General features: G+C 37.1%; 3 protein-coding genes across 9 annotated transcripts in view; all 3 read right to left on the bottom strand.

Annotated features, from left to right (window-relative positions):
* The window catches only part of GTF3C3 (general transcription factor IIIC subunit 3), a 34,381-nt gene extending 7,787 nt beyond the window's left edge, over positions 1-26,594 (bottom strand). The window contains exons 1-14 of the mRNA XM_010381613.2: positions 26,314-26,594; positions 24,612-24,723; positions 19,645-19,835; positions 18,097-18,220; positions 16,641-16,832; positions 15,969-16,134; positions 12,528-12,675; positions 11,924-11,996; positions 7,942-8,045; positions 6,272-6,443; positions 4,257-4,459; positions 3,836-3,937; positions 2,948-3,083; positions 837-1,074 (exon numbers count right to left, since the gene is read on the bottom strand). Coding sequence (XP_010379915.1) covers positions 837-1,074; positions 2,948-3,083; positions 3,836-3,937; positions 4,257-4,459; positions 6,272-6,443; positions 7,942-8,045; positions 11,924-11,996; positions 12,528-12,675; positions 15,969-16,134; positions 16,641-16,832; positions 18,097-18,220; positions 19,645-19,835; positions 24,612-24,723; positions 26,314-26,415 — 2,063 coding nt within the window. The 5' untranslated portion in view covers positions 26,416-26,594. The remainder of the gene's footprint in view (positions 1-836; positions 1,075-2,947; positions 3,084-3,835; positions 3,938-4,256; positions 4,460-6,271; positions 6,444-7,941; positions 8,046-11,923; positions 11,997-12,527; positions 12,676-15,968; positions 16,135-16,640; positions 16,833-18,096; positions 18,221-19,644; positions 19,836-24,611; positions 24,724-26,313) is intronic.
* Positions 26,595-31,416: 4,822 nt separating this feature from the next.
* Positions 31,417-44,671, bottom strand: C14H2orf66 (chromosome 14 C2orf66 homolog). Its single transcript, XM_010381614.2, has 4 exons — positions 44,516-44,671; positions 35,375-35,545; positions 33,584-33,782; positions 31,417-31,525 (listed from the first exon to the last, which is right to left on the bottom strand). The coding sequence occupies exons 1-3, from the start codon at positions 44,669-44,671 to the stop codon at positions 33,603-33,605; spliced, it is 507 nt and encodes a 168-aa protein (XP_010379916.2). The 3' UTR covers positions 31,417-31,525; positions 33,584-33,602.
* Positions 44,672-59,876: 15,205 nt separating this feature from the next.
* Positions 59,877-143,512, bottom strand: PGAP1 (post-GPI attachment to proteins inositol deacylase 1). Of its 7 annotated transcripts, none has more exons than XR_004053234.1 (28): positions 143,252-143,512; positions 136,391-136,544; positions 132,805-132,980; positions 129,330-129,501; positions 124,726-124,883; positions 120,355-120,407; positions 119,148-119,214; positions 114,817-114,922; positions 114,009-114,064; positions 112,500-112,583; positions 111,271-111,317; positions 110,850-110,901; positions 105,482-105,559; positions 101,215-101,290; positions 99,135-99,208; positions 98,978-99,029; positions 98,407-98,473; positions 97,889-97,997; positions 96,393-96,431; positions 90,699-90,792; positions 74,799-74,889; positions 73,862-74,059; positions 72,743-72,878; positions 71,365-71,415; positions 70,726-70,913; positions 69,540-69,644; positions 67,499-68,202; positions 64,387-65,386 (listed from the first exon to the last, which is right to left on the bottom strand). XR_004053234.1 is itself a non-coding variant. In XM_030916780.1 (28 exons), the coding sequence occupies exons 1-27, from the start codon at positions 143,396-143,398 to the stop codon at positions 65,368-65,370; spliced, it is 2,649 nt and encodes an 882-aa protein (XP_030772640.1). In that variant the 5' UTR covers positions 143,399-143,512; the 3' UTR covers positions 64,452-64,707; positions 65,331-65,367. The 7 variants fall into 7 exon arrangements, 4 of the variants coding, with proteins under 4 accessions (XP_030772641.1, XP_010379917.1, XP_030772639.1 ...); XR_004053232.1 differs by having other exon boundaries at positions 64,419-64,476; positions 64,602-68,202; XR_004053233.1 differs by having other exon boundaries at positions 64,452-64,707; positions 65,331-68,202.
* Positions 143,513-144,179: the final 667 nt, after the last annotated feature.

Below are 144,179 nucleotides of genomic sequence, written 5' to 3'. Positions count from 1 at the left end.
AAACTCTCCTACGCAATAAAAGATTTTTCCCAGAAAATGCTGCTTAAGTTAGTGTTTCTACATCTTACTTCTACTTTCAACAAAACTTTTAAACTAAAACAGAAGCAAGTGGTTTAGGTTTCACTTTTTCTCTCCTTGCCCACTATAGCTACAGTACTGAATAATAACTCATATTTGTCAGGCATTGGCCAGGCACGGTGGCTCACATCTGTAATCCCAGCACTTTGGGAGGCCGAGGCGGGCGGATCACCTGAGGTCAGGAGTTCGAGACCAGCCTGACCAACATGGAGAAATGCCGTCTCTACTAAAAATACAAAATTAGCTGGGCCTGGTGGCACACGCCTATAATCCCAGCTACTTGGGAGGCTGAGGCAGGAGAATCGCTTGAACCCAGAAGGCAGAGGTTGCAGTGAGCCAAGACCATGCCACTGCACTCCAGCCTGGGCAACAGGAGCGAACTCCATCTCAAAAAATAATAATAATAATAATATTTGCCAAGCATTGTTAGAAGGCATAACAACTCCTTTAACCTTCATCATAACCCTATGAGATGGTAGTAGTATGATATCCTTTTATAAGTGGGAAGACTGTGGCACTAGAGATTACCTAACTAGCCTAAGGTCACGCAGCCAGTAGGCGTCAGGGCTGGGATTTGAACCCAGAAAGTCTGGTCCTAGAGTGCATCTTCTCATATACTGCCACTGAGAATCACCAATGAACTGAATTAACCGGTTTATTGTTTAATAGGACAGCCAAAAGTAAAGTAGCTTCTAAATCAAAGTACATTTACTTACTCTATTAAAGAATCTAATTAAAATAAATAACTGAGAAGTCACCTGATATAGTTGTATGCCTTTCTGAAATTTTTGTCCAGAATTGCAGCAGACAGACCAAAGTATTCTAGTTCTTTGCGTTTTTGCCTGTCATCATAAAATGAGTAATATTCCAATGAGGAATCTACAAGCAACTCAGCCTCTTGAAATCGGGATAGGTCACATAAGGAGTATATGGCCTTCAACAGAAGATTCCACCAGTCATCCTTTGTCAAGACGCTTGTGAGCACAGCAAATATTGCTAAAATGAGACCAATGAAAACCAGTTAGGACACTATTTCCAGAAATAGCAGTATTAGAAAAATTCACATAATCAATTTTAAGATAAGCTTAATAACCATGAGCCTAAATTGTTGCCAGTGCTCTCCGGACAAAGATGAGAAGGGGTGGTTGCTTACACTCCTTCAATACTACCTCTTTCTACTCTGCCAGTTGAACCACCTGCATTCCCAGGCATCTGATTCGGACTTGTTCTCTACAAGTTCCAGCTAGTTCCATCTGCATTTCCATGTTAGCTAGGATGTATCTCCTCCAGGGTAGAACAAGCGTACTTTCTATGACTGCAGTCCCATAGAGAAGTGGTCCCAACCTTTTTGGCACCAAGGACCAGTTTCATGCAAGGCAATTTTTCCATGGACCGGGGATGAGAAGGATGGTTTCAGGATAATTCAAGCACATTACATTTATTGTACACTTTATTTCCATTATTATGTTGTAATATATAATGAAATAATTGTACAACTCACCATAATGTAGAATCAGTGGGAGCCCTGAGCTTGTTTCCCTGCAACTAGACAGTCCCATCTGGGGGTAGTGGGAGACAGTGACACATCATCACGCATTCAATTCTCATAAGGAGCATGCAACCTAGATCCCTCGCATAGGCAGTTTACAATAGGGTTTGTGCTCCTATGAGAATCTAACGCTGCTGCTGATCTGACAGGAAGGGAAGCTCAGGTGGGAATGTTCGCTTGCCCACCCACTGCTAACCTGCTGCGCGACCCAGTTCCTAGCAGACCACGGTACCAGGGTTGGGGACCCCAGTGATAGAGGATTACATACATATGGGCATTCAAATGTTTGCTCAGCAAAAGACTTCAAATTCATACTTTGAGATTCAAGTTGTTACCTTTTTCTGATCTCAATTTTCTCTGCCTTAAAATGTCTCTTTAACAACCTCCTTTCTCTGTAAAAAGCCTACCTTTTATAGCCCTTAAGAAATATCAAAAGCCATAAAAAATTTTACTGTCTTTGATCCAATAATTTTCCTTCTGAGAATCTATCCTAAACAATCAAAATATGGACAAATCTGTATCTATGAAAATGCTCACTACATTACTGCTTATAAAAGAAAATTGTCAAAAGTGATCATATGTCAAAAAATAAGAAAATGACTAAATAAATTATGGAACCACTATCCAATGGAATATTACACATTCCTTAATTATAATAACTGAAGAGAACACAGCAAGATGATGAAATGTCTATCCTGGTACACCAGTGTAATGTGATCCTCACCATGATAAAATTTACAAAACAAAACAAAACCTTATGAGCCTAAGAAAAACTAACCGTGGACCTCCAGTGAGGAATCACTGGAAGAAAACAGGCAGATGACACAGAGAGAAAAATACAACATAAGGAAACATGGTTGAAAACACAAGCTGCAGAGGTAGAAGCTGTCGTCTTTTAAAGTTATATTACTTGAGACTAGGTCTCACAGCAACTTATTTTCAGAGTTTCTATGACTATTGCTACATTTGTTAAAAATTATTTCATAGAGAATGGAATATATATAAGTGAGGTCTCTGGACAAATAATCTATACTGTCATCTAATCTACACAAATTTCTTAAACTATATTTTCTTTTTAAAAAGTCAAAGTTTTGTTTTACTTCTTTCACAGGAAGATCCAAGCAGATGCTTTCCTTTGAATTTTTTTAAAGTATTTACATTTAGCCTTTCCTTTTTAACAATGAATGAGTTTATTACACTTGAGAGATTTAGATTAGAAAATCTCATTTTATTTGAAAAGGGTATTTTCAATTAATTACTTCATGAGTCTTTTTCAATTCAGCCAAATTTTATATAACATAATGCAAATGAAGTTATTACCTTTTGCATCACAATTTGCTGACTCTTGGTCATTGCTGTCTGATATTTTGTCTCTCGATACTTTAATAAGATAGAGATGCCGCTCTCCAGACTTGGAACTGGATATCAAACAAACTTGGGCTCGATTCATTGCTACCTGAATTAAAGATGAACATTTCAGATTTTTTAAACAATAACTTTTTTGTTTAGAGACAAAGTCTTGTTATGTTGGCTCAGGCTGGATTTGAACTCCTAAGCTCAAGTGATCCTCTCACCTCAGCCTCCCGAGTAGCTGGGACCACAGGCACATGCCACCATACCCAGCTCTAAACAATAATTTTTTAAAGAAAACCTATGGGTCACAGGTGCCACAAGACTGAAAGCTCCCTCAGTAAGAAAAAAAAACCAAATTACTACATTAAAAAGCTAAAATTAGAATGAACTGACTTATTTTTTTCTTACCAAAGGAATTTTGGTCACATTCCTCACCTCAGAAAGAAAAAAGGCAATTCACATTAACATTATAACATGTATACACACACATCCCCAGAGACACACCCATAGAGCTACCTCCCTGCAAATAAGCCAGACTCAGAAAGAATATTAGATCTGGAAAATACTTTTGCAAAGTGAGTAATTTTGGCACATAGTTCTGTCTACAGGGCCAATATCTGATAGTACTATGGTGCTCACTTTTCTAAATATGTACTAGGGAAGATTTTCACTTAAGCTACTGTCAAGAACTTTCAGTCATATACTAATAATCTCTAGCTTTTTTTTATCTTTCACTTTAAAAAGTTTGAGTTTAATGAAGTAAAACAATTACCAAGTAGTATAAGCTATGTTTAAATGAAATATTAAACATTTTAAAAGTCAACAAGGCTAACATGAAGAAAGATCATTACCCACCTTTAAAAGCATGGCTAACATAGTAAGTAAGGTATCCACATAACCATACATTTTGCCTTGTGAAAACAATAGAGTAGAACGATGAAGCAATAACTTCAGTTCCTAAACAAATAAGCACATGATGATGAGCCTAACAAGATTCCTTTTCTATAAATTGTTTTATTTGCATAGAAACATTTTTAAAAACCAAACTTTAATAACATTTGCTTTACGGTCTTTCACAATAATTAAGAGCCAATATTTTAAAAACTATCATTTGTAATAAGTGGCTGAAACCTAATACTTAAAATCATTTTTCAAAAACATTTTAATACACTAAAATAAAATTTTGGATATAAGCTGTAAAGACATCCTTAACTGAGGAGAAAGTTCTAAAATATAATGTACCAAGAAAAACTTCCCTCTATGTGACATGGCCCACCTGCTGTGCAGCATTTGCATCCTGTGCTAAAGTATCTGGATCGTACATTGGTTCCAGAGCTTCCAGGGCTTTCTCAGGCCGGCCCAGCTGCTGCTGAAGGGTAGAAAGTGAAATCCTTGCATCCAAATGGAGTGGGGCCAGATCAACCACCTTGCCATAGCTTTCGGCAGCTCGCTCCATATAGCCTAAGGCCTTTAAACATTCTAAGACAATGTTAAAATAAAGCATAAATATGAACTACAGATTTGTAAACTGGACAAAATTACTTTCCATTTTAAAAGAAATACAGTAATGTAAAAAATTATAACAAGAGATGAATACGTATTTCTAGTACTTTAAAACTATCCCTAATCTCTATTAATCAGTCGATCTCTCATAAATTTAAATTGCTAAGGAGTAATCAGTGTATACATATAATTTAGGGTTCTGCTTTATTCATTGAGAATTACATTTTAAACACTGTCTTCATTGGCATCTTGAATGGTTACATGATAATCAAATTGATTATTTAATTATATTATTTGCCATTTAGGTTGTTTCTAAACTTTAATTAATAATACTACAGTAAACATCTTCACATATATAAATCAGAGCGCACAATTGGCAGACCAGTGTAACCCACAGGTATGTTTTATTAGCCCATTTTACTTTAAAATAATAATTTCACTATAATTAGATGATGACCATCATCTTTAGGTTAAATTTTGATAAAGGAAGAATACTAATATGGATGGATCATCACAGTGACATTTCTTACATTTTCTCATTTTTCACTTTAAAAACATTTTATTTTGTTATGTTGCAAGCACTGAATTCCTCTAATTATCTTTCTTATATACTGATCCCAAATTTCTTTATGATTTTTAGATGACTCTGAGTTTTACCTTTCATTCATCTCAAGCCACATGGGCTCAAAATGGAAACAGCATTTATCAGAATCATGACTAAATAGGATGTTTAAAGTATATACTATTAGTAACACAGGAGCAGTTTCAATATCACAGCCCTAATTAGAAAGGCAATAAAAACTCATATATCCTGCTCATGTCTTTAAAATTCAAATTTCACAAATAATTTATGCAACTTTTCACAATGGTATTACATTTGTATTCATATTCATTCATCTAAACGGAAAAGTGTTATCTTAATCATTAAGTGCGCTCTTTCCTAGTTCATATCTATGATGTGAGTGCACTACTGACCCAAAATGCCAATCAATGCTTCTCTAGTTATAGACAACTTTCTGTCATCATATAATACTTAAGAGCCATTAGAGTTTTCTGCCATCACACAGTATTTGAAACCAAAACTATTCGATTTTTAAAGCGTCTTTTATGTTGACTCAATAAGAAATCCTATTAGAATACTTTTTGCTTTCATGTAAGAGCCATTAGAGTTTTCTGCCATCACACAGTATTTGAAACCAAGACTATTCGATTTTTAATGCGTCTTTTATGTTAACTCAGTAAGAAATCCTATTAGAATACTTTTTGCTTTCATGTATTTCTTCAAAAGATTTAGTCATGTTTCTTAAGCTATTTTTTCCAGTCTAAATGATTCACTTCAGATTACTATGGACTTAGGCACAGTGTAATAAATGGCTGATAAAACCTAATTTTAAGCATGTGTGGCTCAAAGAGCATTGAAAAATATATTAATTTTTCCCAAAATAACATATTAAATCTATAAAAACTCTTCAAAATTAGATTTTGCCCCAAGTCTGACAATCCTTTACTAGAAACCAGAGCCTATGGTTAAGACAGGTTCAAGACAGGCATTTAAGGGAAATGAGTCCTTCTACTTCACTCTGGCATCATTAAGTGAATCGTTCCTCCAAAGCATTAGTGATGGGGAAATCACTTAGTAGCCTAGCAAGACAATTTAAAACACTGACTTTCAAAAAACTCCCCTGAAACCAGAAATACTTGCACTATAATAATTATTACCATCTTGGGAAAGTAAGTTCTTGGCTGCTTATATGATTAAAACTTATTCCTCCCACAAGAAAGTGTTACCTGCATGACGAAGCCAAACTACTGCAAGGTTGTATCTTTCAGAGCAAACAAGAGCACTGAGGAGGGGAAGTGCAGAATTATATTCACCAACATCCAGAAAAGCTTCAGCAACGTCTAGGTATAGGTCTCCCATATCTTCAGGATTCTGTTCTACTAGTGTTGTCAAGAGAGGCTAGACCACAAATAAAAGCCTGATGTTAAACATTGATTACAAATGTGCACATCTATCTATAGGTTTTTTCTTTTTTTTTTTTTTTTTTTTGAGACAAAGTCTCTCCCTGTCACCTACGCTGGAGTGCAGGGGCACAATCTCGGCTCACTACAACCTCTGCTTGCTGGCTTCAAGTGATTCTCGTGCCTTAGCTTCCTGAGTAGCTGGGATCACAGGTGCATACCACCAGGCCCAGCTGATTTTTCTATGTTTAGTAGAGACAAGGTTTCACCATGTTGGCCAGGCTAGTCTCAAACTCCTGGCCTTAAGTGATCTATCCGCCTCGGCCTCCCAAAGTCTATAGCTCTCTTTTTAAACTACATATCAGTTATATGAGGCAAGCTGAAAAGGAGCAAGGCTTAATAAAACCAGCTTTATATGATCAATTTTCTGTTCACTTCTGCATCTTTATTTTAAATAACTCATACCCATTGAACACATTTTGTGGATCTGTTTAAAGACAGGCATTGCAGGAACTAAGACACAGCTAATCTGTTTTGCTCTTCCTCTAACCAGCACAACATCCTGTGCCTCAGGGCTTCTGTGTCTGCTGATGTTTTTGGAAAGCTGTTTCCTTAGATATCCCCATGGTTTACCTCCTCACTTCCTTCAGGTCATTATTCATATGTCACCTTTTTTTTTTTTTTTCTGACAGGGTCTGCAGTCTCTACCTCCTGGGCTCAAGCAATCCTCCCACCTCACCTCCCAAATAGCTGGCACTACAGGTGTGTGCCACCACACCCAGCTAAATTTTTTGTATTTTTTGTAGACATAGGGTTTCACCATGTTGCCCAGGCTGGTCTTGAACTCCTGAGCTCAAAAGATCCACCCGCCTCAGCCTCCCAGTGCTTGGATTTTAAGTGTGCACCATGGTGCCCAGCCAAATGTCACCTCATCCCCTACTGAAAACTGCAACTTTTCCCTGCCCCCAATATTCCTTATTTTCCTCCTTTTTTTCCAGAACACTTATCACCAGCCAGTGTCCTGTGTATGTTATTTATTTGTTTTATTATCGAATCCCATTAAAACAAAAAAGCATCCCAACCCATGAGGGTATGGATTTGTATATTTTACTCAATACCTTATCCTAAGGTTTACAAAGTAGATGCTAAGTATTTTTTTTTTTTCAATAATATACTTGGTCCAAAGTCAGCAAAAAAGAATAGCTGTCAGAATTATTACCAATTGTCTGTCTAATGACAATCTCAAATTGTCTAAAGACAATCTCAAATTATGATCTTTAGATTGTTATTTTAAAAGAAAAATTACTGTAAGCCCAATTGCAAAACAATTTTAGTTTTCATAATGTATTCATACAAAATTATTTGATGCTTACTGTTACCTCCCTGGTTATTAAGAAATGTGAAACTCTAGGGTCAAGTTATAATTTCTTGACATCTAAAGAAAACAGATGGTGCATTTGATCTGAAGTATCTCAAGTGCAGATCTTGTTACATACGTTAAGTGGTTCAAGAATGTTGAGATGTACAAGGCAGACCATCAACTTCACTGTGATATCTATTGGCACGCCATCAGGTATAGTGCAGGTGACATTCTCAGGAGCTGGAGAATACACAGACAAGAAGCAGTTCCTATATGCAAGCTTAAGATGTGTATCTTCTATGTAAGGCCTCATTTATTTCAATCAAATCAAAAGATTCTACAGTCAATTCTTAGTGTGGTCAACTCTACTAATAAGTTCTTATATCTCTCTGAGTCTGTCCTTTGGTAGCAAGTATGCTTCCTATTCTATTTCTCACACCTTATGTATTTATGCGAAACTTACTTTCACACCTTCTACTAAACTACGGAGAACTAAAATGACAAAAATAATGAGGATATATGAACCCTCTCTTTTTTTTTTCTTGAATTGAAAAGTCTCTTTTTAGTGTTCACTAGAAACAGGCTAAGAAAAGGATAAAATAATACTGTGTTATTTTCTAAAACCTCATTACAGCAAAATAATTTTTAAAGCCCTGGGAAATTAAAGGAATTTTTATCCACATTTAAAGTATTTTGCAAAGTCTAATAAATTCCAAATAAGTTTACATGTTTTTGTTTCAGAAAAACCTGAAGTATAGAGGACATTACAGATGTCGCGTAAGTGGTGAAATAAAAAATTACTTCAAGAGATGATTTAAAGTATACAGAAGAAGATACATAGGTTATATGCAAATAATACACTATTTTATGTAAGGAATTTGAGGATCCAAGGATTTTGGTATGAGGGGTGTCCTGGAGCCAATCTCTCATGAACACTGAGGGGAGGCAATATAGATTGCCTAAAATTACCAAGTTATAGGAGGATTTGGACAAGTTTAATTAAAAGACTGTTTTTATCACTGAGTTCTAGGACAATAACTGGTATCAGCAATCCAGTTGAGATATTTAGTCTGCTCAACGAGAGAGCAGAATTTACCTACCATGTAAATTTACTCACACTAAGCCCTGAGCTCCATGAGGACAAGAACCATGTCTGACTCAAGGCTGTATCCACAACATATTTCTTCTGTAGACAATACCTAAGGTCACCTGTCTAAGGACTAAACACAATGCAGTCATTTTAATGAGCCTTTGACTTTACTAAAATGGGATTCTATCTTTATCATGTATGGGTTCTATATTCCAACTGTATCACTTTTTCTTTCTAGGAATGCTGTTTGCTAACAGTCTGAAATGTTGGTGTCCCACCAAAATACCTGTGTTGAAACCTAACCCCCAAGGTGAAGTTATTAAGAGGTGGGTTTTTGGGAGGTGACTATGTGGGTGGGATTAGTGCCCTTGTAAAAGAGGTCTGAAGAAGCTTGTTTGTCTCGTTTGCCACATGAGGACACAGCAAGAAGGTACCATCTATGAGAAAAGGGCCCTCACCAGATACCAAATCTGCTGGTGCCTTGGGCTTCCCAATCTCCAGGACTGTGAGCAATAAATTTCTGTTGTTTATACATTACCCAGTCTAAGGTCTTTTGTTATAGAAGTCCAAACAGACTAAGATACTGTTCAATAAAATATATTTACGTGTTTTAACTTTCAGCAAGAAAAGTATAGTATATGAAATACTTTAAATCTCAGCATAGGCCTTAAAGATATAGTGTGTATAGATGGGTAAGTCTAAACCCTGCTTTCCTATCAAATCAGCAAGTAAAACTCAACCTTATGTTGAATACAAGATGTATGCCTAAAATCAAGTGATTCAAGAAAGCTGAAAATGAAAGGACAAAGGTATAGCAGGCAGGTGCAAACAAAAAAAACAGGTGTCACAATCTCAATATGAGACAATGTAGAATTCAGACCAACTATATTTAAAAAGGTAAGAAGGTCACTTAATAATGCTACAGGGCAGTGCTACTCAAACTATAGTCTTGGACCTGTGCAGGTACACAAACTGTTAACAGTTCAATCAGGTAAGTATGGAGATTGAGAGTAAGTATTTAGACACTTTAATGGCAATCTGACAATGCTAAGGAAAGTAGCATATATATTTATAGCCCCTACAGCTTATAGATTATTAACTAACATTTCACAACACTATCTTTTAAAAAGCTTGTCTTTGTGTCACTGATATTTTGTTTTCCAGAACTCCCATTAGGTCTTTCACATTTAGAAGAATTTAAAAATGTGACCATCGACAGACAATGCATAATCTACCAATAAATGGTCTCCTTTTTAAAACTGCATACTAAAAAACTACCTTTGCTCACTTTGGGGGATGTGTTTTAATTTCCTAGTCTTCTGGACATATCTTTTTCTTTAAAGGTATTTCATCAACTCTCACCTGCCAGATTTCAGATGCACCATTATTTTACATACTAAAAAACAAAGAAGCCACTACTTAAACTCTAACCTGTTGTTGATTTATGTTAATATGTACCAGGAAGGGAGGGAGGAAAGTAAAATATATTAAACAACAAAATGATTATAGCTACAGTTAAAACTTGCACAGAACTTGATATTTCTCTAATATTTTTCAAAACAAAGCACAGATTTTCAACACAATTAAGAAAAATCTTAAACAGAAATTATGGCAGTAAAATAGTAACTTGGGCCTTGGCTTGTACCAAGGCCAGGTCCTAATAAAGTATCGAAACTGGCAAAGCCTCCTTCGCGTGCCCTAATCCATGTTCCATCTGCAATTTCTACTCCTTATTCTACTCATTCACACCACCCTGATGATCAACAGCCCCAGCCACAGACTGCGATCTGGTCCTGCTCTTCCAAGCAGAGCTCCTACACCCTGTGACTCAGTCTGGATCACACTCCCCATGGGTATCTGCTTAAACTGGGCCTCTATAAACATCTTCTGATCCTTGTACACTGCCCTCTATTTTTCCATAACATCAACTTTGCTACAGAAATTATCACACAACTCTTAAACTGTATGCACTTCATCTGAACGCCTCTTCCCCCCTCCATTTCCTTGAGAACAGGAAAAGTCATACTCATCTGCGTATTCTCCACACACCCAGCAGTCCCTTACAAGAAACTTATTGAACTGGGTTTCCCTCCCCAACAACTGTCCACTTTAACATTTATCTGTCCCACATCTTACCTTGGGCCTTACTCTCTATGAATTAGCACAGACTGGCTTGTGTAAGTGAATTACTACTCACCATTAGGATGGATCATATTTTAAATAACAGTTTTTGTTTTTGAATAATTATGCCTTAGCGCAAAGGATTACATAATGACGGATTTTTTAGGCATGATGACAGGCCAGGGAGGGAGCTGTTTTGAACCAGGCAGGACTCAGTACCAGCTCACTTGCCCCTTCCGCAGATTCCATCAAAATCCTCACAGGGTAGGGGTTGAAGGTACTATACAGCAATTCTCTTACAAGAGCCGGGTTATATATTCTGCTCATAGAGATCAATTTTGCTACAACTTGATATAGGGTCTTCAATGTTAGTATTTTTACAGAATAAGTTAATGAGTATGGTACAAAGAGACTCTGCAAGCCACACTTAGGTATAACTTTCTAACCCAATCATTAATTACACATTTGAGTTTTCAAACAATGTAGGGTAATCGTATTAGCTTCTACTTATTATGTGAATGCTTAAGCTTAAAGTAGAATGTTTTAAATAAGAGCATTTTAGGTCCTATTTGAAAATCAAATTGCTTCAGTGCTAAAGGTTTTTGATAAACTTTAGTAATTCGTTTTTTTCCTATAAAAGTGAATGAAAAAGCCTGTCAATGAAAAATGCCATGTTCAAATGGACATACTAAGAAATAAAAGGGACTCAAAACAAATTTTTTTAAAGATGACTTGTAAGTCAATACTCACAAGATATGAAATCTCTCAGAAAAAAATTCTTCTTGGGAAAACTTATTATGAGAACATTATCAACTCACCACAGTATGAAATAAATTTTCACCATAAAACGCCACCTTATGACCAAGAGAGGATTATATACACTTTCCTAAGCAGAGGAAACTACAACCTTTATTCTCTTCTGAGGTGCCTTCTTCTGAAGTTTTTTTTTCCAGCACAATTCCAGAAAAATCTGTAATTACCTAAAAGAATGGGACAGAAGAAAGGAAATAAAATAGTTATGTATGAAAAACCTTTTCATAATGCGAAGATTTGTACAGTTATTTCAGATAATCCCTAATATAAAGATGGGCTATAAAAAGAAACTGTAAGTCTTTTAAAAATGAGAAACCCTGTGACACATTAACATTTTAATATCCTATTAACTAATGCAAACCCAATGTATATAACTTCTCTATATCAAACCAACCTACTTTCCCCCAACCAGCTTAAGAACCAAATCACAGCAATTCATCTGACTGTTTAATCCTACTACCCTGAAGTACAGACATACTTAGCACCTGTGATAATGGCAATATTTTTTATTATGTAACTATACTTCATATTTCATACTGAATTGCTATAAAATCTAGAAAATCACTTGTTTCCATATGGAGTTTAAATATATACATAATTTAATATATAACTAAAACGAAGAACTGCCAATTTTTAAGAATTTCTAGAACACAGAAACACATTCAAAACCTAACAGAGAAACACATAAGCATTCCTACCTCCAAAGCTTTGTCATACTGTTTGTTAGAAATATATAGTTCAGCTGCTATGTTAACATCTTCCATGGAGACTAGGCCCTGGTGTTTTGAGAAAGCTTCATCAATTATGTTAATAGCAGAAGTAACATCATTGGCTTCATAGTAACTCCTAAAAAAAAGGTGGCAAAATGGATGAATATTTACTTAATTCCAATTATAAAACTCACTTCCTTGCTTAGGCTATCTAACAATGAACAGTGATTTTCATTTTCTTAGAATTTGAGAGGAATGTGTATTTCCTTAAAATCATAATCAAAACTGATCCAGAAAAAATGTGCAGTGTCAGTAAGTGTTATAATTTCAAGCATCTCACTCTCCAAAAGCTACCTCCTATCATTCCAGCTCATTCCCTCTTGTAATCCAATACCAACTCTTCTACCTCGACAGATCTACAAAGCATAGGTCCTACCACTTTTTCACCATCGTCTACACCCTGCCTGGGCTCACTTTCTTCCTTCTCCAAGGCCCAACATTATAATTATTCCTTTGCATACATCCTCAGTCCTCTTGCCCTGCTCTCCCTTGATCAAAATCACTCAATAAAACCCCAAGCCTGGTTAAAATACACCTATATCTACTCTTCACCACCACCTGCCAGCTGACCATGTCGACTGGTCTCACTCTAAATTGATGACCAATAGCCTCAAGCAGGTCCATGGTATTGATGAGCAGTATTACTAGTACCTATTCAGTACTTCTCAAACTTGAATGTGCATATGGATCAACTGGCTATCTTGTAAAAATGCATACTCAGATCCAGTAGAGCTGGGGCAGGCCTGAGATCCTGCATTTCTGACAAGCTTCCAGGTGATGCAAATACTGCCAGTCTGTGGGGCAGTAATGTCCTAGACAACTACTGACATCTTCTCTCTCTCTTCAAACCGCCAGCAGTCTCCCAGTCCTACTCTCAGTTGATGGCCTTTCTTGGTATGTTTACCAAGGAAAGAGAATTAAATCAGAACATCCCACATATTTCCAGCACATCTACCTACCATTCTCTTTTTAACCTAATCCAATCAGTTTTGCCTCTCCCTACTCTGCCAATATTTCTAATCTCCTTGTTGCTAAATCTGTCAATTCTCAATGCTCATTTTATGTGATCTATTTGCAGTATCTCACACAGATGATCATTCCTCCTCCTTGAAGTGCTTTCTTCAATTAAATTCTAGAACATCATGCTGTTCTCAGTTTCCTCCTACTTCACTGGCCATTTCCTTTTAGTCTCCCAGCTGTTTCTTCTTCCTGACTTGTAAACACTGAAGTGCCTTAGGGTTCAGTCCTCTACACCCTGTCCACCTCCCCAACCCACCCCTCATACTCAATACATCAGAAAATCTTGAGAGCTCAGCCTTCAAAATACATACATAATCTGATTACTTCGTACCAGTTCCTGCTGCTTACATCCTGGTCCACGTTACCATTTTCCCTTCTATGTATCACTATAATAATTTCCTAACTGGTCTCCATGCTTCTGCCCTTCCACTATTCAATCTGTTCTCAAAAGAGCAGCCAGAATTGATGCACTTAAAATTTAAGTCAGACTATGTCACTTTTCTACTCAGAACCCTCCAGTGACTTCCAAACTCATTCAGAATAAAAGCCAAAGCCCTTACAATAGCCCAAAAGGGCTAAAGATCTATTCTTCTGATACCTCTCTGCACTGCTCCCCTTAATTCTTCAGCTTCCCTAACCATACTTTGTACTTGCTATTTCTTTTACCTGTCATACTCTTCCCTGAATATCTGTTCTCGTACCTACTTCAATGCACCTTTAGTCAGTAGGACCATAAAACAGAGAATTAAGTCCTTCTCTAATCACTCTATCTAAAAATAACACACCCCCACCCTACACATCAAATTCCTATCCCTTTTGCCTGCTTTATTTTTCTTCATATCACTTATCAACATCTGATGTACTACATATTTAGCTGTTTATTTATTGCCTATCTCTCTCACTGAAATGTAAGCTATACAAGAATGGGATTTTTAAAACTTGCTCAACAGTAGATTCCCTGGTTTCCTGTACAGTACCTAGTGCCAAAGATATATTCAATATTTCTGGAGGGAAAGTAGGGACCAAAGGGAAAGCCTAAACAGAAGTTACAGTGATAGAATTCCATGTAGGAAAGACCTCAATGGCAGTGGCAGAACTGACAATCATCACTCTTTCCCAAACAAGTATTATATCTAATAGACATGGAAAACCAATTTACTATCATAGGCCACCTAACATTTCACAAAGTCAAAGGCTACTGGACTAACCACTGTGACAGCTACACAGATTTAACTAACAGCAAATAACCTGAGAAGACCCTCAGTGCTCATGGTATTCCATCAGGGATCAACTTAGGGTTGCCTTGCCTCAGCAAATTTCCTAGAAACGTTTTCTAGTAGTCCTATGCAACCCATCCCTGGGAGGGTAAGGGACAGTTTCACAGCTAAGCATCATTGTGATAAAGGCTGTAGAATTAATAGGGTCACCCCAATGTACCCTGATGGAGATGGTTACTCCTAGAACAAAATATCGTCTGATATCCCTAGAATAGAAAGCATATCACAAGGCATTACTCAGCAAAAATGTTTCCTTTGTTCTGCTGTGCAGCATACCAGAGAAGTAAATGCAGTAGGGCATATTTTAGAATAAAATATATAACACAGTCAATAATCTGCCAACTGTAAGAGAATTTTTACAGTCTTAAAATACTATATACTGGCTCAAGATAAAATAATAGAAGATCCCAAACCATTAACATTTCATTGGCAAATCTGCAATAAAAAATACTTTTTTAATTATTGCAAATATACACAATTTCAACTAAGTTTGGAAACCTGAGAACCTACTCATCCTTTTAGGACATGTCCCATTTTTAAACCTCTGAGCACTTGAAATGTAACCTTATATACACAATTTTCTAAGCAATGACACAGTTGACTTGAAAACAGAAAAGTACTGAAAATTCGGTACAACCTAAAAACAGGGCTGGGCATGGTGGCTCGTACATGTAATCCTAGCACTTAGGGAGGCCAAAGAAGAAGAAATGCTTGAGGTCAGGAGTTCGAGACCAGCCTGAACAACACAGCAAGACCTTGTCTCTGCAGAAAAAAATTAAAAATTAGCCAGGTATGGTGGCGTGCACCTGTAGTCCCAGCTACTCAGGAGGCTGGGTGACAGGATCACTTGAGCTCAGAAGTTCACGGTTGCAGTGAACTATAAACACGACATTATAATAACACCAGCCTGGGTGACAGAGCAAGATCCTGTCTCAAAAAACAAAACAATAAAATACATAAGGCAAAACACTTCTTGAACTTCAATGAAAAGTACATTCTATTCCAAATATATGCTTTGATTTGCAAAATAAGATTAACAGCAGCAACTAGATACGTTACACTCCAAACTTACTTTGCCATATCTCTAGCCAGCTGCATAAAACGTTCGCCATCAGATGGAGACAAAAGGTTTAAAATACGCCTATAACCATCCATGGCCATTTTATGATCACCCATCTGTTCGTAAAGGCTTGATCGCTCCCACAGATAACGGACATTGGTAGGTTCATATTTAAGAGCTAAAAAGAAAGAAATACAAATTATTTACCACAAAAAGGGATGCATGGTACCTGGGTGTGATCCATCATCTTCTCAGAAAATTTAATAAGCAAACTAATTCATCAATGAAACAAAAGGAGTTATTCTGAATAATTGTATTTTCATAGGAACTCGACGAGGTTTGATGTAACACCAGATAGAATCTGAATCTCAATAGTAATCTTCTTCTTAATGTGGTCAATCTAGTCTGATGTTAATCCTCAAGGAACAGCTTAGAACCAACACCGATCTTAGTGGGAAACTGAAGGTACTATTCATCTACCAACTTTTGTGTTGTATTATCTCACAACACTCAAAAAGTCCCTGACAAACATGAGAAGAGAGGAACCCCAAATACCTCTAGAATACCAGACAATAGAAACAAATTTATCTCAGCCAAAATAACACTCCAGAGTAGCAAATACAATGATCAAAAAACCTACTATGTAACATCTTATAAAAGTGAAAAAAAAATTTTTTTAATTACCTTTTGTATAGCAAAAAATAGCCTGCTTAATATTGTCTTGTTCCAGAGACATTTCTGCCAGTCTAACCCATTCTTCTGTGTCACTGGGATTTAAATGCGCAGCAATCAACTCAAACTGCAATGATTTTTCCATGTCACCTTGGTCCTCATATATCATGGCAAGAGTAGAGAATGGCTCATAAGCCAGAGGAGCTATAACAAATTAAAAAAATAAATTCCATTGGCTGAGAGAAGAGGCTTGAGTTGATGTCAATCCCATGGTTCAAACTGTGTGTCTTTTTTTAAATACCTAAACTCTTCAAATCACTCTAGCAGAATTATACAAACTGCTTAAGACGAGTTAAAATAAATGCTAGATTACATCTGCTTTATTTTCATACATTTTTAGCATTTTTAAAGCATTGCTTTCTCTAAGCAAGGTATAATTTCATGAAAATCCTAATCTCTACCACATCTTCCTCATGAAAATCCCCCTTTGCTCAGGATAAACATGGCTCAGTATCAGCAAGTTCATCCCAATAAACACCAGCCACATCAGTGGGGCTGAATCTTCATGATTTAGCTCCCACACCAAGGAGTATAGTATGAATGAACAGATGATCCCTAAGCAGCAGCTAAATGGATATCAAAGTGACTGGCTAATCTACATTTCTGAAATACTGTTTCTGAAACAAAACTCAAAGATTATGAGGTATTAAAGTCAATGATTTTTGTCAGAAACAATTATAAACTAAATTAATGGGAACAAATAATACTGGAAAGTAGGAACCAAATGAAATATACTAAAGGAAAAAGTCTGTTTAATCTTAAGCAATAGCCTCAAATTACCCTAATGAATAATACAGGAAATTATCATAAGACTTCTAAAAGGACCCTAGTCTAACCAAAAAGAAATGCCAAACTATTGAAAAGATAAAAGTTCACTGTATTACAGCTATCCAAACCACTCTGCAGAGCATAATTTGGCAACACATCAAGGAAAGAAAACAATAAATATAAGTAAGTAGTTTAAAAAAAAACCACACTGAAGGTATCATTCAATATGCCCAAGACGCATCATTTAATTGATAAGATGACAAGTTTAAACTGTCTTTTACCAAAAAATAGATAACGTCATCTAGTACTGCATGATCTAGAAAACAAAAGGATAAAAGAAAGTTCTTCAAGTGGTTTTAATATAATGTATTTGCCATACTGACAATTCAAAAGTCTAAATCCTTCGACTGAAACATTTAAAAAAAAAAAAGTAACTGTGAAATTAAACAAATATTAATGACATCTCATTGAATCATACTCTGAGATTTTCATTTTCTTGTGAAAAGTGGCAATTACCATTACCACAATCACCCTTAAGCTTCTGAACATATTTTCCAAATAGTACTGTGAGGTGCTACCCCATTTGTTTTAAGTCAGACTATTAAACTGCTATTATTAGTAAAATCCCCACAGAAAACACCTTGTCTTATGATTTCCATGCACATCAATATCGCTTCTTCACGTTCTCCTCGAGCAAAACGAATGTTGGCTTCACCCATGAGACCTCTCAGAGCTCTGGGAAGTTTACTCCGAGGTCTTTTCTCCTGTATGGAAGAAAAATGACATTTAGATTAAAATATAGTGAAGTCTTAGATTTCAGTTCCAACCATATTAATAAAAATAGAATATAATAAAACTGAAATTCTCCTTTAAACATTTTCAGTTTTCGAAACTCAGAACTAAATAGTTGCAATTCCAATTGACTCTTTAACATTAAAGTTTATAAAGTCAAAATTGGCCATTCTTGTAATCCCAGCACTTTGGGAGGCTGAAGCAGGTGGATCACTTGAGGCCAGAAGTTCGAGACCGGCCTGGCCAACATAATGAAATCCATCTCTCCTGAAAATACAAAAAAATTAGCCACCAAGCCAGGCATGGTGGCGCACGCCCATAATTTCAGCTACTTGGGAGGCTGAGGCATGAGAATCGCTTGAACCTGGGAGGCAGAGGTTACAGTGAGCCAAGATCACACCACTGCATTCCAGCCTGGGTGACAGATCAAGACTGTCTCATTAAAAAAAAAAAAGTCTAAAACTCAATTGCAGGAAAAAAAAGGGTCAGGAGTTACTAAATTACTAATTAGAATAATAACAAATATAGAGCTGGATGCTGCAAAATGGATTTATATTCCAGGATTATGATGTAATCTACTGAAGATCTCCTTTCTTTCAAATTTATCCACTCAAAATGAACTTGTTTAGAAAAGTATCAAGTTATAGTATGGACATGGACATATTTTTTAAGACAGAGTCTCACTCTGTTGCCCAGGCTGCAGTGCAGTGGAGTGATCTCAGTTCACTGCAACCTTGATTTCCCGGGCTCAAGCATCCTCCCACCTCAGCCTCCAGGGCAGCTAGGACCACAGGAGTGCACTACAACACCTGGCTAGTTTTTTAAAAAGTTTCTTGTAGAGACAGAGCCTCACTATGTTGCCCAGGCTGATCTCAAACTTCCTTGGCTCAAGCAATCCTCCTGCCTCAGCCTCCTGAAATGCTGCCATTACAGGCATGAACCACTGTGCCTCACCAGTATGGACCTTTGAATAGCAAACCTGCAGTCCATTTTCACACATGCAATAATTAAGGTTGTGTCTGTGTGTCTGTTAGATTCCACCTTTCTAGCATCTCTTAGAAAATAAATGGCCTGATTGGTTTAAATGAGCCACTTTGCTTTGACTTTATTTATTGTATTGTATTTATTCTTTTGAGACAGGGTCTCGTTCTGACACCTAGGCTGCAGCCCTGTCTTCCCCAAGCTCAGGTGCTCCTCCTACCTCAGCCTCCAGAGCAGCTGGGCTATATAAACATTATCTAATAGGAAACATAATAAACAAATAACAACAGTTGTGTCATAGTATTTCCTTTCATATAGTTTGAATTGTTTCCCAGGTCTAACTTACAGACTTCTTTTTCAATTACTATGTCACTTTCTTCATTGTTTATAAATACCAAAATAAGTAACAATTTACTTTCATCATTTTCTTGGTTTCACGATTGAGAACCATCTCCAATACAAATACATCGCCAGCAGTGGGTTGCTCAGGTGTTTCTTCCTCCTCCTCCTCCTCTTCTTCCTCTTCCTCCTCATCATCTTCATTCTCTCCAAGCATGGAAGCAAAGACCTTGTGAACTGACTTACTCACTCCATCTGATGTTTCTCCTGAGAAAAGAGACATTGATGATGGGGGAAGGGGAGGAAGCTGCAGAATTCTCCGTGAAAAACAAGTATTTTCTAAGTATAAATTTTTACCCCAATAACACCAAATTTGAAAGTAAAAAATAGTAAATGAACACCCTCAAAAACCAAACCGAAGAAGAAAGTTATCACAAAGCCATGTACTTTATTCTACAGGAATAGCTGACTCATCCTTTAGGCCTCATCCAGATTTATAGGCAAATTTAACTGAAAAATCAGAAGCACATACAATAATAGGAAAAAAATAGAAGAATTATAAGACATAGACCTAAGAACTAAACAAGACTAGCAGTATGGAGCCCTGGTGGTATAGCATAGTGGTTCAAAGTGAGGGCTCTAGAGCCAAGCTGCCTGGTTCCAAACTTCATCTCCATCTATCACCAGCTGTGTAACCTAGGGGAAATTACTGAAGCTCCTCTATACCTCAGTTTCTTTTTGCAAAATGGGTTTATAGGGCTACTCTGAGGACAAAATGAGTGTGAGTGTGTCTGTGTATATATACACTATGAATGCCTAGCATATAGTAAACACCCATTAATGCTATTATTAGTATTAAAATAGCTTTATTATTTCAGGAATAAAATACATGACATAGTTCATTTGTATCTCAGGATACCACCATAGTATAATATAATGATTTTTGAGTGTCAATAATGATGACTTTGAATGATCAAGAAAAAGTTAAGTTCAGAGGCCAATTTTCTGTTAAAGCAGAGACATTGCTATGGTTTTTATATTTGTCCCCTCCAAGTCTCATACTGAAATTTAATCCCCAATGTGCCAACACTGAGACATCTTTAAGAGGGGGCCTTTAAGAGGGACTGGGTCATGGGGCTTTGCTCTCATGAATGGATTAATCCATTCATGATTTAATGGGTTATCATGGGAGTGGGACTAGTGGCTTTACAAGAAGAGGAAGAGAGACCTGAGCTAGTATGCTCAGCTCCCTCACCATGTGATACCCTATATCATCTTGGGACTCTGGAGAGAATCCACAAAGGTCCTCAACAGATGTGGTTCCTCTGCCTGGGACTTCTCAGCCTCCCTAACTATAAGAAATAAATTATTTTTCCTTATAAATTACCCAGTTTCAAGTATTCTGTTATAAGCAACAGAAAACACAAAGATAGACATGTAACATATTTCTGGAAAAGTTCCAACAAAATAGTTAAAATTTTAAGTATATATATAGAGATATAAATATGTTCAAAAAATACATATTTGCTTTGAGATGAAGTTTCGCTCTTGTTGCCCAGGCTGGAGTACAATGGCGCAATCTCGGCTCACCACAACCTCCACCTCCCAGGTTCAAGCAATTCTCCTGCTTCAGTCTCCCAGGGTAGCTGGGATTACAGGCATGTGCCACCACACCTGGCTAATTTTGTATTTTTAGTAGAGACGGGGTTTCTCCATGTTGGTCAGGCTGGTCTCAAACTCCCGACCTCAGGTGATCCACCTGCCTTGGCCTCCCAAAGTGCTGGGATTACAGGCGTGAGCCACCGCGCCCAGTCAAAAACTTTTTTTTTTTTTTGAGATGGGGTCTCACTCTGTTGCCCAGGCTGGAGTGCAGTGGCATGATCCCAGCTCACTGCAGCCTCCACCTTCAGGGTTCAAGTGATTTTCATGCCTCAGCCTCCCGAATAGCTGGGATTACAGGCATGAGCCACCACATCCAGCTCATTTTTGTATTTTTTTTTTTGAGACATAGTCTTGCTCTGTCGCCCAGGCTGCAGTGCAGTGGTGCCATCTCAGGTCACTGCAGCCTCTGCCTTCTGTGTTCAAGCAATCCATCTCAGCCTCCCAAGTAGCTGGGACTACAGGCGTGTGCCAACACACCCAGCTAATTTTTGTATTTTTAGTAGAGACGGGGTTTTGCCATGTTGGTCAGGTTGGTCTTGAACTCCTGGCCTCAAGTGATCCACCCACCTCAGCCCCCCAAAGTGCTGGGATTACAGGCGTGAACCACTGCACCCGGCCTATGTTCAAAAACTCTTATACATACTTACTTATGTGAAATGCTTCAAATGCCAAAGATGATGTCTAAATGAGATAATCAATGTTTAATGAAGAACAGATTTTAAAAGCTACATGTTCTGAGTAATAAATATTATTTTGAAGTCATAAGGATCATATTCAAGAATTCCGAATATTCAAAATAAAGATGAAAAGAAACATGTAAAATTTATCAGAGGAACAAAAGAGCAATCGTATGATCCATTCTAATACAAAGAAGCATTTGATAAAATCCAATACCCATTCCTAATAAAAATTCTTAGTCAACTAAAAATGAAAGGGAATAATATCTTTTATTTCATGAAGAGTATCTACAAAAATTTTCCACAAACACAGCTAATGGTGAATTATTGCACGTTACTAAGAATGAGACAAAGTTGCCTACTACCACCACTTCCATTCAACATTTTACTGGAGGTCCTAGCCAATGTAATAAGAAACAAAAGGCATAAAGATGGCAAGGAAAGCCGGGCGCGGTGACTCAACGCCTATAATCCCAGCCTTTGGGAGGCCGAGGCGGGCAGATCATGAGGTCAGGAGATTGAGACCATCCTGGCCAACACGGTGAAACCCCGTCTCTACTAAAAATACAAAAAATTAGCCGGGCATCATGGCGGGTGTCTGTAGTCTCAGCTACTCGGGAGACTGAGGCAGGAGAATGGCGTGAATCCGGGAGGCAGAGCTTGCAGTGAGTGGACATGGCACCACTGCACTCCAGCCTGGGCGACAGAGCAAGACTCCATCTCAAAAAAAAAAAGCAGGCAAGGAAAAAATAAAATTATCAGGTCACAGATGACATGATTATATACAAAGGAGACCCAAAACAAATCTACATACAAACTGTAAGAATAAATTAATTTAGCAAGGTTGCTGAACACAAAGTCAATATATAAAAATTATAGTTTAATATATCAGCAAATGAATTGAAAATGAAATTAAAAGAAGATCCTATCTTCACAGTGTGTAAGAACGGTGTGAAGAGCAAAAATTTAGTGGTGTATTTAGTACTGCCCAGGGGAAAAGGAACGATTAGTGGCCATATAGTTCAATTAGCTGACTGCCAAAGCTTGTTCAAAACTGACCCCTTCTGCTCTGAATACACGCTCATACTCACCAAGAGTCTTGGTAGAGTCCTGGGACAATTCCTTACTAGGAAATTAGGAGCTTCACATCTTAAAAGGATGGATGAGATTATCTGAGCTGAAGCCAGCCAGTCCTTGTGGGCCTCACTGCTCATGGTGAGCCTGAATTGGACTCAGTTCACTCCTTTTTTAGGGCCTGATGGCTAGCTTTTGGGAGCAGCTTTAAACAGGACTGACAAGCACCCACTTGTGCCTGCTGCTATAGTAGCAATTCAAACACCTGAGGACAGAAGAGCAGCTCTTCCCCTCAGCAGATAAGGAAGGAACCACAAATCGTGAGAACAACTTCAGTCAGCTGCCTTTTTTTCTTCATCTTTTAAGTTCAGGGGTACATGTGCAGGATGTGCAGGTTTGTTACATAGGTAAACATGTACCATGGTGATTTGCTGCACAGATCATCCAATCACCTAGATATTAAGCCCAGCATCTATCAGCTGTTCTTCCTGATGCTCTCCCTCCCGCAACACCCCTACTCCGAAAGGCCCCAGTGTCTGTTGTTTCCTCACCCCCTTTTGTCCGTGTTCTCATCATTCAGCAACCACTTGTAAGTGAGAACATGCGGTATTTGGTCTTCTGTTCCTGTGCTGGTTTGCTGAGGATAACGGCTTCCAATGCCATCCATGTCCCTGCAAAGGACATGCTCTCATTCCTTTTTATCAGCTGCCTTTTCCACCCCACTTTCCTGGCAGAATAAGAAATCATAACCCCCAGTTTTCCCTCCTCTTTCCCCCTTTTTCCCCACGTGGTCCAGGCAGATAAGAACAAATCTTGTTTGTTTTCTGCCCATGCTATGACTGTCTGTTCTCTGTGTGAATGCTTATTTGTTTCGAGGGAAAAGAACCAAACTGTACTTCTAAACCCTAGAACTAGACTGCTGTTATCAGACCCTATACATGAAGCTACATTCTAATTGAGTTTAGCATCCCAGTTAACTTGATATGGTAGTAAATGGATACCCTGAGATATTATCAGCATTCTGATCCCTGGAAAAGGGTATCAATCACTGAAAATTAATAAATTTGCTTAGTAGTTAATTAAGCTACAATGAGTTTAATGACTCTGGGTGCACTAACCAAATTTAGTATCTGGACATGCAAAGCTGAGAACTGGATGCTAGAATGATGTAGCCTACCAAGACACTGTGCTGTGTGTGAAGTTCCATGAGGGCAACCAACATGCCTTCCACACTAACATTTCTATCTTTTCTCCCTGTAACTAAAGCAGTGGTTTGGAAACCACTTTATATCGAAGTGTAATTTATTATAATTTGAGGGACTATAGTCTGGAAGTGTTCAGTTACCAAATGAGAGGGCCAATTTAAAAAATAATCTTAAAAAGCACCCAAATACTGATGTCAATTTAAAACACTTTTCCAACACCAGAGCTCACAAAAAATAACCATCAAGGTATTCAATAACTCAACAAATATTTATTGGGCACCTACTACACAACCAAGCATTCTGCTCCTGATAAACCACATAATCAACAACAGAGAATCACTGCAATGAAAATACAATGTTTCACTAAATTACTCTGCTCACATACTCCAAACATTCATTGCAGGAAGCACATAATTTTAACATACCTTCACTGACATCTTTGTCTTGGGATTTGGTAGAGTTAATTCCTGATGACGATGGAACTTCAGAGTCATCGGGATTTTCTTCAGCTGATAACTTTCCTTTTTCCTGAAGACTCTGTGATTGGAAATTAATTAATGATTCCAAAAAATAATGCAGACTTAGCTCTCCCCAGCCACAGAGTATCTGGTTCTAGTCCTAGCTTCGCCACTCAGGCATTCTGTGACCATGGGTTGGCAGTTTATAGAATAGGGCATTTGCCTCATTTTCTAGTCCTACAAAACTTGAGCTGTGAACACATACACAGTAGGTGGAATCTAAGTTTGAATACTGTCAAAGCATTTCAAAGTACTTAGATCTTACCCTTCAATCTGTCATTTGTAAAACTAAAATTAAAAAATCTTAATAATTTCATTAATGAACACATTGTATCCTAATATTTTAAATAAAAGATGACTTGGTGGCTCACGCCTGTAATCCAACTACTTTGGGAGGCCAAGACAGGCGGAACCCTTGAGCTCAGGAATTTGAGACCCGCCTGAGCAACGTGGAGAAACCCCGTCTCTACAAAAAATATAAAAATTAGCAGAGTGTGATGGCTCACACCTGTGGTCCCAGCTACTTGATGGCTGAGGTAGGAGGACTGCTTAAATCCAGGAGGCGAAAGTTGCAGTGAGCCGAGATCGCATCACTGCACTCCAGCCTGGGTGACACAGCGAAACTCTGAAAATAAAATAAAATAAAATAAATGAAAAGATGAGTCCATACTAGTCGCATGAATTATTAAAGAATCTGCCGGCCAGGCACAGTAATCCCAGCACTTTGGGAAGCGGAGGAGGGTGGAACACGTGGTCAGGAGTTTGAGACCATCCTGGCCAACATGGTGAAACCCCATCTCTACCAAAAATATAAAAATTAGCCAGGCGTGGTGGCAGGCGCCTGTAGTCCCAGCTACTCGGGAGGCTGAGGCAGGCGAATGGCTTGAAACCAGAAGGCCGAAGTTGCAGTGAGCCGAGATCGTGCTACTGCACTCCAGCCAGGGCAACAAGAGCAAAACTCTATCTGAAAAAAAAAAAAAAAAAAAAAGAATCTGCCAGCGAACTTAAAAAGGTTTCATTACTTTTATTTTCTCTTGGACTTGAAGTAAGCAAGAAGATACAAAAAGTTCAGATATTTCTAAGTATGGGGGAAAAAGGTATGGGTAAAGATTATCTTCTTATCGGACAGTACTTTTTCATGAACTATTACTTCACACCAGTGGGAGACTCCTCAAAAACAGGAGCTCAATCGTTCCAGTTCAGAAAAGGAGACACTGGGGCCTAAAGAAGAAAGGTGAGCTACCCACCCACCGTCACAAAACGACTTAGTGGCAAAGCTAGGACTAGAACCTGAGACTGTAACTCCAAACTCTTCTCCCCACCTCTCATTTAACTTACCAGCGTTAAGCTACCCTGAAATAAAAACGTAGTATTGGGGGAAAAAGAAGAGGTTACCACCAAGACGAAAGGTTTTCGGTGAGCGAAAACGTTTTAAGGATTTTAGCACAGGGATGAGGGGTGAAAACCGGAGTTTCGGTAAGATAAGGAAGAAGCTGCTGAAAGTTCCCAGCCCGCCCCCACCACGGTGAAAGCGGTCGTCTGGGTCCCCGACACCTAAGTGTATTCGGGCAACGAGAGTGAAGGGCACCGAGGCCTAGCATCGCCTCACTTTCTTCTCGCGGGTTTTTCTCTCTTCTCTCCGCCGTTCGAACTCCTCGAAGGAGATTTTCCCTTCCAAGTAGTCGATGAGTTCCGGACTGAACCCTGACATGTTTGCAGGGTCTGTCCGTGCAACCCCAGGAACCGGGACAGAGAACCGGAAGAGCAGCGCTCGCCAGACGCTTTCTTGCCAGGGCCAGCGAACAAGGAACCGGCGTCCTTCCGCGAAACCCGCCGGGTCTGCGCCGCAGCCGCAGCACTCAGGTTCCGCGTAGGCGCCAGGCCGGGACCTATATATAGGAGGCGCGCCCCTTGCAGACTCGGTCGGCCGACGCTCTCAGCCATCGGTTTGGGTTATTAGATAGCTCAAAAAAAAAAAAAAAAAAAAGCGCTTTAAACATATTCTCTTTAAGCTGGGTGATTTCCCTCAATTCTTCACGAAGTGTTAGTTTCATTCTCCCAATCCATTTTTTTTTTTTTAGACGGAGTCTCGCTCTGTCGCCCAGGCTGGAGTGCAGTGGCGCGATCTCGGCTCACTGCAACATCCGTCTCCCGGGTTCAAGCGATTTTCCTGCCTCAGCCTCCCGAGAAGCTGGGACTACAGGCGCCCGCCACCACGCCTGGATAATTTTTTGTATTTTTAGTAGAGACGGGGTTTCACCGTGTTAGCCAGGATGGTCTACGATCTCCTGACCTCGTGATCCGCCCGCCTCGGCCTCCCAAAGTGCTGGGATTACAGGCGTGAGCCACCGCGCCTGGCCTCTCCCAATCCTTTTTCTTTCCTGAAGGTTCTTTAAATTAGCTTGGTCACTGCTGTGTGATATTTTTTTCTTAATTGAACCATTTACTCTGCCACGTGCATGTTTCACTCTCCAGTTTTCCCCTGCCACAGAAAGCTAAAATCCTTCCCCAATGTATGCTTTAAATTTCACTCCCGCCATTTCTCCCTCACCCGCGCCCTGCTCCCACCCGAAATCCTCAAACTCTCCCTTTCCTCAAGCACCTTCTCAGTCTGTAAACGCGTTCACCTGGGCTTCCTGTTACACGTCTCCCACCCAAGTTTTCTTCCTTTCCTAACAGCAAACTTTCAGAAAGAACCAAATACTTAGTATGGTTACTACACACTGTTGCCCGTATTAGTGTATAATAAATATATAGGCCATCTACTGTTTTATACATATTACATACATTTCTAAAAATAATCCTTCCTTCTCAGTAGGTGTTATTCCTAATGCTATTGTCTCTAAAAAGTAGTAGAGCCAGGATTTGAACCCTGGTTTCTGACTCCAGGTCCCATGCTTGGAACTATAATATACTGCCTCCTCTGAATGGTATGGTTTTTCAACTTCTACACACTCCTGTGATTTATATTTTCCCTTATATTATAATTATCTATTTGTCCAATTCTAGAGACACTAGCTGTAAACATCTTGACAACAGCCCTGATGCATCATTGTAAACCCTACTGTATGGCCTAATAATTTGTGCTGAAAACACATTTGTGAATTGTATTGGATGGAACTGAAAGTGCCTTTGGAACCTGGGGCAAGGTAGCTGGAGTAGGGAAATGAAGCTCAATATGAAGCTAAGGTTAAAGACAAGTTACGGGGAGAGTATCACCTAGCCATCTTTATGACAATCCTGGCAAGGATAAACAGCAGAAGGATGGGAGAATGAGAGGCCAGGACCTGCAAGGACAGGACTGCCAGGTGAGAAAAAAAAATATCTCGCAGCTGGAAGTCATTCCCTTTCTCATGAGGAAGGATCCTCAGAGTCCTACCTGGGTATAAAATATGGAAGGTGAGCAGGGTGGAGTATGTTAAAGCAATCCACTTAAACCACTTACAGGGAAATTCTCCCCTAAATTTTTCCAGACAGTGGAGGAACTGTGTCTAAGAGGAATTTAGGAATCTTGAGTCCTAACTCTCCTAGGGGAAAAGAAGAGAAATCAAGTGAGGAGGGATGGTTACCTATAAGGAGAATACTCTCCTAAGACCCAGATGACTTAGACTATCTTGTCTTATTGTTGGCTATCCGGAATATGGGAATAACAATTCTGGAGATATAGATTCATATTATGAAGAACAGGAAGCAGTGAACAAGGGGTAGGAGGGTGGTTTTTTTGTTTGTTTTGTGTGTGTGGTTTTTTTGCCTATGGAACACCTTAATGACATGAAAGTTATTTTAGCAGTCAGACTGTTGCAACATATCTTGAAATTTCAATCTTTCTGTTTTTCTTTCCCCTACTTCCTTGGGAGAGATTTGTCTCCTGATGAGTCAGAGGTATCCACATTACCTTGAGATGAAGTGGAATGGTTATGGCCATAATAAAAATACACTCAGGCTTGTTTTGAAAATCAAAATGGAAAGTCTGGAGGAAGCAGAACATTGCATTTTTACCATGACCATATAATTAAAAGCATACATTCTTTCTTCTTGCCAGGGAAAAGAGCCAGGATGGGCTGGGACCCTATGTAGGAGACTATTTTTCCATGGCTTTATTAATTGTTCTGAAAAAGCTTGTGATACCTTTGTTCTAGGCTAGCTTTTCAAGGCTGTTTTCGAATCAAACAGCCTTGAAAGGTGGAGCTATTGTCTCTTTCTTGGGCAGGGAACACATTTTTTTTCCGAACAGTATAATAAATGTTTCCCTCTGGGCAAAGTTTGGGCGTGTTTGCTAGCAGTGCCATTAGAAGAGTGGGGATTTCCTAAGTTTGGAGTTCCTCAGCTTTGGCACAAACCCACTTGTGCACAGCATACCCCTGGACGCACATTCACATGGCCCCCTTGATACTTGGGGAGTAAGGAAAACTGATGTAAATGTAAAACTCATGTCACTACCTGCCATGCCATCAGTAAGAAAGTCAGTTGTCTCAGACATAAGATGTCTCATGTATCTGCCAAGTTTGATAAAAGTGTAAAAAGCTAGTGTGTAGCTTGCAAGTAGGATAAAAGCTCACACTCTTAACAGTTCTTGGCCACCCTAGATCTGGGACAGAGGACAATAGGCCAAGTGCTGGGGAATGAGACACTCACTGAAGAGGAGCAGAGGCTCCTTTCAGTGTTGAGAGATTGCCAGGGACCTATATAGGGAAGTATCAGAGACTCCTCCAGAGCCTAAAACACCTGCAGAACATCATTTGCATTGGAACAAACACTACATACACTTCATCTATGTTCTGGCGGTAGTTCTCGGCCAAGAGCAAAATCATTTCCCTAGTGAATTTTAGAAATGTGTGTAGGGAGGTTTTGGGGTTTTGTTTGTTTGTTTGTTTGTTTGAGACGGAGTCTCGCTCTGTCGCCAGACTGGAGTGTAGTGGCACGATCTCGGCTCACCGCAACCTCCATCTCCCGGGTTCAAGTGATTCTCCTGCCTCAGACTCCCGAGTAGTTGGGACTACAGGCGTGAGCCACCACGCACAGCTCATTTTTGTATTTTTACAAGAGACAGGGTTTCACGATGTTGACCAGCCTGACCAATATGGTGAAACCCGCCCCCCCCCCAACTAAAAATACAAAAATTAGCCAGGCGTGGTGGCAGAAGCCTGTAATCTCAGCTACTAGGGAGGCTGAGGCACGAGAATCACTTGAACCCAGGAGGCATAGGTTGCAGTGAGCCGAGATCGTGCCAGTACACTCCAGCCTGGGCGACAGAGTGAGACTCCATCTCAAAAAAAAAGAAAAAGAAAAAAATTCCAGCTGAAGGATGAATGCCCGTGCCCTGAAACTTTGCGAGCTCATAGCTAAATGTCCCATGTGGATGTCCTTCCTTTTCAATGCCCTGAAACTGGTAAGTATTCCCTTTGTGGAGGTCTTAACACCCAGAGCAGGGACAGTATTAAGAAAGGGAAAACCAACCACTAGTACTTGGAACTCGACAGAGGTGAAAAACTCCCTACCACTCTACCATTTATACCAATAAGCTATACTTTTATAAGGAATAGCTCATCAAGAATTACTTAACATTTTTTAAATGGCAAGAAAAAAAGTTTTGACATTAACTAAAAGCACCTTCCATTACTGTGTGAAGACTGGATGAATAGCACATGTTTATTTCAATTCAACAAGTATCTATTGAACAATTGCTCCATGCTAGGCATCGTACTAGGTGCTGGGGAAATATAAGTGAATTAGATATGGTCTCTGCTCACAAAGACCTCATGACTCTTCAGGGGAAACAGACTCATATATGACTAATTACAATAGAACATCTTAAACCAGACACAAAATCTGTTCTTGCACAAATATTTTATTCTTCATATACAATATCAATAATCCACCAAAAAAAAAAAAAAGCCACAGTCAACTATTTTGAAATGCACAGACTAATGTTAGGACAATGTTGCATTTTAGTGCAACATTCCTTTTGCAGGAATCATAGAGAAGATGATGCAGCTATCTATAAAGATACAGGAAAAGCAGCTATTCCAAATGTGAATATGGGAATCAGAATAACTCAGCATGAGCTAGAGTAAGGAGGGCAGGGGCTGGTTGGAAAGAGAGGAAATCACCTGTTTCTACTTTTCCTTCCTGAAGAGGTTGTGTATGAGAGCAAGGGCTGGGGCATTGCTAGAATATTTGATGTGGCACAATGTCCACCTCTGAATATTCTGGCAAAGAGCATCTTCAGAGTCATTGACAACTTCTAGAATCCCATGTTTGTTGTGGTTGTTTGCTTCCATTTTAACTTAATTGTGGCTGTTTATCACTTGCCCTCATTTCTTATGAAACTAAAACTGTGAGGTCTTTTAGTAGTGTATGCTGAACATGGGAATGCATCTTCTTTTTAGGAAAGGAAGACAAATTTTAAACCCAACCCCCTATCACATATAAAGAATTTTACTATACTAAAAGTGAGCATGTCCCTTTAAAAAAAAATTGGTTGATAAAAGATAATAAAAGACAAGTTTTAAAAACAAGCTTAAAGAAACATCTAATTTAGATTATAATCTTTTTTCAGTTTGTGATGTTTTTGTAACTCCTACAAATACATGCACTGCTCTACATCAATATTTATGGTTGTACAGGAAAAACACTCCATAAATATGCATAGAAATCATAGTTCCAGCGATTTGTATGTAAATATGGAAATGTGGAATAAAATCATTACAAACTGAAAAATAAAAGTGAGGGGGAAAGAAACTCCACGAAAGTTTAGCTATGACAGTGGTTGAATTTTTCTAATGAGAGGCTTCATCTGTAGTTTTACAACAGCCAGACACCTGAAAGAACAAGACAACGTTACAATTAAATAGAAACTGAAGACTACACAGTCAAACCAACGACCCCCAGATCAACATATTTGAATGAAAACTCTTTTCTTCTTCATTTGCTCACCAGAGATGTAAGGAACATAGAGCTCATAATTATGAAATATACTCCAAATCAGAAGCTTTGTGTTTTGTTTTGTTTTTTTCATAAAGGTGAATAATTCCTGTTCTTTTAGGATACCACCAACTGAGTGCTTTATCAGTTTCCTGCCCTTAAATATTAACTCATTCCATGCTCACATGAAAGTATTTATTTGATATTTTCTATGATACTTTCTGTAAGGTAGAAACTAGTATCTGCAATTTACAGATGAACAAGCTGAGGCTTACAAGCAATTTATCTGCCTTTTACTAAGAGAGGTGGTATGCTATTAATAACTATTCTCTGATACCCTAAGGCCTAAGTGTAAACAATAGTCAAGAGAAAACTTCATTAACATCTTACTGTTTCTTCTATTTTATTTTCTCATTTTAGAACAATATCCAAGGGCATATTCCACATGCTAAGTTATACGTTCTTTTAAGAATAGCAATCATTATTTTTTAATCATCACATTTAAAAGAACTAATAATGAAAACCCTTTCACAAACACCATGAAGCACAAGAAAGACATGCTTCCTCAGAATTTCAAAATTACACTTGTGGGAGAACGGGAAAAGATTTTAATTATGATTCCATTCCCTTTATCATTCAGCTAAACAAAAAGCTAATGGATTGAAATCATAATGTATTTGCTTGGAATTCACCATACTTGTTCTTTTTTTTTTTTTTAATTTTTTTTTATTTTTTTTTATTTTTTTGAGACGGAGTCTTGCTCTGTTGCCCAGGCTGGAGTGCAGTGGCGCCATGTCCACTCACTGCAAGCTCCGCCTCCCGGGTTCACGCCATTCTCCTGCCTCAGCTTCCTGAGCAGCTGGGACTAAAGGCGCCCCCTACTACGCCCGGCTAATTTTTTGTGTTTTTAGTACAGATGAGGTTTCACTATGTTAGCCAGGATGGTCTCGATTTCCTAACCCCGTGATCCTTCCGCCTTGGCCCCCCAAAGTGCTGGGATTAAAGGCGTGAGCCACCGTGCCTGGCCAGTCATACTTGTTCTTTTTAAATGGTCGGCGTTGGTTTGATAGGAATGCTAAAGTAATAAGAGTAACGAAATTCTCTGGGCGTGCTGGCTCATGCCTGTAATTACAGCACTTTGGGAGGCTGAGGTGGGTGGATCACGAGGTCAGGAGTTCGAGACCAGCCTGGCCAACATGGTGAAACCCCGTCTCTACTAAAAAAATTAAAAAATTTATCTGGGCATGGTGGCGGGCACCTGTAATCCCAGCTACTCAGGAAGCTGAGGCAGAAGAATCCTTTGAACCCGGGAGGCGGAGGTTGCAGTGAGCCAAGATCGCACCATTGCACCCCAGCCTGGGTGACGGGGTGAGGCTCCACCTCAACAACAACAAAAAAAGTAATGCAATTCAAATCTTAATAAATTTTCAAGTTTTTTCTATAAGAAAAATGCCGTCCTTACTAATAGTCAACCTTTTCTTTCTATAGGTGAGGAAGTTCAAGTTCAAATATATGCATAATACTTTGTCCCCCAAAGAACCATTCTTTTAATTTTTAACTCCCATCTAATCCAACAACTCAATTTGACATATGTCTTTATGTAGATTTTCCACATAACTTAGCTATATCACTTGGTCTGGAAAAAGATACAGGTAAGAGTGTGGCCATGTTATTAATTTAATAATCCTATTAAGAGAGATAATTCTATTATTTTAATATGTCTCTGCCTGGATAACTATGCTTAAAAAATAAAAACTGCCATTTCTTTTTAAAACAAGACTGTAAAATACCTGAACCAAATCCAAATACTTAACAGTGAGGAGTATAAGCAGAACTGAGCACTTATTCCTATGAGGAAATAAAATTATTTTTTCAAATAAATACTTTCAAAATATCTACTTTATGGCTGACTTGTATGTTTAGACAGATCCTGCGAATAAAGGGCCAACTTTTACCTGAGCTCAGAAGAAACTTTCAGCCTTTGAGATAATTGTGAAAGGAGTTTTTCTGCTCTTCATAATCTGCAGATGCAGAAGCAGTAAGTTCTGATTGGAAAGAGAGAGGTCTAGGATTCTCATTCGTGGGGAAAGGATTTGGAAATGTTCCAAGATCAAGACCTCTGCCCTTAAAATATGCCTGAAGGCTTCTGAAAAACTAAAGAGAGAAAGAAAATGGTCAATGCCAGACATAAATGAAACACCAAAAATAAAGGTGATTTTTTTTCCCTCTATTTTTCCCCTGAATTGACTTTAAGGCTAATCTAAGAGGCAAGAGGTTGGAAATCAAAATCCAGAAATACAAGTACATGCTTCAAATACTTCTCCTCCCCTCCCCTGTACCTTCTTTCTGATATCTCAACCCTAACCAAAATAATTCACCATTTTTTGTGAAAATTGAAGGAAGACTATGGAACAGCACCACAGTCGAAAGATTCATTGTGAACTATCTGAGTACTAAGGTCAAAGATGAAAATGAACTCCATAATAAGCAGCTCAGTATCTCCTCTTCCTTAAGATGAGATCTCTGTCACTGCCTTCTTCGATGGTTTCTTTTCAGATTTCCATTAGGAAATGAACACAGAAGATGTGCAAAGTGCTACTTGCTTTGATGCAGGACAGGCAAACTCCCAAACTGGGGCTTAGCCCAGGAGGGTTCTTGGCTTTGCTCAGAAAAGAATTTAAGGGCAGGCTGACTGTGGTAACAATCTTTTATTGAAAGGTACTGCTCCTGCCAGAACAAGGCTAACTCACAGGTAGTGCACCCAGAGTTGACAACATACAGGTTCTTAGCAACTGTGTTTTTATCCATTTTTGAATATATGCAAATTAAGGAATGGGTTAATGCAAATAGAAGGGGGTTATTTAGAGCTTTCTAGGAAAGAGGTGGTAACTTTTGGGTCATTGCCATGGAAAGGAGTGGTAGCTTCCAGGTCATTGCCATGATATTTGTAAACTGTCATGGCACCAAGGGGAGTAGCATATCCTAATGAGCAATGAGACCAGGTCAGGATCACTTTTGTCGCGGTCTGCTGGTTTCACCCAGTGTTTTCATTTTATCCTGTCTGGACCAGATCCTGTTTTGGTCAGCAGCTGTGACCAGAAAACAAATCCTGCTGGTCTTTTATCTCAGTTTATTTTAATCCTATGTTTTTATATTTCACATCATTCACTTTAGAAAAACCATATTTCAAAATAGTCATGTCAACATGTTTATTGTATTTGGCATATTTTTTAAAGAGAATGTTTACTGATTTTTTGAATTCTATTTTATAGAATATGTTGAAAATATGCCCAGCAAATTGATATCCATGCAGGGCCAACTTTCAGTTTTTGCCATTGAGCTTGGCAATTGCTAGTTACGTGATAATTTGTTTTATCATCAGTTCAATCTAAGCTATGCATGAGCAATTCCCTGTTACACTCTTGGTTTTGTATATGTATTAGAAGTCAAGGCTACAAAGTCAATGTGTATATAAGATCAGTTACAAATGAAATGCACTCTGTGTGTATAAGATTGTTTCTAAATATAAATTTGTTTCTCTTTACAGAAACAAATGTAAACTGGCCAGAGAAACAATAGGTTGCCAACCACTAGGGTAGTAAAACTGTGGTCCAATCCTGTTGGAGAATCTTCTCAACCCTTGGTAGCCCCCTTTCCACTATGCTCTGGAAAACAGAATGCTGTGTGCATAAATCCAAAGAGGCATTAGTTCTATCCTGAAACCCAGGCCCCAGGTGTGTTCTTACCAGATCTCTGTTTCTGGGGTTGTTGAGTGGCTTCCATTTGTCTTTGTTTCTTAGTGTGGCTCCATTCACATGCCAAAGCAGCACCAGAGCAACACATAGTAGCAGGAGAGATGCTCTGGTCATGGTGGAGTGAAGCTGAGTGAAAGAGGGCATGGGGGAGCTGTCAATGATCTTTGAGAGAGATAGTCAGGGAAGGGAGAGAGAAAGAGAAAACATCTGTAAAGGCAGACAAAGAAGGAGAAATGGCATACTGGTTCATCTACGTTTTACAGCCGTGTTTTTTCCAGATTGACTTCTAAATGAGGACCCCAAAATCCAGCTGATTAGCTTAAAGTAGCCCATCATGATGAGAATGTTATACAGTGATAAGCAAAACAAGTATGAACATAACATAGAAAGTCTTAGTATGCCTCTTTCCTCTTTGAATAAAAAGTACTTTGTTGTCTCCAAAGAAACTGCAATTGTTAAAATAATAACAGAAAACAAAACCTTAAATTACTTTTAAGCCTTAAGACAGCAGTCTTAAAAAAAAAAAAGAAAAGAAATTACTTCAGATACCCTGAGCTGAGAAATACACCTTACACACACATCTGAGACAGACAGACACATACCACAACAGTGTGAGTAGAGATTGTCTTCCACTCCAAGGTGTGAAATGGAAACTGAGACACATCATAGAAAAGGCTAATAAAGCTTACCAGGAGTTTGGTTTTGCCTGGTCCTCCTAGGTAATCCTGCCTGTAATTGGCAAGGCGGATTCATGGGTACTTATAACCAATGGATTGGGTGCAGGTGGAAGTCACTGACGTGAGCAGGGAAGTTCAAAAATAATGATTTCTTATTCATCCAGAGCACAAAGACTCTTGAGAGTCAGATCCTCAAGCTTTTTCAGGGATAAGCTATTTGCCTTAGAAATGCGGCAGCCACTCCTTGAACCACTAAATATTTTATGGGGATTTTATAAAACACACAAAGCGCTTCCACCCAGCAAAGTGATTTTCTCCTTTTTTACTTTTAAGGGAAGGGATATACATAGCAGCTAGAAATATGATGATCATTATCCCACCTATTAGAATGTTCTTTGGGAGATACCCCTTTTTCAAGTTAACAGCATTTTTTGAACAGAAAATTCTTTTGTGAGAGACAAAATTACTCTTTTTGACCTATATCTTGTACTTTTTCTGAGAATTCCAAGAAGCTTTACAAGTTTTAAATAGTGGCATCGTTTATCATAATATCCCTTCAAAACAGAGCAAGAAGATAACACATGTTTCATGGAAAAAAGAAAAATTACTATACTTACAACATTCCATTGCTGAGTAAATGCCATCTGTAGAAAACGGTAGGCCGAGAAATTGGACTTGAGTTGTGACGTTGCTTTGGTTCCAATGATTTAGAACAAAATTTAGGACCAGATATTTGTTCAGAAGGTTGGTGATCTGGACTGGAAACTCTAGTCTCAGCCTTGCCATCTTGACCCTGGGCAAGTTACTATGACCTCTGCCCTTCATTTGTGCATTTCCTCTGTTTATTCAGTCAGCAGACTTTTAGAAAGTGCCTACTGTGTGCCAGGCACTGCAATAGGCTTTGAGGATGAAACGGTAAGAATAATAAATACAGTCCTTGCCCTCATTAAATAGAGTAGTAGGCAAGATAAATATTAATCAAATCATTATACAACCAAATATGTACATATAAGTGAACAATCGTTTTTATGAAATAGCGAGTGCTATGAAAGTACAGAAAAAGGAAATTTGACTTAGTCTGAGGGCCAGCGAAGGCTTCTGTGAGGAAATGACCTTACATCCAGTCAGTTGAATAGGAGTTGCCTAGGCAACCTGAGGAGGACAGAGGGAGAAGCATGTCGAACAAGGTGAACAGCTGTGCTAGGAATGGGACACATTAAAGGTACTGAAATTATACCAGGCATAGAGGAAGCAAGCGAGGAGCCTGATGCAAGATGGGGCTGGAGAGGCAGTCAGATTATGATCTTTCAGCTACAAGTAATGCTTACTAATTAAAAGGGCTTTAGGCATCTAAGCAGCTTGATAATACTTGCATTTATTCTGGTTGCAGTGGGAAGCACAGACTGAGCTAGAAAAGAGGGCTGCACAAAGCCAGTTAGGTGGTTACACAGTAGTTCAGGCAGGAAAAGATGTTAACTTGGATTAGGATGGTGTTAGCACAGATGCAGAGATTATAGGTAGATCTGAGAGAGATTTATAAGGGATTGTTAATGTACTGGGTACTATGGGGTGGGGGGCTAAGGAGATGGGAGTTTCAAAACCAATTGCTAGGTCTGTGTGTTATGCAGGTGAGTGGGTTACAGTGCCATTCACCAAGACATCAAACCCAGGCATGGAGGAGTGAAGATCATCATTCCATTTGAAATGTGTTGAGTTAGAGGAGGCTTTGAGATTTCCTCGTGGGGATGGAGAGTATGCAATACTCTGGAGTTCAAAGGAGAAATCTGGGAAGGAAATGTAAATTTAGGAGTTGTTGGTATAGAAGTGAATGAGGGCCGGGCGCGGTGGCTCAAGCCTGTAATCCCAGCACTTTGGGAGGCCGAGACGGGCAGATCAAGAGGTCAGGAGATCGAGACCATCCTGGCTAACACGGTGAAACCCCGTCTCTACTAAAAAATACAAAAAAAAAAAAAAACTAGCCAGGCATGGTGGTGGGCTCCTGTAGTCCCAGCTACTCGGGAGGCTGAGGCAGGAGAATGGCGTGAACCCGGGAGGCGGAGCTTGCAGTGAGCTGAGATCCGGCCACAGTACTCCAGCCCAGGTGACAGAGCGAGACTCCGCCTCAAAAAAAAAAAAAAAAAAAAGTGAATGAGATTACGTCAGTAAAGGTTAGAATATGAGGAAAAAAGGGGGCCACAAACTTGAGCTTTGAGAAATTTTAACATGTAACAGCAACATACAGGAATCTACAAAAGAGATCCTGGAGTTGACAGAAAATCAGTAAAGTATGGAAGCAAGAGAAGAAAGTGTTTCAAGAAGGGACACGCTGGATAAAATGGGTCTATGGAGCATTTGAACTGTTTTGGTAGAAAGTTAGATTAGAAAGGAGTGGATAGAGAGCAAAAAGAGTGAGTATAGCAAGCTCTTGGAAACGCAGCTATGAAAAGAAAGAAGGTAGTTACTAGAGTGAGAAGTAGAGCCAAGGAAAGGTGTTGTAGTTGTTAAAATGTGAGAGGCTTGTTTGTTTAAATGTCAGTGATTAGGTGAGTAAATGAACACCCCGGAATTTTATTACATCACTCCCTTTAAAACCCTAGGACTTTAAAGTTGAAGTATCTAATAATATTGAAACATTGAATTTTTACTGAGGTTCAACATATGCAAATCAATAAATGTAATCCATCACATAAACAGAACCAATGACAAAAACCACAACATGATTTGTCTCAATAGATGCAGAAAAGGCCTTTGACAAAATTCAACAGCCCGTCATGCTAAAAGCTCTCAATAAACTAGGTATTGATGGAACATATCTCAAAATAATAAGAGCTATTTATGACAAACCCACAGTCAATAACATACTGAATGAGCAAAAACTGAAAGCATTCCCTTTGAAAACTGGCACAAGACAAGGATGCCCTCTCTCACCACTCCTATTCAACACAGTATTGGAAGTTCTCGCCAGGGCAATCAGGCAAGAGAAAGAAATAAAGGGTATTCAATTAGGAAAAGAGGAAGTCTAATTGTCTCTGTTTGCAGATGACATGATTGTATATTTAGAAAACCCCAACGTCTTAGCCCAAAATCTCCTTAAGCTGATAAGCAACTTCAGCAAAGTCTCAGGATACAAAAATCAATGTGCAAAAATCACAAGCATTCCTACACACCTATAACAGACAAACAGAGAGCCAAATCATGAGTGAACTCCCATTCACAACTGCTAGAAAGAGAATAAAATACTTTGGAATACAACTTATAAGGGATGTGAAGGACCTCTTCATGGAGAACTGCCAACCATTGCTCAAGGAAATAAGAGATGATGCAAACAAATGGAAAAACATTCCATGCTCATGGATAGGAAGAATCAACATCGTGAAAATGGCCATGCTTCCCAAAGTAATTTATAGAGTCAATGCTATTCCCATCAAGTCACCATTGACTTTCTTCACAGAACTGGAAACAACTACTTTAAATTTCATATGGAACAAAAAAAAAGAACCCACACAGCCAAAAATACAACAAAAAAGAAGAAGGAAACAAACAAACAAACAAACAAATGACAAAGAACAAAGCTGAAGGCATCATGCTACCTGACTTCAAACTATACTACAAGGCTACATTAACCAAAACAGCATGGTACTGGTACCAAAGCAAATATATAGAACAATGGAACAGAACAGAGGCCTCGGAAATAACAGCACACATCTACAACCATCTGATCTTTGACCAACCTGACAAAAACAAGCAATGGGGAAAGGACTCCCTATTTAATAAATGGTGTTGGGAAAACTGACTATCCAAATGCAGAAAGCTGAAACTGAATCCTTTCCTTACACCTTATACAAAAATTAACTCAAGATGGATTAAAGACTTAAACATAAGACCTAAAACCATAAAACCTCTAGAAGAAAATCTAGGCAATGCCATTCAGGACACAGGCATGGGCAAAGACTTCAGGACTAAAACACCAAAAGCAATGGCAACAAAAGCCAAAATTGGCAAATGGGATCTAATTAAACTAAAGAGCTTCTGCACAGGAAAAGAAACTATCATCAGAGTGAACAGGCAACCTACAGAATGGGAGAAAATTTTTGCAATCTATCCATCTGACAAAGGGCTAATAGCCAGAATCTACAAAGAACTTAAACAAATTTAGAAGAAAAAAGCAAACAACCCCATCAAAAAGTGGCAAAGGATATGAACAGACACTTCTCAAAAGAAGACATTTATGCAGCCAACAAACATGAAAAAAAGCTCATCATCACTGGTCACTAGAGAAATGCAAATCAAAACCACAATGAGATACCATCTCACCCCAGATAGAATGGCGATCATTAAAAAGTCAGGAAACAGCATATGCTGGAGATGATGTGGGGAAATAGGATCGCTTTTACACTGTTGGTGAGAGTGTGAATTAGTTCAACCATTGTGGCAGACAGTGTGGTGATTCCTCAAGGATCTAGAACTAGAAATACCATTTGATCCAGCAATCCCATTACTGGGTATATACCCAAAGGATTATAAACCATTCTACTATAAAGACACATGCACACATATGTTTATTGTGGCACTGTTCACAACAGCAAAGACTTGGAACCAACCCAAATGCCCATCAATGATAGACTGGATAAAGAAAATGTGGCACATATACATCATGGAATACTATGCAGCCATGAAAAAAGACATGGATTTGCAGGGACATGGATGAAACTGGAAACCATCATTCTCAGCAAATTAACACAGGAACAGAAAACCAGACACTGCATGTTCTCACTCATAAGTGGGAATTGAACAATGAGAACACATGGACACAGGGAGGAGAATGTCACACACCAGGGCCTATCGGGGCTTGAGGAGCTGGGGGAAGGATAGTACTAGGAGAAATACCTAATGTAGATGACAGATTGACGAGTGCAGCAAACCACCATGGCACTGTATGCTTTGTAACAAACCTGCATGTTCTGCACATGTACCCCAGAATTTATAGTATAATCAAAAACAAATTTAAAAAATTTTACTGATATTATAGCAAAAAGTCACGACACTATAAACTCCTTAGACAGTGCCCACCCTCATATTCCCAGTGCCGAATGTTTAGCCCAATATGCAAGCATTTTTAAAACAGGAAACACTGCCTGAATAAATTAGAACAGATTTTCATAGCCATTTATCTACAAATAATTGATAGTTCCATTTGTATAAAAACATAGCTCATTTGTTCTTTTAAGAGCTTCTTACTTTTTTAAGAAATATTTATAGTTTCTCAAAGGAACCAATGAACCAAAGGTAAGATACATTCTATAGTCTTGTTCCTTAACACTGGAGTTTCCCTGATAGAACATAGAACTATATGTTTAAGTTTAAAAAATTAATTTGTGTTTCTTTTTTAAGAGACAGGGTCATACTCTGTCACCCAGGCTGGAGTATAGTGGTACAATCATAGCTCACTGCATCCTCCTAGGCTCAAGTGATCCTTCCACCCTAGCCTCCTGAGTAGCTAGGACTACAGGCACACATCACCATGGCTGGCTCTCTTTTTTGTTTTTTTTTTTCTTTTTTTGTAGAACCATGTCTCACTATGTTGCCCAGGCTGGTCTCAAACTCCTGGCCTCAAGTCATTCTCCTGCCTGAGCCTTCCAACGTTCTGGGATTTCAGGCATGAGCCACCATGCCTGGCCACTTTCTTAATTTTAAATTTCTTTTTTAAAGAGCGGAAGGTACCATTGATAATGTTGATTATGACATTTCCTTCAAAATGTATCAACACAGCTCTAAGTAGATATTTTATAATTATTTGGTTAATAGGTTCAATCGAGAGAGAGAGATAAAAAAAATACCCCACAATATTTTAGGTTCTCAAGCCATTAGTTTCTGGTCCAAATCATCTCATTTAGCCTCTTCATTAAGCAGTGCATTTGTAAAAGTAGCAGTTGGGACAAAAGGGTGTGGTAGCAGCCAAAAAGGTGCTTCTGCACCCAGAGGCATTTGAATGAAATTCTTTGCTAGCATTTCTCAAGTGGAATTTGTAAAGAAAATAGAGTACTCAGCACAGAACCACACACATGAAAGAAATCCAACAAATATGTGTTGATTGAATTACAAATTGAACTATAATATAAATGCAAACACAGGGTAATTGTGGGGAAAGCATACTAAATAAAGAAGGTAGGGAGGAATCTTTAAACCATTTATTGGACTATATAACCTTTTCACACCCTTCTTGTCTCTATTAAGAAGAGAAAAAAAACCAGAGCTGATACAGCTTATTAGCTGTGTCATGAACAGGGACATAAAAATTTAATCTCTTTTTTCTTCCCCTTGGCCTAAGTGAATAGGAAAATTATTATTTATAGAGTGCCTCCTCAGTGATGATGAGGACTTCAAAAATAAGGGAAAGGTTGCTCATATGATTAACAGAGCAGGCCAGGCAGCTTTCTGCTCATAGCAATAACTGCTTTTTGTGTGTGTGGCAGCAGACAGATTTCGGTTTGAAGGTGGAATAAAGAGGAGGAGGAAGAAATAAACCTCCTGTGATACACAGAACAGAAGCAAAGAGCTGTGGGTCAAGGGAGCCATACTGACTATGATGGACAGGAGAGTAGGGGCTCACCCCTCATATTCTGGGGGCACAAAAATCTTCCAGATTCTATGAGACCCAGCGGAGGTGAGGGATGGCACAGAAACTATTGAAGTTGAATTTCCCTCCTCCCCCATTGGTATAGGGGCTGAGAGTCAAACAAGTTTGGTTAAAAACACACATGACATTCTCAAAAACCTCTACAGTAGCGTGAACCATTTGTCCTTTTCAGCAGTATCTATACTAAGTGTAAGTATAAAGTTGACCCTCAGAATTCTGTATTTATTCACTATGGAGAAATCTGTTAAATTCTTTGCTATCATCAGTTTTGTTTTTTAAATAATGGCAAAGTAAAGATGGCAGTAATAGAAACTGGGGACTATTAGAGGGAAGGAGAGAGGGAGGAAGGCAGGGGTTGAAAAACTAATTGCTGGGTACTATGCTTAGTGCCTCAGTGATGGGATCATTCATATCCCAAACCTCTGCATCATGCAATATACCCAGGTAACAAACCAGCATATGTAACCCTTGAATCTAAAATAAAAGTTGGAAAAAAATGTTAGAGGGGTATATTAAAAAGGATAAAAGATTTTCCTCTGTTTAAAATATGTTACAGCTGTTTTTACAGCCTAATAAGGCCAAAGTGTGAGCCAATTCCAAAAGCCTGAGTATTGGGGGAACCTGCCCCCAATATTTCAACATAGGTTTCTTCTATTTTCCATAAGTGTCAGCCGGCTGAGAAATAAAGAGAAAGAGTACAAAGAAAGGAATTTTACAGTTGGGCCGCCACGGGTGACATCACGTATTGGTAGGACCCCACCTGAGCCTTAAAGCCATCAAGTTTTATTAAGGATTTCAAAAGGTGAGGGGGTGCAAGAACAGGGAGTAAGTCACAAAGATCACATGCTTCAAAGGGCAAAAAGGAGAACAAAGATCACATGCTTCTGAGGAAACAGGACAAGGGTGAAATCAGAAACTCCTGATAAGGGTCCAGCAAAGATCACAAGGCAAAGGGCAAAAGCAGAATTACTGACAAGGGTCTATGTTCAGCGGTGCACGTATTGTCTTGATAAACATTTTAAACAACAGAAAACAGGGTTGGAGAGCAGAGAACTGGTCTGACTTCAAATTTACCAGGGTGGGGTTTTTCCCCACCCTAGTAAGCCTGAGGGTACTGCAGGAGACCAGGGCATATTTCAGTCCTTATAAGACAGACACTTCCAGAGCAGCCATTTATAGACCTCCCCCTCAGGAATGCATTCCTTTCCCAGAGTATTAATCCTTGCTAGGAAAAGAATTTAGCTATATCTTCCCTACTTGCACGTCCATTTATAGGCTCTCTGCAAAAAGAAAAATATGGCTCTTTTTGCCTGACCCCACAGGCAGTCAGATCTTATGGTTGTCTTCCCTTGTTCCCTAAAATCGTTGTTATTCTGTTCTTTTCCAAGGTATGCTGATTTCATATTTTTGAAACACACGTTTTACAATCAATTTGTACGGTTAACACAATTATCACAGTGGTCCTGAGGTGATGTACATCCTCAGCTTACGAAGATAACAGGATGAAGAGATTAACATAAGACAGGCGTAAGAAATTATGAAAGTATTATTTGGGAACTGGTAAATGTCCATGAAATATTCACAATTTATGTTTCTCTGCCGTGGCTCCAGCCAGTCCCTCCATTCGGGGTCCCTGACTTCCTGCAACACCTGAGACCACAGAGGAAGGAGGCCCTGTGCCAAGTAGGCTGGCCATGCTTCCTCCAGCGTGTGAGGCAATTCTAGAAGCCTGAGCCTGTAGAGAAAGGAGGCCCCAGGCCAAGTGGGGTTGCCATGCTTCCTGGAGAGCACTGGCTCTCAAATCCAGGCTGACCTCACAGCTGCTGCTTCCATCAGGTGTTCATGATCAATTTCTGGGACTTGGGCAACAGCCTCCCTGTCTCCTGCGCCTGGTCTGTCTTCCTCACAGCCACCAGCCTTTCCAGAGCACAAATGCCACAATTTGGGCCAGTAAGAGAGAGCCAGCCAGCGCATCCCTTTAAATCCTGCCCTAAGTACAAGCCATTTCTCCTACAGCTAAGATGGAGGAGTAGAGTCAACAGAGGACAAAAATCATGATAATCATGCTTGAGTGAAAGCCAGCTGGGAGAAACACAGTGAAAAACTAGACATCCGGATTTACACACCAACTGAGACATAAACTGAACTGACAACCAGGTTCCCAACCCCTTCTCTCATCAGCCCCTACTGATATCTCCAAAGTCATCAGAGGAGTAAAATATTTTCCCTAAAATATAGAAGGCGGAATCATTGCTTACAGTTTTGCAAACAGGTCTTTGGCAGGCAGGCTGCTTTTGTAGCAGAGAGCCTGAGGGTGGACAAGGTCTCACTGCTGAGGTAAAGCTCACATGCATCACATCCCCTTCTCATGGTATCTGGATGCCATAAAATAAAGTCTAAACTCTTGATTATGATGTAAAGACTCTTAATATGACCCAGTCCTACCATTCCAGCCACTTGACCTCCAGTGACCACCATTGCACGTATGCCTGAGTGCCTTTGAAATTGCTGTTGCTGCTGTCTGGAATACCTTCTCCAACCCTTGTATGCCCTCATAACTTCTCTCTGTTCTTCAAAGCTCAGATCAAATATCACTTATTTTGTGAAGAAGAAACCACTGAGTCATTTCAACAGTTCTGGCCAGGTGAAATTAATGTAATTGACCGAATGATTGTGTCCCCCCAACCCCAAATTCATACCTTGAAAACCTACCCCTGATGTGATCCTATTAGGAGGTGGAGCCTCTGGGAGGTGATTGGTTCATGAGCATAGAGCCCTAATGAATGGAATTAGTGCCCTTCTAAAAAAGACCTCAGGCCAGGCGTGGTGGCTCACGCCTGTAATCCCAGCACTTTGGGAGGCTGAGGCGGGAGGATCATGAGGTCAGGAGATCGAGACTATCCTGGCTAACATGGTGACACCCCGTCTCTACTAAAAAATACAAAAAATTAGCTGGGCATAGTGGTGGGCACCTGTAGTCCCAGCTACTCAGGAGGCTGAGGCAGGAGAATGGCGTGAACCTGGGAGGCGGAGCTGGCAGTGAGCCAAGATCGCGCCACTGCACTGTAGTCTGGGCAACAGATCGAGACTCCATCCCCTCCACCAAAAAAAAAAGAAGAAGAAGAAGAAGAAGAAAGACCTCAAAGAACTCTCTTGCCCTTTTTCTGCCATATAAGGATACAAGGAGAAGATGACAGTCTGCAATCCAGAAGATGGCTTTGCCAGAACCCAGTCTGTGCTGGCACCCTGATCTTAGACTTCCAGTCTCCAGAACTGTGAGAAATAAATGTCTGTTGTTCACAAGCCACTCAGTCTATGGTACTTTGTTAGAGAAGCCCAAACTAAGACAATCAGGATGACTGTATTTGTTACCACTTGCTCATGGTACGCAAGGTGCTCTCTTGAAGGAGGCACCATGTCTTTTTTATTATTGATTCTTCAGAGCTTGGTCTTGTCTTCAGAGGTTGGTATAATGCCTGGCACAGTGTAGTTATATCACAAATGTTTATGGAATTAAAAATTCTGGGCCGGTCACGGTGGCTCAAGCCTGTAATCCCAGCACTTTGGGAGGCCGAGACGGGCGGATCACGAGGTCAGGAGATCGAGACCATCCTGGCTAACACGGTGAAACCCAGTCTCTACTAAAAAATACAAAAAACTAGCTGGGCGAGGTGGCGGGCGCCTGTAGTCCCAGCTACTCGGGAGGCTGAGGCAGGAGAATGGCGTGAACCCGGGAGGCGGAGTTTGCAGTGAGCTGAGATCTGGCCACTGCACTCCAGCCTGGGCGACAGAGCAAGACTCCGTCTAAAAAAAAAAAAAAAAAAAAAAAAATTCTGTAGGTAAAATTTGAACTTAGATTCTTATGTTATTTCAGCCTTGTTACATTTCTATTTTGTATCATTCACCAGAGATTTACATAATGTCATATTTTAATAAGGAGGGGAGAGATAATTGTAGTTGGCCAATATTTGTCAATTTTACTTAAATAGTCAATAGATCAGTAAAGTGTAAGTTAATATTTGATCTATCTCTTGCACACAAACCAATAGAGACTGGGGAAACTGTGGCGTATTCATGATCACACACACTTTTCTATTTTAATTGTTCTGGATTTGAGGGGGTGGGGCAGAGCTGTTTTGTCCAAGTCCTGAGATAACTCAGATGGGGAAGCCCAGTCAGTAAGAAATAATCCATATTCAATATGGTAGTCCCCAGATCACAACATGGGCCTGCTAAAGGAGTTAAAGGACATTAGAACCATCCAGAATAATTATTAGTACAGCTTTCTCCCCTCCTTTCAGAAGCAAAGCAGTTCTTATTTATTTATTTATTTATTTATTTATTTATTTATTTATTTATTTATTTATTTTTCCCCTCCAAGGATATGGAAACTTCGGGCCCTATTTGATGCATCCTGCCCTGAAGCGATTCAGGAGCCTAAAGGCCCATGGATTATAGGAGATATCTCCCATTAGTCATCCATGAAGGGCACCTTGGGATTCCTCTCCTCTCCCTTTGTTCCTTTTAACTAATTAGATTTCTGGCTTATTATCAAACTTTAAGGATGGCTTGCCCTTCTGATGTAGGATAATAAGCATGGTATTTATTGAATACATACTATGTGTCAGGGCCTCTGCTTTGTCACTTATCATTGTTAATTTTCACAACCCAATGTACAGACCATACTCTTCTCAATTTATACATTGGAAGTGGAGGTTATAAGAGAGACTGAGTTTTCAAGACTGAGTTCCTAGCGTGTTACTTAGTATAAATCTAGATGTGTTTTCTTAGGAGTTTAGGGTTGAGACATACTTATGAATAAGAATTCTGTGAAAGGATTCTGAGATGATCCTGGGTTGCAGCAAATCTGGCAGTGCAGATTTAAACCTTAAATTCTCTCTGAGGATTTGAGCCTCCTAAGATCTATATGGCCCAAAGTAGTATGAGGCCTTAGAAGATATGGTAGGGTGAAAATGCCCACCCCAAAGACATTAAGCCCTAATGCTTGTAAATGTCACCTTATTTGGAAGAAAAGTCTTTGTACATGTGATTAAGTTAAGGCTCTTGAGAAGGGACTATCCTGATTTATCAGGGTATGCCCTCAAAGCAATCAGTTTAATCGCTTGTCTTTATTTAAGAGAGGCAGTGGGAGATTTCACAGGCACACAATGGGGAAGGCAATGTGAGCACAGAGCAGAGAGAGATTTGACAATGCTGGCTTTGAGGGCTGGCGTGATGTGGCCACAGGCCAAGGAATGCCAGCAGCCAACAGAAGCTGGAAGAGAAAGGCAACAAGTCCTTCCATATGGTGTCCAGAGGGGGCGGCGTGGCCCTGCCCATGCCTGGATTTTGGCTCAGAGGTACTGAATTCAGACTTTCTGGCCTTCAGAACTGTTAGAAAATATATTTCTGTTGTTTTAAGCCATCCAGTTTTTGGTAATTTGTTACAGCAGCCAAAGGAAAAGAATACAGGGGATGTTGAGACATCAGGCCAATCATGGAGAAAGACTCGTGACTCACCACAACTGCTTTAGGTTCTACTAAACAGACTAAGCTGCAGTAGACCTAGAACCTGGATTCACATTTTTTATTCCCTTTTGAGGAAGGCTGAGCTTCTTCTGTCATCCAGATCACAATACAAAATGGATTTGGATTGAAATATCTATTATGAACCTGGGATTTTACGTAAGTAAAGCTACAATTGAATATCTTTTTGATACAAAAGGGATGAGAAAAGGGGCCACGTCAGAATATTAAACTAGATAAGATCCTATCCATGAGTCACATAATTTTGTAGTGAACCACATTTTAGCTTATTAATAAAGTTATGTAAGCATTTGAAAGAAATACCATTCTTAAAATATAACTTAAATTTCCAGGTACATATTTTGCATGATAAAAGGAGTAGTTTTCGAGAAGAGAAAAAAAATAAGGACAATTCAGATGGGTAATTCTTTGGATATTTTGGGACATAATTGGGGAAATGATTTTCTTTTGGTGGTATTCATCAGTTGTGAGCTCTGAAATAGAACCATAGAACCAGTGAGCCTTTTTTTTTTTTTTTTTTGATAGAGAGTCTTGCTCTGTTGCAAGGCTGGAGTACAGTGGCACGATCTCGGCTCACTGCAACCTCCACTCCCGGGTTCAAGCGATTCTCCTGCCTCAGCCTCCCGAGTAGCTGGGACTACAGGCATGTGCCACCAAGCCCAGTTAATGTTTGCGTTTTTAGTAGAGACGGGGTTTCACCACGTTGGCCAGGATGGTCTCAATCTCCTGACCTCAAAATCCACTCGCCTCAGCCTCCCAAAGTGCTGGGATGACAGGCATGAGCCACTGCGCCCGACCATAACCAGTGAGCTTTTATCCTAAGGGGGGAAAAATTAACAAAGAACAAAAACAAAAGTAGTACCCCACTTTCAAAATGATAGTTCATTCCTAGCATGCTGAGAGCACTCTAGGTACGTAAAATGTTATCCAATTATTTTAAACAAAATAGAAGAAAGAGCAAACATTTATACTCCCCCTTCAAAAGTGCATTCTGTAAGTCTGGCTCTGGAAAAATACATGAGAAATCTCAGAACCTGCTTCTTTACTCCAGAACTTTGTTCTTTAAAGACCAAGATTACATTCTCAATTAGAAAACTGCAATTTGGTTCCATCACATCCTGACTACTACCGTGTAGTTTTGTCTGTTCTTTCATTTCCCCCTTCCCCATTCCTTTATTGTACATAAAGTAACTGGTATATGTGCACAAGCATTTTGCATTTTTTTTTCAACTAAACAGTCAATGGTATGTTTTGATTGACATCAAGTGGAGACAGGATGGGGAAAAATACTGATTCTGTGAAAATACCCCCTTTCTCCATTAGTGGCATGCTCATTCAGGTCTTATCTTTATATTTCAGTAAATTATTTTGCTCTTTTAACAACAACAACAACAAAATCCTTGCATACCTTGTTCAATTGGAGAATTTTAATGTTTTTCGTTTATCACTGTAAAACCAAGGACAATTTTATAACTTTTTTGTATGTAGCTGTTACAATGTAGGGCAATCTGTCTTTAAGTAAGGATGAATTACCCTAAAACAAAAAGAATCCTAGATAGTTTTCCCTTCAAGTCAAGCATCTTGTTGTTTAAATAAACTTCTTAAAAAAAAACTAATGGGATTATAAAATGCAGGACAGAAGGGAAGTGAGTGAGCAAAGAAGGGAGACCATTTATGAAGCTGCTATAAAATTTGGAATAATAGTAATGATGGTCTAAACTAGGGTGGGAGCCAGAAAGGATGACCCTAAAGAGCTAGACTCTTTAAGGCTTAACAACTATGTAGAAGTAGTAGGCAAGTAAGAAGTTGTCAAAATGAATGTTAAATAGACTTTAAACTTGTGTAATTGAGAGGATTTAATAGAAATTTGGAAACTAAAAAGAGCTGCTGATTAGGGCGGGGAAGAAATTACTAGGGGCTGAGCATAGTGTCTCATGTCTGTAATCCTAGCACTTTGGGAGGCTGAGGCAGATGGATGGCTTGAGCTCAGGAGTTCAAGACCAGCTTGGGCAACATGGCCAAATCCCATCTCTGCAAAAAAATGCAAAAATTAGTCAGGTGTCGGGGTGCATGCCCATAATTCCAGCTATTTGGTGGGGACTGAGGCAGGAGGATCACTTGAACCTGGGAGGTAGAGGCTGCAGTGAGCCGAGATCGCGCCACTGCACTCCAGCCTGTATGACAAAGTGATACTCTGTCTCAAACAAAACAAAACAAAACAAAACAAGAAAACCAAACCAAAGAAAGAAATTATTATGTTAAATTTCAACAGTAATTTGAAACTTAGTTTGTCTAGTTCGGTGAAGACTAGTTTAGAGGGCTGGAAAGAACGCGCGTATCATTCTTGAGAACCTACTACGGGTCTGGTACATTATCTCATTTAATCCTCATCCAAATTTTGTAAGATGGATATTACTAGCTACTATTTATCAATGAAGACACAGACTCAGGCTAAATGTACTGCCATTGACTCACAGATACTTAGCTATGGAACTGAGGAAGCAAATCTGTCTGACTTGGTGAATCATCCACCAAGAATATAACATTGAAGTCACAGAGTTGGATGAAATATCTAAAGGGTAACAAGGAAGGTTGTGGATATATAATTAGAAACAATTTTTTTTCAAGTTAAGAGTAATAATTAGTATGGTCAGAAAAGATTTTGACAGAGAGTAGGAAGTGAACTAATATAATTACATATTCAGGTCTTCATTTAAGAACACCCTTTCTTAGACAGGCAATCTGGCTTGAATTCTACTATAGGCAAATTATTTAATTTCTCTGAGCCTACATCCTTTCTTATGGTATGGGGATAATAATCCTCCTTGTAAGGGTTTTCTCTCTCTCTCTTTCTCTCTCTCTTTTTGAGAATGAAATGATAAGCTGAACGTGAATGTGTCTGGCACAGATTTTGTTGTGACAGGTGCTCAATCCATCTGCTGAAAGTACAAGGTATACATGAAAAGGAAGTGCGCAAACCCCAAAGTACAGTCTGGAAGATTTTATGAAAAGAAACTGCTTACCTCTTTTAGTTTTCTTCTGATTTGTTTTTTGTTTTCTTCAAAGTTGAATTATAGCATATATTTCTGATTAAGGTTTTCAGTTAGTTGTATTTGGTACTTAAATATCTGACTGCACTGTACAGTCTCACTAGAACAATAAACTTTTTAAAATTTAAAACTGTAAGGTCCAGCAACAAGATAAAGAAAGAACACAATGGAGATTCATAACACTCGTTCTCCATACCCTTTGCTATCGTTGAGTAATAATAGCCAGGTTCTGATCCGGAAACCTCATTTTTGCTTTCAGGATAATGTAAGTATATACAGATATTAGAAACTTCACTTTGTGTCACTGTACATAGATATAAAGGCAGCCTCACTTCTGCATGCAAAAGAAACAATCAACAAAGTGAAGAGACAACTACAGAATGGGAGAATGTATTTTCATAGACCAGATAAGGAGTTACATTCCAAATATACAAGGAATCCAAGCAACTCAATAGCAATAAAATAACCTGATTAAAATATGGGTAAAGGGGTTGAGCGCAGCGGCTCACATCTCTAATCCCAGCACTTTGGGAGGCTGAGGCAGGTGGATTACCAGAGGTCAGGAGTTCAAAACTAACCTGGCTAACACAGTGAAACCAAACCTCTACTAAAAATACAAAAATTAGCCGGGCATGGTGGCGTGTGCCTGTAGTCCCAGCTACTCAGGAGGCTGAGGCAAAAGAAGTGCTTGAACCTGGGATGGGGAGGTTGTAGTGAGCCACAGAACTCCACCCTGGGCAACAGAGTGAGACTCTGTCTCAAAATATAAAAATAAAAATAAAAATAAATAAAAAAAAGGTAAAACACTTCAATGGATATTTCTCAAAAAAAGACATACACATGGCCAACAGGCATATGAAAAAATGATCAACATCACTAATAATCAGGAAAATGCAAATCAAAACCACAATGAGATAACACCTCACATGTTAGAATGACTATAGTTAATAATACTATATTGCACACTTGAAATTTGCTAAGAAAGTAGATCTTAAATATTCTCACCACACACACACAAGGTAACTGGATATTACCTTGCATATGCTAATTTGCTTGATTGTGGTAATCATCTCACGGTGTATACATACATCAAAACATCATATTGTACAGCTTAAAACTGTATATTTTTTACTTGTCAATAGTATCTCAGTAAAGCTGTTGGAGGGGGGAGACAATCTCAAAGGGTTATAAGATATATCCTAAACTAAGTTTCTCCAAAGAAGGGTGTGTACATTCTAAGTGGTGTGCAAGACAACACATCGGGATGTAGGAGGAAGACATAATTCACTTTCATGTTTTTAATCTAACAAATGAAGTTACCAACAAATTATAAATGGATTGACACTAATGCTCTCACACATTCAGACATTATCACAGATGGCCGTGCACAGTGCGTGGGAAATACCCTGAGAGAACAGTGAGAATTCTACAGCATACAGGAAGACAGGGCCCCTAATTTGTTCATGGGCTTGTTCACTTTAAGAATAATGTGATGCAGTATATGATTCATGTATTATTAAATATTTGTTATGTTATTTAGTTTTAACCAGCATAACTACCACAAATGAATAAACAGCTTAAAAACACTCCTCCCAAGAAACCACAGGTTGAATATAATACCAGTAATGGAAGCACAAACCAACAAAATAAAATAATAAGCACTGGCACTTCTACTCCTTTGCCAGCTTCATTAGGAATCAAAAATTATAATTTAATCAGATCTGGTAATGTCATTTCTCCCCATTAAAAATTATCAAGATTGGCCCGGCGCGGTGGCTCAAGCCTGTAATCCCAGCACTTTGGGAGGCCGAGACGGGTGGATCACGAGGTCAGGAGATCGAGACCATCCTGGCTAACACGGTGAAACCCCGTCTCTACTAAAAAATACAAAAATCTAGCCGGGTGAGGTGGCGGGCGCCTGTAGTCCCAGCTACTCGGGAGGCTGAGGCAGGAGAATGGCGTAAACCCGGGAGGCGGAGCTTGCAGTGAGCTGAGATCCGGCCACTGCACTCCAGCCCGGGCAACAGAGCGAGACTCTGTCTCAAAAAAAATAAAAAATAAAAAAATTATCAAGATTATTTGAAAAATCAATGACATCCACTATTGCCCTAAATATATTTTTGTGTCTTGAGATATCAGCTGTTGATCATGGCACTATTATAATTAGCAAAGTACTTAAAAATATATTATCTTCATCATGACCTTCTAAAATTTTTTATTTACATATTAGTATTTTAGTAGTATGTTTATGGGGGAACATTTAAACTTTTTTAACAATAAGAGTTTGCAATAAAAAAAAGTCTTAGATGATTTTCCAAAACACATTTACCTTTATGGTATTCTATAGATTTGCAATTTATGAATGTAATGAAAGGTTTTTTTTACATTAATATCACAGAAATGGAAATGAGAATGATAGCTGCCAGGCAATCAGGAGAGAGGGGAATGAAGAGTTCTTGTTTAATGGTGATAGTTGTAGTTTTCAGAGAAAAAGAAAAAGAGTTACGCAGATGGATGGTGGTGGTGGCTGCACAACACTGTGAATTTAATACCACTGAACCATATACTTTAAAATAGTTAAGATGATAAATTTTATGTTATGTGTATTTTATCACAATAAAACAATTGAGGCTGGGCGCAGTAGCTCACACCTGTAATCCCAGCACTTGGGAGACCGAGGTGGGCGGATCACGAGTTCAGGAGATCGAGACCATCCTGGTTAACACAGTGAAACCCCATCTCTACTAAAAATAAAACAAATTAGCCAGCGTGGAGGCGGGCACCTATAGTTCCAGCTACTCAGGAGGCTGAGGCAGGAGAATCGCTTGAACCCAGGAGGCAAAGGTTGCAGTGAGCAGAGATCACACCACTGCACTCCAGCCTGGGCAACAGAGCGAGACTCTGTCTCAAAAACAACAACAACAAAAAACAATTGAGCCTGGGCAACATAGGAGGACCTTTTCTCTACAAAAAATTTTAGAAGTCCAGCTACTCGGGAGGCTGGATCACTTGAACCCAGGAGGTCAAGGCTGTAGTGAGCAATCATCGTGCCACTGCACCCCAGCCTGGGTGACAGAGGGAGATTCTGTCTCAAAAAAAAAAAAAAAAAAAAAAAAAAAAGAACAAATCAGAACAAAAAAAAAAAGAGACCCCTACAACACTGGGAGAAAAAAACTTGTTAGAACAAAGAATTTAAAATACAGTAAATGTTACACATTCCTAACCAAAATGCAACTATATGACAAACTTTTTCTAAAAAGGGTAATCTACTTCCTTTCTTAACATAAATTCTTTTTTTCTCCAGTAGGTCAAAATCTTTTCCAGAAAATAAATTCCCTCTTCTCCCCTCCACCCCAATCCTGTACACCACCTTCTTCAAGCAGCAATCTCTGTACTGCCTACCATGTACAATGCTGTATTTCCTGCAAGCCAGGAAACAAAGAGAGAGGCTGAATCATAAAGTTTCTTCTTCAAGCACCTTCTTACTGAACTTACGTAGTTGCAGAGTGAGGAGGTCTTTAATATTTCAATCAAATCTTTTACTCTAATCCCTAGATCATTCTAGTTGGAGTTTTTTCCTCTCCAAACTTTCTAAAGTTCTTTCTTAATCAGAATCGTGCAAAATATTAAATGTAAAAAGCATGGTGATTGTCTCTTGTGTTGAGCATGTGTTAATATGAACATACCTCACAGAACTATTCCATCCTGAAGGATGATTTACAAATATGAATACTCAAATGGGCATGTAGCTCTGCGAAACCTGAAGCTTTCATTTATACAATATACTGTGACGTAGGCACAACTAGAAAGTCCATCTAACTTAATTCTTTCTCCAAACATAGTCAAAAGAGAATTTCTGGATGCATTTTTTAAAGGTCAATTTGAACTTATATAATTTTGTTTGAGTTAGTCATTACTCTTGACTCATACCCAATATGAAATTACATCCATTAAGCACAGTAAAATGCTTCAGCTCACTTGATAAGGCAAACTGGTCCACTCTTCCTTAATTTCAGGCTATATCCAAATTCTGACTGTTCAAAACAAACAAGCAGAGCAAATCCATTTCTAGACGAATCAAAATCTCTGTCTCTCTCTCTCGATCTCTCTCTCTCACACACACACACACACACACACACACGCACACACGCGCAAAGCAACCTAGCAACCTAGGGGTGGGAGACTTAAGAGCTGTTTAAAATTCAATCAAGGGACTTTTCTTTCACTGAAACATTTTATGTTTAATTCATCAGCTCCTTGAGTTAAAAGTATGGAATATTAAGTATAGCAATTATGAAAAAAAGACTTCAGTTCCATGTTATGTGTAGTGTGCTGACTTCTAAAATGGTCCCCAAAGTTTTCACCCTCTGGTGTATACCTTGTATAATCCCCTCCTCTTGACTGTGGATGAAATCCTGTGAATATGATTGTTTACCTTACATGATACAAATGATTTTGCAGATACAATTAAGGTTGACTTTGAGTTAATCAACTAAAAGGGTAATTATGTCAGTGGACCTAAGATATTCACTTGAGCCCTCTAAATCTGCGTCTAAAGGTCAGTGACAGAGGAAGTTAAAGAGACTCAAATGTGAAACTCTCTTGCTGGTTTTGAAGGAGCAAACTGCCATGATGTCAAAAAGCTATGTGGTAGGGCATGGCACCAGAGTTCAAGAGTCCCCGGTTGACAGCCAGAGAACAGGGACCTCAGCACTAGGACCACAAGAAAGTGAATTCTGACAACAAACGGAATGAGCCTCAGATGGGACAGAAGCCTGGTCAAATTCATTGATTTCAGAGGTGTGAGACTCTGAGCAGAGAACACACTAGGGCTATGCCTGGAATTCTGAGCTACTGAACTGTGAGCAAACAAATGGGTGTTTTTTTTTTTTTTTTTTGAGACGGAGTCTCGCTCTGTAGCCCAGGCTGGAGTGCAGTGGCGTGATCTCAGCTCACTGCAAGCTCCGCCTCCCGGGTTCCCGCCATTCTCCTGCCTCAGCCTCCCGAGTAGCTGGGACTACAGGCGCCCGCCATCTCGCCCGGCTAGATTTTTGTATTTTTTAATAGAGATGGGGTTTCACCGTGTAGACCAGGATGGTCTCGATCTCCTGACCTCGTGATCCACCCGTCTCGGCCTCCCAAAGTGCTGGGATTACAGGCTTGAGCCACCGCGCCCGGCCACAAATGGGTGTTGTTTTAAGCAGTTAAAATTGTAGTCTTTTGTTATGCAGCAATTAACATACATATATTAACATATATATGTACATATACATACACACACGCACAAATTGTTTTTCACACAATCTTTTTTCACTTCCTTCTTCATCTTCACCCCCTTTTCCAGAAAAAACTGAAAAAAGAGAAAAACTAGTGAGGAAGGCCCACGAGGTTTTCATGCTGTGTATTCAGTGGATTCCAAATTGATGCAGTCTCATTCAAGGTAATCCCCTAGGTATCCAAAGAAATATTAAAGTTTCTAGTTAGGTATTTTTCATCCTTTAAAAATGTACCTCTTTGGGTATATTTAATAACATACACAGTGCTTTGGGAGCCAAGGCAGGTGGATCACCTGAGGTCAGGAGTTTGAGACCAGCCTGGCCAACATGGTGAAACCCCATCTCTACTAAAAATACAAAAAATAACCAGCCATGGTGGCGGGCGCCTGTAATCCCAGTTACTCGGGAGGCTGAGGCAGGAGAATCGTTTGAACCCGGGAGGTGGGCAAAGGTTGTAGTGAGCCAAGATCCTGCCACTTCATTCCAGCCTGGGTGAAACAGCGAGACTCTGTCTTAAAAAAAACAAAAAACAAAAAACAAGAAAAACAAAAAAACAGGGGCCGGGGGCAGTGGCTCAAGCCTGTAATCCCAGCACTTTGGGGGAGCCAAGGCGGGCGGATCACGAGGTCTGGAGATCGAGACCATCCTGGCTAACACGGTGAAACCCCGTCTCTACTAAAATACAAAAAAATTAGCCGGGAGAGGTGGCGGGCGCCTGTAGTCCCAGCTACTCGGGAGGCTGAGGCAGGAGAACGGCGTGAACCCTGGAGGCGGAGCTTGCAGTGAGCCAAGACAGCGCAACTGCACTCCAGCCTGGGCGACAGAGTGAGGCTCCGTCTCAAAACAAAAACAAAAACAAAACAAAAAACCAAAAACGACAACAACAACAACAACAAAAATCCACAACCATACACAACGTTAGTACAGGTAGATAATTCATAAAAGTTCATATATTTAGGGATGCTGGTTAAAAGTTTAGAAGGTACTCCTCCGTCAAAACATATCCTACCCCGTTTTACTCCTCCCATATGCTCTATAATAAAATTGGAATCTGTACTAAAACTCTCAAGTTATTTTTTCTTTTGGCACCTTGTAATGCTCAGGACAGCATTTCTAGTTGTTTCTAGGAGCCCTAGCAAGTTAAGTCTACTGACTAAGGGAATATTTGCCAAACTTGATTGAGAATTACTTTTGGGGCACTTGTTAAAAAAATTCCAGGCCCCTCCCCTAAAGATCAAAATTCTGGAGTGACCTGAAAATCTGTTTATAAACAATGTCTAAATCATTCTCATTCCTACTAAGTTGAGAAATTAGGCGCTCAGTGTGAGAAACATGCTCACCCATCCAAACCCAAAGAATGGACTTAGAGGCATGAAGAACAGCTCTCCTAATCATTCCCCACTTCTCCTGTGAACAGGATATTCATGACAGACATCGTTTCAGCCCAGGTATAAAAGCTGGGTTCCAAGAATTGGTCTGCTAAATGGTGGGGATCTTGTAGGAGTGGTTTCATTTGCTTCTTGAAATTCCTAACTTCAGTTCTTGTAAGAGGAGCATTTACAAAGCCATTTTTTTCCCTGTCCCATGGGAACTTCCCTAAGAGTAAACATGCTAGATGCCTGCTGTGTGGAAGGGATAGGTAAGCTCTCAGTATCTCTCTTACACTGTTTTAATTCTTTTCTTTAATTTGGATAAGGATTTAAAGGAGCAGTTGGTTTGGCTTCCCCATGGTCTCCAGGTCTTTCTTCCTCTAATCCTCCTGTTGCCCCTTGATCTTCCTGTCCCCTATCTTGTGAGGGGTATGGAGGAGTGAGCATGATAGGGGGTCCCAGGGCTTTTCCCTGGGCAGGGGCTTCTAACCAGGCTTTCTTCTTCAAGGGCGAACATGGGGGCTGATTCCTTAATCCAGTAGAGTGTAACTTATCTAATTCACACAGAGAATTAAAGCTTGGCACACCCAATCCTCATCTGAGCCAAACTGAGGCCAAAAGACCAAAGGCTTACAAATGGGGTCTTTGGGCCAGATAAAACAGCATAATCTGTTGTGTTTTGCTTTTCCTTGTCTCTGGTACAAGGGTTGTTCCTCCAAACCTGCAACATTCTCCCCAAAGGACTATCTGGGGGAATGTCACAGGGAGTCTCCTAGGCCTAGAATTTCTGTCTCCCATTTTCAGCCAGTCTCTGTGTCTGAGTTTTTCCCTGTGTACTCAGCCCTGCTTACTGGAGGTGTCTCACACACTCCTGTATACTCAGCCTCCCTTACTGGAGGTTTCTTGTACACCCCGGAACCTTCAAAAAGGCCCAACCACCAAAGCAATACTCTACTCATAGTCCAATTTTCCTACCTTAGCTCATGCACAAGGTGGCCTGGTTGCCACAGTGCCTGCTTTTCTCCCTGTGTCAGCTCTGCTGCCTCCTGAATAAGTCTCAGGTATGTCTATGGGTTCTGCGGGGAGCCAGGACGCCCGGACAGAGTGGGCCACCTAAATCAAGTGGGACGTGTCTCCTCTCTTGGCCAGAATCCCACTCCATGGAGGCACAGAGATCCTGGACGGGCCCCCAGGTTGTGAGAAACATGCTCACCTGTCCAAACCCAAAGAATGGACTTAGAGGCATGAAGAACAGCAAAAGTGAGACTTTTAATAATGGTCTTTCAAGATTGGGTGTTTGATGGGCAGGCACACCTGGGGCAGTCACAACAGATAATTTATCTCCTAGCACACAAGTCCCTCCCCCAGTTCTTCACTGGTGGAGTACTATGCGGTTACAATCTTCCCAGACATCGCCTGAGTTTCATTATACCCATTATAAGGTTATACCCCATCCCCTTCCCCACTTAAGTTTTGATTCCCCGATAACAAAACTTTCTTCCCTTTTATGGGTTGACCCCTCCTCTACATTCTGTTCACTTATTGTGGCCTTCTAGGTGCATGAGTCATGTGGTTTGTTACATTTGCAGGCTGGCTGCCAGTACTTAGATTTATCATGCCTTGAAAAATCTCTCTGGTTCATGCCATTATCCTACCTCAGCTTCCTGAGTAGCTGGTACTACAGGCACCTGCCACCACGCCTGGCTTTTTGTGTTTTTTTTTTTTGTATTTTTAGTAGAGACAGGGTTTCACTGTGTTAGCCAGGATGGTCTCAATCTCCTGACCTTGTGATCCGCCCGCCTTGGCCTCCCAAAATGCTGTGATTACAGGCGTGAGCCACCACGCCCGGCCAATAAATCCTTTTTAAAGAGTTTTTACCAAGATGATATTGTGGAGAGTATGTCAATTGGTAAGCAATCTTTTTACCACATGTGCATATTCAACCAAATTTATTTTTGAACATTCAGAACACCAGATTATCACAGATTAAAAAGAAAGCACCAAAAATTACTACACATTAATACCTGAGCAGAGACTGAAGGCAAATATTCATCTACTAAACCTACACCATAATGCTGAAACATAGCTAAAAACATTCACAACACACACTACAGATTATAGTAAGTAGTATATTTTTTGTGAATTACAACCACATAAATGTAATAATTTTAATTATACCATATAAAAATACACACAAAATTACACATAAATGTATTTAATATACTATACATTGTACAAAGTACTGGAGATCATGCATGTTTAAATGGAAACATCTGCAAGGTGACAATCATTTTTTATTATATATTACAGGACAGGTTCCTCTGCACTTGTTAAGTGTTGTTGTTATGCACTGTACTTTCTGGAGGGATGAGAAAAAAATTATCAATTTGCAAAGAAATGATTACTTACTGAGTCTATCTCAACATAACACATAGGTTGTCCTCTATAAATTTTTTAACTATAGTATAAAAATTGATGCAAGCTGAGAACCATTTATTTTATTACATACCCTTGCCCAAACTACTTTCATGTCAATATGATCACGTTTTAAGGGAAGACGTTTTCTTTGTATGTATCTTTAGAGAGATCTCTATTTTTGTCTGGCGAGTAGGTAGTGGAGGTAAAATGGGAAAACCATGTGTTGAGTTTACGTTCAAAACTGAAATTGAAAAATATACAACGTGTGAGTACACAGAAATGTGAGCATCTTTTATCAGAGACCATGATTATCCTGTGAATAAAATAATTTGGACTTTAATATAAATTATATCCATTATTTTAAATAAGCACAGTAAAAATGCAAGTCTACATTTTTTAAAAACTGAAGTCTGTTTTCTCTTGAAACCTTAAAAATATATAGGAAGAAAACAGAGAAGGAAAAATGAGGGGAAATAATGTTTTAAAATATACTACATGAATCTGAGTTTATTATTAAAAATCATTATTGTGTAAATTAACCTTATTTGATATATACAAGCCTCAATGATTTGAGAAAGAATGAGCACAAGTCGAAGAATTCATGTCTTTGATAGATTATTCATTAATAAGACAAAAAATTACCTTTGAAGATTAGTTTTTCCAAGTGTAATACGTTCAGAACAACAATGCCACCACCTTCTCCCAGAATATTTTTTCAGAAACTTTAGCCAAACTTAATTTTCTACATCTATGTAGTGTAAGTCTATTTTAATTCAAAATGAAAACTCTGAAAATTAAGGGAGGCCTCTAGAGCAATGGTTCTGGAAATACTAAAGGAAATACCAGTCAACTTTTATTTCACCAACCTCAAAGACAAGGATTTGGGGCCAATTTGAGAGGACCACCCATAATAAAATGTACAGTTATAAAATTGCAGGGCACTCTTTTATCATTTTAAGGCACACTCTGTTTTATCCCAAATGACTATAAGTTCAAGGTCACAGTGATGATATATATTCAATTTTGGTCTGGTTTCTCATGGGTATGTTGTTATATTTATAGCCAGTCATTAAGTTTAAGAAACTATAATACAATCACTTCAAAATAATATATTCAGTCATTTTTATATTTTTAAAAATGTAAATATGTAACATAATTTCCTAATTTATATACACTGTAAATTGGGAGGTTTTTTTCCACTCCACAGTGGAGAAAGGGAAGGTTATTTCTATCAGTATTCCAACAAATACATATTTGATTATGTGGAAAGCATGATCATATTAAATACAGGCATCTCCTACTTAGAATACAATTATTCAACACAATAGATGGACTCATTTCAAAGAACAATGTACACTGAATTTAGGCCTTGTACATCCTCTTTTTACTAATAACACCTATGGTCCCCATTAGAATAAATTGTCACTAAATGAAGGCCGAAGATTTTGATATTTGGCTTTCTGTCCTGCCTCCTTACTTCCAAGGTTATTCATGTAAACTGCATCAACATTACTGGGCACAGAAATACTTAGTAATATTAAATTATGGGGAAAACTATAACACGAGGAACTGAAATTTCCTTAGAATTTTTATGGGGAGACATTGAAGCATTAAATGCAGACAAAAAATAGTTTCTGAGCCTATCGTATTTTCTACTTTTCTTCCATGAGTACAACATATTAATGTTAACATTTTAGTATTAATATCTTGTTTGATAACATTTTCCTTTAACATACACATGTTGAAAGGTTGTACTATGTTAGGTTCCAGTGGACAAGTTCCCCTGTGAAACATGTGACTATATAAAGAGACTGAATGGAAATACAAAAAAACAAAAGAAATTCCACAATCGACTTTCAACTACATAAATGAGATTCCTGTACTAAAATGGCTTGTACAATAATGTACATCACAAAATAAATCTGAAGCAAGATTACTTCAAATAATTATTTCAACTAATTGCCGAAAGATTACTAGTCAAACTTTTACCCAATAAAATCAGAAAACATTCAAGCAATCACACAAAATAGAACACACTAGGCTACAAATCTTGAATATTTTCAAAGAAAAATTAGGGTATGAAATATAAGTTTTCATGGTTTAAACATTTATTGTAAGTCCTAGATGAAACATACTGAAAAGATTATTTTTGCTTTAATCCCAATATGCTAAGAAAAGTTCATTGGCACAAATATCCAGAGGTATTTTACAGTTTCATTTACCTTTGGTGGCAAAAAGTATTTTGCTAACCATATGGATACAGTCATATAGTTTCCAATGCACAGCTTTATGCTAAAGAGAATTCAAATGTGTCTCCTTTTTTCCTAAAAAAGGATGTAAAAAGTCCAATATGAAACAGAACAAGTGCAACATGAAATACAAAATATGCCTATCATGTAGGCTTTTGAACAGTTAATAGCTCTACGTGTTGTCTATAAACATTTTTTACTAGTAACATCACTATTGTATAAATATTAAAAACCAAAATGACATTAAAAAATAGCATATGAACTTTACAAAAATGGCTATTTTTAGACTTCCTAAACTAAAATCAGAATTCAAATATGCAAACAAATCTACACTAATCAAAACACACCAACAGATACAGTTTTTCATAAGTGTTCAAAGTTACAATGCACAGAATGAGTATAGACAGATTCTGACTCATATATCAAGTCCTACACAAAGTCTTCAGAAATTAACTGATTAATTGGTATTTCAAAACACAGATATTATTGGCAGCATAACATGCCAAACACTTTCAGAAAGTACTGTACTTTATGTAAGTTATCAACCATAGACAATTAAGACAGCTTAGAATATCACCTAACTTTTGAAAGACATGTTACGAATTTACACTGTTAATGGAAAAACAGCTTGATTATTCTCACAATTGCCAAATTTTATTCTGTTGTCAAAACTAAGTTATTAACAGATAATAAATTCATATAAGTTCTTCTGAACTCAATACAATTTATCAAAAAATGTGAATTCTTGAGCATTTGCAGTACACATATTTGGATTTGGATTACTGACCTGACTTTTCTTTCCTATTGTTCTTATTAAAAGTAAAGAATTCGAGTAGCTTTATAGCTTTCCTATTTCCTCAGGCTATTAAACATATTGTGAAAGAATGAATGAGTAATGTGTAAACATAAAAGTTCACTACAGAGTTTAGAATCGTAGTTAAAAAAAATCCGGGATCAAAGTTTGGCTCCTAATCAACTTACTATGTTGTGAAAGTCCTTTCTACATTTACCTTACTAGGAAAGACAGTTTTCTGGCAGGGTGTAATTTTATAATACAAACATATTACTGCTTTCTTATCCTGGCAAATGTCATGCACTCCAAATGGATTTTCCCCAGTAAATTTTACAAAGTATCTTGTTACCTACAATACACAAGTTCACAAATCCTACACAATGAGAAAATAAAAAGCAATCATGAAAAATAATCAACAAATGCCTAGTCATAGAAGGTCCCAACACATTTTCATTTTTCCCAAATGATTAATAATAACCAGTCCCTAAAACGTCAAATGCAGCACTGTAAAGTTTCACACTGCACCTAATGATAATGCAAGACATTATGCTAATTTGGACCTAACACCTAAAATTAAAATGTGGACCAACTGATTTATCTGGGGGTTCAGAAATCAACAGCCTTAGTTTAATTCATAGTTGTGTTTTCTCTATTTCCCAGAGCTTTCAAGAACTAAACTGAAAACTGAATTTTACCACCTTTTATTTCCCTTGGCCACAAAGGGTGCTAATAAACAGCAAGATGAAATGAAGGCACTATACTAGATGTGAGAAGTCTGAAGAATTAAGAAAAGTATAGGAACTAGGCCAGGTGGTCATGCCTGAAATCCCACTACTTTGGGAGGCCGAGGTGGGAGGATCGCTTGAAACCAGGAGTTTGAGATCAGCTTAGGCAACAAACTGAAACCTTGTCTCTACAAAAAAATTAAAAAGTCGGGCACAGTGGCATGTACCTATAGTCTCACCTGCTCTGGGAGGCTGAGAAGGGAGGATCATATGAGCCAAGGAGTTCAAGACTGAAGTGAAGTATGACCGCCCATTGCACTCCAGCCTGGGTGACAGAATGAGACTTTGTTTCTAAAGAAAAAACATACAGGAACTATATAATGAACAAAACAAATAATCCACCTCATGTAAGTGTGTGTGTATTGTGGAAATGTGTAGTATCACGAGTGACAAGACAACCAACAACAAACACTTACTATGCCTATTACAGTTATTTCTTCTTTTTTCCTTACTATATAATCATGTAGATAGTAGTATAGTTCACTCAAGAAGGGGTATTCCATTATATAGATCTGAATTTATCTAGCCAAAATATGAAAAAATAAAGATTAATCAATACATGATCAATATATATTGAAAAGACTCAAAATCAACGTTAACCAGGCACGAATGGCTTTTCTAGAGTCACCACTTTAAATCTTTTCATTCTGGTGATAACCAAGAAAATAAAAAAGAGTTAGTAGAACCTGTTTAATTTCTGGCATAAAAAAGATCCAGGAAAAAAATCGTGTTAGCAATCTCTACCTATTATCAGTTCCAAATTACAATCAGTAGTAACTCCAAAGGAGACTTTAGAAATACTGAATGTACCCAGTATTTTTCCCTGTACAGACTACATTTGATCTGGTTATCAACAATAGGGTCTAGGAGTTAAGCACAAAACTTACTCATAACTCAACAATTGCTAAATTAGAATGCCATAACAGTTGCTGTAAAAGTTGAGCTCATAAATTTCCTGAATTAGATAATCTATAACTGCCAATAAATAATTTCATTTTTGTTAACATTGCTAATAGGGCAGTGCTGTTTTACCAGCCAATAATATAGATTGTGGGCATGATGGAAACTGTGTAATTTAAAGGCAAAGGACTTTCCTTTTCTCAAGTGACAGAAACATCCATTTTGCTAATCTTCAAAGAGCCTACCTTCGCATCTCTGGTAGCCATTTGGGTTTAAAGTGCATCAAGACTCAATGAAGACCCTGTCAAAATGTAAGTGTACACATATGTGTCTGTATATATACATATATAATGGCTAAAGACCCAACCTACTATTGATTATAAAATATTTAATTAGAATCATTTTTGTAGTCCTTAAAATGAAATTTTTTTTGGCATAAATAAGACTTTAGGACTTGGTGATAACTACACTCCCATGAAAATATTTCAGTGAGAATTACTGTTCCTAGTCTGCTGCTTTAAAAAGTAAATGTACAGCCGGGCGTGGTGGCTCACACCTGTAATCCCAGCACTCTGGGGAGGCAGAGGCGGGCAAATCATGAGGTCAGGAGTTTGAGACCAGCCTACCCAACATGGTGAAACCCCATCTCTACTAAAAATACAAAAATTAGCCAGGTGTGATGGCAGGTGGCTGTAGTCCCAGCTACTCGGGAGGCTGAGGCAGGGGCATCACTTGAACCTGGGAGGCAGAGGTTGCAGTGAGCTGAAATCGCGCCACTGCACTCCAGCCTGGTGACAGAGCAAGACTCCGTCTCAAAAAATACAAACGAAAAGCAAATGTACTACTCACAAATGAGAAATTTAAGCTTGTTACATTCATGAACAGTACTAACTAAAGAGGTTTTAGAATACATAAACATAATATTTATGGCTATCAATAGAAGATCCAAATTAATGAATTTTCTAAAGTTCTTTCTGTATATGGACCTAAGTCCAAATTCAGAAATAGTTTAAGGATACATGTAATCTGTAACTTGAGATACACTAAAATATCAGGTGACAGAATAAAAGATGCAATGTGTATCAAAGTTGTTTATGACTATAAGTATAGTTAAACATAGGGAGATGTGTCCCTATTTAAATATATGTGGTATGCCACGGGATAAGTACATAATCTAATAAATTCTCTCTCTTTCCTCTCCAACTGAAACATAGAGCACTTTGTATTTTACCCCTTCTGCTACTTCTCTCAAACAAACAAGCACCTGTCTGCCATATCCCCACCATGAGTTTACCATTTCCCTTTAATGTTCTCAGTAAGTGAAAATATGAATACTGAACAACACGCTCGAAGCTAGAAAAGACAACAATGGGATCAAACAAACTTAAAACCCTCAGAGGTGAGAGCAAGACCCTCTTCAACTGAGGTCAAAAGAGCAGGACCTGAGGAAGAACTGAGAAAAGAAGTTAGGTAACCCTCTACAGGCAGTAAGTAGAAGTAACCATCCACAGGCAGTAACAGCTGAGAGGCTGTAATGGAATCCAGATGCAATGGCAGATAAAATGAAACTGGTGCTCGAGGACATCCCTGGGTACTAACAAGGATACATGTTCACAAGTGCAATGGTGGAATCACTGGAAATTTACATGAGAGGCTTTGTGGAATCACTAAAACTTTAGTTGAGAGGATTTGGGCATTTATAGTCTACACATCTAGAATAACTCTATAAGCCGGGTATGGCTCAGCCTGAGTTTACGCTATCCTAAGGCAAAGAGTATACTCTTCTGCCTTGCCGATTACCTTCTTCCTACTCTTGTAGCTAAAAGTGAAGTAAATTCTGAAATGAAATAAAATGTTACTCTTTTATTTGTCAAACAGTAATCCCAGAAGTCACCTAGGCAAATCAGAATTCCACTGTTAAACCTAGAGGCTAATGTCTCCAATTTATTCAGGTGTACTGTTTATACTCATGCTATTAATGGGTTACAGTTGTCTACTGTTATTCCATTAATAGTATAATATTATACATCAAATGTGATGTTACCTTGATCATGTTGTTGTTGTTGTTTTTTCCCAGAGCAGAAAAAAATGGTACAAACCTAGAGTTTCCAACCACCGGAATTTGGTTATTTTCACAATCCACTATGACCTTAGGCACTTTTGGCAACCATGGTGCAATGAATTGAATCCAATGGTATAAACTAAACAACTGAACTGCTCCAATACCGGGAAGCAAATAGCTATGAGCATTTTTTTTTTACATTTAACAACAGACTACTTTAATAGTCTCCTGATGTTCACCGAGAATATATAATAAGATTCATATTTGAAAAATAGCAAGAAAAATTGTTTACGTTTGAATGTTTCCACCCATCAATCTTGCATTGGTTACCAAGAAAACATGTCTCCTTACCATTCAAAGCTCTATTTTCATAGATGTAAGAAGACAAGATCCACGTTGTTCATGGTGGCTGCCAAAAACTAACCAAAGGCTTTCTGTGGCTATTTAACCTTTGAGAAACCCAACAGCTATAAATTTCATCAGTTATTTAAAGACTTATTTCTTAACAGATAAACTACAGCAAATTCAAAATAACCTACTTTTGTGAAAAAAGTTTGATGAAATGAGCAGAATGCTTGCAGTGAGATTACAAATAATGCTGCATCTACTAAATTTCTAATATTAGACTTCTTGTATGGTTGATAAAACAGACTATTTGATATGATAGTGATCACCATATATATCCCTTCATGAATTTTTCAAAAATGATTAGTACATGGATTCCACACCACAAAACGAAACCATGCTTCAACTACTTCCCTCAAACATTACAAAACTAATTTCCTATTTTCATTATTGTAAAAATAGACTTGTCTTCTCCAAAGGATCTTGCTGTCCATACTGATGGATCTGTGTGTTCCCTCTTATCACTGGCCTTAAACGCATAAATCATCTTTGTCATTCCTTAAGTCCACTCTTACATAAAGTTGCATAATGCATGGAGTAAAAGAGGAATGAAGACAAAGCATGGAACCCTATATAAATGTGCTGACCCAAAAGCAATCACACCAACAGCCAGAGGAAGTGGAAATTGTGAAGCAGTCTTCAACAATTTACTGTAAAGAGACAGAGAAATATAGATTATTTATGTGAACTACATTGTGAGCCAAAATTATATCAATCTTTTATACAGTTTTGGGAAAAATAAATATTCTAAGTGATTTTAAATGAATGTTTTATGTTATGAATTTACCTATTCATAATTTTGTTTTTTTTTTTTGAGACAGAGTCTCACCCTGTCGCCCAGGCTGGAGTGCAGTGGTGAGATCTTAGCTCACTGCAAACTCTGCCTCCCAGGTTCACACCATTCTCCTGCCTCAGCTTCCCGAGTAGCTGGGACTACAGGCGCCCGCCACCACGCCCGGCTAATTTTTTGTATTTTTAGTAGAGACGGGGTTTCACTGTGTTAGCCAGGATGGTCTCGATCTCCTGACCTCATGATCCATCCGCCTTGGCCTCCCAAAGTGCTGGGATTACAGGCGTGAGCCACCGCGCCTGGCATACCGATTCATAATTTTAAAAAAGATCAATACAAGCCATATTTGGCTAGAAAAGAAAAATATTTCTATTTTTAAAATAGTCAGTTTTGTTTAGTCTTTCTAATTTTAAAAACAGAAAAATACTAGTTAGACTCTTATTCAGTAATTCAACTTCTAGAAATTTATCCTAACAAAAATCATCAATAATGTTCATAAGACATAGCTACAGAAATGTTTATTTTAACCCTACTTATAAAAAAAAAAACCAAAGAGCCATCTTAAATTCCCAAAACAAGGAGTATAAAGAGAAAAATCAGAAAAGACGATTACCTTTTTACTCTGAAAACAGAGAAACTGAGAATAAGAGGGGTTAAGAAATTTAACTAAAGACAGAGCTATTAAATGGCAGAACCAGGATTTAAACTCCAGGTCGGCCTGATTCTAAAATATCTGCAAATATCTGCCAGAATCAACTGAAAAGACTCCCAGAGCAAACAACAAGTGAATGAAAAATCACATTTTATTACAGAAAATTTGAAACTACAAAAGTAGACTAACAGTATAATGAACCCTCATGCAACCACTACTCAGCCTCAAAAATGATCAAATCATGGCCAATTTTATCTCACCAGTATCTCTATCCACTTCTCTTGTTTGCTTTTTGGGAAGCAAATCTTAGATCATGTCTTTTTAGGATTAACTTCATAAAGAAAAAAAATACTGCATTATATTCTATCAAGTAAAACCTATAATTAAGAAAACAAGTATAATATACTTGCATATAAACCATAATACTGTTATGGCCTTACTTTTAGGAATATTCAAATTAATTAGAAATAAAGAGTATGTTTCATATATAAACGGGGAAAAGGCCAAGAACAGATAGGAGAAAAAGAAAAATTAAACTACTGTACCTTGATTTGATTGAAACAGTGTAAGTATTTCCAAGAATTGCCATAGTTGGAATAAGGATAAATGCCAAAGGTTTACATGGATCAGGATTAAGTTTAAAATAATACCTATAATATGAAAAAAAAAAAAAACCCACAAATCAACAATGACCTGATCTTTTAAATTATCAGAATCAATACGATAAATATTGTTAAAAACATTCCAATAGCAATATGGATATAAAAGAGCTGTAAACAGTTCATGAAATATCTGATAAATAATTTTTGCTCTATATCATCTTTGTATCCAAGGTTTTAGAAAGAGAATTATGATTAGAAACTACTAAAGGAAATGAAAATAACCAGTATGAATGCACTTTCTTTTTATAAGCAGTATATGTTTAAAACGGCATAAAGTTTAAAAAAAAAATTACTTCAAATACATGAGTGCTACTCTAAAACAAAAAAGATAAAATGAAGGTTCATAAAGGTATTTGTCCCTTATCTTTTTAAAAATCCAATTCATTTCTTGCATTTACTGACAGTAAAATGTCTATAGCCTTTCAGAATCAAAAATTTGTGCTCCTCAAATAATTCTGACAGCAAATCTGTGAACAAACATCTGGATATTGACTAAAATAAGGAACAAAAGGAAGATATTAAAATCTAGTAATCTTTTATTTAATTTGAACTTATTTTGGTTCTGCCAACTTAAAAAAATTCCCAGTATTTAGAAAACTTGAAAGCTCTATATCATTTTTGAAAACTACATTGAATAGGGGTTCAACTACTACTTGGATGACGTGGCCTTTTATTTAGCTATTGACCAATGAATAAAAATACAATTCACCCTTTTGGGCTGATTTTTTTGAAAAGTTTATATTCCTGAAGTTTATATACACATAGTAAGGAAGAAAATGTGAATGTATTAAAAATAAATTGCTTGAACCCGGAAGGTGGAAGTTGCGGTAAGCTAAGATCGCGCCACTGCACTCCAGCCTGTAAAACAGAGCGAGACTCCATCTCAAACAATTATAAATAAATAAATAAATAAATAAATAAATAAATAAATAAATAAATAAATTTCAGGTAATGTATAGTTTCCCGTTCTTGAGGAATTTTCATTAACCATTAGGAATCTAGCAAGTCTCTACTTAGGGATATTTATTGTTTGAACCACATAAACAATAATTATATAAATAAAACGTACCTAAGATTCTTTAGCCAATAAATTAGAGAAGGCATGCTGAGTAATACAATCCATGTTAATAAGTTAATCACAGTACTGTGCATGCGAAGGCTATCTTCAGCATCGTTAGCAGATAAACGAAGATGGTGTACTGAGGAGTCTTTATGATGATTGGATTTCTTTTCACTTCTTCTAGAGTGTTTGGGATTCTATAAAACAATAAAGTAAAAATATCAAGATACTAACTAAACAAAAGTATATTACTTTATTTAGAATCATACTCATTACTTATTAGCTAAATAAGTACATCTTTCCATTACCAAACTGACATAAAATCCTGAAATTACTTTGCTTAAAAATACTTTAAAAGTTTTATAACTTTTATTCTTTTGACTTGCTAGTTCTACTGCTGAGAATATATCCAAGTAATTATTCAAAATAAAATTTAATAGATAATAAACTTGTAAAAAAAATGACATAGGTACTGACAAAGATGAACTTATAAGTCTTTTAAAATATTCATTAGGTTCACTTTACCTAAATTCATAATACTGTATCTTTTAAGCACTACGAAATCCTAACCTTAAAAAAAATAAACTCTTATATTTCCCCATGTTCTTTCATTTTAAATTTACATAGAGTTTTGAAAATAAAACTTACCACAGGCTGGCTATTCTTAAAAGTGGTCAAGCTGGCTTGCAGATGAACAACCTAAGAAAAATAAATCGCTGTTTAATTTTACTTTTATTTTGAAACAAAACGTATAAGCCTTTGGTATTAAAAATGAAAAGCACTGTAATCTGAAATTTTAAAAATGTAAACCAAAAAGTCATTTAAACATTTAAAAACATTCTTATACAAAACGACAACTACACATGCTGGCTATCATGGGTTAAAAAACAAACAAAAGCAACAAACATCAACAAAGAAAAAACAGAAACAGAAACAAAACAATAGAAACTTCTGGAGTATGGTGGGGCCAGGATATACTGCTATATCTTTTATAACCTGTAAAAGCCTAAGTTTGAATGATGCTTTGTTATAGCAACTTAATGTGTCTTGTGAGTCAAAGATTTCATTACATTCAATATAGTAAAGGAATATAACACATTTTACATATTTTAAGTCTTTGAAAACCAGAACCCAATTATATACAGTGGTGAAATGTTTATAAGAACTGGAAAAAATATTTAAATTTAATTTATTAGGGTTACCTAAATATTTAAGAAACCTTTGCTTAGTGGGTCAGTGGTTTGAAATACCTAATTAAAAAAATACTAAAATTATTATTTATAAATCAAAGTAGCTGTAAATAATTTTTAAAGAAGCATATAAATTTCCTTTGGAAAACTGAAAATAATATATGATATGCATGCATTTAGTTTACACTTTTAAAAATTTCATTTTTAAGGAAAAAAAGCATTATCCACTCTGATGTCAACTGTCTGTTCCTAAGACTAACATGGAGAGAATACACCTGTATCACCTCCTGGATTTTTTTTTTTTTCCGCAAAGCTGTCAACTTTATCAGACGTGTTTTTCACTTCTTCAGTAAAAATATTAGCCTAATTATTTTTATTGTCATCTTCTGATCCTTCAGCAACATTTGTAACATTTTATATTATCTTAGCATGATTAATAGCTTGATCCTACTGACATTACTTTTTGTTTCATCTCTTACCCATGTTCAAAAAGAGGTATGAATACAAACTGCTCTAGTAAAATGTTAAAAAACAAAACAAAAAAACTTAACCCTTGTAAAGACCAAGAAGTAAGCAGAAACAGATTCTATCTTCTCCTTTCTCTTTCCTTTTTAACAACAAAAAAACCCCAACTTAGATCAATAATTTCCCTTTTCCAGTTAATTGTATGTAATTTAAATAACTAAGATGTTTTTAAAAATCTTTACATTCAAACCCATTATGTAACAGAAGGTTACTACAGTGTTTATGAGAATTTTTGTTAATAATGCCTATAGGACATCCTATACGTGCCTAATACAAAGCTCAATCATTTTGGCTTTATTGATTTGACATACCTTAAACACATAGTAAACATAAGAAAGAAGTATGGCTAGTGCTCCACAAGTTGTCCAACTAACTATGATCAAGACAATTGTCAAAAAGGGCAAGTCTGGTGATATCATCTTGATATCTTTAGGAAGTTCAGAGGGTCTGGAATTGCAAGAACAAAGTTTAAAATACATATTAACAAATATTTATATAGTCACATATGAGAAGAAAACAATATAGTACCCTTCCAGTCTCTCTTGCTTAATGCAAATATATAAGGTAAACAATAAGGTATTTTTAAAATAAAGGCAAGTGGCCCCAAATATTTGATTTTAAGTTCTGTAATGTATTGTGATAACTCCTCCACCGTTTTGATATACTATAGCTGATACTTGTACTACAGGTGAAAAAATGACACCAAAGATAATCATTAATTATACACGCTGAGCCATACATCTCCAGTCTTGACAGGAGGAGAAACTATGTTCTATTCCTTAAAGCCTAGAGACCACTCAGACCCTTGGTGGTGTTACTATCAGAACCTCTATTTGAAGTTTCTCAGAAGGGTGGAGGAAGAAGCATCACACCCACTATAATCTCCTCTGTGACAGGAAATCACATGACATGTCTGGTAAGGAGGAGTGGCAATGGGCACTAGATTGATGATTTACCAGGAAAGCCTACCAGTAACTTCAGATTCAAACTGTGTCATTGGGCCCATAATAAAACTCTAGGCAATGTTTCTGGAGCTTTTATACATCTCATCTAATCTGATCCTAATATCTGGATTACAGACTCTTGCCCCCTGGTTTCACTATAGAAGTCAGCATATAAAAGCAGTATCACGGGAGAAACAATCCCTCCTGGGAAAGATTCACAACCACGAAATTTGAAACTATCTGTGTAATTTGTCAAACTTTTTTACTAACTCTTAAGCACTAAGGTCAAAATCAAATGTAACATTTAACTGGTAATAAATGATTAGCTTTCACAGACACTAACTTTGAACACTAACCCATACTTTTGCTAGCTATATATTTTTCCTTAGAAAATAGTTTAGTAAAAATCATTAATTTCAGGTTCCTTATCAGAACATATATTTCTTCTTAAAGCAATAAGAAAGCTGTTAATCATTCATTCTTTACCTTTTCAAAGCTAGCCACAATGAAGAAAGAAGTCTCACAGATGCAGAAGAGAGTAGGCCACTCCAGTAGGCAGTACACGTTCCAAACAGAAAGAGAATCAAGGATATGAGGGGGAAACACATACTCTGACTAGTTAAAATGACGGCATCTAATTCTGGTAACAATAATACATCCCACAATTCGTTAAACCATTTATACCTGTGGAGAAAAGAAAATATAAAAGCAAAAAACCCAACAACTGAAATGTAAGGACTTAACATTTGAGGTGTCTGACCATTTAAGAGAGTCTCTAAAGTTCCCTGATACTTAATTTATAATTATACTGAAAAACAAATATTTAATTCTTTGTATGGAACAAGTCATTCATTTTCCAAGTGAGCCTACTTATCTTCGAAGATCTGCATTTCAGTATAGCTTTACTACTCTCTATTGATCCTAATAGAAAGTAATATGTTCTTTTTTTTTTAGAAAGCCGAGTTAGTTGTAATGATGGAAAAAAAGATCTACATACTGATGCTTAACCAAAAATCTGAAAATGTGACTAAATTAAGAATGGAATGTTAACTAGGGTAGAGAGATCTAAAATACACTTTCAAAAGTGATCAGAGAGGCACTGTTTCATCAATACCCTGTAATGATTTGCATTTGAATATAGGATACTCACAGATCATGGACCATATACACCTATTTACAAACATTAAAGGCAGTCTAAGTTTAGACTGATATATATAAAGTGAGTAATTACTTTTGAAATGATTATACTATTAAGTAAACATTGATATACTTATTAGACCTCTGCCTAAGAGAAAAAAAATCCCATTTAACGAAACAAGTCAACTGCCAAATCTGTATGAAAATTTATATTGCATTATGGAACCAAATACAATGTTACATGTAAAACACAATTAAAATCATTATCACAGATAATAAAACTTACCCCAACAGAAACTTAATGATAATTACAAAAGGATCAACTTTGTATGGTTTGGCTTCTTTATCCAACATGGTAGCATATTCTAAGCAACAACCTGGTGATTTAAAAAAAGTTACATGCAATTCACAGTAATTAAGTATAAGATATACTATATCCCACGTTCTCTATGAGAGCAACGTATTTTGTGCCAGAGAAAGCAAGCGTCTTCATTACTATCACAGAGACTCTTCTTGAAAGATTAAAAATAGCTGCAATTCAATAGCTCTTATATTAGAGTACACATTCTATCACTTGTAAAAACAAATTCAGGAAGTCAAAGCTGGGATTTCATCAGCTGTATTTTCACAAAGCTCCATGAGTGATTTAAAAAATTAGCTTTATTGGACACAATTCTGATATAATTCTTCTATTTAAAGTATATACAGTTCAGGGGTTTTTAGTATATTCAGAGTTGTACATCCATCACCACAGTCTTAGAACACTTTCATTATCCACAAAAGAAAGTTTTCTTTAAACTATCACTCCCCAAATTCCCATCCCTTGGCAACCACTAATATACTTTCCTTCTCTAAAGATAGGCCTATTCTGAACACTTCATATACATGGAATCATAATATGTGGTCTTTTGTGATGGGCTCCTTTCACTTAGCATTTTTCAAGATTCATCCATGTTGTAACATATACCAGTATTTCATTTAATTTCTTTTTATTCAAATTCCTTTTATTCCATTGTATGATTATATTACATTTTATTTTTCCATTCATCACTTGACATTTGGGTTGTTTCTGCTTTTTGGCTGTTATGAATAATACTCCTATGAACATTTGTATATCAGTTTTTGTATGGATATATGCTTTCATTTTTCTTGGTTATATTCCTGGGAATGCAGATGCGAGTTATGCAATAACTCTATATTTAGCCATTTAAGGAACTGTCAGACTGTTTTTTTCACAGTAGCGACACTATTTTACACTCCTACCAGCAGTGTATGAGGGTTCTAGGTTTTCCACATCCTCATTAAAACTTATTATTTGTCTTTTTTTAATTACCGTCATTCTAATGGGTATAATCCACAGGTGATTTTTGATAAGCGTCCTTGGTTCAGAACTACATCTGTAATTGGTTGGATACATAATCCAATACTTAAAGCCTCTAGATTAACCAGCATCAAACATCCCCCAGATGTACATTCTATATGTTTGAGAATCAATTATCAAGTCAGTTGAAACCAAGAAAAACGAGACTTTTTTCAGACTTTCAAAACAAGATAGACATACTCAAGTCTGGTTGATGTCATAGAGTCAGAATCATCTCTTTTTTTTTTTTTTTTTTTTTTTTTTTTTGAGAAAGAGTCTCACCCCGTTACCAGGCTGGAGTGCAGTGGCGCGATCTCGGCTCACCGCAACCTCTGTCTCCCGGGTTCACGCCATTCTCCTGCCTCAGCACTCCAAGTAGCTGGGACTACAGGCGTGTGCCACCATGCCCGGCTAATTTTTTGTATTTTTTTTTTTAGTAGAGATGGGGTTTCACCGTGTTAGCCAGGATGGTCTTGATCTCCCAACCTTGTGATCTGCCCGCCTCAGCCTCCCAAAGTGCTGGGATTATAGGCATGAGACACCGCACCCGGCCAGAATAATCTCTTAATTAAAAGGCTGGGTCTGGCGCAGATCAACTGAATATTGCTTACCTCTTCCTGGAATATAGGTTAAATCAGGTTAAAATTAACACTAAAGGCAGACTTGAAGTTGTATAAAAGTAACTGAAGGGCACTAAGTAGTTGTAGAAAGATTTGAGTGGAGGGGATTTATGAACTGCTGCTTTAATATATTCAGGCCACACTCTTTTTTCCCTGCTCCTGCCTCCCTTAATCACTGTCCAAGCCCAGTGAAACAAAGTTTTAGCCTCCTGGAAACTGCTATACTCCAGGGAAGGTTTTGTCCATTGTACTACAGTTTCTACATCTGCTTCTCCAGATCCATTCTCCACCCCTCACTTTTTCCTGAATTCTGGAAGGCTGACTTTTATGGACTGGCTTCTAGTTAAGTTCAGGAGTTAGAGGTATCAACAGATAGGAGGGTAGGAGAAAATAAGGTTAGTGTATGTATTTCCTCATCTTTTTCCTGCTGAGCCACAGGTTGGCAGTGGCTGTAGTGTTCCTGCACACCAGGCTACAGCTCCAGGAATGGTGTCCACTCCTACAGCCCTCTAGGTTTGTTCCTTCTCTTGTCCTGGTACCTTGGAGTACTAGATGGCTCTGTTACTAGTTTAGCACCTTTCCATTTCTTGTTGGTTTCTCTTAATCCTGCACATACCTTTGAAATTGTCCATTAAAATCTCAATTATTCCAGTCAGTATGCCTAATTGACACAGTTGATACAGCTCAAATATAATAAATGCCTACTGTGTGCTCAGTACTATCTTAGACACTAGGAATAGAATGGAGAACAAGATCAGGCTCTACATTTTAAGAAGTTTTCAGACTACAGGAAGGAAACTGCAAGTGCCAGGGTATACAATGGAGAAAACAAGTGAGGAATTTTCTTGGGGATGTCTTAAAACTTAAGAGGATCCCAAACTCTTGCAAATTTGGGAAAGACAGATGATACATTTAAGAAATCATCTGTCTTGTCTAGCCACATGTAGGTTGAAAAGGCAGCAATGAAGCATTGGCTCTTGGAAGGAAGGAGGGAAGGAGGAAAGAACAACAGACAGACGGACAGAAGGAAGGAAGGAAAAATGGAAGGAAGGGAGGAAGGGAGGGAACGAGGAAGAGGAAAAAAGAGACGGGAGGAGAAGGAAGGGAAGAAAGAAAACAAAACAAACTAGGATGACAAGGAAGGAAATTAGGGAGTGAGTGTCTCTTATTAGAAGTATACATATTATGAACTATTCCTGCAGCAGCAACAGCAAAAAAAGAACAGGGATGGGGATCAGTGGGAAATAACCTGAATCTAATCACACCTATAGCTCTAATTATCAATTTATAGAAAATAGAAAAACATGTTCAACTGTACCATGGGGATGGAATCAGCAAACTCCAAACTGTAGAAAATACAAAAGTATATAAAAAAGTTTTATTTGATAAATTATAAAGGGAGAAAAAGAGATGGAGAATAGACCCTACAGATAAAGAAACAATTCAGTTCTGACAATGAAAGTTGTTGTCAGAATCAAAATGGAGTCACTGTGTTCTTTCTTTCTTTCTTTTTTTTTTAAAATCCTGACAAATAGAGTCAGGGAAGGCTGTGAAGGGAGGGTTCTCATGCTTGTATACCTAATAGCAAAACTATCACAGAAGACTCTGCGAAAACCACAACTCTTCAAAGGCCACTGCAACCTTACACACACACAAAAATACTTCTCTGAGGACATCTGCCCAGCAACTACTTGTCCAACCTCGGGCTGGCACCACCCTTGTTATGGATCCTTGTGGCCAAGGATAATTATTTCAAAACAATTATATAATCCTCCTCATTTTTTCTTTAACACTCATTGTCTTCCTTTACCTTCCTGAATATGCAAACAATTTACTATGACCTGTGGATTCCTGTTGCAATACCCTATTCCCAAATAAACATTATTTTATTTTAGAGAGGCCCCTCTCTGTTATTTAGGTTGACATGAAGAGTGTCCAGAGGTAGGACCTGGAATAGGATTACTTTTGGACACAGTTTGTGATGCTCAGAACTGGTATGCAGTACTCACTTGAGCCCCTGGAGCTCTCTGCTTCCATGGCACACCTTTTTTCAGGCCAGGACTCTCTGTCCCTCTAAAATCAAGGTAGAACCTCTTGACTTTATTCTGGATCTGGTAAATAAAGGACCTTACATCTCTCCTGGGATGACAGAAGACCTTTTGTCTCTTCTGGTAAGTCTTTCCTGGTGTAAAGACAAATGTCTTTGTGGTTTGAGGACCCTAGTTTCTATGGAATTTACATTCTGTTTGTTACACATGTCTTTTCTAGGGAATTTACTTCAGGTTTTCTGTGTGCCTAATTTAACATTTTACTTGATCTGCATCCTGCAGGCTACTTTACCCCAAATTTTGGTCCACAGCCTTAATTACCTATAGGGGCCCAATTCTGTCAGAAATATAATTTGAATCTAATTATCTTTCATAAACCAGTGAGTTTGTATTACTACTTTATAATTAAAATTCCAAAATGAAATCTATTAAGGCTTTTGAGTATGTCTATATATGTTCAGGTACATTTATACATATGTACATGTATTGGCATAGTTGGCCAAAATCCCCTAAGATATTCTATTCAGATTGGCTTCAATAAATGAATACTCATATAAATTATATACTAATTAACCCAAGTGTCTTTTAGTTCAGTGACTTAAGTAAATCTTTAATAAATAAGCTGGTTCTCATTTATTAAATACTAATAAGTGACAGTTCAAATTACTTGTTAAATTTAAGGTTACTAAGAGTTAAATTTCTAGTTAAAAATATAAATTAATTTACAATAACAATTCTAATTAATGTATATAAAATATATTAAAAATAATGTATTATTGATGAGAAAAATTATTAAGAAAGGCATAAAAATGTGTTCTTTATTGAGGAAAAATAATTTTGTCTAATTTGGATGTTATTTAAAGGTTGTTTCTAAATACAGATTTAGAAAAAAATAGAAACAAGATAGAAAGGAACCAGTAAGTAAGAGAGAGATGTGAACCAGTAAGTAAGAGTAAGCCATAAAGTTATGGCTTGAGAATGCGTTTTTGGTAAGGAAGGTTAAAAAGAAAACAGAATAGTTTTGTATAAGAACAACTTACATGATACATTTTTGTCCTAAAGTAAAATGACTGGTTCTTTAAGAAATAGGAAATATTTGGACAAGACAGAAAGGCTAAGCATGTTATCAAAGGTCTAAGTAAATCATGAAAAAAGTTGATGAAGAGTGACTTTATGAAAGAAAATTCTGCATGTGATCAAATTGGCTATAAAAGAGATTTCCGTCTTTCTAAAGATTAAGCTTTGATATTAAAGATACACTAACGCAAAACTAAAAATTTGGTCCCCTATGTAAAAGCAAGGCTTTCTTGAAATATTCATTTACTCTTACAAAATTAGAAAAGGTTTTGATTTTTAAATCTGAAATCTGTTTTCATTAACAGCCATGTTTTACACTGTCCAGAGTTTCTATTTCTGCCACATTTCCTCCTGAGATCTGCTCTTCCTCTCTCCCTTTAAGAAGGCCTCAGGTGATAACCTCCCTTTCAACCTTTTTTGTCACCTCCTGTGTAACTTTTTTCTTCAGTTCTAACTCTACTATTATGGCCTGAAGCCAAAATATTCATCTAGAAAAACAATGTTTTCCTCTTGGATAACTTGATTCTATATTATTGGCTTTTCTTGATATGTCTCAATTGTTCCATGTAATCAGGAAACTGTGTCACGTGCTTTTACTTTTTCTACAAGCCACTTATTCCTCTGTTTCCAATACTAGCTTTCTTGTTTATATCCCTCTATAATATGGGCTTACACTTATAACCTTAGACACATTTTTCCTGTATCTGATTAAATTCAAGTACCCGTTCATCAGGTTCGTTTAAGTTCTGGGTTATCTAAATGAGTTTCCCATAAGAAGATGAAGTCACACTGCAACAGACTTTTCTTTATCTTTTGGTAATAAAAAACCTAATCCAGATAACACAGGAAATTACACAGTACTGACGTTTTATAGGATAATTTCCTGTGTTAATCTTTATTAGTTTTTTTTTTTTATCACTTAGGATAACTGAGCTTTAAGAAGGTTAATATTTTTATATCCATACAATTTTCTGTATTGCTTTTTAAGTCTTTTATTACTTTAAATGAACTATTATTTCACAATGACCTGTGATCCTCTTTTGATCAAGTGTTTTGAACCTTTTGACTTCTTTGGCAAGCTTTCCAAAGATGAAAATTTCTTTTTTTTAATGGTGGAGGAGTGCAATGGTGCAATCACGGTTCACTGTAGCCTCAACCTTCCAAGCTTAAGTGATCGTCCCTTCTCAGACTCCCAAGTGGCTGGGACCACAGGTGTATGCCACCACACCTGGCTAATTATTTTTTATTTTTTATACAGAGAGGGTTTCACCATGTTGCTCAGGATAGTCTCGAATTCCTGTGCTCAAGTGATCCACCCTCCTAGGCCTCCTAAAGTGCTCAGAGAATAGGCATGAGCCACCACACACCTGGCCAAAAATTCTAAACTAAGTCTTTTTTATCTTAGCTTTCAGATTTTCTAGTTGGGCCCCTGAAAAGCCTCCAAGAATACATCTCTCATCTTGTAGAGATATTATATGATTAGGCTTATTTGGTAAATTATATGGAAAACATTGTCAAATGATAAGTGATACTAGATCTTCTTTCAATTATATTCATGCTATTGATAAGCTACAAAATTATATAAATTTACAGAAATCAAATATGTTATCAGTCATAATTTTGGTTATGTTAAATCTTCTTCAAAGTTATATTTGTATGGATATGCTATTGATGTCAACATTTCTAAAAATTATGTAAAATTGATAAAAGTCTGATGGTCCTGATATAATGCTGTCAGTCATGATTCTAGTTGATATCTTAAAATGCTGCATGTTAACAGAAATAACTAAAATTTCCTTATCACTTTGGGGTTTTCATCAGATTTGAACCATGACTATGATAAGTTTCTGTCATCCACAGTTACTGTTTTCAATTCTTCTCCAAAAGCATTTGCAATCAGCTGTATTGCAATCAAGTTTTTCATGAAAAAACTTTAACAAGAACTCTTTCTCTCTCTTTTTTCTTTTCTTTCCTTTAAAGACAGGGTCTCACTCTGTTGCCCAGGCTGGAGTGCAGTGTTGCAACTGTAGTTCATTGCAACCTTGAACACCTGGGCTCAAGTGATCCTCCCACCTCAACCTGCTGAATAGCTAAGACTGCAGGCGTGTGCCACCATACCCAGCTAATGTATTTTTTTTAAACTTTTTTTTTCTTTTTTTTGTTTTACAGAAACCTGGTCTCCCTATCTTGCCTAGGCTGGTCTCAAACTCCAGACCTCAAAAGTGATCTTCATATCGGCCAGGCACGGTGGATCATGCCTATAATCCTAGCACTTTGTGAGGTGGAGGCGGGCAGATTGCCTGAGTTCAGGAGTTCGAGACCAGCACGGTGAAACCCCCGTCTCTACTAAAATACAAAAAAAAAATTAGCTAGGTGTGGTGGTGGGCACCCGTAGTCCCAGCTACTTGGGAGGCTGAGGCAGGAGAATCACTTGAACCTGGGAGGCGGAAGTTGCAGTGAGCCTAGATCAAGCCACTGTCCAGCCTGGCGACAGAGCGAGACTCCGTCACCAAATAAAAAAAAAAAGGGATCCTCATATCTCAGCCTCCGAAAGCATTGGTATTACAGGTATGAGCCACCACACCTGTCCAATAAGCACTCTTAAACACAGATTTCTGATAACTTTAAGATTAATTAACTAAATAAAAATTTCCAAAACCCTGATGAAAAAACTGATGGGCTCAGGAAACTGCTAATCAAAATCAAGCAGAACAAAAATTAATTACATGAGATTGACCAACTGATAGTGTTTTTATGACTTCTACTTGAAATGTTGGTTCTTCACTTAAATGTTTTATTTTCCAGATTTAAGGAAAATTTATCTCTTAAGCAGGCAATTTGGTAAAGTATACTTTTGTGAACAAAGATGGAATCATATGCTTTTTCTCTACTTGGTTCCTACAAAATTTGGAAACTATCTGAGTATTCTTATGGCCATATGATTTTTTTTTTCCATAAGTCCAATAAAAATCTGGCCTCTTTATAACAGGACACAACTGGAAATATTGTATTAAATGTTAGTTATATTACCAAGGCTTTATCAAATATGTTATATTTGAGAAGATGCACAGAATATCTGACTTTAAAGGTTCCAAGCCTGATAGTGAGTAAATAAAAACTGTCAATTGCTGGCAGGCCTAGGAACCTTAAGACCTTAAAAACCTCAAGAGGTTTTTATTATTTTGGGTTTTTTTTTGTGTGTGTGTTTTGTTTTGTTTTGTTTTGAGACAGAGTCTCGCTCTGTTGCCCAGGCTGGAGTGCAGTGGCGTGATCTCAGCTCACTGAAACTTCTGCCTCCTGGGGTCAAGCGATTCTCGTGCCTCAGCATCCTGAGTGGCTGGGATTATAGGCATACAACACCATGCCTAGCTAATTTTTTTGTACTTTTAGTAGAGATGGGGTTTTTGCCATGCTGGCCAAGCTGGTCTCAAACTCCTGAGCTCAGGTGATCAACCTGCCTCAGCCTCCCTAAAGTGCTGGGATTACAGCCATAAGCCACTGTGCTCAGCCCTCAAGAAGTTTTTAAATCTGAGATTGCTATGTGATCAATGCAGAGATAAAAAAAAATTATGTTTCTAAATAAAAGCTGTAATACACCTGTTATTAGAATGTAGCTCTGTTGATTGTTTTCAAGTTCTTGATAGACTATACTACTTGACAGACTAGACTAGATCCTGCATTCTTCTAGATCTTCCAATCCAACTTTCTTCCATGGAATTACTGAAAATGAGAACAGCTTTGTTCTGAAAGCCCTATAAGCTGAAACTAGATGCATTTTAAGAAATAAGCCTCATGTTTGATGGGGCCACACAAAAAGTTCACCAAGCCACCTGATGTCATAATCAGAGTCATCCAAACTACAAACCAGGATGAGAAGTTGACACTTTCACTCTTCAGATAGCTTTTCCCAAGATGTCAGAACAAGACTTCGTATCATGACACCCTTACCCTTCTTAATGACCTTTTTTACTTGAAGGATAAGGTCATTTGATGTATTCAACTGGTTGTGTTTAAGCCTAGGTTCATGGTTCAAAACTATTATGCAAACTGATCATTTTACTTTGTATTTTCCCTTTTTAAACTTTCTGTTTTTCTTTGTGTCTTCTCTGATTTATTTGAGCTGTGCTTTGTAATTCTCATTGTGGAAATCTTTTGCCTCCCTGGTTAGCTATATTCCTAGGTATTTTATTCTTTTTGTGGCAGCTGTGAATGGAATTGCCTTTCTGAAGCCGTTGCCAGAGCAATCAGGCAAGAGATAGAAATAAAGGGCATCGAAATAGGAAGAGAGGAAGTCAAACTATCTCTGTTTGCAGATGGCATGATTCTATACCTAGAAAACCCCACAGTCTCGGCTCAAAAGCTCCTTCAGTTGATAAATGACTCCAGCAAAATTTCAGGATATAAAATCAATGTACAAAAATCACTAGCATTCCTCTGTTAACTTGTTTAAATTTTGTAGAAATACAACTCCTAACAGCTTAATGCTGGCCCAGCACTTTGAAATGATGGCAAAAGACTATGGAACAAACTAAACTGAACTTAATAATGGACTCCAGGTAGACTTAGCCTCAGAGCCACTCCCTTCAAACCTCCCTCAGTGCTCAAATGTGGCTAAAAGGTTTATGACACTGACTTCTAGTCACCAATCATTACAATGTGGGATTAGACCAGCAACCTGGGACAGGTCTATTCCAGCACCAAGGGATATCAAAATCTAACTATAGGGTGATTGATCAGTGATGCTTTTGGAGAAAGATCTTAATCAAAAGGGGGAAAATGTAAAACTGGCCAGAATCAACATGGAGTCATTTGTGTTAGAAAAAGAAAAAAGAAAAAAACAAAACCAAAACAAACCCTGACAAATAGAGCTGAGGAAGGCTAAGAAGAGAGAGTTCTCACACTTGTATGCTTGATAATAAAACTAACACAAAAGACTGCAACCTGGAACAAAGGCCATCTCAACCTTACACAAAAAAAATTTCTCTGAGGACATCTGCCCAGCAACTGCCTGTTCAACCTCAAAATGGCATCGCCCTTGTTATTCATCCTGGCAGCCAAGAATAATCATTTCAAAACAATTTTAATCCTTTTTATTTTTCCTTCAACATCCTGTCTTCCTTTACCTCCCTGAATATGCACAAGTTTACTGTAACACACCAATGCTCTATTACAAATAAACATCATTTTCCTTTAGAGAGCCTCTCTCTGTTTGTTATTTAAGTTGACAAAACTTAATGAAACTAATGACCAACTGGACTGTGTGGATCTTCTTTGAAAATGCTTTAAAAATTTTTAAAAAAATATTTGACTCCTGGCCAGGCATGGTGGCTCACGCCTATAATCCCAGCACTTTGGGAGGTCGAGGTGGGCAGATCATGTGGTCAGGAGATCGAGACCATCCCGGCTAACAAGGTGAAACCCCGTCTCTACTAAAAATACAAAACATTAGCCGGGTGTGGTGGCAGGCACCTGTAGTCCCAGCTACTTGGGAGGCTGAGGCAGGAGAACAGCGTGAACTCTGGAGACGGAGCTTGCAGTAAGCTGAGATACTGCCACTGCATGCCAGCCTGGGTGACAGAGTGAGACTCCATCTCAAAAAAAAAAAAAAAAAAAAAAAAAAATTGACTCCTAAACAATGAATGGGTTAATGAGGAAATTTTTAAAAAATTAAAATATTCCTTGAGACAAATAAAAATGGAAACACAATATACCAAAAGCTATGGAATACAGCAAAGAAAGTTCTAAGAGGAGAGTTCATAGCAATACATGCCTAAATCAAAAAAGTAGAAAGACTTCAAATAAAAAACCCAATGATGCATCTCAAGAAACTAGACAAGCAAGAACAAATGAAAACCAAAATTAGTAGAAGGAATAAAATAATAAAGATCAGAGCAGAAATAAAGGATATTGAGACTGAAAAAAATACATCAGCTATGAACAAGCTTCAAGGAAAAACAAAAAGATCAACAAAATGAAAAGTTGCTTTTTTGAAAAGTTAACCAAAATCTACAAACTTTTAGCTAGACCAAGAAAAAAGAGAGAAGACTCAAATAAAATCAGAGACAAGGAAAGAGTTATTACAACTGATACCACAGAAATAGAAAGGATCATTAGAGAATATTATAAACAAATTTAACCCCACAACTTGAAAATCTAGAAGAGATGGATAAATTCTTGGATACAGCCAACCTACCAAGGTTGAATCAAGAAAAAAAAATAGAAAACCTGAACAGACCAATTACAAATAATGAAGCTGGGCATGGTGGCTCACACCTGTAATCCCAGCACTTTGGGAGGCTGAGGCAGGCAGATCACCTGATGTCAGGAGTTCAAGACTAGCCTGGTCAACATGGTGAAACCCTGTCTCTACTAAAAATACAAACATTAGCCAGGTGTGGTGGCACACACCTGTAATCCCAGCTACTTGGGATACTGAAGCACAAGAATCACTTGAACCTGGGAGAAGGAGGTTGCAGTGAGCCGAGATTGTACCACTGCACTCCAGTCTGGGCAATAGAGTGAGACTCTGTCAAAAAAAAAAAAACAAAAAACCAAGTAATGAGATTGAAGCAGTAATAAAAAGTCTCCCATCAAAAACAAGCATGGGACCTGAGGGCTACACTGCTGAAATCTATCAAACATTTAAAGAACTAATATCAACACTAGTCAATATTCCAAAAAGACACTGAAGAGAAGAAAGCAACTCCAAACTCATTCTATGAGGCCAGCATAACCCTGACACCAAAACCAGAAAATAATACAACAAAAAAAGAAAAGTACAGGCCAATATCTTTGATGAACATAAAGGCAAAAATCCTCAACAAAATACTAGCAAACTGACTTCAACAACATATTAAAAATATCATTCACCACGATAAAGTGGGATTTATCCTAGGAATGCAAGGATAGTTCAATGTATACAAATCAATCAATGTGATAAATAACACAAATGGAATCAAGAATAAGTATAAAAATAATTTCAATGGATGTCAAGAAAGCATTTGATAAAATTCAAAATTGCTTTAAGATAAAAACTATTAAAAAACTGGATATAAAAGGAACATACCTCAAAACAATAAAGGCCAAATATGACAAACCCACAGCTGATACTATACAAAATGGGAAAAAAAATTGAAAGCTTTTCCTCTAAGACCTAAATAAGACAAGAATGTCTGCTTTCACTACTTATTCAATAGAGTACTAGAAGTCCTAGCCAGAGCAACTAGGCAAGAGAAAGAAAAAGAGTGCATCCAAATTGGAAAAGAAATAGTCAAGTTATCCTTGTTCACAGATGACATGATCCTAGATTTTAAAAAAACCTGAAAACTCCACCAAAAATACTGTTAGAATTGGTTTTTTTGAACTCAGTAAAAGTTTCAAGATACAAAGTCAACATATAAAAATCAGTAACTTTCTATACACTAATAGAAATCTGAAAAAGAAATCAAGAGGGCTGGGCGCAGTGACTCATGCCTGTAATCCCAGCACTCTGGGAGGCCGCAGCAGGTGGATCATTTGAGGTCAGGAGTTCAAGACCAGCCTAGCCAACATGGTGAAACCCCATCTCTACTAAAAATACAAAAAAATTAGCTGGGCGTGGTGGCACATGGCTGTAATGCCAGCTACTCAGGAGGCTGAGACAGAAGAATCGCTTCAACCTGGGAGGCAGAGTTCACAGTGAGCCGAGATCGTGCCATTGCACTCCTGTCTGGGTGACAGAGCGAGACTCTGTCTCAAACAAAAACAAAAACAAACAAACAAACAAATCAAGGGAGTGATCCCATTTACAATTAAATTATATCTAGGAATAAAAGTAACTAAAGTAAAAGATCTCTACAGTGAAAAATTATAAAACACCAATGAGAGAAACTGAAGAAGACACACAAAAAAATAGAAAGCAATTCCATCTATGTTCATGGATTGAATGATTCAGCATTGTTAAACTGTCTATACTACCTCAAGCAATGTCTAGATTCAATGAAATCCCTATCAAAATACCAATGAGAGTCTTCACTGGTATAGAAAAAACAGTCATAAAATCATATGGTACCAAATAGGCAAAAAAATCCTGAACAAAAACAAAGAAGCTGGAGGCAATCACATTACCTGACTTCAAAATACACTACAAAGATATGGCAACCAAAACAGTTTAGTACTGCCATAAAACAGATACATAAGCCAATGGAACATAATAGAGAAGCCAGAAATGAATCCACTCATTTACAGCCAACTAATTTTCACTAAAGGTAACCAAAACATACACTGGAGAAAGGACATGGTGCTGGGAAAACTGGATATTTATATGCAGAAGAAAGAAACTAGATCCCTATCTTTCATCATGTGCAAAAAATTAAATCAAAATAAAGACTTAAATTTAAAACCCGAAACGATGAAACTACCACAAGAATATATTGGAGAAATGCTTTGGGCCATTGGTCTGGGCAAAAATTTTTTTGGGTAAGACCTCAAAAGCACATGCAATAAAAGCAAAATGGGATTATATCAAGCTAAAACACTACTGCATAGCAAAGGCAACAAACACCAAAGTGAAGAGATAAGCCGAAGACTGGGAAAAAATTTTGCAAACTATCCATCTGATAAAGGATTAGTGACCAGAATATATAAGGAACTCAGACAACTTAACAGCAAAACAAATACTCTAATTTTAAAAGTGGCCAAAAGATCTGAACAGACATTTCTCAACAGAAGAAATATTAATGGATGGTCAGACGCGGTGGCTCACGACTGTAATCCCAGCACTTTGGGAGGCCAAGGCAGGAGGACTGCCTGAGGTCGGGAGTTCAACACCAGCCTGACCAACATGGAGAAACCCCGTCTCTACTAAAAATACAAAATTAGCCAGGCATGGTGGCCCATACCTGTAATCCCAGCTACTTGGGAGGCTGAGGCAGGAGAATCGCTTGAACCCGGGAGGTGGAGGTTGTGGTGAGCTGAGACTGAGCCATTTCACTCCAGCCTGGGCAACAAGAGCAAAACTCCATCTCAAAAAAAAAAAAGACATACCAATGGCCAACAAATATAATTTTTAAAATGTTCAACATCACTAATCACCAGTGAAATGTACATCAAAACTACAATGACATATTACCTCACCCTAGTTAAAATGGCTTGTTATCAAAAAGACAAAAAATAACAAGTGCTAATGATGATATGGAAAAAGGGGAATGCTAGCACACAATTGGTACAAGTGTAAATTAGTATAGCCATTATCAAAAACAGACTGGAGATCCTTCAAAAAACTACAAATAGATCTGCTATATGACCCAGCAATCTTACTGCTGTATATATTATCCAAAAGAAAGGAAATCAGTATATCAAAGAGATGTCTGCATCTCCATGTTTACTGTAGCACTATTCACAACGGCCAAAATATGGAATCAACCTAAAGTCCATCAACAAATGAATGGAAAAGAAAGTGGTAATATATACACAATGGAATATTATGTAGATATAAAAGGAATGAAATTCTATCATCTGTAGCAACATGGATGTAACTGAAGGACATTATGCTAAGTGATAAGTCAGGCATAGAAAGACAAATATTATACATTGTCATTCATATCTGGGAATTTAAAAAGTTGATCTCATGGAGCTAGAGAACAGATGGTTACCAGAGGGTGGAAAAGGTAAAGAGGAGTGGAGGGATGAAGAAAGAATGGCTAATGGGTATAAAAATACAGTTAGAAGAAATAAGGTCTACCGTTTGATAGCACTGCAACCTCTGCCTCCCGGGTTCAAGCAATTCTCCTGCCTCAGCCTCCCGAGTAGCTAGGATTATAGGTGCCCACCACTAAGCCTGGATAATTTTTTGTATTTTTAGTAAAGACGGGGTTTCACCATACTGGCCAGGATGGTCTTGAACTCCTGACCTCAGGTGATCCGCCCACCTCGGCCTCCCAAAGTGCTGGGATTACGGGCATGAGCCAGCACCTGACCAAGATGACTGTAGTTAATAATTTATTTTATATTTTAAAATAGCTAGAAGATTTGGAATGTTCCCAACACAAAGAAATGGTAAACGCTTGAGCTGATGGATATCCTAATTACCCTGATTTGATCTTAACACATTATATGAATGTGTCAAAATATCACCTGTACCCCATAAATAGGTACAATTATGTATCAATCAAATAAATTAAAAATAAAATACTTCTTAAAAAGTCATTTGAGGCCGGGTGCGGTGGCTCACGCCTGTAATCCCAGCACTTTGGGAAGCTGAGGCGGGCAGATCACAAGGTCAGGAGTTCGAGACCAGCCTGGCCAACATGGTGAAACCCCATCTCTACTAAAAATACAAAAATTAGCTGGACATGGTGGCCGGTGCCTGTAATCCCAGTTACTTGGGAGGTTGAGGCAGGAGAATCACTTGAACCTGGGAGGTGGAGGTTGCAGTGAACTGAGATCACACCATTGTACTCCAGCCTGGGCAACAAGAGCAAAACTACGTCTCAAAACAAACAAACAAAAAAAAAAAAACAAAAAAAGGCATTTGATAATATTAGGGCATTCTTGTTAATTTTTTGGTGTGTATTATGGTTAAATGTTTTGCCCCTTTTTAAGTCATAAATACTAGCAAATTATTATATGAAGATAATTACACTGCTTGATTCCTGTATGTATTTTAAAAAATGACTTAATTAATCTGGTTAGACTCAAAGTTATTTTTTCCATTAAAAATGACACTGATACAAAAATGACAAGCTAAGAGGATGTTAATAATTTGCAGGTCTTAAGACCACAAACTGAAGTTCTCTGGACTAGCTTCCTCAAACTATTTGGGATTGGTAGTTGATAGTAGAAAAGTAATAAAGATGCAGAGAAGGCTCATCATAAAATCACATGCTATTTTGGAGTTTTCAAGAACAGAATAGTAGCTACTATTATGTGGTATAATTATAAAATATTAAATAAATAAAATAAGGGAGTTTTAAGAACTCTCTTAATTATGTCTACTGATTTAATATAATAGAATTATACATATAAATACATATGTGGAACTAATAGTTGTTCTACTTTAATATTCATAACAAAAGTAACTTAAAAATTAGAAGCATTCTTACCTGTTGAGAAAAGAGAATATAATTGTCCTCTATAAGTAAGAAGCATATTAGATACGACATAAGCAGGAAGAGCTCCACCATGAAATCTAACTACCTAAAAAACAGGTAAATCAATGGGCAACTCCTGAATATTCATGTTAATGAAATAAGTGTAGTTTCACATAAAATTTAAAAGTTGCTCTTCAATGTATACCTTTCCTGACATGGCCACAAAGATATTTCCAGTAACAAGTATCAAAAACTCTAAGTAAAATAAATGTTGAAAATACATAGCAAACTAAAAATGTATCTGAATTTTTTATCAAAGGCATAATAGAACATATAATTGAGTAGCATATACTACAAAACTGTTTTCCAGGACACACTGATTATTTAACATGTTCCAGGCATGACAGTAAACACCTTATATGCATTATCTCATGTCCTTCTCCTAATATCGTTTGAGGTAGTTCTTATCCCTATTTTATAGATAAAGAAATTCAGGCATGAGAGCCCAACTAACCTGCACAATTTAAAACATAATGGGCAAGTTACTTAGCTTTCCCTCTCTATGTCTTTATCAGTAAATGGGGACAATACTAGTATGTACCTTATAGGTAGTTATGAGGATTAGACATGCATATGTGTGTAAGGCATTCAGAATATTAACTCATATATGACCAGTTATGAGAAAATGTTAACTGCTTTATTAACTTTTTATGTCCTTCACTGTGTTTGAAAATCTTATGGAACTATAAGTTTTAAAATCAGTGCCTAAGTTCATAATCATTATGTTATAGTGCCTCAAGTCATCCTATCAGCTCTCTACAAAATACATACAACAAAAACAAGCATTCCTATACACCAGTAACAGACAAACAGAAAGCCAAATCACAAGTAAACTACCATTCACAATTGCTACAAAGAGAATAAAATACCTAGGAATACAACTTACAAGGCATGTGAAAGACCTCTTCAAGGAGAACTACAAACCACCGCTCAAGGAAGTAAGAGAGGACACAAATAAATGGAAAAACATTCCATGCTCATGGATAGGAAGAATCAATATTGTGAAAATGGCCATACTGCCCAAAGTAATTTATAGATTCAATGTTATCCACATCAAGCTACCATTGTCCTTCTTCACAGAATTAGAAAAAACTACTTTGTTTCATATGGAACCAAAAAAGAGCCTGCATAACCAAGACAATCTTAAGTAAAAAGAACAACCCTGGAGGCATCACTCTACCTGACTTCAAACTATACTACAAAGCTACAGTAACCAAAACAGTATGATACTGGTACCAAAACAGATATACAGAACAAACGAACAGAACAGAGGCCTCAGAAATAACACCACACATCTACAACCATCTGGTCTTTGACAAACCTGACAAAGACAAGCAATGGCGTAAGGATTCCCTATTCTGTTGGGAAAACTGGCTAGCCATACGCAGAAAACTGAAACTGGACCCTTTCCTTAAACCTTATACAAAAATTAACTCCAGATGGATTAAAGACTTAAAGTAAGACCTAAAACCATAAAAACCCTAGAAGAAAACCTAGGCAATACCATTCAGGACATAGGCATGGGCAAAGACTTCATGACTAAAACACCAAAAGCAATGGAAACAAAAGCCAAAATTGGCAAATGGGATCTAATTAAACAAAAGAGTTTCTGCACAGCAAAATAAACTATCATCAGAGTGAACAGGCAACCTACAGAATGGAAGAAAATTTTTGCAGTCTATTCATCTGACAAAGGGCTAATATCCAAAATCTACAAAGAACTTAAACAAATTTACAAGAAAAAAACAACCTCATCAAAAAGTGGCGAAGGATATGAACAGACACTTCTCAAAAGAAGACATTTATGTGGCCAACAAACAAATGAAAAAAAGCTCATCATCACTGGTCAATAGAGAAATGCAAATCAAAACAACAATGAGATACCATCTCACCCCAGGTAGAATGGTGATCATTAAAAAGTCAGGAAAGAACAGATGCTGGAGATAATGTGGAGAAATAGGAATGCTTTTATACTGTTGGTGGGAGTGTAAATTAGTTCAACCATTGTGGCAGACAGTGTGGCGATTCCTCAAGGATCTAGAACTAGAAATACCATTTGACTCAGTAATCCCATTACTGGGTATATACCCAAAGGATTATAAATCATGGTACTATAAAGACACATGCACACGTATGTTTACTGCGGCACTGTTCACAACAGCAAAGACTTGGAATCAACCCAAATGCCCATCAATGATAGACTGGATAAAGAAAATGTGGCACATACACATCATGGAATACTATGCAGCCATAAAAAAGGATGAGTTCATGTCCCTTGCAGGGATATGGATGAAGCTGGAAACCATCATTCTCAGCAAACTAACACAAGAACAGAAAACCAAACACTGCATGTTCTCACTAATAAGTGGGAGTTGAACAATGAGAACATATGGACACAGGGAGGGGAACATCACACACCAGGGCCTGTCAGGGAGTGGGCGGCTAGGGGAGGGATAGCATTAGGAGAAGTACCTAATGTAGATGACGGGTTGATGGGTGCAGTAAACCACCACAGCATGTGTATACTTATGTAACAAACCTGCACTTTCTGCACATGTATCCCAGAACTTAAAAGTATAATTTTTAAAAAAGCCTTAAGTTCTTTTAATGTCACATTATTAAAAGTAAATTTACTTTAAAGCATGTTTTCCATTCCACATAATTTTTTTAGAACATGTATAGACTTCTCTGGCAACCTGAGGAAAGCTATGTAAGTAAAAGCTTACTATAAAAGTTGGAGAAAATTTCAGAAAATTAAGGGTCTCCCTAAAGTTCCTCCATGGATTCCCAGGTAAAAAGAGAAGAGAAAAAAATCAGATAATGTACAGCTCATACTTGTCACTTACAGTTTACAGCTTTGCATGGAAGGTTGGGAAAGCTGAGTAAAAGGGAAAAGACCATTTTGCTACCTAATACCAAATCATACATAACATGCTGGGAAATATACTGTACTTAACGAGAGTATAAAAGGAGAGTTAAGCAACATAGCAGGCTCAGGAGTCAGACTCCTGGATTTAGATTCCAGCTTTGCCTCTCACTAGTTCTGTGTCCTTGGGCAAGTTATTTTACCCCTCCATTACTTTCCCTTCCCTCTCTCTATATCTTCACCTGTAAAATGTGATAAACAGCACTTACCTCACAGGGATGTAAGGCTTAAATATGTTCACACTTGCATAAAGCATTTGGAACAGTAACTGGTACATGGTAACTGACTGGAAAATACTAGCTGTTATTGTTACCTTTAATGCCCTTCACTGTGTTTAGAATCTTGTAAGAGGTCCCATGCAGAGTATTCTGAATATAAAATTTCTTTTAATGACAGAGGATCATTGTTATGAGTATTAAATGTTATACTGGGCTACAAATACAACTGGGTATATAAGATACTACTAAACTTACAATCATAAACTGACCTCCCTGTCTCTTAGTCAAACTGTAGCCATACTTAGTATTTGGTGCAGTTATTTCTTTAAATTTTGAATTACATGCCAACATTGAAAAATTAAAATATTTCGTCTAAAAATTCATATTTCTAGTTTCTCTTAAAAGCTGAAGATCTGGCAACACTGGACTTCATTCCTGCACAGAAATGATTTACCAGCATTTATGGAATTCTCTTGAGAAAGTAACTTTGAGTTTATGCTTTGCCCTCTTTTTCGTAAGAGCAGACTATAGAATATGTGAATATTTTCCTCTTTCCTTTATCAGAAAAAAATTTAACTTTATGAAAAGTTATCTACTGAAGGCTGAAGTTTCTCTTATTCATTTTCTCCAACCTTCTGTGACTGAATCAGCAACATTCAAAATATGTATTGTTTTTTAAAACAAGTAAGATATACAACTTTCATTCATTCTCTTACTACCTACAAGCTACATTTTTAAACAAGCATGAAGGAAGAACATCTTATATCTTTTCAATAACTTGAAAATTTAATTCAATTAATACAAATTCTTTTTGTTTTTAAATTTTTTATTACAGAACTAAGCTTAAGCTTCAATAATATAAATTATTTAATTGACATTTTAAAAGACTCTACATTTGATACTGTTAACACCTGTACATCCTCAGTCTTTAGAAAGATTTCCACATCAAAACAAGAATACTAGGTTTGTCCTCTTTTGGTTTATAATTATGCTTGACTCTAGTGTATCAAGCTGACTTGACTTTTCTTGTTACTAAATTGAATTATGAGACACAGGAATTATATGGATGAGAGTATGTTATATTCCTACTCCAAACCACTGTTTACAGTAATATGCCCTTTCATCATACTAAATATACAATAGTATGAATTTGAGAGATTTAATTGGTTCAACATTTTAGAATATGTACTGTAATTATCCATGATGCTATTTTCCAACTTATACAAAGATTTTAATCTTCCCTTCCTAATTTAGCACAAAATTTTTATATATTAACTTATAATTTTATAATGTTCACAAATTAATAACTATCATAATCTAGTTCTCACCAAGTTGCTCTGAGGATTAAATGAGATAATGCATATAAAAAATGTTTCTAATTTAATTTTGTCTTGTGAGTTTTATTACAGTATTAAATGACTTAGAGTTAAAACAAAATTCTACTATGCCTGCATTGCAAAATACAACAGACCAAAAAAAAAAAAAGTGAAAGTAATAAAAGCTATAATACAAATTTGACTGAATTTTAAAACTATATAACTTCCCTAACTTATCAATTGTTATCTTATTTATGTCCAGGTTGCACAATTGTGCAAATTATAGCAATGCTAAGTAGTATCTATAGTTCTACTACTTTATGCAGTATTTTTGTAATATTATTTGCTAATGAATTCAATACGTTTATCTTTAATAGAATTTATGTTTACCTTTTATAAACTGAGTATGCACAATATAAAAAGTTATTTGAAAACATTCATTTATATGGCAGAGCCTACATATTTTATTGTACTATGATTTTATAATGTAGTATGAGCAACATGAAATCTTTTTTCTTTTTCTTTCTTTTTTTTTTTTTTTTTTTTGAGATGGAGTCTCCCTTTGTTGCCAAGGCTAGAGTGCAGTGGCACAATCTCAGCTCACTGCAACCTCTGTCTCCCAGGTTCAAGCGAGTCTCATGCCTCAGCCTCTTGGGTAGCCAGGACTATAGGTGTGTGCCACCATGCCTGGCTAATTTTTGTATTTTTAGTAGAGGTGGGGTTTTACCAGTTGGCCAGGCTGGTCTCGAACTCCTGACCTTAAGTGATCTGCCTGCCTTGGCCTCCCAAAGTGCTGGGATTACAGATGGGAGCCACCATGCTCAACCATGAAGTCTTAATATGAAATTCATTTAGGCAAAAATATTAGTTTGTTTGAGAATCAGGTATCAGCTCTCATTTTTTGGATGTATCAAACATGAAAGCATCACCTTAAAGCAGGGGTGGACAACTATCGCCTGTGGGCCAAGAATAATTTTTGGATTTTATTAAAGTGGGAGAAGAATGAAAAAGAAAAAAGGAAGAAGACAAAAGCAGCTACAGCAGTGGCAGTAGCAAAAGATACTGTATGTGGTCTGCAAAAAATTACTGATTATCTGGCCCCTTATGGAAAAAGTCTACAACCCCTTCCTTAGAGCTATCTATTCATAAAGCAGTAAATAATTAACCAGCCAGGAATCTCTCTTACCTGTCCAAGTATCTGTGAAAAGGAAGTCTTAATTGTCACCTAGTTTAAAACAATTATTGAAAAAAAGGTTATTTTCCTCTAAACTCCTTTACATTTTATTAAATTGAGTACTTCTGCATATCTCTAAGCATAATAATTGATTTTCTATAATGGTAAACCTTAAAGGCACTCAAGATGTTAAAGAATCTTCTGAATCACCATGTAAATTGTATTAACTATAGTTTTACTGTTTAGTATACTTTCCCACATATCTAATTATTTGACAGTTGAGTAAATGCTATTATGCCCCTTTACTACCTAAAATATTTGATTAAGTAGAATATCTTCTTACCACATCATGCCAGTTAAAGAAATTTAAGTCAAAATAATATTTTAAAAAGAATTTCATCCTTAATTATCTCTACCATAAATACAACTTTTTTTATAATTAGGAAGTCTATTTGATATTAGGAGATAAATATTTTTTTAGGGAAGTTTAAAATGATTACATTTTGTCAAAATATAGACTTCTTGAAAATATACAGTATTTGTAAAAACATGGACATTTTGAGAGCATGCAGTATTTGGAGCCAAATTTTTATCACAATTTTTTCTATTGCTTTAATATTATAAATATGAATAGGCAAGTTAAAAACTACTATGGCCCTGAAAAACCCTTAACTGTTAGAAACAGGATGCAAGATATCAAAGCAATAATAAATTCTACGAAATCTAAATTAATTCATAACATAAGTTCAACTGAAACTTGGCTGGAGGAACAGATTCTATTAATTTGACAATATCAATCCTAGTTTACCCTTGAAAAGTTAGATTTAACAAAAAATCCAAACATTTAAGCTTGGTTTAAAGCAGTTGAGCAGAAACAAAATATTTCACATAAACCAGAGGCCTATGATGTCATAACCACTGAAATTAGTACTTTAACCACTTAAATCTGGAATCTAGGGGCTCCTCATTCATGACTCCATAAGTAAATAAAATGTTACTCTCAAGTCTATTTCCCTTAACACAAAGAGATGTATTTTGATTACAAAATAAACATAATAGGTATGAAATCACACATTTTAATGACTAGAAGAGCTTAAAATAATTAGTGAAAAGGAAAGAAGATCCTTAAGCTAACAACCAGTAGAGCTATACACCAGTAAGTATCATGTCAGTTACTACAGTAAGCCCCTGTCAGCTGACCTCATGATGTTCTTCAATTTATAAAAGATTCTGGACTTGGGGCTTGCAAATTCAGAAGTTGAATCTACAGTCTCATTTTTTTGCTTTATCTTCTATTACTTATTAAGATGTATACATTTTCAAATGGTCCAGTTATGGAGATGCTAAGGTGGTGTTAATAGGAAAAATGAATATTTAAAATATTTTAAATGCCTATTTTTTGTATGTATTGGCTTCCATACCACCATGTATCTAAAGCTTATATAAAAAGAATATTTCTAGCTTATTCTATAACTAAACCTTAAAAATTAATCAAACATACAACTTACCTCGTACCGACAGTCTGATGATGTGTACATTTTTAATAATGCCACATGGCTGTCATTTTCTGGTTGAGCAATATGGAGTTTCAGAGAAATTTCTGTGGAAGATGGAGCCCTGAAGAGATAACTTAAATTCAATTTTCAAATACAAAATGCTGGTAAAGAGCCACGGCTAAGTTAATCCTCAGCACAATACAATCGAATAATGTAGAGGAAGCTAGGTACCAGACACATAATTGTGGATGGGCACTTTTTCAATGATATCACAATTGTTTGAATGCTTCCTCTAGGACACAGGAGTTGGGAGAGGGTGGAAGGGGGCTCAGGTTCCAAGCAAGTAAAGTTTAAGTTCTCTATCATTTAATAAGAATACTATATATTAAATTATAGGAACAATGCTATATAAAGGATACATACATTTTACTGAGGCATTTTAATAATTCATGATTTAAATAAATAAACTAAGCAGATTATCTACGATTCAAAAACACCAAAGTTTAAAGTAAATTCTTTCAAATACTTACTGTGCAACGGTTAGTGAATCTTCATAAGACCAAGGAATATGAAGTTTATAGATACTGGTTATTTCTTCTGTTAAAACATTAAAAAAACTATTATTAACAATATGTTACTCTAAACATTACATAAACGACTATAACACCTAACTAATTATACAATTGTCCATTTCATTTAAAAAATCAGTACAGGTTATATTACATGATAAAAAATTATGGAGAATTCCTAAATAATAATGCTTTAATTCGATTTATAATAGATATTACAGCAGATAGGCAGTACTAAGAAAGTGGAAAAATATTAAATAACTAAATCTGAATTACTACTATAAGACATAAAGATATATGGTATTTTAAAAATGTGGATATTTAAAGTGAAACAGATAAAAATGCTTTACTGTTAAGAAAGGGTCTATGTTAAATCCCCTGGAAATATAAACAACTTTTCCATTATATATTTAATTTTACTTCACATAAAAATATATGGAAGAATAAGTATTATAGAAAATTCAAGTTAACACCTATTGACTCTTCACATGACAATATTAGTTTCTATACATTTTTTAGAAAACGTATTTACCTTTCACTGCTGAGCACTTGCTTACCACGTTGATTTTAAAAGCTTGGTATATCTAACAGAGTTTGACCACAAAAAAAAAAATAAAAAGGTTACTTGTATGTTAAAGTAAACATTAAAGTAAAATCAAATCCTTCTTGTTGTACTCAGGATTAATTACCTGTCCAAAGTTCAGAAGCTCTATATTGTAGTATAGGCCGTTTGTATTTAACATCACTTTCCTTGAAGACAATCCTGTTGAATTCAAAGTACTGTATTACTTAGAATACCAAGGAAGTTTTTAAATACATACTGATTATTTAATTAGCACTAAAACAATGCCAATAATTAAAAATTTGTTTACAGGTTTTCACTTCTGCATGGAGTTAACTTCTAAAAATCTAATCCCCCAGCAATAAACTCTAGATAAAATAACTTTTATGACTCCTAATCACATCTATCTGCTTTTAAATAGTCAGGTATATAATTCCAATTTCAGAAAGGTATATACTTCCTTGGTAGATCTTTTATTTTAGAAGCTTCTTATCTTCTAATGATAAGGGTGATTCAGAATTGTCATTTCTGTATTGTTCTGGGTATTTTTATACCAAAACAAAGGGTAAAGGGAGAAATAAAAATCTTCGAGTTTTCCCAAGTAACACAGATTCTTTTCATAAATGGGATGTAAAAAAATATTTAAAGGATGGGCATACCAAAATGGCACAGGAGCTAACGTAAAAAAGTTCCCAATATTCAAAGCTAGAACAACTTAAGCAAAAATATATATAATGATAGAATTGGATTATAGCCCAATGAATAAAATAGATATCCCTGAGTCCATAGTGACATAAATAAAAATTGAATAAATAAATAAATGGGGGAGAAGGGTCTACTTTATCTTAGGAAGAATTCCACTAAATGTAGAATACCAGAGTAATATTTGCTAAGTACTAGATGAACCAATGGATGCTAAAAATAGTGGGTTATTCTAAAGAAAAACAGGACATTTATATATTCTCAAAGTATGTCACCCCAGATATTTATTAATTACAAAAGGAAAAAGCAATAACGTTATACTGGAGAAACCTAGCAGGCACCACCTTAACCAAGAAAGGAAAATTAACATAACTAGTAATTAGAGATATGAGTATCATGTATACTCAATATGATATAGTAGGTAATCCTCATTGCTTCTGTGGTATTTTGGCAAAAATACATAACCTCAATATAATCATAAGAAAGTATCAGACTGGGCGCCTTGGCTCATTCCTGTAATCCCAGCATTTTGGGAGGCCAAGGCAGACAGATTTCTTGAGTCCAGGAGTCTGAGACCAGCCTGGGCAACATGGTGAATCTCTGCCTCTACAAAAAATACAAAAAAGTTGGCTGAACATGTGTCACATGCCTGTAGTCCTAGCTACTCAGGAGGCTGAGGTGGAAGGATTGCTTGAGCCAGAGGCAAAGGTTGCAGCGAGCTGAGATCATGCCATTGTACTCCAGCCTGGGTGACAGAGTGAGACCTTGTTCCCTACTCCCCCCACAAAAATGAAAGTATCAGACAATTCCAAATAAGGAACATTGTGCAAAATAATTGAACAGTATTCTTCAAAGGTTTCAAAGTTGTGAAAGGCAAGGAAAGATTGAGGAACTGTCACAGATTACAGGAGACTTAGGAGTCATGACAACTAAACGCAATGTGGAAACCTGGAGAAGCAGGACATGTGGAAAAACTGGTGAAAAACAAATAAAGCCTGTAGTTGAATTAACAGTATTGCACCAATGCTAATTTCTTAGTTTAAAAGGTTGTATTGTGTTTATGTAGAAGGTCAACCTTAGGGAAATGTGGGTGAAGGATATACAGGAACTCTTTTGTAACTTTCCTGTAAATCTAAAATTATTTCAAAATAAAGTTTAAAAGAATATTTAGAGAAATCTTGAAACCTTATACAAATAACAATTTATAATTCTATATTAAAATTGTATTAAAAGGACCAATAGGATAAATTTCACATAAGAACAGACACACAGACACATATATACACACACGTAATTACCTGCAAATGTATGTGATTATGGAAGTTCACTTCTCAGAATATGACTGCTAGCCCAATGAGAAAAAAATCACTGAACCACATCATACAGTTATTCTAAGAACTATACTTGAAATAGTCAACAACATTTGGTATTATAAAGCTCTGCTTTACTGCAACTCTGTTAAAAATAAAAGCAATTCTTATGCTTTCCAAAAACAAAGTACTTACCAAAGGAAAAAAGATGAGTTACAGGAAGCTGTATGGATCTTGTCTCTTTTTTAAAGAATTCACAATCTACAACAAACTGAAATACAAAACACTGATTTATTTTTAAAAAGTAAATTTATAGTAAAATATCTTTACTTGATGTTTGAGTGGAAAATAAAAGTCTATAAATCTCAGCTTTGGAGAAAGTATCATCTATTACACTATAATTCTGCCTATACTTAGGTGACAAGAATTTCTCAAGGAGAGATACTATGCTGAGAAAACTTGATACACAAGGTTAACTTAAAAGATTATTAGAGAACCATTTCTAGAACAACAGATCCATAGCAGTTTTTTTTATAGTTAGCTTTAAGTGTTTGCAGAAGAAGGACAGTAAAGAATGGATCAAAGTATTAAGAGCCTAGGCTAATTCAAGATTAATTAAGGATTTAAATACTATGTCTCTTAATAGTCATAGTCAAAAGGAAAATGTGATTTTGTTATATATCTTTTTGAAAAATCCTGTATTTATTAAAGATAGTCTAATTAGACTATAAAAGGCTTTTGGAGAAATACTGCCATTGACTGACACATGGCTAATGTTATTTGTGGAACATTATTTCAGGTTAAACAGTTATTACAGTAAGTGTAAAAAAAGGTTTGCTATGTATGAAGCCAGAAAAAGAAATGCTTTTCAAAAAAGTAGAACTACAATGTGACACCCGCATCATTATAATTTTTTGTAGTGACATTTCTTTTTAAATAACATTTCTATTAGCTGCATGAGAAACTCTGCTCTACTTATTTCTGGTAAAGGAAAAGTTTCATTAAAATAATCTCTACAATGTGATATTATTTTGATCTATAGAAGCTAAAGAAAAATTAATCTGATGCGTAACTGTAGCTAGCAAGTAGTTTGCAGTCTACAAAAGCGGAAAGCTAGTAGGGTCTATCCTAGGCTTTTCTAATAACTATACTTTGGATTTGTCTGAAGCAGTATTACTTTGTTTGCCTCTTGGGTAGACTTTTGATTGTTTTCAAAAGTGAAAAACAGACAGGGAAATTGCTACTAGATTATACCATACACTTGGGGGAACAAAAGAAAAAACTTTTAAGGGGTTTTGCTTTTATTTCTCCCTCCTTACTTATAAGGCAAAGAACACAGTCAGATATTTTCATTATAGAAAACAGCTGCTGAAATATTATAGAAATCATTTACTGAACAGGATTATTCATTATATTTTTACAAAGTACTTTTGGATAAGTCTATATCAGATAGGGAAGCAGTTTTTAAAAGCAATTTAATCACTTTGAACAAGTTTAAAATAATAGAATTTTTATTATTGCTTTAAAAATTTGGCTGTGCAATTAGTTTTGCATAATGACAAAAACCCTACCCAAGAAAGAGAAAATTCAAAGGCCTGTCTCTCAAACAGTAAATTTCTAACGGGTTTAATCATTTTGTTTTCTGTTACAAAAAAAAATGCAGATAATTCCATATTTGCATTTCTAAAAATATATTGATACAAGTTGACTAAAAAATGTTTTACACTATTTGAATATATGTACGTTCTGATGATGAGCTATACATAGACATGCAAAAATTATGAAAGACTTAAGTTATAATTCTAGTGAGACAGGGTTGTATAACAGTAGAGTCTGCAGTGTTACTTTCCAAAGAGCATTAAGATGCATTACATATTTATTAGGCTGCTAAGACTGTCTATTTGCAGAAAGGCTCATTAATTTCTTGGAATAATCAGAGAGGGCCTTTTCAAGTTTGAGAAAAATATTAGATTCATTCAAAACCATCTTACCTGACAGAAAAACCCTTAAAGAGAGCTTTTAGTATTGAAGATGCTGAATTACCTCTCACTTGAGCTAAGCAAAACAGAACAATGAATCCATTATAAGGGACTTGCGAGATTTAGTCATTGAGATGACTCCCAACTACATCCCCCTTTTCCTTTCTCTATTTCTCCTAAATTTTTCTGATTATTTTGGCTACAAATCTTACCAACCTTCTCATTCAATAAACATTTTCTTGAGCATTTATGCAGTAGTCACTAAAGGTTGAGGATGCAAAGTGGAATAAAACCTATCTCTTCATTACTCTTAAAGAGTTCACAATGTGGTCATGGCAACTGAGACATAAATAAATTATAATTCAACATAATAAAATTTTCAAAGAAGTTATAAACAAAGTATCATGAGAATAAGTAAAAGATGACTGGGGGACTCTGGAAAATGGGAAAAGGGACACAGGTTGGATCCTGAAGAGTAAGTTTGCTGTGTGAAATAGGAAAAGGGGAGTCCAAAGTACCCTCTACCTCCATTTTCTTTCTTACCCCTAATTCTATCAAAATCACCATTCTTTTCTTTCTATTGCCACTTCCCCAGTACAGGCCGAGGATCCCTTATCCAAAATGCATGGAAGTAGAAGTGTCTGATTTTTTCAGATTTTGGAATATTTGCCTATATATAATGAGATATCTTGGGGATGGAACCCAAGTCTAAACACGAAATTCATTTATGTTTCATATATCTCTTATACACATAGTCTCAAGGTAATTTTTATATTTTTAATAACTTTGTGCGTGAAACAAAATTTTGACTGTTTTGACTATATCTCACCACCTGAGGTCGGGGTAGAATTTTCCAATTGTGTTGTCAGGTTGGTACTCAAAATGTTCTAGATGGCGTGCCCTCGTTATTATAGCAGTGAGTATCCCCACCTGTCAAAAAGTTTTAGAGTTTGGATTTTTGGATTAAGGGTGCTCGGTCTGTACAAGCCCCTTAGGAGGTGTATAGTCTGTTTCTGATCTATTCTACAGCATAAGGAGATTAATCTCCCCAAATAAATGATTTCTGATACCATTACTACTATAGTGAAAAATCTTATGGCTTCCTACTGACTTTTGAATTCTGTTAAGTCCTGAATCCTCCAATCAAGACTTTCTCAATATGGCCATGAACTAATTTTCCAGACTTTTCCTCCACTACTATTCAAACCCATCGTAGCCATCCTTTCAAAATTATTATTTACTCATTCACTGGTTTTCAAATATACTTCATGCTTTGCTCTGTTGCTTTGTCTGAACAGTGCTGTCCCTTATAACTCCTGGCAATGATGTTACTATTGAGCATCTGGAAATGTGACTAGGACAACTAGGGAACAGAATTTTTTATTTTATATTAACTTAAATTGAAATAACCACATGTGCTAGTGATTCCTGTATTGACAGCATGGCTCTACAATGTTCATTCGTCCTATAAAAATCCTAGCTATCTGTTAAGGTTATTTTGTTTTATTTCATTTCATTTAAAAGGTGGAGTCTCATTATGTTGACTAGGCTGCAGTACAGTGGCTTTTCATAGGCATAATCATAGCATACTACAGCCTCCACCTCCTGGGTTCAAACGATTCTCCTACTTCAACTTCCCAAGTAGCTAGGACTACAGGTACTTGCCACCATGTCCACTTGAAAGCCATTTTAAATATCATATTAATGCCATTCTTTTTATGTACTTGCTATATTCTGATTTATGTTATGTGTATTTGAGTAGTTCTTTTTCCACTCTTCCCTCTGCTCCAGTTACATTTCTCTCCCCCTTCCCAATAGCATGTAGCTTTTTCGCAGTGGTTCATACCTGTAATCCCAGAACTTTGGGAGGCCAAGGTGGGCAGATCACCCAAGGTCAAAAGTTCAAGACCATCCTGGCCAGCATAGCAAAACCCTATCTCTACTAAAAATACAAAAATTAGCTGGGCGTGCTAGCACGCACGTGTAGTCCCAGCTACTTGAGAGGCTGACACAGGAGAGTAGCTTGAACCCAGGAGGTAGAGGTTGTAGTGAGCCAAGATTGCGCCACTGCATTCCAGCCTGTGTGACAAAGCAAGACTCTGTCTCAAAAAAACAAAACCAGGGTCATGTCTTCATTTGTGTGCCTCCTATAATTCTTTGTACATAGCGTTGTACTTAAAGGGTACCTAATAATTCATAGGTTTTACACCTATGAATTATTATTATGTGTCTAATAATTCATAGGTTTTGAAAGACTGATTGATAAACTGGAACCAGTTATCACTTGGAACAAAGAAACTTGGGTTTATTCTGTTTAGTTCAAGTTAGAGTAGATGATCCTAATAATTTAACAGTCTTAGGTGGATCATCAAACTGGCTACGGTTTTAGATAAACTCTGTGTAGAAAAACTCATTGAAAAAGAACTGTAAAATTTTAGCATGTATCCCCAAAACATTCTGAAAACAATCAACCCACTTGTTACCTTACTTCCATGAACAGATGGTACATAAACAACAAGATGAGACAAAGATGGATAGTCTTGAAGTCTTAATGTCAGAGTCTAAAATAAAATAAAAAAAAGAAACTACTTTTATTTCTTAGAGATTAATGCATGTTTAAAGAAAAATAAATTACACTTATTTCTTACTCAATTAGTTATCTTAAAAAGCAGGCTTCCAATTTATGTTCAGTACTACACAAAATGCCCATGTTTACATTTCCAGGTCAATAATCCTGTTGAAAATCAAGTTCCTAATAATTACTATGTTAAATAGGGACTGCCAAAAATATTCCTTGGATCCCTTCACATAAAACAAATGACATTTAACATTAAATTTAATTATTTTCTATTATTATTTCCAAATTTGATGTCTTTCTTTTTATAATTTGGTTGTTACATATAGTATCACAGCATTGTATCTACATTTATTTTGGTAGTATATAACAAAAAACATTCAATAGCTAATGAATGAATAAATGCTAAATATAATGAAAGAGTTACAATTTAATCCCAAATGATTTTGATCTAGCCCAAGTAGTAAAGAGTTGCTGGCTAATGGCGTATCTGCACCTCATCCCCTGGAATTTATTTAGCAAATGACAAAGACAAGTATGTCTAAATAATGCACCTCACCGAATGAGTGAGTATTTTCTTCTCAAAATTAAGACCAGTCCTATAGTCCATATTTTGAGGAATGAATTGGTAGAAGACTGCTCCATTTAATGAAAAGCCAAGGCACCAAATACAGGTTTTTTTGTTTTCTTTTTTGTTTTAATTTAACTTTTATTTTAAGTTCAGGGGTAGATGTGCAAGTTTGTTACATAGGTAAACTTGTGTCATGGGGGTTTGTTGTACAGATTATTTCATCACCCAGGTACTAAGACTAGTTACCCACTAGTTATTTTTCCTGATCCTCTTCCTCCTACTACTCTCCACCTTCCAATAGGCCCCAGTGTGTGCTGTTCCCCCTACATGTCCATGTGTTCTAATCATTCAGCTCCCACTTATAAGTGAGAAGATGCAGTATTTGGTTTTCTGTTCCTGCATTCATTTGCTAAGGATAATGGCCTCCAGCTCCATGCATGTTCCTGCAAAGAACATGATCTTGTTCTTTTTTATGGCTGCATAGTATTCCATGGTGTATATGTAATACATTTTCTTTATCCAGTCTACTATTGATGGGAATTTAGGTTGATTCCATGTCTTTGCTATTGTGAATAGTGCTGCAATGAACACATGCATACATGTGTCTTTATAATAGAATGCTTTATACTCCTTTGGGTATACACCCAGTAATGGGACTACTAGGTCGAATGGTATTTCTATTTTTAGGTCTTCAAGGAATCTCCACACTGTCTTCCACAATGGTTGAACTAATTTACACTCCCACTAACAGTGTGTAAGTGTTCCTTTTTCTCTGCAACCTCGCCAGCATCAGTTATTTTTTGACTTTTTAATAATAGCCATTCTGATTGGTGTGAGATGGTATCTCACTGTGGTTTTGATTTGCATTTCTCTAATGGTCAGTGATGTTGAGCTTTTTTTCCATATAATTGTTGGCTGCATGTATGTCTTCTTTTGAAAAGTGTTGGTTCATGGCCTTTGGCCACTTTTTAATGAATTGTTTTTATCTTGTAAATTTGTTTAAGTTCCTTATAGATGCTGGATATTAGATCTTTGTCAGATGCAGAGTTTGCAAAATTTTTCTCCCATTCTGTAGGTTGCCTGTTCACTCTGTTGATAGTTTCCTTTGCTGTGAAGAAACTTTTTAGTTTAAGTAGATCCCATTTGTCAATTTTTGCTTTTGTTGCAATTGCTTTTGGTATCATCATCATGAAATCTTTGCCCATTCCTATGTCCAGAATGGTATTGCCTAGGTTGCCTTCCAGGTTTTTTATATTTTTGGGTTTTACATTTAAGTTTTTAATCCATCCTGAGCTAATTTTTGTACATGGTGTAAAGAAGAGGTCCAGTTTCAACCTTCTGCGTAAGGCTAGGCAGTTATCCCAGCACCATTTATTGACTAGGGAAACCTTTCCCCATTGCTTGTTTTCGTCAGGTTTGTCAAAGGTCAGATAATTGTAGGTGTGTGACCTTATTTCTAGGTTATCTATCCTGTTCCATTGGTCTATGTGTCTGTTTTTGTACCAGTACCATGCTGTTTGGTGACTGTAGCCCTGTAGTATAATTTGAATTCAAGTAGTGTGATGCCTCCAGCTTTGTTCTTTTTGCTTAGGATTGGCTTGGCTATACTGGGCTCTTTTTGGGTTCCATATGAATTTTTAAATAGTTTTTTCTAGTTCTGTGAAGAATGTCAATAGTAGTTTAATAGGAACAGCACTGAATCTATAAACTGCTTTGGACAGTATGGCCATTTTAATGGTATTGATTCTTCCTATCCATGGGCATGGAATGTTTATCCATTTGTTCATGTCATCTCTGATTTATCTGAGCAGTGTTTTGTAATTCTCCTTGTAGAGATCTTTCATCTCTCTGATTAGTTGTATTCCTAGGTCTTTTATTCTTTTTTTTTTTGGCAATTGTGGATGGGACTGCATTCCTGATTTGGCTCTTGGCTTGACTGTTGCTGGTGTTAATAGGAATGTTAGTGATTTTTGCACATTGATTTTGTATCCTGAGACTTTGCTGAAGTTGCTTATCAGCTTAAGGAGCTTTTGGGCTGAGACGATGGAGTTTTCTAGATATAGGATCATGTCATTTGCAAACAAAGATAATTTGACTTCCTCTCTTCCTATTTGGATGCCCTTTATTTCTTTCTCTTGCCTGATTGCCCTGGCCAGGTCTTCCAGTACTATGTTGAATAGGAGTGCTGAGAGAGGGCATCCTTGTCTTGTGCTGGTTTTCAAGGGGAATGCTTCCAGCTTTTGCCCATTCAGTATGATGTTGGCTGTGGGTTTGTCATTAGATGGTTCTTAGTACTTTGAGGTATGTTCCTTCAATACCTAGTCTACTGGGAGTTTTTAACATGAATGGGTGTTGAATTTTATCAAAAGCCTTTTCTGCATCTATTGAGATAATTATGTGGGTTTTGTCTTTAGTTCTGTTTATGTGATGAATCACCCAAATACAGTTTTAATCGAGTTTTGTTCTGGAAGTATATGTGGGGTGGGAGTAGTTATATGTTCTAACAATATGTTTGCATTAAAACATTTCTAAGACACTTAGCTTTCCCCAATCTTCTTCAGAAGCACCAATGTGGGCAAGGAGGACAGAGATGCTCAAGCTAAAGAACCATTAATGAGTAGCCTTCTAACAACCTGACTAGATTCATGTGGGATGTTTATCAAACATAAACTCCTGGGCTTCACCCCAACTTAGCAAAGTCCCTGTGACAGGCTCTTATGTTCTAATGTAAATTAAAGACCTTAAAAGGGCCACATAAGCCACAACTACAGGCAGCTAAGACCCACCAGACAAATGGTAGCTAATATGAAACATAAATTAATTACGAAGAACTTGGATAATCTGTGCAGCTATCCACTCTAATGTCTTTTAAGTATTTATTCTCAAGAATGGCCAAGTGTTGAATTTATACGTGCTTTGATGGAGGGCTCCATCTATTTCTTAAAAGTTCAGTACATAGAAATGCCTAACAGTGATATAATTCTCATCTGACATTACTTTTATTGAGATAGCAATATGAATAAAATTTACAAAATTTCTTTGCTTTGGTCATCCCTTCAATTTCAAAGCAAAATAATTTTGTGTGCTGTTTATAAATGGCTAATACATATTACACACAATTTTTATTTTCATTAAAATAAAAGATCTGTCCTCTTAAGCTGAGAACACATAAGACTGCACAATGCTATAATACTTGTTTTCTAACTTCTCTCTTTCAGCATTTGCCATGAAAAGTAGGCAGCTGAAATAGCTTGTTCTCCTGCTATTCAGCCAGCTGTTTCTTACATTCAGAACAAACAACATAGGGACCTAGTGTTTGATACAGAGACTGATTAATATTTGGATATTTAAAATAATAATATAAAAATTTTATGATTTAAGAAATACCTTTTAAAACACAGGAGCAAAGTACATTTTATTGGGTTTTTAATAATTTATTTCTTCTTAATCTTTACATTATAGGCTGGATAGAACATCCAAATTAATCTATACAATTCATCCATGTAATAAAAAGTCACCTATACCCCTCAAGCTATTGAATAAAAAAATAAGTTGAGGAAATATTTAATAACAACTTATAAATGATTGTTCAGTAAGTATATCCTAACACTTTTGTTTGTTTTGATCCTGGTTAGGACAGTATCAGCGAGAGACCTTAAAAATGTTCAAGTCAATTTACTCTCCTACCATATTTGTTTGATAAACACAAGGTCACATGAGTGAATGTGTGCAAATAAGACTGACCAAGGTGACAAAAAAAATTGCAACCATTCCAAAGTGAAGTGTGACTTGCAATTATTTCTTCTGTCACCATTCCTCTCTGTTAGCATAAGTTTCTCATTCTCTGTATAGTATAGAGTTGACTATACATACAAATAATTATAAACATTCAGGAGCAAAAATAACTAACTTAATTGGAGCTAATTGTGAAATAACTGGAAACTACCAGATGATTTCACTTACAAGTCAATGAATGAGTCTAGGATTCATTATGAAACTGTATTTTTAAAGCACAGATTTACTTGAAGACTGAAAACTATCAATCCTGATAAAACATTATCAGTTACAATAAATACAATTTGGAAATCAGAACAGACATTTTCATCACATTTTAGAATTATTTTGCTTTTCAACAATAGATTTTGAGACGATGCAAATAAGCCCTTTATAAAAGTACTTGCTGACCTACCAAAGTTGCTTAATCAAATCACAAACAACTATGAAATAAATTCCTGCTGTGACTTATCACCCTGGAGAGCACTAGATAAACTAGTTATTTGAGTGCTTGACCATGTATCGTATCTCTTTGAGATGTCCACTTCCCAACTGCAGGCCCTTCCTCCCAAAATGAATTCTAAGTATACTAACTCAGTTCATATTTTAAGGCAGGCCATTAAACATATCCTCAAATTGAATGTTAGAAATCCCTCCAGTTCTTTTGGTCTGAAGCTATAACATACAGAGATTCAGGGGACTGTTAACTTATAGTTTTTATCTCTGAAAGTAAAAAAATATATAAATAATACTAATGGTATGTTATTTCCTATCAAATGTATTTCTAGAGAAAATATTTTTTAAATGTAGGTTAGCAAATCTCAAGTTTATTTAATACCATGATAAGCTAATGAAAGAGAATATTCTAAAATGTATATAGACTCAAGTGTTTTTTTCAACTGAACATTAAAATTCGGAAGCCATAATTTACCTTAATTGTTGGCAGCAGTTCAGCTTTCCATGATAAATCAACCCCTTGCTGGCTTTGAAATAAATATGAAAATATAATTAAAGGACAAATATATGGAAATATTATAAATTATAAATAAGATTCAGAGGAAAAAGAAACCATCTCTACACCTAGTAGAGATGTCTAGTGAGTCTAATCCAATATACTCTGTCCGCATAGTTCCCTTAGCAACAAAAATGTTTTTCCTAGCTAATTTCAATGTTTGCAAAAATTACTAGTATATTCATTTCCTTTACTTTTCATTTTAAAAACAATACTATAATTTCATATAGCATCAAAATTAAAATAACAATGTATGAAACTATTCTAAAAGTGTGATTTACAAGTATTGTTTACGTTGAGATAAATGAACAGTGGAAGGCCATGCATTCAAAAGACTTACCACATAGAAGTGCTGTTTATGCAAGCAAAAATCCAACTATTTGTATCCTGTTGGTTAACAGCACAAAACAAAACACACTAAGTATTGTAGAAAATAATTGTACAAAACAAGCATTCATTTTCAACACTTTATTGTTATATGATAGGGTGACTAGGAGCAAATGAAATATAAATAACAGTTTATTGTTCAGAAACATATCCAAGATGTTCTCAAAGTCAAATAAATCAAGGATAGGTAAAGAAAAGAAGTCGAATGTCAACACTGATAGGTAAGCAGTTATCCTGGAGCCAAGAGTATGAGAAAGACTGTACTGACAGGTGTCTCTCTCTCTCTCTCTCTTTTTTTTTTTTTTGTTTTGAGATGGAGTCTTGCTCTGTTGCCCAGGCTGGAGTACAATGGCGTGAGCTTGGCTCACTGCAACCTCCTCCTCCTGGGTTCAAGCAATCTTCCTTCCTCACACCTCAAGTAGCAGAAACTACAGGTGTGTGCCACCCCGCCCAGCTAAGTTTTTTGTATTTTTTGCAGAGATGGGGTCTGACCATGTTGCCCAGGCTGGTCTCAAACTACTGAGCTCAAATGATCCACCCACCTCAGCCTCCCAAAGTGCTAGGATTACAGGTGTGAGCCACCACACCTGGCTTCCATTCCTAGTATCATAATAAATGCACCCTACAGCATTTTTAAACAATATCACATTTTTTAATAGTGCCTAACACAGGAGGTACTCATTAAAAAGAAACAAAAAAATCAAAATCATTATTCTGATACAGTAAATCTAGATAACATTGTAAGTTACTCTATTATCTTAGAGAATATTTGCTATAAAAAGTACCTCAAATTTTAGTATGGAAGCCAATGGAAAACAGAATTCACTTTATAAAGTTCCTATAGAATAGCTTTGCTTCATTATATCTATTCTTTAAAGTACTAATAGAAACTTATAATTAAAGGGGTTTTGAATTCCATTCCTTCATCATGAACAGAGTAAAATGAAGGCAGAAAGACAGGGTGGGAGACCTAAACTAGAACCAAAATTACAATTTAATAGCATAGTATCTGTGATTAAAAAAAATTTGATTAATACTTTTCAATCAAAACACTGTTCCAGAAAAATTATTTTTCAACTACTTAGATTTAATAATATTTCATAGCTAGGTCTACCAGTAGAATTTGAAAAATGAACAACAGTTAGCCTCTTAAATTTACATAAAATGTCCCAATTATCTTACCAGCATAGTGCTCTGACAATAGACGTGAGTGTAGATTTTTCTATGATTTTCAAGAGGAAATGTAAAATATATCTTCTCAGATTCCTACCAAAAAAAGGAAAACAATATAGCTACAATGAGCAGATTAATTTCATCATTCAAAAATCCAGATATAGCAAATGAGTTAATTATTCTAATTTTATCATTCTTGGTGTTGAGAACCAATTCTCTAGGAGTAGGAGGAGGAAGATACGGAAGGGCAAGAGATAGATTAGGTATAAACTCTGTAGTCCTCAGTTTGTCCTGGAAGTATCAGTGTGAATGTAATTTTTTTGGTTGTTTTATTGGGTTTTTCTTTTGGTCTTTTAGTTAAGATTTTATGCAGTTCTTAGCTCTGGCCACTGAAAAGGTGTAGAAATGCCAACCCAATAGCCACAAGCATTTCTAGTACCAGATTATGGTTTTGAGATACCACTTCCCAAAGAAAAGGAATAATTCCTTAAAGAAATAGCTGATTCAAGGTTTGGAGCAGGAAATGTACAAAATAAGCTAAAATATCTTGTCATACTCAACAGTGAGGAAACTATTAAAGACAACTAAAAAGTATATCAAAAAGACTCAGAAACTAAACTTGAAATGGTTTCCACTGGTCAAATACGGAATGATTTTAGCATCAACAGATTGAAAGACAAATATATTTAAATGCATGAGTACATAATAATACTGGAGGAAAAAAACCCTCTAATGGTCACTAATAAAAGGAAGCTTGTGAACCAACTCACCATTCTGATAATGAGTAAACATAAGGTAAGATCCAAAGATCCACACAATTATCACTCTTTTCCCATATGATTTATTCTACTTTTGATAAATTTAGTAGATGAGCAGAAGTTTTTCTCTAAGTGTACAGAATTAACTAGAATACTATTCTAGTTAATAAATAATAAAATTAAACTTATTACAATTTTTGCATCCTCCTAAATCAATTAATAACTCCAGGCATTCCTCATCAACAGTGGCTAACATCACAAAGAGAGAGAGAGTCTAGCAAAAACAAAAACAAAACAAAAATCTGAATATGAACAAGCAGCTAGATCCAACTACTAAATCACAGGACTACAACAGGCAAAGGAACATGCTGAATGACTACAGGAATGCAATCAGTGAAATCAAGACTGTGAAACTCCAGAGGACAAATGACTTGGTGTTTTTTTCAACAAATAAGTTTCAAGAAAAAAAAGGGAGGGTGGTGGTAAGAGAAAGTCTTCCAGATTAAAAAGGAATAAGACATTAATCAATAACAATGTATAGGCCTTGTTTGGATCCTGATATAAACAAACTCAACATCAAAGAAAACAGCAAAAAAGATAAATTTATAAAACTGATTACTGGCTAATCATTTAGGAATTATTATTAAATTGTGGGAAAATGGCATGCAGTTATCTTTTTTAAAGAGTTTTTAACTTTTAAAGATAAATACTAAATTATTTCTGGAAAAACATGAAAAAAATTCATTGGTGGCATACTTACATTGTAAGCTACATAGGTCCATTTGGACACTTTTACTGGAACCCACATAGATGTCCCTTAAGGTAAAGGAAATTAATTTATTTGCCTTGTTTTGTTTTTATACTACATAGTTTCTTTCTTCTTTGAATCCTGGTGAAATACTTCTCAATCACAATAAAGAAGTGGTTTTCTGAACACTGGCTATATTAAAACAGAAAATCTAGTAATATATTTTCTATATGCTCCTCACCAACTAGCATTCACATCAAGTAAAGTAAAAATCTGCTTGGTGTCCTTTAACTCTAAGGCATTATCAACATAAGGAAATAAATATTTCATTTCCCAAACAAGACATATAATTAAACAGGTATAATTTGCTTTATATTTAAATAGACAAAGCAAGTTATTTTGCTTTATATTTAAAAGCAAAATTTATCAGCAAAAGATATGTTGGTAATCCAAAAGAAGAACGAAGAATAACTGATAATTGAGGAACTGAAAGGAGTCAAGAATAATATGGCACTTCGTTTATGTAACTGTTAGGAGAACAGTCATTTAACTGAAATTTTTCTATTTGTCATGTTATTTTCAAGACAAAATTTTTACCAGCAACCTCTTACACGTTGCTTCTTTTTCCCTTCCTAACCAAGAACTGCACCAGCATCATTATAGGGAAATTAATAATATATGTGTGTATATATACATATAAAATAGGATCCTAAAACTTGAAGTATCACAGTTTCAAAGATTTTGCCTGCTATAAACAAATTTACCTAAAATTAATAATGAAATACTTCATTTAAAATTAAAATATGTTATTGTCACCAACCTGTTAAGTCAGAAATTATAGCTGGATTTTCCTCAAAATGTTTTGATGGGTGTCTTATAAAGTGGTGAGTCAAAACTGACAGTTTCTTCTTGGAATTTTGAGTTATCTAGAAAGAACATTGATACATTCTGTATTACTTTGTATCTATCGTAATAGCTCGATGAAACATTGCTTCAGTAATAATGACAACAGCCAACATTTATTACTCTGAGGCACTGTTCTGAGCACGGTACATGAACTTACTCAATTATCACAAAAACTCTAAGAGATAATGATTTTATCTGCATTTTAAATGTGAAGAAACTAAAGCACAGAGAAATTAAGAAACTTGCCCAAGGTCACACAGCTATTAAGTCTGGGCTGGGATTCACACCCAGGCATTCTGGCTCTAGAGTCCATGCTTTCATTTTTATGCAATAGTGCCTCTCAAGTAACATTTAAGAATATAACATTATAAAAATGTATAGAACCAGAAGACAATTTTAGAGATTCTCTAGTTTGTGATTCCAACATACCAGTTTCCAAATTCAGACTACTGAATACCATAACACTACTGAATACCATAACAAAGAATCCACTGGTCACTAGAGAAAATAAATATTGTCAACTTTCCTACCATAGAAATTAAAATTACTCTTTTATTCTATTCTTCTACTTGTTTTTTAAATATCCTGGCACAACAAAAAGTTGGCAACTGTAAAAAAGTTGTCATCCCTTTAAAAAAAAGTGTACTAGGATATAAAATCCATTTGGTATTGACCATTATTCAACTTTCTAGTTTAATAATTGAGGCCCTGACAGGTAAGTGACTTTCTCAACAACAGAGTGAGAATGGCAAAGAAGTAACAGTGAGGATCCAGGTCTACTAAACCTTTCCAGTCCCTTTGGAAGTTACCCAGCATTTGCTTGAACATTTTAATTCACTACTTTGTAAGACCATGCATTCCAATTTTAACAACTCTTACCAGGAGAATGCTTTATTTACAGCAAATACCTCATTCCTTATTACACTGCTATCTTAGATTGGGAGACAATCCTTCAAAACTTAGAAGCTTGCTATGTTCTCCATTCAAATAAAACATTTCTTCTGCAGATAAAACAACTTCAAACATATCAACCGTTTTTCACAGAACTCTTTTAGTCCCTTCACCATCCTGATTGCCTCCCCTGGATAAACTCAAGTTTGTTGATGTCCCCCTCAAAATATGATGCATGAAATAGAATACAGTTCTCTAGATATGGTATAAGTAGAGTGGAGGACAGTGGAGAACTTTTATATTAATTGATGCAAACTCTCTACCTCAAATAACTCAGTCTTATACTAAACTTGTTTGATTTTCTTAAGTGGCCACATCTGTTTGTAATCAATTAAATGTTACAGCCTGTCTATCAAAACTTTAGGCTGGGCGCAGTGGCTCACGTCTGTAATTCCAGCACTTTGGGAGGCCAAGGCAGGTGGATCACAAGGTCAGGAGATCGAGACCATCCTGGCTAACATGTAGAAACCTCATCTCTACTAAAAGTACAAAAAATTAGCCGGGCATGGTGGTGGCTACCTGTAGTCTCAGCTATCAGGAGGCTGAGGCAGGAGAATGGCGTGAACCCAGGAGGTGGAGCTTGCATTGAGCCAAGATTGCGCCACTGCACTGCAGCCTGGGCGACATAGCAAGACTCCATCTCAAAAAACAAAAACAAAAACAAAACAACTTTAATTAAGACTGGATTCCACCATCCTTACTCACTCTCAAGGTAATCCATCTACTCACAAGTTTTTAGCTATGACTTTTATGCTAATAACCAGTAGAAATTACTCTGATTCCTGCCTTATCACCATGCTTAGGACTAATTATTCTTTGCATTTTAATTTCCCTGAATATATATGTTCTGCTTTTCTCCTGGACTATATGCTTCCTGAGGGTTAGATATCATACTTTAAGTTTTTATTTTCTACTATTTAGTCCAATTACACATAGTGAGTTTTTAAAACAAAAGTGTTTCATAAACAGTATTTTTGATTCTTAGCAATATAGTTATCAAAAATTTCTCATTTTCCCCTTAAAATGCATAACATATTTATACATTCAGAATTATAATTTATTACATACTAGTACTATAGTTCTTTTCTCATCTTATGAGTTAATGGAAAAACATGATTTTATTTATTTAGTTTTATGTCCAGTTTTTTTAGGAATATACCTGTCTGAGGTATCCTGTTCTTCACTAGACGGAACAAGGTTTTTCCTAAGTTTACCAAATGTCAGTTCAAGTACAAACTGGTCTAGCAACTTTAATTGATTCTATTATTGTATCTAGTTGCACTCCCTCAAGTAGGCTTAGAACTTTTACCACAGTTATGTCTCACAGCTAAAACAATGTCGACAAACCAAAAAATGTTTGTGTTCCATGACAAATGTTTGTGTTCCATGACCAAGTCACAGTGTCAACAAGTCACAGGGGAAGCTTGTTTAAATCAATAAATATACTAATTTAATACCGAATCTTGTAGCTTAAAATGTGGTAAAACACAAAATGATCTGGACGTTCAGGAGACAGCTAAGTATCTATGATTCTCTCTATGAGTGGTTATACAGCTTTCTGAAGAGTTAAGGAAAAAAATCCCTATCCTTCTAAGAGAGTACACTACAGGGTAAAGGAGCTTTCCTCATTGTTAAGAATTAAGTACTGCCTGGAGACTATTGAGAAAGAGGTCACCCATACTAGTCTCCCAAATAATTGGAGCCTTCAGGTGAAGCACTGCAAAAATATCTGGGCTGCAATGCTTTGCCATGAAAAAGACTACATAAAAAATAAGGAATTTTTTCTCCAAAAGAAGAAGCCAGAGCCATAGTTCTCAAAATATTTCCATGGAACAAGATGACCTGAGTTAAAAGGCTGTTTAAGATGAATAATGGCAATCTGTTCCCAACTTACAGAAAAAAGAAAATTAAGTTAATGGAAAGAATTCTCTGAATTTTGCTGAAATCCTGCTACCATTTATCTGCTAGCAGACAAGAAAGAGATAAAAGAGTAACATGATAACCTGTAAAGGATACTATGATTTCCATATGTTCTGCTAATTAAACAATTTGGAAAATTATTAGTTTGAAGAGTTTACACTGTGAAATTACACTTCATTACAGAGAAGGTAAAACTTATAGCAGTACATAATTTAAGTTCTGGTGAGCTTAGGTTATTCAATAAATTACACATTTCAATCTTATCAGAAAGCTAAAGTGGTTTTTTTAAAAAGCATGGTTCAAACTGTTTAACATACTCAGGAGGCTGAGGTGGGAGAATCACTTGAGCCCAATAATTTAAGTCCAGCCTGGGCAACATAGTAAGAACTTGTCTCTCAAAAAGAAAAAAAGTCTAATAAGATAGATCATGATGTTTATAACATATTGCAAAAAAATTTATAAAATAGTTTGTAAGAACTATTTCCCCTACATTTAAAAAATAAAAGAAGGCCGGGTGTAGTAGTTCACGCCTGTAATCCCAGCACTTTGGGAGGCCAAGACAGGTGGAACACCTGAGGTCAGGAGTTTGAAAACAGCCTGGCCAACATGGTGAAATCCCATCTCTATTAAAAACACTGGTGGTACACATACGCAGTCCCAGCTCCTCTGGAGGCTGAGGTGGGAGGATCACTTGAACCTGGGAGGCAGAGGCTGCAGTGAGCCGAGATCACGCCACTGCACTCCAGCCTGTGTGACACAGTGAGACTCCATCTTAAAAAAAAAAAAAAGATATATGTCAAACTTTACACAGTGGAAAGAACTGGGGCAAGATTTAAGGTTCTCTCACTTTTCATCTTCATTGCATTTTACAAATTAGTTGCAGCAGTCAAAGTAGTATGAGAAAAAGAAAGATATTTCCATTTTGGAACTAATTAAAATTGATATAAGGTATGTTTCTGTTTTCATCAAAGTAAAAAAATTACATTAAATCTATCAGGCCGGGCGCGGTGGCTCAAGCCTGTAATCCCAGCACTTTGGGAGGCCGAGATGGGCGGATCACGAGGTCAGGAGATCGAGACCATCCTGGCTAACATGGTGAAACCCCCTGTCTACTAAAAAATACAAAAAGCTAGCCGGGCGAGGTGGCAGGCGTCTGTAGTCCCAGCTACTCCGGAGGCTGAGGCAGGAGAATGGCGTGAACCCGGGAGGCAGAGCTTGCAGTGAGCCGAGATCCGGCCACTGCACTCCAGCCTGGGCAGCAGAGCCAGACTCTGTCTCAAAAAAAAAAAAAAAAAAAAAAATCTATCATGGCTGTAAATTATATAGCAAAGTAAAAGCTTTCACTTAAATAATTTTTAGTTTAAAAATACATACTTGTTTAGTATCAGCATCAATAAGATCAAAGAATGCTCGAACTGTAGTCAACTGCAATTGTTTACACCTAAGGAACAAAGTAAGTGTTACAAATAAAACTTTCTTAAAACATACACTTTTGATCAAAATATACACAATTCTACTGTTTAGTGGAACATCTGAGTTTCCTTTAGTGCTCTAAACTCAAAAATTACGTAACAAATCATTCTTATTAAGCACATATCTTAAATATGAAACCTATAAAAATAAAGCAAATTAAATCTTCCTGGATGTTTGACAGAATTTTCAGGGTCCTTCTGTTTTCCCTAAATCCCCTCACCTAGCTAGCCATAGATGTACTATCTACCCCATCTTTATATGCCTGAAGTATGTCATTCTAGCGATACTACTGCTTGCACAGCCAGAAAAAAGTCAAAAGAGAATCTCTAAGCTGAAACACAATGAGATAAATATATCAGGGTCTGCCTATTTCTTGACCCATATGGATAAATTTAATTCCTACTTGGTTTTCCATGTGCTGCTCCCTAGAATAGTCACTGCTCCATTAACCAAATCTGAATATGGTGATTGGCCAGAAGCTCACAAAGTCCTACTAAAAGCACAGTTGATTTCACCCAACTAGGAAAAACTCAAAAACTTTGGTATTTGATGTTAGCTTCATTTGAGACTAATGCTATTGGGTTTTTGGGAGATTGTTTTACATGTTGTCACGAGGACCTTGGTCAAACTGAAACAAGAACCAAGATTAGAGTTCCAAGCTTCTCAATTAATATTTCTTCCATAGTCTTATTTATGGATGAAGTTCTAAGAAAGTTAACAAACCAGGCCAGGCGCGGTGGTTCATCCCTGCAATCCCAGCACTTTGGGAGGCCAAGGTGGGTGGATCACCTGAGGTCAGGAGTTTGAGACCAGCCTGGCCAACATGGTGAAACCTCATCCCTACTAAAAATACAAAAAAATTAGCCGGGCATGACGGTGCACACCTGTAATCCCAGCTACTTGGGAGGCTGAGGCATGAGAATCACTTGAACCCAGGAGGCGAGAGGCTGCAGTGAGCTGAGATTGCACCACTGTCCTCCAGCTTGGGCAGCAGAGTGAGACTCTGTCTCAAAAAAAAAAAAAGTTAACAAGCCAATTAAATTATTGCATTGAGGAGAAAGAGGACCATGACACATTGTCAAAATAAGTTATACAAGTATTAACTTACCACACAATGGAGAGGTGGTCTGTTGAGACCCAGGTCTTAGGCACTGCTGAACTCTAAAAGAAAAGAAAAAAATAATCAAACTTATGAAAAACACATTTGTTATTCTCTAAAAGGTTTGAAATTCTTACAAGCTAATATTTAGAAACACATAATATAGTCTCACTATACTGTGATGCCTAGATATTTTTAAATGATATTCTTATAAAAGGTGATCCAAATACATTAGAATTTTCCTCTATAAAACATAACTCTTTCTAAATATCACTCCTGGTTTGTCAAGTTTAAATTACCTTTTAAAAATTATTAAAGCAACCACAGACTCTTTCCTAAAGTTTAATATCTGACTTCTTTTTTTTTTTTTTTTTGAGATGGAGTTTCGCTCTTGTTGCCCAGGCTGGAGTGCAATGGTGTGATCTCAGCTCAGAGCAACCTCCGCCTCCCGCGTTCAAGCGATTCTTCTGCCTCAGCCTCCGGAGTAGATGGGATTACAGGCATGCACCATCACACCCAGCTAATTTTGTATTTTTGGTAGAGACAGGGTTTCTCCATGTTGGTCAGGCTGGTCTTGAACTCCAGACCTCAGGTGATCCGCCTGCCTTGGCCTCCCAAAGTGCTGGGATTACAGGCGTGAGCCACCGCGCCCGGCAATGTCTGACTTTTTATTACTCTAATGAGAGACAAGTTTAAGATTCTTTAATAAATCACAGTTGATGCATAAGTTACAAAAGACATTTTAGTAATTTTAATTTTGACTAAACTACCACTTGATAGATTCTAAGATGTTATTCCTTCATCGGTGGTGTACCTAAGAAATACCTAGACCTAAGGAGATTTTTCAAACCAAATATGCCTGATCACAATTCCAAAACTACCAAATCTGACTTTCCCAAGTGGGGTCCAGGCTTATATATTTTGAAAAAAGAAAATCCCTAGCTGAGTAGGATGTATACAACTAATAAAAGATAGATACAAGGACAAAAGTCTTCTAAAAAATTAAGTATTTGCAGAAGGCTTCCTAACAATGGCACAGCACTCCTTTTCACACCAGATAATGATCTCTCTGTGAATAGCATCTTACACACAATAGGGGCTCATTAAGTAAATCTGATTTTATTTTTCATAGCATCTCTTTATGTACCATCAAAGAGACAAGGAGCTGCCATCACCAGAACTGTCAAAACAAAATGAAAAGAGTAGACTAACAGCATAGATGCCAGAAAATTTACAGAGGCCTAAAATGTCTCTTTAATAAATGAACTGAAAAAATAGATATGTATAACTCCTAAGGAATCACTATCGCCCTTGAACTCTATAAAGTATCTTTATCTATAATGTATCTTTGGGTTCCAAGTTCTGAAGTGGGAGGAATCTACAGCTTACTTGATGAACTTGTAAGTACTTGACATATTTAGAAATTACGGCTGATAGTTTACTAAAAAAAATTAGACAACCAGAGTTCACTGTCGTTCTTAAATTACATTAATGGTCAGTAGAGTAAGAACTCTTAGTAGACAGCATTTACCATTACCAAGAATATAAAGCTGGTTTACTTTCATTCAGTTTAATTAATGCATGTGTGCTAGAGTTGAAAAAGGAAAGGCAACACAAATTAAAAAATCAGTTGCTCATGATTGTTGTGTTGAAAACTGCTAAATGTCTACCAAAATCCATTCTTTTTTTCTTGCACACTTGGCTGGACTACAGCTCTCAGCCTGTCTTGCTTTAATATGTGACCGAGGCCGGGCGTGGTGGCTCACGCCTGTAATCCCAACACTTTGGGAGGCCAAGGCAGGCAGATCATTTGAGGTCAGGAGTTTAAGACCAGCCTGACTAACATGGTGAAACCCCATCTCTACTAAAAAATTTTCAAAAAATTAGCTGGGCATGGTGGCGTGTGCCTCTAATCCCAGCTACTCAGGAGGCTGAGGCAGAAGAATCGCTTGAACCCTGGAGGTGGAGGTTGCAGTGAGCAGAGATTGTGCCATTGCCTCCAGCCTGGGCAACGAGAGTGAAATTGCATCTCAAAAAAAAAAAAAAAAAAGGACTGAGTTTTTTCTAATCGTATGTGAGCAGGAGTGATGTGTGCCATTTGTAGGTCTGACATTTGCCTCGTGTTCTTTCTTCCTTCTTGTGGTTGAAGATGACTGCAGCAACCCTGAAAGTAAAGCATTGAACATGGAATGCCTACTCTCAGCCTGAGTTCCTGAATGGAACCTCTTGGAAAACCACACCAACCTAAATATCCACCCAGGGCAGTTCCGTCAGTTCCGTGAGTAAAACATCAACTTCTATTGTGCTTAAGTGTCATTACCTGTGTGGGACTATATTACAGCAGTTTAGTCAACCCTCTTAATACAATTATGGTCTCTAACTTAAACCCAGTGAAACCCCGTCTCTACTAAAAAATACAAAAAACTAGCCGGGCGAGGTGGCGGGCGCCTGTAGTCCCAGCTACTCGGGAGGCTGAGGCAGGAGAATGAAAAAAAAAAAAAGATTTTTCCAGTCCTAATGGATGTAAACATCATTTAACTATTCTTGAGATAATCATTCAAAAATTGTTACTTGTTAATAATTTTTTAAAGTGAATATACATGTAGATTTATGAAAGACTGGAATATCTGGAGGCTAAAAAATAAATCTTAGGTTATACAATGGCCAGCTTTGATAAAGTTCCGTAAGTAAAATATCTTCATCAGAGATACAGAAATCAGAGATAACAAGCTCCCTTGAAAGCAACACATTATCAAATGGATTAGAAAAAAATAGGGAAATACACACACACCCATGCCTACACACATACAAAAAAAGATTAAAGTTCTTTAAAAGATAAGCTTTAGGATGTGGTATCAATACAGCATCATGCTCCAGACAAGGTCCAGGAAATAAGTTACATCAAATTTCATATGACTAAATCATCTGTGTTTACAAGGAGTTGACATTTAGTCTTTTGAGGACTTCCAACAAATATCTGACCAAAATATTCAACACCAAACAGCAACATTCATACCTCTAACAATGAGGTTTGACAGATTTACTAATTTAGTTCCAAAGCTATTCTGGCTACATCCCAGTTCCTCTAGTTATATGAAAATGGTGGGTAATAGCAGAATAGCTTAATAATTTTTGTGCTATGTATGGCAAGCATTCAGTAAATAACCTATTTAATGAATGAACAGTAATCTAAAGTAGGATAACAGTACGTGAGATAAACAAACAAGTATCTATGAAGAGGTACAACTATGAAACAGTGCCTTTCTAATGTTATCTCCTAAAAAGCAAAAGGAACAGGCAGACTACATTCTATGCATTTTCTCTTTAGGAAGTAAGTTATATTTGGAGATGATGTGTATACCGAGTTAAGAAGCTAAGACCTTAACTGAAGACTTCAAGGTTAAATATACATGAAAGAAGTCCTAAAAGGAAACTTGACTCACTTTACATAGATTATGTATCCCAGTTAAAGACCAAATACTTGATGCCCTAGCAGGGAAGAATAAGTAGCAAATTAATTAATCAGGGTTCTACTTATACTATTTATACTGTCAAAGCTAATCATGTTGTTAAAAAATAAGTAAACTTTCATTCAAGTTTAACATTCAGGAGTATGTGATATGTTTGATATTCCACTATGATTATATCTAGTACAACACTCAGATATAACTGGATTCCCCTGCATTCCAGTCCACACATTCTTATATTTACAACTCTAATCAATGAACAGGCTCTTATTTTGGACAAGAAATCATTACTCCTCATAAATAAGGGTCATTTTCATCAAGTTTCTAAGATCCTGTGTACTTACTTTTTTTTGTTTGTTTTTGAGTCAGAGTCTTGTTCTGTCATCCAGGCTGAGGGGAAGTGATAAAATCACAGCTCACTATAACCTTGAACTCTTGTACTCAAGTGATTCTCCTGCCTCAACCTCCTGAGTAGCTCGGACTATAGGCACTTACCACCATGCCTAAATTAGCCTGGATAATTTTAAATTTTTTTTTGTATTTTGTAGAGATGGAGGTCTCCCTATGTTGCCTAGGCTGATCTTGAACTCCTGGCCTCAAGCAGTCCTCCTGCCTTGGCCTCACAAAGCACTAGAATTACAGGCATAAGCCATGGTTCCTGGCCATCCTTTTCACTCCCTATAGACATATGCATCCACAACTCTGCCCTCCCAACACATTCATATTCATTCATTCATTCATATTCCCTCTTTCTCTCTTTCCCTCTCTCTCTCTCTCACACATGCATGCACATACAGCAGTCCAACACCACTAACTCAAAAGTCATTACCACTCAGCTATACATTATTTCTTCTTCCATGCTCTACTGGGTCTATTACATTACTATTTCAGTAGAATCTTAAAAAAAGATTACCACAACAGATAAGGCACTGGTATGATGGCTTAATTTTGGTAGAAAAGTCAATCCTGAACGAACTTGGTAATCCCGGAATCCTCCAGCTACAGAAAGTGTGGTTAAATTTATGTGTCGAGCATTTAGAATCCAATAGTTGTTTACAGTTGTATAAAAATCTGGTAGGGAATAAAAAAGAGACATTAAAAAATAGTAGCTATTCCCTGAAAGAATAAGATATCTATACAGTAATATTAATATTTGACTGAATTTTTGCTTGTCATTTCATCTATAAACAGTGTGTTATTCACATTTCCCTACTTTCAGTAAAATCAGTATCTTTACACATATTCCTACTTCCCCATTAAATAAAATTATAAATACTAAGAGTTACTAAAGGTATCATTTAAAAAACCCCAAATTTTACTAGTTTTGTATCCATAAGCAAACACATTTCTACATTCCACAAGGATGATGCTTATTCATGAGTCACACAGTATAGCAAAAAGAGAAAAACCTAATATTCTTCCAAAGGTAAGAATTTACATTATCTTACAAATTATTGTATCATTTACAATATACATTAAATGTATACATTACAAACTGTATACATCACATATGTGCAGTATTTTATATATCAATTACCCTCAATAAGGTGGTTAAAAAAAAGAGCTGTAGACCCCTTCCTATGATGGCAGTGTCCCAGCTTAAAAAGCCTTAGCTTGGGAGGCCGAGGAAGGTGGATCATGAGGTCAGGAGTTTGAGACCAGCCTGGCCAATATGGTGAAACCCAATCTCTACTAAAAATACATAAACTAGCTGGGCATGGTGGTGTGCACCTGTAATCCCAGCTACTCAGGAGGCTGAGGCAGAAGAATCACTTGAACCCGGGAGGCAGAGGTTGCAGTGAGCCGAGATTGGGCAACAGAGTGAGACTCTGTCTCAAAAAAAAAAAAAAAAGGCTTAGCAAATCTCTTCTATGGCCAACCACCACCATACAAGCACTATTTAAATTCTTACAATCTATCAGGACAATACCATTGACGTTAGTCTTAGGACTATGCTACTGCGGAAAACCTCAGGTTAGGGTTCAACCCATTTATTGTAACAAGTAGTTCAAAGGGAAGAACCTGCAGACAATTTTTCACTTTGTCTATTGAAGGTGAAAAAAGCCTAGTGTCAAAGACTAAATTGAGGCTAGAGCAGGGGATTTCTCAATTCTTTTTCTGGTTATCAAAACTTAATGCATTTTTATCCTGGCATTTGATCCCACTCAGGGCTTCAAACATTGGGTACAGCAAGCTGCCCCTATTAAAGATCTCAGCAATACTTACTTAGATTACCACCTAGCAGACTGACTCTTAACATCTGGAGAGCCTGGGATGTAAGTACCAGTGGGGCACACATGCCATATGTCTAGATAGTTTAAAAAGTCAAAAATCCAGCTAATAACCTGTTAAATCAAATATATTTTTTCTGCCTATCTTGAAAAATACATCATTGAAATGACTTGCAAGGCCAGGTTCAAATTAAGAATTCTCAGACACCTCAGAGTTAGCCACTGGATGGTGGCAGCATGGGAAGAACAGATCTCCAGTCTCTTACTGTGCTTCACTTCCCATCCCAATTGGATCCCGCATGACAAGGGCCTCATGTGCACATGCAAGCTCTGTCTGTACTTTCTGCAGAGCTATGCCTTGGCTACAACTCAAGCTTAGGATTCTACATACCTGCCCTCAGGAGAACAAAGAAAATAAAGAGACCCACACAGGTCTTGGAAGCAGGCTTAGGGCACATAGACAAGAAAAGTCTGGAGGCAGCCGGGCATGGTGGTTCATGCCTGTAATCGCAGCACTTTGGGAGGCCGAGGCGGGCAGATCATGAGGTTAAGAAATCGGGACCATCCTGGCCAACATGGTGAAACCCTGTCTCTACTAAAAATACAAAAATTAGCTGGGCATGGTAGCACGTGCCTGTAGTCCCAGCTACTCGGGAGGCTAAAGCAGGAGAATTGCTTGAACCCAGGAGGTAGAGGTTGCAGTGAGCCGAGATTGCAACACCGCACGCCAGCCTGGCAACAGAGTGAGACTCTGTCTCAAAAAAAAAAAAAGAAAAGAAAAGAAAAAGAAAAGTTTGGAGGCTTGGTTAGCTAGATCCCAGTGCAGAAGTAAAGACACAGCCTCCACGTGAGGAGGCTACTTAGCCTTCATACTTCTCACCCTCCAGGAAAGGGTAAGGGTAGAGCAGCAGGAGCCTCCAAAGTGCAGAGCCCAGTGCAGGGCCTCCTTCCTCCTACTGAAAGGCAGTATTTTCAACAAGTATAAGCAGGGAATCTACTTCTGAGGTCATATGGATCTCTGTCTCTCAAAACCTTAAAATTTTCATTCTAATTTTGACTTAGTAAAATAAAAAGAATAAATATAGAATAAGGAAGAAAGACTTGCTAATCACAGGAAAGGTACAGGATTCTTGACCCTAAGAATCACTTTCAGCCTGAGCCTTATAGAGACAGAACAGTGCCACCCGCCAAAGCAATAAAACCTATTGAGGGTGCATTCCTCAAATAATTTTTAAAATATATTTAAGTCATTCTAATTTAATCTATGCAGGTCATCTACATATACCACACAGAATGCAATAAAATAAAGAGTTCTCAATTACGGTGACAAGTACTATGACTTTCAGCCTTTAATTTTTTTCCTAAACCTAAGGTCATTTAAGATTATTAGACTACAACAAATTTAAACAACTTCATTATTAAAATTAAGATGTTCTTTATTAAAAGACTTCTACAGGCAAAGTTTTAAATGTACCAACAGAAAAACTGGGCCTCATAATAATCACTGTTGCACCAGATACTTAATAGCAAATAAATTATTCTTTGGCAATGCTGTTATGTTAAGAAGGGCACTTTAGAAAAACTACTTTGGTTTGGAGTCACCGGGAAATATTTCTCACTTAACTACAAACAAATTTTTCATCAAAATTAAGATAACGCAAATTTTTATAGGTAAGAAGCTATATACATTTACTAACCAGGAAGAATTCTTTCTAAAGATTTTCTTCTACTCATATAATATTCCTATAAGCAGTAAGGATAATCTCTGGCTTTTTTTAACAAAAATCTGAGATAACAGACATTTAATTCTTATTCTGTGACATTATCACTATTTGATTAGATGATGTCAATCACAAACTCCTACATTTCATTCAAAATTCCTGCAAGATTATAGTATTATCTATGGTTTTTTTTTTTTTTTTTTTTTTTTTTTTTTTTTTTTTTTTTTGAGACGGAGTCTTGCTCTGTCGCCCGGGCTGTAGTGGAGTGCAGTGGCCGGATCTCAGCTCACTGCAAGCTCCGCCTCCCGGGTTTAGGCCATTCTCCTGCCTCAGCCTCCGGAGTAGCAGGGACTACAGGCGCCCGCCACCTCGCCCGGCTAGTTTTTTGTATTTTTAGTAGAGACGGGGTTTCACCGTGTTAGCCAGGATGGTCTCGATCTCCTGACCTCGTGATCCGCCCGCCTCGGCCTCCCAAAGTGCTGGGATTACAGGCTTGAGCCACCGCGCCCGGCCTATCTATGGTTTTATTTCCTATGTTAATATACTTCAATTAACAGGCAGTACAGCATGCAAAGTTAAGAGCACAAGCCCAGAAGCAAGTTTACCAGGGTCAAATATTGGTTTCACTAGTTTCTTGCCACATGACTCTGGGCAAGAACATTATCTTGGCCTTTTTCTATCCATAAAGATGAGGATAATAATGGTACCTACCTCACGGGACTGCAGTGAGGATTAAGTGTGGTAATACTTAATCACGTGAAGTCTTTAAAACCCATAACATAATAAGAGCTCAATAAATATTAGGAATTATACCTTATTATATAAAGTGTTAGCATACCTTTGTACTTAAAAACTAGACATTGCTACTATTTTACTTAAATATAAGCTTATTTTGGATAGAGTCCTAAAACAGTTAACAAAGCATAGGAAGCTTAAACACATCTTAAGAGACAGGGTACCATCCTCAAAAATCACTAAACTGGGCAGGCATGGTGGCTTATGCCTGTAATCCCAGCACTTTGGGAGGCTGAGACAGGCAGATCACTTGAGATCAGCAGTTTGAGACCAGTCTGGGCAATATGGCAAAAACCTGTTTCTACTAAAAATATAAAAATTAGTGGGGCTGGTGGCACACACCTGTAATCCCAGCTACTTGGAAGGTTGAAGCATGAGAATCGCTTGAACCTGGGAGGCAGAGGTTGCAGTGAGCCGAGACTGCACCACTGCACTCCATCCAGCCTGGGAGAAAGAGCAAGACCCTCCCTGTCTTTAAAAAAAAAAAGAAACCTAAACGGAAGCCCTAGTGCCTAAGAATTATAAAACACGTGTCAACCATGTTAAGATGCTATGGACAGACAAAACTTAACAGTAGCTTCAATTATAAGCCTAAGTTCAAAGATATAAAGAGAAACACACTCAGAATTGGAGGTGCAGATTTGCAACCGAGTTGCTTCATACATGGATAAATCTGTAGTATACTCTAAGGGGAATAGCCCTAGAGATTTATTTATTTAATCTTAAGCAACAATGGGGAGGTCAGTTAATGTTTACCTAACAGTACTCACCTGTAATGAAACGATCTAATGGCATCACAGGAGCAACATGAGGTGTGGCTTGTGTAATAAGAAGATTTATCAGATCGTGCTTAAAATTTTTCAGTGTAAGCAATGCTCTTGCAACGAGGCCACCCATAGAATGACCAATTATTGCCACACTTTTTGGAGCAAATTCTTGACCCTATTAAAATAAATCATCATGTCATAATTAATCCTTTTTTAAGTATTTAAAAAATACTAAATATTCCTCTCTGCATATGAGCAATTTTATAGGAAAAAGAAAATCAAACTATTTACATAACCTCCCACCATAAGGTACAGAAGTACATTTTCATATAGTTTTAATTAGTATATACATACTATTTTGTATTCTGCTAAACATTTTTAACAGGTATATCTTGGTTTTCTGGGCCAATAGGAACAGTTGGTCTAGCAAATCATGTTTATACTGGTTGTTACACTACATGTAATCTGAGGCATAATTATATTTCGTATGTACAAGATTATTAGGTTTTATAAGACATAAGAAATCAAATAATTTGTTTGAAACTGAAAATATCACCCAAAAAAGGCCAAGATGATTACGGTTGTGATAGCAATATACTACCTTATCATGTTATCTTTTATCTCATCAAATTATTTCTCTATTGTGCATTTTGGTTTAAAAATGAAGCAGCATTCCAAACATTTATTCACTGACAATTACAATATTTTATTTTTTAGATAAGTGCTTTTCAAAAAATCTTTTATTTTCAACAATCTCCTCAGTCTCATTACCAGACTTTTGCTCATTACCCCCAACATGGATCCTTCCTATGTACCATCTCTTCTCAATGAGTAGACTGAATCTTGTGCAGAAGAGTTAACATAGGAGGCCTGAGACAACTGTCCTTGGCATGGGCTGGATACAAGGTTGGCTCTTGGCTGGAATCTGGAACCTTATATTTGGGAGAGATTCCCACCATTCCCTAATTGATAAGAGTGTCTAAAATGTTTGTGCAAACAACATGTTTTATGCTGAACACCTGCTGTCCTCCAGGCTGGAATTTTGGTATGTGCTAGGCAGAGGGTATCTATGTGATAAGTCCCCAGTAAAAACCCTGGGCACTGAGTCTCTAATGAGCTTCCCTTGTGGACACTATTTCAGCCATGTCATAATATGCTGGTATAGGAATTAAGTGGATCCTTGGTGATCTCCAATACAGACCGGATCTTAGCGAAAGCCATCCCCTACAACTGTGCTCTGAAACCTATCCCCTTTGACCTTCTCAAGTACATCACTCTAGCAATCCTTCTCATTTTCTTCTTGCATTATTGCTTTTCCCTATCTACTAGATCATTTTCATTAGTGTATAAATATACTGGTATTCTCTCTTAAAAATAAAAATAACTCCCTTTTAATTCTCCCTTTCCCCTTAGTGACTACTTTACATTTCTTTACAGCAAAACTCTAAAAACAAGTTGCAGGCCAGGCACGGTGGCTCATGCCTGTAATTCCAGTACTTTTAGGAGGCCAAGGTAGGTGGATCACTTCAGGTCAGGAGTTCGAGACCAGCCTGGCTAACATGTCAAAACCTGGTCTTTACTAAAAATACAAAAATTAGCTGGGCGTGGTGGCATGCGCCTGTAGTCCCAGTTACCCAGGAGGCTAAGGCAGGAGAATCACTTGAGCCCAGAAAGCGGAGGTTGCAGTGAGCTGAGATCAGGCCACTGTACTCCAGCCTGGTGACAGAGTGAGACCCTGTCTCAAAACAAACAAACACAAATCTCCAATTTCTCAACTTCCATACACTCTTGAATTCATTTCAATCAGACTTTCACCCCAACATGCCACCAAAACTGCTCTTGCTAAATCACCAAGGAATCCAATGGTCAATTCTTAATTCTTTTTTTTTTTTTTCTGAGACAGGGTCTCACTCTGTCACCCAGGCTGGAGCGCAGTGGCACAATTCATGGCTCACTGCCGCCCCAATCTCCTAGGCTCCGAGTAGATCCTCCTACCTCAGCCTCCCAAGTAGCTGGGACTGCAAGTGTGCACCACCACATCCAGCTAATACATTATATTTTCTTTTTTTTTGTAGACACAGGGTCTCACTATGTTGCTTAGGCTACAATGGTCAGTTCTTAATCCTCATCTTATTTGACCTATCAATAACATTTGACACAGTTGATCACTTCTTCCTTCTTTGAAATATTTAAGTTAGTTTCTTTGACAACAAACTCTCCTGGTTCTCCCTTTGCCTCACTGGCTCCTCCTTTTTAGTTTGTTTCTGGTTCCTTCTCATCTCTCCTCATTTCTTAAAACTGAAGTGACTCAGGCCTCACCCCTTAGATCACTTCTCTTTCATAGCTTTGTTGAAACCATCGCTGATCTCTTCCAGTCTAGTGGCTTTAAGTGTATCTACACACTGTCAACCTCTCAGTAATTATCTCGAGACTGTACTCCTTCTCTTGAACTCTAGCCTTGAACTCCACCTGTACAGCAGCATACATGGAATGCCTAATGTGCATCTCAAACTGAATCTGTCTAAAACTAAACTCTTCATCTCCTCCATATCTGTTCCTCCTATACTCTTTCCTACCTCAGTTAATGGCAGTTCAATCTTTCCAGTTTAGCTAAAAAACTTGGGGTCATCCTTAACTCTTCTTTTCCTCTCACTTTGCCCTTCCATATCTGATCTGCCAGCAAACTGTACTACCTCAACCTTTAAGATTTACATTGATCTGACCATTTCTCATCACTTCAACTGCCAGCACCTTGATTTAAACCACCACTATGTATTGAACACACCCCACCACTTCCTCCTTAGCATGCCACTGTTTTATAGCTACTTTCCCTGTGCAGCATGGCATTCAAAGATTGAAAAACACACATTTTTAGAGCCCCTTTCTTTGCCTCACTGTCTTCTTTCTCATACTGCTTCAGCAGCCCCCAATTCCAATTCTCTGCTTTCTTTAGCTAAGTGATATCAATGTGCCCTGCTTGATCTCCCCCTACTTGCCCCATGGTCTGGAAAATGCTTTCTGGCAGAAATTCAGAGCAATCATGGAGCTCACTTCTTCCAGGGATCATAGTGCTTTGCGGCTCAATTGTCCAATATCTCAAAACAGGTGCTTCAGATATCTTGACCAGTTTTACAGTTGTTTACATATGCAGGTGGTCTACCCTAGTACCTGTTACTTAGTCATAGCTAAAGGTAGAAATATATACCAACGGTTTTTAGGTAATGCATTCCACTCGTAATTTAGATATAAAGTTTTAAAAGGTTTTTCTTCCTGAATTCACCGTAAGAAATGTTTCTTATAAATTTAAACTTCAAAACCATTATGGAGGGCAAGACAACAGACTCTCACAAAAAAATTTTTGTGCCTTCTCTGCTTCAACTTCCATATAAACAAATACATTGTTTAAAATATACTGAATCCCTCTTTAAAAAGGTGCTGATAGGCTGCACCACTATTGATTTGCATACTTATCTCTTACCTTATAGAGTTTGAGAATTGTTTTAATACATTCATGTACAAACTTGGTCTGCTTCTGAAGACTTCCACCATACAGAGCCACCAGTTCTTCATTGAAGTTTACACTAAAGAAGTCAAAGTGGTACTTGAAGTCAATGTCCTCTGCTTTTCTAAGTGCAATGGAGCCAATAGAACGAACTGCAGAGGAAAAGAGTGAAGTGCACATTAAACAATATTTACAGGTTTCATCCATTCTTTCTTCAGAATTTCTTAGTAAATAACCTTCTCCTGCATCACGAATATAAACCACCTATTTCAGGATGAAATTCATTAATAGTACCAATTTAGAATAAACTAATCTAGCAACTGTATGCCTTGAATGCAGTAAGTGTGACCTAAATATTTTTAAAATTAAATAAATAAAAAGCAAACAGATCACTCACTCTCTACCTTCTTTTCCTTTGGTAGGAGCAACAATAGCTAAAAAGGCAGGATTCTTTGAAGAATAAGACATATACATTTTGCCACACTTATTGAGAATTTTAAGAATGACAAGGTTCCTACAAGAAATATCCATTCATCACTTGGTTTAGATATTCATGGTTCATTTGTCTTTTTCTCCTACACAGGACATCCAATCCATCAGTAAGTGCTTCCATGACATAGCTTCCAAATCTATCCCCAGTTGAAATTTCTCACCATTCCCACCACTATTGTCCTAATCCAAACACCACTATCTCTTATCTGAACTACTCTAACAGTTTGTTTACTGGTCTCCCTGCTTCCACTCTTTTTGTTCTTGTTGCTGTTTTGTAAATCTTTTTAAAATATATATTATAAATTGCCTATATTAGGTGGCACAAAAATTGTAGCATATGGTTTAGCAAATAAAATACCTGTCTGCCATTTCATTTTGTAAAAACATATACTACGGATACATTATAATCCACATATTATACAACTCACTATATAAAACTGTAAAATTCAATGGTTTTTAGTATATTTGCCATCTCTGGTATATATTGTACAACCATCTCTGAAATCTAACATTAGACATTTTTTAATCACTTCAAATACAAAACTCTGTGCCTACTGGCAGTCACTCTCCATTTCTTCACTCCTCCCAACCCCTAGGCCTAGCAAGCACTGATCTACTTTCTGTCTCTACGGGTTTGTCTATTTTGGACATCTTATATAATATGTGGCCTTTTGGAACTAGCTTCTTTCACATAGCATGATGTTTTCAAGGTTCATTCATGTTGTAACATGTATCAGTCCTTCATTCCTGTTTTCTATTGAATAATATTCCATTATATGAATATGTCACATTTGATTCATCTATTCATTAGCTGATGACCATTTAAATTATTTCCACCTTTTGGTTATTATATGCTGCTATGAACATTTATATACAAGTTTTTGTGTGGGTATGTTTATTTTTCTTGGGTAGATGCCTAAGGGTGGAATTTTGGGGCCACATGATAGCTCTATGTTCAATATTCTGAGGAACTCCCAAACAGTTTTCCAAAGTGGCTGCACATTTTGCATTTCCACCAACAATGTTTGAGGGTTCCAATTTCTCCACATCTTCACCAACACTTGTTGTTATCTGTCTTTTTTTATTACAACTATCCTAGGATGTATGAAGTACTATCTCATTTTTTATTTATAGTTCTCTGATGACTTATGATGTTTTAGTATCTTTCCTGCTTCCATTCTTGCCCTTTAAATGAAATTATCTTCATAGCGAAGCCAGGGCAACCTTTTTTTTAAAAGTAAATCACACCTACCAGATTGCTTAAAAATTTAATATCTGACAATTCTCGTGTTGTAAAGGACGTGAAGCAAAAGAAGGTAAAATATACTGCTTTTAGGAATATAAATTAGCACAATCAGTAAAGATTAAAAAGATACACATAACCTGTAACATGGAATTATACTCTTGGATATCTATCTTACAGAAGCACAGGTTTATGTGCTCCAGGAAACATATGGAATAATATTCATTATTTTTAATTGCCAATAAATGTAAACATTTATTCTGTCCAAAGACAGAAGGGACAAACTATGGTATAGTCTTACAACAGAATAATATAGAATAAGGAAAATGAATGAATCACAGCTCATACAACAACTTGGATGAATGTTAAAGATAATGCTGACTGAAAGAAGCCAGACACAAAATAATACATACTGAATGACTATATTCACATTACAAAATTTAAAAACAGCCTCAAATGAATAGATTGCATTAAAACTACAAAGAAATTAAGGAAATTACCATGTTAACATTAGGATTGTGATTATGTCAAGAAAGAGAAAAGGGAGTTTTAACCACGAAGGGGCACATAAGTCCTTTCCAGGTTGCTAGTAATCTACTTCTTGACTAGGGTTTTAGTTTCATGGGTGTTCACTTTATAATAATTTGTAACCAAATATCTATGTTCTATGTGTTTCTCTCTATGCAATATTTCAAATGCAAAGATTAATTTTAAAAATCAGATTATATTTTCTTACCCAAAGCTCTCCAACAGTTTATCATTCAAAGTCTTTTCCACAGCTTATATGATATGGCCCATGGCTACTTTTCCATTCTTATCTCTTTTTATAACTTCTCTAGTCACAGTAGGCTCAAATGCACAAAACACATTCCTGCCTCAGGACCTTCCCTCAGTCAAGCCTCTCCTCAAATGTCAGCTCCTCACAATGGCCTTTCCTGACCACTTCATCTAAACTAGCCACTTCCTGACCCTTTTATCTTCTACCTCCTGAGTCTGTTTTTGTTTCTAGCTTTTAACATTACTGACATATTTGTTTGATGGCTGTCTTCCCAATAAGCATATAAATTTGATGAGAGAGGGACTTTGTCTTGATATGCTCTGGATCCCTGATACCTGGAATATGGCTTGGCTCATGGTAGATACCTGCAGATACGTGCTAGATGAATAAACACATAAATAATTGCACATGTTGAAACAATTCTAGTCTCATTACATAGCAATTCTAGTCCATTAAATAACAAGAAAGCAGGTTTTAGTTTAAAACGAAATTAATGCCAGATTACTTGGCTGTTATGCCAGAAATAACTACTATATCTCCAAGCCAACATCAATTTGGAATCTGTACATGTAACTTCCCTATCCTCACCTTTCTATGTTCCCCCCAGTACTTCCAAATCTCTCTCACTTAAATAACTCCAAAAGAAGAAAACTAATCTCTCTTGTTCTGCATAACATTAGCCACTGATTTATTTCCCTAATCAATGCTTAAGGTTCTGTTCTCTTTACCCTCCATTTCCAACATAAATGTATTTCCTCCGCTGATTCCCCAAGGGGTTCCCCTTTATCGTCTACTTATGCCATCCCACTCCATCTTATTCTTTGTAGTATCCCTCTCTTAGCAAAGTGGTCTTCAATGTTTCTAAGTATTTCTCACATGTGTTCTCTCTCAGAGAAAATGTCATATTTTGGTCTCTCTGTAAGCCCAACACAGTACTTCACACACAGCATGCATTTCATTTACTCTATTTGATTCACTGAGTATGGATATGATTCAAATTTTTGAGCTGAATTTTATAGCTTTCAAAATTTACTTCCAGTAAGACTTACCTTGCTTATAACTTCCAGCATTACCAGGAAGAAAGAGAACTGGAATACCCGTCAAAGGGAGAATTTTGTGTTCTTCAGCATATGATCCCTCTCCATAAAGATACAACTCATATGCGGGATAGCGTTTTGCCAGTTTCTTTGGAAGTTCTATTTTCTACATTAAAAAAAATGTAGTTTCACTTCAGTCAGTTTTATTAATACAATTCAGCCTCACCATATGCAATTCTGAATTAAGGAAATTTGAAATAGTGCAATACAAAAATACTACTGATATTAAAACCACACTTCATACACAAAACAAGTTATACTTGTAGTTTATTCATATAGAGAATCAATCTTGAATTGTGTATATTTTGAACCATGCAGTCTTCAGGAAAACATAAAAGAGGACTACCTGAATTTCCAACCAATACAAATTACTCAAAATGGCCACTGACAATGGTATATGTCAACAAGTTACATAATTGGATAAGTATCAATTATACTTAGAAATGATAAATGCTTTCCATCATCAAATCAATTCTTTTTTTCCATTTTTAACTATTTTGTAATGTCTCTCCTTCTACTCAGACCCAACTATACATTTCAGCTGTTATATTTTCAAAAGAAAGTAACTTGTTTTATAATGCAGCTTTCTGACTTCTCAGCTTAATATGTTTTGGCCTACAATATGCTTAACAAATTAATCTTAACCTTATAGCCATGTCTTGGTCAAGGCATGTACACTTTTCTTACCATAAACATTCCACTGAATTAGTATCTATTTCAGTTTTCATGGACCAGGTGCATGATTTGCTGGCAACCTTTAAACTACCCTACACTTCATATTATTGTATACCAATAATACAGCAGCTCACCTAACTACTGAGTCAGTAGTTCACCTACATTTTTTTTCAGCTTAGTATAAATTATCTCTTAATGTCATCCTCAAAGGTAGACATCTATAAAAGTGGTAGTAAAGTATACATACACCCTTTTGCTCCTTTTCTTTTTTTATTTTAAAGGAGAGAAGCCATTAAGAATGAAGCCACTGCCGGGCGCGGTGGCTCAAGCCTGTAATCCCAGCACTTTGGGAGGCCGAGACGGGCGGATCACAAGGTCAGGAGATCGAGACCACCCTGGCTAATACGGTGAAACCCCGTCTCTACTAAAGAATACAAAAAACTAGCCGGGCGAGGTGGCGGGCGCCTGTAGTCCCAGCTACTCGGAGGCTGAGGCAGGAGAATGGCATAAACCCGGGAGGCGGAGCTTGCAATGAGCTGAGATCCGGCCACCGCACTCCAGCCTGGGCGACAAAGCCAGACTCTGTCTCAAAAAAAAAAAAAAAAAAAAAAAAAAAAAGAATGAAGCCACTTACATTGGACAGTAATGTCTACTTATTTAGGTATACATAGATCTAGCAGTGCTGTACATGTGGTATGTGCTTGATAAAAGAATTTAACTATGGAGTGAATTTCAAAACCTGTAAATGTTGCTAATGACTACTGAAAACCCTCGTTGTTCTAAAAAAAAAAAAATTCTGATCATTTGTGCACCTTCCTAAACATCCCTTTGTAAACGATCTATGCCAATAACACCACAGAAACATCTGCAGAGACTGTTAGCTTATTAAGATACTAGCAATCTTAGTTATCTCCCCAAATACTCAAAATACAGAAATACTAACCCCACTATTCGTTTTATATTTGGTATATGTACTTCAATGCAAATTAGTCCCAATACTGATTGTCCACAGAATATAATCAAAAATGAAAATGACATGATAGTTTACTTCTTTAGGTACAAATTAAACAAGAAGAAAACATAAGAGAACAAAGAAATAGTTTCTTATTTCCTCCCAATTTAGTACACCATTATTCTTTTAGTACGGTAGCTAAACAGAGTTTGGACTAGTCAAAAATTAACTCAGAAGAACAGGAAACTATCTAATATATCTAAAAAGAAATACTTAATTTTCTTGAGACAGAAAAGTAAGCAAAAATATACTTGATATATTTCATAAAATACTATTATGAAAGCAATTTTATAGTGAGAAAGAGTATTTTTTAAAATATGAATGTATACAGAGTTTTTAAAAAAGTATAGAGATGGACAAAGAAGGCAGAACAAAAAAAATAAGAGAGGAAGCAAGAATGGTAGGAGTTGCAGGCAAATGGCAAAACTCCATTTCCAGACAGAGTTCAAGTTGAAAGGGAAGAGCAAAGACCCAGAAGAGGTAATTGACCACATTGACAGAAAAAGCATAGGCATACAAAAAGGATGCTGATAAGAAAACAGAAGACGGTCAAGGGATTTAAAAGGAAAATACTTATAGGAGCAGAACTCCAATATAAATTTTTTTTATTCTATATAGTTTATTTTAAATGAGCAACCCCTCTACCATATTAAGATCAATTACCTTTATATTTAAATATTATCTCCACAATCCTGCCTCTGCTGTCCACCTTCCTTGACTCTGCCTTAGTGCAGGTTCTTCTCATCTCTACATAAACTCTCTCAAAAGGTAAACATTCTAATAAACTCCCGAGTACTAGAAAAATGCTGATTCAAGAAACTAAAATATCTATTTTATGATATTATTTAATTGTAAACTTAAACTGAAAAATAAAGTTTGATTTCCATAATTAACCAAAAAGAAAAAAGATTTTGATCAAGATGCATACACATAGTTTTTAAGTTCACATAGTTTTTAAAAATTCTCACAAAGAGCTCTCAGTCAGCCCTATGCTCTCCACCCCCTATAAGGAATAGCTCTAGGGGCTCCATTAAAAAAAAAAAAAGAAAGAAAGGCCTTAAGGACAACTGAATTTTTCAGACTTGTCTCTATCCTTGCCTTCTATAATCCATAGTTCATACTGCTAACACACACACACACAACAAAGGCTTAAGAGACGTCCTTTAAAATCTGGTTTAATTATTCTTACCTAATTTTTTTCTTTTTTTTTTTGAGACAGGGTGCCACTCTTGTTGCCCAGGCTGCAGTTCAGTGGCACAATCTCGGTTCACTGTACCTTCGACTTCCCGGTCTCAAGTGATCCTTAAGTGATCCTCCCACCTCAGCCTCCTGAGTAGCTGGGACTACAGGTGGCACATGCCATCACGCTTGGCTAATTTTTTTTAGCAGAGACAGGGTTTCACCATGTTATCCAGGCTGGTCTTGAACTCCTGGGCTCAAGTGATCTGCCCGCCTTGGCCTCCCAAAGTGCTAGGATTACAGACAGGTGTGAGCCACCTCATCCTGCCCTTACCTACTTTCTTATAACTTAGATATGACATGCTTTAAAATGTATTTTTAACATGTTTTTGAATTCAAGATTCAAAAGGATATACATTGAAAAGGATCTCTCCTACCCATGGTCCTTCAGCCATCCAGTTGACCCTAGAAGGGTTATTAGTTTGTGTGTGCTTCTAGAAATATTTTACATATATACAAGCAAATGTGTTTATCAATTATTTTTTAGTTTTGACATAAATGATAATATATTATAAATACTATCCATGCAATGTGTCCCAGTGCATTACCACCTTCACATATATTATTTATGCCTGCAACGTTCTTTCAGTACTTCATACACCCTCCATGTCGCAATTTACTTTGCATCTTCTCTAAAGCCTTTGAATACCCAAGACAAATTTGGATGCTCTTCTTTATATGAAAAGCTCTGTACATACTCTCTTATGGTGAAATTATAACACTCAGTACATTGTATTGTAACTATGCACTACACGCCCATTTCCTCCATTGTATTTATCAAGACATAAAGACACAAGCTCTAATTCAGTTCTAATTCCCTTTCACCTATACCAAGTAGCTAGAAAAACCTGGCAAAGACTAGTCATTCAATAAATGACTTTCTAAATAAGTAACAAAATATATGACTCATTTTATTTAATTTTTTTTTTGGCGGGGGGGACAGAGTCTCACTGTTGCCTCACCTGGAGTGCAATGGTGCAATCTTGGCTCACTGCAACCTCTGCCTCCCAGGTTCAAGCAATTCTCCAGCCTCAGCCTCCTGAGTAGCTGGGACTACAGGCGCACGCCAACATTTCCTTTCAGAGAGCAACTGTTAGGTTACATATACGAAGACAGCCAAACCACTGTATGAGAGAAACAACTCAGGTGTTTCTTCTAAAATTCTGCAATTTGCCTAAAACCAATTGCTACCAAATAAAAGTTTTGCCTTGCTGTCATAACAGGGCAAGAAGCTTTAAAGGATAAAGTATATTTTGCCTCATAGGCTTTAGATATGGGTTCGTGAGATGTTCAATTAACTCTGAATAAGTGAATCTGGGAAAACCAGAGGTAGAAAATGAATAGAGATAACCAAACAATTTTAAATCCAAAATTCATTTTTGAGCCGGGCGCGGTGGCTCACGCCTGTAATCCCAGCTCTCAGGGAGGCAGAGGCGGGAGGATAGCTTGAGCCCAGGAGTTCGAGACCTGCCTGGGTAATACAGCGAGACCCCGTTCTCCACAAAAAGGAAAAAAAAAAAAAAAGACAAAATTCATTTTTGCAAAGAGTTTCAAATTTATGCTCCGCTTTTTTAAAAAAATGGAGAATAATATTGAATGTGTTTCAACTACCTTTCTATTTCTGCTGGCTAACTAAAGAAGATGCAAATGAGCAGAAAAAGGAATAAAGACATCAAAAAAGAAGAAAACCCAATGACTAGGACATCTCACATCTGGGTATCAACCTGTGAACAATTAGAGAGCTGACTTATAAAATATAACTAAAAGTAAGCAATATGTAAAATATCTTTAAAACATTTTTATTCATGGAAGCCATTTGGTTCTCAACAGAATGGCCTCATTTATCCAGAAAACTCACTATGTTCAAAATGACTCATTTCTATAGGCTGGTTTTAACTGTGTTTGTAAGATAACATGACCTTTCTGTTATGCAAAACAAAAAGACTAAGAATACAATATAAACATTATCATGAATTAACACAGTTTTTTACATCATGAAAACCTGCTAAAAATCAAACACTTCTGCCACTGCAATTATTACTGTATTAGCAAATTATTAATAGAAGCGTAAAACCCCAAAAAAGCAACTTAAACCAAAATAACTAAACCTAGACTACTCAACAACAAAAAACCCAAAGAGCTCTTCACCATTAGCTACACTAATTTTCCGTTTTTCCAGTCAATTTATGAGGCAGGAAATGCGTCTGTGAGATCCATATGCTTTGTTCCCAACACTAAGGAGAACAATTTCTACTTCTGTGAATATTAAAATAGCTTCAATAACTGTAGGAAATCTAAAAATAAATGGGAATTAGTAATGCACTGTTCCAAAATGATTTTAACCTAACTCTTCAATGCAGTACAAAACTAAAGTGACCTACATCAATCTACTGGGAGTTTCTTAATTATTAAACCAAAAATAAGGAGGGAATTATAATAACTCTATTTTCAGTTTTTTAAAATACTAAACTAAAAAGATTTGATTAGAAACGAACAGAGAGGACAGTAACATGTCAAAATCTTCTCCTTCAATAGCATCCCTACCAAATGTTTCCACTCTCTTATCATAAATGCAAAACCAAGGTAAGGATCTAAACACAAATGAAATCTAAATTTACTAGAATTTTTCCCATGGGAAAGAATGCTCCTCCGCAATCTAAACCTTAAGTAGTCTTAAGATCAAAATAATAGCAGCGTAATCAAGTAATAGGCTTCCTCCATAATGACTTGTACAAAGAAGCAATCAGGACTTGCATCCTTCACCCCCCCCCCAAAAAAAAACTGCTGTGATTTTAAGAGTATACTAAAAATGCATTTTATCAATATGTGTTATAGTGCATATACATTTTATGGTAGGGAATTATTATTATAATAGGTAGTCCATAATTAAGAGATGCACTTAGAAATAAAATAATCATTCGGAAAAAATCTCTTAGGACAGTTGTGTAATTTGTCTGCGCCTCTTTTTACAGCTAGTCATGTATGAAATTCTAGATTTCTACTATGCCGAACTAACGAAGCCATGGATTGAAAACATTCAAAATGGCATGGAAGCGGTGGGGGTGGAGAGAGAAGGGTAGGGTCTCTCTTAAACTCCGAACCCAGCGAGAAAACAAAAACAGCACCATGAAATAGATTTTGTATGCAACTGTTAAGAGGCTCGGCTGCTGAGAGACATGCATAAACACAGGTATGCACACACACACAGGCAAGCCCACACACGCACGGCCCCTTAACCTGCAAAATAAGGGGATCTGCAACATCTTTCCAAGAGGGAATCTAGTTTCCAATTTAATGACTCGCCAGCTTATCCATAGGCAAAACCCTGGAGTCTCTAAAAACAGCCTTGGGAACTATCTAGCCAATATACACTCTGCAGACGCTGGGTTCCTTTCTAGAAATGCGAAATCTGACGCGCGAATCACTGGGCGCGAGGGGAAGAATTTAGGCGCGTGGGACGCAAAGGAAGGTCCTGGGGCACGGGTCAAGGCAAGAATGCGAGAGGGATGGAGCTTGGGTTTAGGGAGCAGGGTTGAGGCTGCCTCTCTGGGCATAAAGGGGGCTGGGCCCGACCAGTCAGAAGAGCTTGTGCCCAGGATTTGGGGCTGGGGAGGCGGAGGGACAGCGGAGTAACTACGAGGACGACCACGAGGATGCTCTCGGGAAATCATCTAACAAACACCCCACCGTGAAGAAAGGACACAAAGGGTAGGTGACGGGGGCAGGAAGAGGATGCAGAGTCTCCCCGGGCGGAGAAAACAGAGGCAAGGACGGGACAGGGGGCCTGCGAGGCGCGGAGAGCCAAGGCAGGACGACCCCACAGAAGGAAAAAGGCACCAGGGGCCACAGTCTTGGAGCGCCCGGCTGAGAAGAGCGCAGAACCTTACCTGATACTCTGGGTACTCAAACATGTAGCTCATACTGCACTTATTCTCCTCGAAGCCGAAGAAGACATCCCACAGCCCCAGGGTTGCCATGAAGACCATGAAGACATAAAACGCCAGGTTCCAGAGATTGACTGAGTGAAGAAACATGGTGCCGCCGCCTCCGCCGAGGGGCCCCAAGCCCGGACTGAGCAAGCCAGAGACTGTCCGACCGCCAGCCCCGGAGCCGAGCCCCAGCCGCGCGCGCCTGCGCTGATGCCCGGCCTGCAGGCTCGCCAGCCGCGCAGTGCGCCTGCGCGCACCAGGTCCGCGGCGCCTCTGGCCTGGCGACTACCAGAGCCGAGGGAGGAGTAGGTTTTGCCGCGGGAGCGCGGATCTGAGGGGAAAGAGGAAGAGCGAGAAAGCTGGGTGGGCTGGGTTGGAGGATGAGGGGAAAAAAGGAAAGTGGGGAGGGAAAGGCGCGAGGAGTGGCTGGCAGGAGGGAAAGAAGGGAGAGAGAGGCGGCATCCAGAGGGGGAAGGGCGGAGAGCGGCAGCCCTGGAGACAAGCAGGGGGATTGGGCAGGAGGCGGGTGTCAGATGAGTGAATCTGGGGGAGGGGGCTAGAGCCCAGAGCCCAGAGGCGATTATGGATGCTGAGCAGACCGAGAGAGGGGAGGAGGACTTAAAAGCCCAAGGGTCATCAGCTGTCACCTCGCAAACGCCTCTCCCTGCGGCAGTTTAAAAATCCTTCCCGTTCAATTTTGAAATGCCTCAGGCCTCCGCAATTTCGCTTTTCCCAACGGTAATAGAGCACTCACAGCTCTCTGGAGCAGCTAGCTTGGAGAGGGAACAAATGGCTTTATTTTCCCTCTTCCACCGCCTACTTGGGCCCAGTAGGTAACAGCAATTAAAAGCAGCGGCTCGTAAAAAAAAAAAAAAAAACCCGCAGG

The sequence above is a fragment of the Rhinopithecus roxellana genome, chromosome 14 (assembly GCF_007565055.1).
Source record: "Rhinopithecus roxellana isolate Shanxi Qingling chromosome 14, ASM756505v1, whole genome shotgun sequence".
NCBI classification, from domain to species: Eukaryota; Metazoa; Chordata; class Mammalia; order Primates; family Cercopithecidae; genus Rhinopithecus; species Rhinopithecus roxellana.
The sequence above is the reverse complement of the archived record's forward strand: the minus strand, read 5'-3'. Positions and strand labels throughout refer to the sequence as shown.

What these genes read in the sequence shown, in the direction of transcription:
- C14H2orf66 (XM_010381614.2), bottom strand. Translation starts at nt 44,671, where the DNA reads ATGCGCTGGCTGGCTCTCTCTTACTGGCCCAAATTGTGGCATTTGTGC. An exon ending in ACCTGATGGAAGCAGCAGCT is followed by an intron (nt 35,546 to 44,515) that starts GTGAGGTCAGCC and finishes TCTCTCTCAAAG; the next exon opens with ATCATTGACAGCTCCCCCAT. An exon ending in ACCCCAGAAACAGAGATCTG is followed by an intron (nt 33,783 to 35,374) that starts GTAAGAACACAC and finishes TTCTCTCTTTAG; the next exon opens with TTTTTCAGAAGCCTTCAGGC.
- PGAP1 (XM_010381615.2), bottom strand. Translation starts at nt 143,398, where the DNA reads ATGTTTCTTCACTCAGTCAATCTCTGGAACCTGGCGTTTTATGTCTTC. An exon ending in CAATTCTCAAACTCTATAAG is followed by an intron (nt 129,502 to 132,804) that starts GTAAGAGATAAG and finishes TTATTTTAATAG; the next exon opens with GGTCAAGAATTTGCTCCAAA. An exon ending in CATCTGTTCATGGAAGTAAG is followed by an intron (nt 101,291 to 105,481) that starts GTAACAAGTGGG and finishes TTTGTATTTCAG; the next exon opens with TTTGTTGTAGATTGTGAATT.